This window comes from Panthera leo, chromosome D1, assembly GCF_018350215.1.
Source record: "Panthera leo isolate Ple1 chromosome D1, P.leo_Ple1_pat1.1, whole genome shotgun sequence".
In the NCBI taxonomy this organism is placed as follows: domain Eukaryota; kingdom Metazoa; phylum Chordata; class Mammalia; order Carnivora; family Felidae; genus Panthera; species Panthera leo.
In genome coordinates, this window is record NC_056688.1 from 10264981 (window position 1) to 10407447 (window position 142467).

Genomic DNA, 142467 nt, shown 5'->3' on the forward strand with positions numbered 1-142467 from the left:
ACAAGGGGCTTGAGCTCGTCAACTGCGAGATCATAACCTGAGCCGAAGTCAGAAGCTCAACCGAGCCACCCAGGCGCCCCTTAACAATATTTTTTAAAATGTTTATTAATTTTGACAGAAAGAGTGAGCATGAGCAGAGGAGGGGCAGAGACAGAGAGAGAGAGAGAGAGAGAGAGAGAAGGAGAGAGAATCCCAGCTAGGCCCCACACTGCCAGCACGGAGCCTAATATGGAGCTCAAACTCACGTACTGTGAGATCATGACGTGAGCTGAAATTAAGAGTCTGATGCTCAACCAACTGAACCCCCCATATGCCCCAATTTATATTAAGTTTTAAGATTAGGAAATGCAAAAGAAGTTCTTTTTCAACATTTTTTGGCTATTCTGTGTGTTCTGGGTTTCCATATACACTTTAGATACAGCTTGTTAATTTCTGCAAAAAAAAAGGCCTGCTGGAATTTTGATAGACATTGAATTGAATCTATAGATCAATTTCAGGGGAACTGCCATTTTAACAATATTGAGTGTTCCAATCATTGAACATGGAATGTCTCTCCATTTATTAAGATCATATTTCATTTCCTTCAGTATTGTTTTGAAATTTTCATGTACAAGTCATGAACTTCTTTTGCTAATTTATTCATAAATATTTTATTCTTCTTAATATTGTGAATGGAATTGCTTTTCTTATTTTTTTCTGATTGTTCATTTTCATATATAGAAGTAAATTTATTTTCGTTTATTAATATTGTCTGAAACCTTACTCAACTTGCTTAATTAAAAAAAAAATTTTTAAATTTTTATTTATTTTTGAGAGAGAGAAAGAGAGAGCACAAGCAGGGGAGGGGCAGTGAGAGAGGGAGACACAGAATTCGAAGCAGGCTCCAGGCTCTGAGCCATCAGCACAGAGCCCAATGCGGGGCTCGAGCCCACAAACTGTGAGATTATGACCTAAGCCAAAGTTGAACGCTCAACCGACTGAGCCACCCAGGCGCCCCCCCTTATTAATTTTAATAGGGGTTTGTGTGCATGTGTACATATTCCTTAGGATCTTCTGTATAGAAAGTCATGGTTTGTGCACATCTGGACAGTTTTACTTCCTTTTCTTTCTTTTCCCTGTGATTGTACAGGCTAGAATCTTCAGTATGATGTTGAATAGAAGTTGTAAGAGCTGACATTCTTGCATTATTTTTTCACCATTAAGTATGATATTAGCACTAATTCAAAAAGAGATATGCACCTCTATGTTTATTGCAGTATTATTTACAATAGCCAAAATAAGGAAGCAACCCAAGTGTCCACTAACAGATGAATGGATAATGAAGATGTGGGGTTTATATACAATGGAATATTACTCAGCCATAAAAAGAATGAAATCTTGCCATTTGCTACAGCATGGATGGATCAGAGGACATAATGCTAAGTGAAATAAGTCAGTCATAGAAAACTACCATATGCTTTCACTCATATGTGGAATTTAAGAAACAAAACAAATGAACAAAGAGAAAAAAAGAGAAAACAAACAAGCAAACAAACCAAGACTCTTAAATACAGAGAACACAATGGTGGTTACCAAAGGGGAGGTGGAATAGGAGATGGGGATTAAGGGTGCACTTATTGTGAAGGGCACTGAATAATATATGGAAGTGGTGAATCACTAGATTGTATACCTGAAATGAATATAACACTGTTTGTTAATTATATTGGAATTAAAAATTTTTACTGTCTTCTACTGAGATGATTGTGTTGTTTTTATCCTTTATTCTATTAATATGGTATATTATATTAATTCATTTAATAATATTAAACCATCTTTACATTCCTGGGTTGAATGCCACTTGTTTAGAATGTATAATCCTTTGTATATGCTGTTGGATTCAGGATCAATCTGACTTTGAAAGATACCTGACTTTGGAAGAAATGCAGAAATTAGTCAAATCTGTACAAAATCTTGATGGCTTTAATGATATTCTTAAAAAATTAGAAAGTTCAAGTTATCAGTATCTTTCATCTTTAGGACCAGTAACCCAAAAGATTTAAGGCACGTCTACTGAGTATAATCTATGTTCCAATTAACAGTGTAGAATGTGTTTTGAAACTATGCATTTTCTTAATGTTATGCAAATATTTTATTTATCTGGATAAGGAAGAGTCAACTCAATTTTGTGATACCTTATTATTCATTTCTCAGTGGTATCTTTTAAGACCATTATCCATTTTATTTCATTATTACAATTATAGACACCAAGTCTTACAACCTTTCTGAAAGACAAAAACTCAGAAAGTTCACATTATGCAATTTTAATATCTAATTCTTGTTTTGAACAGTGAACATTATGGACTTATCCCCATTTTCATCCTTTTTTTTCAAAATGAGTTTGAAAAGATCTTTCTCTTTTTCACAAGCTAGAAAGTACCCCTTGTACAATGAAGACTCAAATTGTATCTTATCATCATGTCCTGGAACACTTCTCTGAAAGAATATGATGTCATTTCCTTCATCATTGATACTCTCAGGAGGACTCATTTCCTATAGAGGAAAAAAAAATACTTAATTTTTTAAGAACATGAACAATTTGAATATGTGTGGTTTATTTTGAAGTACATTACTGCAAAGAACTAAAGAAGTGCTTATTCTTAGCAATTAAGGAAAAAAAAAACAAAACCCAAACCTCTGAATATAAGAATATTGATTTTCTTTCCTTCCTAATTCCTAATCTGTTCTCCTTGTTTAATCTGCCTTTTCCCACCATTGAATGCACATTCAGGTTTAAGCCTCTAGTTTCTCCCAATTTAACCATCAGGTAGCTTCCTTTTCTCCTCTCCCCTGAGTGGAGTCCATATCTGATCAAGATGAAGCAGAGTTCCAGCACAGACCACAACCTTTTTAGGCTAATGTCAATTCCTGTTTTCTTCAACCATTCACAGCCAAAGACATTGATGACCTGCACCCCTAGGCATAGGCTAGCTCTTGTTTGTGAGCCTAATGTGAGAGAGGCAGAAAGTGCAGGCATCTCAGCTTCGTCCCTCCTTCAGTGGAGCCTAGGACTGAAACTTGCTGTAAATAGACCCACTAATAGAGAGTCAAATCATAAGAGACTCTTAAAAACTGAGAACAAACTGAGGGTTGATGGGAGGGTGGGAGGGAGGGTAGGGTAGGTGATGGGTATTGAAGAGGGCATCTTTTGGGATGAGCACTGGGTGTTGTATGGAAACCAATTTGACAATAAATTTCACATATTAAATAAATAAATAAATAATAAATAGACCCACTACTTGTACTAGGGCTAGGTCCTGGGTTCCAGGATAGCCCTGCTTATTGGCTTAGTCAGCACTTTTTCTCTGCCAAGCACTCCAGTTCCATAGTAGTTCCTGAATTTCTATCCTGAATTTGGCTGGGTCCTACCCTGAAAACCAAATGCTGATTCTTATGTCTTTCAGCCACAGAAGAGGGTTTTCTCAAGAATAGCTAGATTATGTGAAACCGTAATCCTGCCGGTCCCCCAACTGAGAGTACTGCCTGCACTTTTCCTATTAGTGCATCATACCTACTTTTCAGAATGGACTAGAAAATGTGAGGACCACCCAAGTTTCTTTCCATATTAATCCTGGAGCCAACAGACATTTTGAACTTAATTTTGACCCCCTGGTACCAAAGATGAGCATTATCCTATCTAAGGATTGTTGGAGAGACCTCCGGACCCAAAATAGTATTCCAGCATCCTCTCAAGAGGCCTGAAAGAACCTGGGAGTACCTCCAAACTTCTCAATCCATTATGGAATTTATAGTCATAACTTTTGACCTTTTTCCTTTATCAACATGTGAGGGTCTTGAATTGATGACAGTATAAACTAGTTCACCCACTGGCACATATTTCTGAGGCTGTCTACGATATACCAGAATGTAGGAAGAGACCCCAACCTAGGGGAGGCAATTTGGGACCAACCTAATATCTAATGTATAAGTGATAAATAATCCTTAGCTAAAACTTCAAAAACTCTAGAAATATTAAAGACAGATAAACCTTTTAGTTCAAACCTAGTGTAGAAAGTTATAGTTGAAGGTGGAAGTGTGGATAGGTAGAATAGGTGATCTCTAACTAGTTCAAGGCCACATTTCAGAACAGAGGCAAGGAATCTTGGGGCAGTAGCTTTCTTTAGTTTTGGTGTTGACTATTCATAGCCCTTATTGGGAAGATGCACAACAAATGGATGTGGAAACAATCCTAGTGACCTTGGGGAACACTCAACTTGGAAAGTCCTACCTGGTGAAACTTGAGTGCTCCAAGGGCCTAAGGTATTCTTTGCATCATTACATCAGGAGGGGTTGAATCTGAACCCAGGGAGAGGCAAGCTTGACCTAACATCTCTTACCTTAAAATTTTTTTTTTAAATGTTTACTTATTTTTGAAAGAGACAGAGAGAGAGAGAGAGAAAGAATATGAGCAGGGGAGGGGCAGAGAGAGAGGGAGAGAGACACAGAATCCGAAGCAGGTTCTAGGCTCTGAGCTGTCAGCACAGAGCCTGACATGGGGCTCGAACCCACCAACTGTGAGGTCATGACCTGAGCCAAAATGGGACGTTTAACTGACTGAGCCACCCAGGCACTCCTGACCTAACCTCTCTTATTTTGGTCCTCTCCCAGTTGCTTTAGTAAGTCTGAGAGAATCCTGACCATGCCTGGATGTACATACAAGAAACAGACACTGACAGTAAAGTCTTGAAACAAATCTGTCTTGGTGTCATGAAGGTTCTTGCCCAAAGGAAAACAGGGGTAACCAGAAGCACTAGGACTTTATAGCTAGTAAGCAACCCAGAAAGGTGAGCACATAATGGCAGCCAGTTGTGCCTTATTATCTAGAACTTAGTCTATATTTATAATCACTGCTAAGATCCTTATTAATGGGTGGAAAATGGGATCAAAGAGCATGACCTAAAACTGGTCCTAACACCTTCCTTTCCCTCTTCCCGCCCCTTGACTGAGTCCTTCCAGAAGCACATTTGCTATGAAGCTTAAATGTCAGAGCCCCTCACTTATACAGGTCTCTTTTAAGTCCCCTTCTTTTTTTAAATAAAGCATCAACTTTATGCCTTTGTTGATTTTATATTCTCTTTCTTTAAAAGGGCTGCCCAAATTGTGTAAACTTCAGCCTCCCCTACACCTGGATTTGCCTAGTTCCATTATTATCAGATAAACAACCATTAACTATAACTACAGAGTGACCCAGAAAACTTTCCTCCCAATGAGAACAGCCTGGAGATGCTCACAAACTGACAATTTCAAAGGTGAATCCCATGTCGTGAACGATTTGCTAAATGGGGATTTGCCAATAAAGAACTGCTATCAAGATCACTTTCTACTGAAAGTTAGGACTATGGCCTTAGTAGACATGCCAAGGGGCAACTTGGGAAGGGGGAAAATGCCACATGAAAATATAATTCTGGGGCACCTGGCTGGCTCAGTCCGTTAAGTGTCCAATTCTTGGTTTCAGCTCAGGTCATGATCTCACGATTTGTGAGATCAAGCCCCGAGCCGGGCTCTGCACTGACAGCGTGGATCCTGCTTGGGATTCTCTCTGCTCCTCCCCCACTCTCTCTCTCTTTCAAAATAAATAAATACACTTGAAAAAAAAAGATTGGACTGAGGATATTTGGGTTTTTAAATTTTGCACGTAAATATGACTAAAACAAATTAAGGCTCAGCCTTACCTTAAAGGAAATAATTTTGTTCTCACAGGAGAGAGTAGACATGGTCTTATAATTCACAGAGATGGTTACTGCCAGACCTCTAGTGAGGCTATCTTTATACATATATATGATAAATTCAGTCCGGGGTGCATTATCTGAAATAAACATTAATAAATAAGAACCCTAGGTAGAAGAATTTTTGCAAATCACCATTTATGGAAATTAGCCTAGGGATAATCCTTAACAAACCCATCACCATTTCTGTACTCTGAGATTCAGCCATTTAGCAGGAGACTTTACATGGGCACGCTCACATTCTTTAAAACACATTCATCATATGTATTATAACACAAATGCAGCAACTTTTTGAGTGTTTTGGAGATACTATGAATTCTAAAAGATTGTTTTTTAACCTTTAAATGTTAAATAGAATATTGAAAATCTATCTGTTATGGTAAAAATTTAGTTTTGTTTTTTTTTTTTCCCAAAGTGCACATTCACTGTTTCAACTCTGCCTAAATTCTGATATTTGGAATTCAAACCTTGGAAGGCACAGTAAACAGATTCCTTTGTAAGGCATTCTAAATTTCTGGTGGAAGACAGACTCACTCCAAACGCTTGTGTATTTATTTTTGATTTTGAGTTTTGAAAATTCCATCAGCAATTTAGCTATAACCAACAGCGATTAAGGTCCATATGGAGATTCTGTAGAGTTAGTGCAATTATAGTGAAGGGATTGGCGACCCTCATATAGGCTCAGAATAGCTTGACCCCTAGCAATATCTCTGTTGCATCAATTTTTCACCCCAACTAAAAAATGTGGACCTTATCAAGTTCTTTGTGTGTGAAATTATTACTACTCCTGTGATTTTTCATCTGAGGATTAGGTCTATCCTAGAAAAACAATAGGTAGTTAACTGGAATGGGAAGAAGTAAGCTTGTCATTTTTATGTTACAAATATATATTTAAAAAAATACCTGTACAGTCAGAATCAGGCATATCCTCAAACACAGGTTGATCTCCCTGGTTAATGAAGAGAACTTGGTCGTTCAAGTTTCGTAAGATTGAGAGTTTACGTTCAAGCTTGCCAAAGTAATCTGTTTCCAGGTTTTCTACAATGCACATTAAATCTCATTAAAGAATATGTTTTTCTCTTCCCAAATTACAAATAATCATTCTATATATTTCAGTTTTCAATAACTGCTAATCATAATCTTCTGGTGTAGAAGATGGTAGGACAAAGTTGCACAGTGTTTCTTAACCCACTTCCAAGAGCGCACCCTGATTCTTATTACCACCTTTTTATCACTACTCTACTCATATAGTCTTTTTTTTTTAAGTTTATTTATTTTTGAGAGAGAGAGAGACAGAGTGTGAATGGGAAGGGGCAGAGAGAGAGGGAGAGACATAATCTAGAGCAGGCTCCAGACAGAACCCGACGTGGGGCTTGAACTCATGAACCCGTGAGATCATGACCTGAGCTGAAGTCGGACTCTTAACCGACTGAGCTACCCAGGCGCCCCTACTTCTATGGTCTTAAATTCAAATTCCCTATTTTCAAACCACAATCTCCCATCCTTTTAGCTTTCTTAAGCTTTTCCTCTATGTTTAGAGTCCTCCTGCCTCTTAACATTTTCTGTCTAACCTCTTCCTGTCTTCCCTTTCTTCTCTATGAAGCCTGGGCCTCACAGCTCATCATTTTATCTATCCTTTGCCAGTGTCTTAAATCCTGAATTTACTTGTCCTTTTACTACAAAACCCCAAGACTGGCTGCTGAGGGTTGCTGCCAAGCAATTATACAAATGTACAAATTGGCACATTCCCAGCTCACCGATTGTCAATACTTCCTTTCTGTTATAGCTCAGCAATCCTCCGTGGTACAGAGCTGTGATTCTAAATCTTCTCCTATCTCCTAAGGATCTCTACATTGTGACCTCTGCTTTCGCTTTCTGCAAATGATTTCCTGCCTCTCCACTTACAAACATAACTGTGGCACCACCGGTTAATTTCCTCTACCCCCCGCTCTTGTCCCAGGGGGAAAATGTGGAAAAGGTGCTCCTTCTCGTGTCTAGGGCTAACTCCATCTGTGTTTTGCATGTATCTTCTACTGAAACCTTGATTTACCAATCATCCCCTTTTTTCTGTCAACCCAGTCATTCTACCTCCTGGATTAGTTGTATTTATGATCATAGTTCGTGAGTTCAAGCTCTGTCTCAGGCTCTGTGCTCACAGCTGAGAACCTGGAGCCTGCTTCAGATTCTGTGTCTCCCTCTCTCTCCCCCCCTCCCACACTCATGCTCTGTCTCTCTCTGTCTCTCAAAAATGAATAAATGTTAAAAGAATTTATATATCCAGTCCACATTTTCATCCGGATCTAAGAACTTTATGTCCAAGAGTCCACTGGACATTTCCACTAGGATGTCCCAAAGATAAGATCTAAAACTAAATTTATGTCTTCCTCTTTGCTCCACACTCCTCATTACCCTGCTTTTCCTCTTGTGTTTCCTATTTAACTGAACGGTACAAATTGGCTAAGTGCAAAAATGTAGGCATTATTTTTTCGGTCTTTCTTTCCATCCCCTTCGAAATCCAGCCCCAACTGTGTCCTCTTGATTCTTTTAAGTATTTCTAAAATCCATGCACAGCTCTTCATTGGCATCCACTGTGCCTACCTTAATTCATGTCACCATCATTTCTTACAGGGACTGCAGTAATAGCCTCTTAATTGGCATCTCCCTTTTTTTTTTTTTTTGTCCCCACATCAATTCTTTATACTGAAGCCAGGAGGAATTAAAATTCAATTTTAATTAAAGTTAAAATTCAGAGAGATGATCATGTTATCTCTGATTTTTAATGAGGCACATAGCCACCTAGAATAAAAATTATATTTTCCAGATTCCCTTGCAGTTGGTATTGCCAGGTGACTAAATTCTAATGAATGGAATGAGTGGAGTTGATGTGTACAACTTCCAAGTAGAGACTTTAAAAGGAATGGGGCTGTCTTCCTCTTATTTTGAACCCTTTCTCGCTAGCTGGGATATGGACCTAGGAAGTATGGTAATGATTTTCAAGTATGTGAATGAGTTCAACAACTTAGGGATACTGGAATAGCAGGAGAGAAGAAACTTGAGATCCCACCATCATCACGAACTACCAACTTGGACTTGTATTTTACGGAAGCATTTTCTCTTACTATATTTTTGGATTTCTTTGTGGCAGCAAATTGATCTGTATCCCAGGTCGTACATATTATGCTTTCTGAATCCCCATTATCCCAAAGATAAGGTCTAAATTCCCTATCTTAGAATAAAGGAAGCTTCTTTATCTGCACCCTGTTTATCCTTCTTCTCTCTTCATTCTCCTACTCCCATTCTGAATTACTTTTAATTGCTCAGACATGCCATGCTTTCTTTCATATCTTGGCCTGTGCATGCTGTCTTCTCCCTGCCCACAATACCTTCTCTTCACTAACCCCTATTCACTCTTTAAATCTGTCCCTCCTTCAAAGTGCCCTCCCAGAATCTACTGGACTGAATTAGGTGCCTCTTCCATGTGCTCCCATAGCATCCTGTGTCTTTGTAACACTTAACGTACTATATTCCAATTGTCTTCCTCATGGGCCTGCTTCTCCCTGTAGGAACCATGCTTTGCTCACCACTGTATCCTACTGCTTGACATAGCACCTGGGATACAGATACCAATATTTACTGAATTAAATAAATGGAGAGCAAGGCAATCTTTAAGAAACATGAGGAGTTATAGGTCAATTATATTTCAGTAAAGCTGGGGGGAAAAAGACATGTGAAAAATAGTATTTTTTTTTAAAGTTGATACTTTCTGTTTCAAGTACAGTAAGGATCACCTTAAGAATGGGAAAAGTGTTACTTTTAAGGAAAAGTATGAGAAACTCATGGCCTCTAATAATCTGGGGTCTTTTAGAGGATCATAGGCCAGACATGGGTATGGTCCTACCTGAATGCCAGAAGGACAAGAACTGGGTACATCCACATCTTAATAAGACATAATGGCTCAGCTTCATAATTCTGCCTGCTCTACCCTCTCCTGTCTCCTCTATTTCCAGAATCCTCTGCCACCTGGGAGCCTCCCAGGCTTCTTCCCAAAACATTTCTGAGAGAGAGGGTTAAAGGAAGGTTTCCTTGATTTTGGACAATTCTCTTGCTTCAACCCCCTTTTCCTCCAGAGAATCCATGACCTCCTCATAATCTTAGAATCTCTGTAATAAGCGAAGTCTATTTTGTAGATTCTAAGAGCTAGAGAAGTTTCTAAGGTGTAGAGAGAAGCATATTTTGCTAGCGGTTCTTCTCTGTATCCCTTATGGTTGTCTTTATTTCAAGGCTGTCCTTTTGAGTCCACATTCCTTTGAGGGAAGATTACCTTCTCAAAGGGCCTAGTACCAGTTTCTCTCAGCTGAGAATGGGGATATGGATGTGTCTGAGAGGTGCTTACTCAAGTAGCTACTGATTTTGCAAAGAAAGAGAAATAAATTTATACTTTACCATCACTGTCAGCTAAAGGGGAAAAAAAGAGAAACAAAATATGTTAAACTCTATATTTCAATTCGGAATCTCCTCTTACCCTACCATTTTATAACTCGTCTGTCACTCCCCAGTGTTTAACCACTAACTAACCAGTGATGGCCTTTGTGGGCCTCCATCGGAAATATTATACAATCATGCCAGAGGTCGCATAAAATGGAGCTCATTAGACTTAGTGTGGTCTCAGCTAAATTAGATATAAAACCCAAATCCAGAGTCCACAAATTTAAATTTTTACTTAAAAGGAAATGTTGTAAAGTGATAGATTACTCTTAAGTTTATGGTTTCAATGGAAAGTCACCTAGGGACTTTCTGTGAATCTTTCAAATGAAGCCAAACTTTCAAATGGAGCCAAGCTGCCTACAGAAGATGAATCATTAGAATCTGTTTTTATTTGTCAAGTTTGTTTACATAAACTGGCATAATCTACTCACAGAACTCCAGATTTAAGGTATTTGTTATATGATTTGCCAGTTTGTTGCAGGAAATTATATTCCCTGAGCGTACCCAATTTTGTGAGATTTCCTCATGTGCACCTGCAGCCATCTTATGGGTTGGCTTCTGCTAGCGAAAGTGACAGGACATGTGGTGAGACAAGGTGCTAGGACGTTGGACATATTGTGGTTAATTTCTAGAGGCCCAGTATTTTTTATTCTTTTCCAGAAAAGAGGGTCACCGGTATTACAACAGAATTTGGTGACAAAAAAAGAGGTGCTTAATAGTTATCTCACAACATCTTTTCTAGCTGAATACATTTATCTGAATCCTTATCTGGCCTATTGCTTTAGACTTACCTACAAAGTAAAGTGTATTGTCAATAAATTTCATTCCCACAAAGTTGATGCAATCATCTACTGGTATAGCAGTCATCTTTATTCCTAATGAAAGCAAAGAGTCATTTGTGAAAAGGTAGTGGTTTTTCCATTTCCACCCCAAAAATATTTTTCTACTTACTGCCTTCTATTACCTCCAAACTCAGAAGTCAGTGTATCACCCAGTATGCTGATGAACACTTTGGATATTTAATAAACACTTGGGTCTTCAGCTTATGAATACACGTGTTCAAATGTTCTCTTGTAAACCAACAAATGTTTGGAATCTAGAAAGCATCTTCTCATAAGACAGTATTATAAAGGGTGGATAAGTGGCCCACTAACTGAACTGAAATATTGTCCTAGTATCTTGGAGGAAATGTATCATCAATATACATATACGATGCTTGTCATTTAACTATGGATTGGTTCTATGTCTGTCTTACAACCAATGGGTTCATGTGCATGGGAGACTGAAGCTTTGTGACTTCATTGTGAAAGTGCCAAAAGTGAGGCAATGATAAAAGTAGTGTTTCGGGGCATCTGGGTGGTTCAGTCGGTTAAGCGTCCGACTTCAGCTCAGGTCACGATCTCGCAGTCCGTGAGTTCGAGCCCCGCGTCGGGCTCTGGGCTGATGGCTCAGAGCCTGGAGCCTGCTTCCGATTCTGTGTCTCCCTCTCTCTCTGCCCCTCCCCCGTTCATGGTGTGTCTCTCTCTGTCTCAAAAATGAATAAACGTTAAAAAAAATTAAAAAAAAAAAAAGTAGTGTTTCTGCCTGGGAGTAAGGGCAGTGTGTGAGGACGCCACAGCGCTCTGGCATCTGATGGCCCTTTTTCTCCTTGAGCAGCCATAGCTTTTGGTCTGGAGTTTGGGTTATACTATGCTTTTTATACAAGTAATACATAAATACAGTGTTTCTGTAAAAATAAAAAAAAAACCCAAATAATACAGGACTTAAACATGTTAAAACTTCTTCTTTTTGCTTTTCTCCTCTGCCCCACCCTATGCCACCCCACTCCAATATTGTGTGTATCCTTCTAGACCTTTGTCTATGAAGAAGGGTTTCTATACCTGAGAAATTTGTAAACTTAGATAGGAAAAAATTACATATTACAAATAAAAAATTACATTTATTTTCACCAACTTCTAAAAATTTTTTTAAATGTTTATTTATTTTTGTGAGAGAGAAAGAGAGACATAGTGTGAGCAGGGGAGGGGCAGAGAGAAACAGAGACCCAGAATCTAAAGCAGGCTTCAGGCTCTGAGCTGTCAGCAGAGTCCAACACAGGGCTCAAGCTCATGGACCTCGAGATCATGACCCGAAGTGAAGTCGGACACTTAACCAACTGAGCCAGCTAGGTGCCCCTATTTTCACCAACTTCTAACTGAAATTTAGCAGTTCCTCCCCTTATGGTCGTGTAGGAAACCACAGTATGTATTATTAGCAGTATCTCTGATGTCAGTAATGGAAACACATATTTCCTATTGTGTTATAATTGTTGTAGAGATCTTGAAATAGGGTTTAAACTCCTTACTACTTTGAAATATACAGAAGTTATTAGTCCCACCAGTAGATTTTGGGTTTGTTTGTTTGCATGTTTGTTTGCAAAAATTTTTTTTAATGTTTATTTTTGAGAGAGAGAGAAAGCGCATGCACGCGTGTAAGGTGAGGAGGGGCAGAGAAAGAGGGAGAGAGAGGATCCAAAGCAGGCACTGTGCTGACAGCAGAGAAAGAGAGCCCAATGGGGCTTGAACTCCCGAACCGGGAGATCACGACCTGAGCTGAAGCCAATGTTCAAAACTGACTGAGCCACCCAAGTGCCCCAAATTTTGTTATTTATGTCTTGATAAAGAGGCACATACATACTATATCAAAATTTGTTAAAAAACCTTTTTTGATAACCCCAATTTAATGTAATAAGTTTCCTTTATAAGCCTAAGTATTTAAGATAATTTTTTAGATATTTATTTGTTTTTGAGAGAAAGAGAGAGAGACAGAGCATGAGTGAGGGAGGGGCAGAGAGAGAGGGAGACACAGAATCTGAAGCAGCCTCTGAACTGTCAGCACAGAGCCCGACATGGGGCTTCAACTCACTAACCATGAGATCATGACCTGAGCTGAAGTTGAATGCTTAACCTACTGAGCAATTAAGTACTAAATGTTATCCATGTAAACACATTATTTTGTGAAGGGGTCCACAAACTTCACCAGATTGTCTGTGAGGGCCCATGCCACAGAAATGATTAAGAGGCCCTACTCCAGAGTTCAGCAGTACCTTGGGTTCCTGAGGGTAATTATGGTTGGGGCTCTAAGGCATGTGGCTGCTTCACAGTAGTCCTTGGTATATAGAGGAGTATTTAAGTCGAAGCTCATAGGTAGAGAAGTGACTCAAATTTTTTTCTGGCATAGTCTGCTGAGGCCAAACATGTGTGGTAGAAGAAGCCAGAAATGAAAACCCAGTTAAAAACCTTAATCCAAATTAAGGTAACCCAAAACACTTGTGAATTGGTGGCTATTTAACAGTTTTATCTAGGTTCAATTCCTTATACATATACAAATGTGGATAGTTATCAAATTTATATAGATATATAATATACAAGCATATATGTATATATAATTTCGTATATATGAAATAATGGCTAGGGTGGTCTTCTCTACAAACTTTAATGTTATGTAATGCATTCATATTTTTGTAAAATAATTTACTTGAAAAGCCCTAAATAGTATATTGAGTGGAATTGGATGAAATGACTAGTGTTTACTACAGTGAGTATTTAGTCAATGAGTGAATTAATTTAGAGGACACTACTACCTTAAAAAGAATAATATTACACAATATTTGAAATCATTCATCAGGTAATTACTGAGCATGCACTACGTATCAGGCATGGAGCTAGAAAGCTGACAAAACACAATACTTACCCTGCAATTACTCAGAGTCTAGGGAGAGACAAATATATCAACAATTACAAAATAGTACAATGAACGCTGTGCAGAGCTGGGTTTACAAGAGATCCTCTCTGTCTGCCTGGTGGTGTGTGGAAGAAAACTTCTTAGAGGAAGCGATAATCATGCTGCCTTGAAAGAGAGGCAGGCATTTTCTTTTCTTTTTTATTAATTTTCTTTTTTTAAATTTACATCCAAATTAGTTAGCATATAGCGCAACAATGATTTCAGGAGTAGATTCCTTAATGCCCCTTACCCACGTAGCTCATCCCCCCTCCCACACCCCCTCCAGTAACCCTCTGCTTGTTCTACATATGAGAGGCAGGCATTTACAAGGCCAGGGGAAGAGCTTTCCACAAAGAGGGAACAACGTGAGCAAAAGCCTGGAGCAGGGAATTCTGAGAGAACCTTGCTTGTTTGGAACCTCATCACTTTTCCTGCAGTTAATGCAAATGGAGTCCCATTGTGTAGGAAGAAAGCATTTCTGAAGATCTCAGATAGTTCAAGAGTAACTTTTCCTTGGGAACAAATACAAAAGTAGTAAAGAGATATCCTCAAAGGACATAAATCTACAACAACCGGAGTGTATTCTTGCTTTCTTTCTTTGTTTCAACTTTCTCAGCATTATAGCTGATTCTTTGCATAGTGCTCTCTCTCCACACATTCTATCGTGGTGGTACTTTGGCCTTTTTATCATTGTTTTCTGGCATCTAACTGTTTTTCCAACTTATTTGGAAAATATTTATTTGGAGGTGTTTTTCAGCACAAGCAGTAATAATACCCCTCAGCGCTTTGATGACATTACTATCAGATATAAAAATATTTAAAATTATGATAGTAGTGAATATTTAAAGTTTTAAAAAATGTTTATTTATTTTTGAGAGAGAGAGAGAGAGTGCAAGGAGGGGAGGGGCAGAGAGAGAGGAAGACAGAATCCGAAGGAGGCTCCAGACTTTAAGCTGTCAGTACAGAGCCCAAGGCAGGTCTTGAACTCAAGAACTGTGAGATCATGACCTGAGCTGAAGTCGGATGCTCAATCAACTGAGCCACCCAGGCGCCTCAGTAGTGAATATTTTAAAAATAGCATAACAGTAACCTGTATGTCTCAAGAATAGCCTAGCTTACATAATACCAACATGGAAGCAGATAATTGTCAAGTATGAGAGACACTTAAATGTGGGAAGAGTGTTAACAGCTCACAACTCACTTGCCCTACCAGCTTTGAAATTGTGTCATTCTACATAAACTAATTTGGAGGAGTTCACATATTTCCAATTTGCCTATAAAGTGAGACTATTATGGGGCACCTGGGTGGCTCAGTCAGTTAAGTGTCCGACCCTCAGTTTCAGCTCAGTTCATGATCTCATGGTTTCATGGGTTCAGGCCCTGCATCGGGCTTTGTGCTGGCAGCTTGGAGCCTGCTTGAGAGTCTCTCTCTCCCTCTCTTTCTGCCCCTCCCTGACTTGTGCTGTTTCTGTCTCTCTCAAAATAAAATAAAACTTAAAAAAAAAAACAATTTGAAAAATGAGACTATTATTTCTCTATTCTTGATTCTGTCTAGTTCAATTCACATAAAATGCAACTTGCAAAATAGTTCAGTTTGACATAAACTTGTAAAGGAGAGTCCGATTATAAAGGCCTTGCTTAAGTAGGCTAAAGAGTTTGAACTGTTTTTCTGAAAAAAATACTGAATCTCTTTAAGTAGGAGAAAGGCATGGTCAGATTTATGTTTTGAAAAGCTCACCCTGGCAGCTGTGTAGAGGATGGATTTGATGGGGCAAGACTGAACAGAGGCCAGAAAACAACCTCAGAAGTAATTTTAACAGTTAAGGTAACAGTTGATGAAGCTATAAACTAAGTAAGGTAGCGACTGTGGGGACAAAAGCACTGGATGGATTCAAGAGAGATGAAATATCAGGATTGGTTTTTAGCTAATTGGCTGTAGATCAAATGGAAGAAGGAGGAACTGCGGGTGACTTCAAAGTTGCTGGCTTGGGCAACTTGTTGAGTGGTTACCTCATTATAACTAAGAAAAAAGAGAATGGCAGGCCAAGTGGAAAATAATTAGTTCAGTTTTGTAAATCTAAGAGAGAAGTGTCACAGAAGACAAGGGAGAAAGGAGCTTTAAGGAGGAACTGCTTAGGTACAAGCTCAAACTTGTTTATCGAATGTGGCAAGTTAGGAAGGTCTGGTGTCGGTAGAACAGTTTGGGGAATGTGAGGGAACAGAAGCACGTTGACAAAGATCTAGGGCAGAGTAGGGTGGGGAAAAAGTAAGACAGCAAATAGAAACTATTTTTTTAGGGACTCAGGCCATAAAGTGAAGAGAGAGGGTGGTAGTTTCGATAACTTGCAAATTTCAGTTTCTGGTTCCAGCTGTAGGGTATACTAATGAATTACTTTCTAAAACATGCCCAAATAACCTGTCTGAAATGGAAACCCGGGAGTCCTCCACTCCTTTGTCTAACCTGCCTCACAAATACTGTAGGTTATAACTCAGAAATGTCTCTAGAATTTGGCATCTCCTCTCCATCTCCACCAGCATTGTTTTAAGTCCAGCCCTCATCACTTCTGGCATCTTCTCTTTAGAGATTTTCTGGCTTCCAGACTCTCCCGGCTTCATACTGTTGCCAGCGACATTTCCCCTGCCAGGCAGTAACTTCCCTGTTTTCGTTGCCTGCTAGACCCTCGGTTCTTCACCTTTTCAGGCCCAGCTCAAACATTTTCTCTGTGAAGACCTCCCTTACTCCTCCATTCCTACCTAATCATTCTCTCACCAGTGCCCCCCTACACCTACTCCCGCTTATGCTTCTCAAATACATCTTACTGCACTGAATGAGATTATTTTGATTACAAATAGGTCTGCCCAGCTTCAATCTGAGTTTCTTTAAGATGAATTGTCCCTTTCTTCTTGAATCTTCCGCATCTGGAAAGAAGTTTATATACAGCAGGGGCTCAATCAATGTTAAAGGAATAAATGTCTGCTATGATACACCTTGTTGCCATGACAACAGTGTGTAAAGGAACTGGTAGAATTTTTTTCTATCTTAAAACCTTCACTCCATCTGAAAGCCAATGAGAAAGAGAAGGAATATTAGGAACACTTGAAACATATTTAAAAAAAAACAGAGTAACTTCTCCAATATTCTCCCTCTTCTTTCCCGCCCCCCCCCCCCCGTGGTTTCTTTTTTACTTCAAGTGCTTATTTTGAATTCTTTATTTTCTTACCACTCTTCTTGTGAGATCTCAGTATATCTACAAATAACCCTTCTATTCCTCCCCTCAACTTCCCTCTTTTCCAGTCTCATCTGTGTCCCTTTACTTTAACTCCAGTATGTGAAAATTATAGTTCCCATTGGATAAATATGCTTTGAATATTTCATCTAAAATTCTCAGATTATTGACTTTTTTTTCATCTAAAGTTACAAACCACCTCAGAACGATCCTCCCAGGAATATGCAAGTGGCAGTTGGTTCTTTCAAACAAAAACAGTTTTTGTTATACAAGCCTTGAAGACTAGCCACAAGCTAGTGAATGGTAGAAAATCATGATGGACATGAGGTCACATGCTTCACAATCTTGTCTGGGGCAAGTCACTTAATTTTGATGGTCTCGGTTTCCTCATTTGGACAAAGAGGAAGTTGAATGGTTAATATTACAGGTGTTATCCAGCTCCAGTATTCTGTAATTCTAGATTTTAGCTAAGGCTGCAAGGAGAGAACCATTTATATGTGGCAAATGCCCTCATAACCACTTCCTCATAACTCTAACATAACACGTATTGATTGAATATGTATTTCAGCCATAGAGGAGTTTAAAAACATACTATTGGAGGAATACTACTTGGCAATGAGAACGAATGAAATCATGCCATTTGCAGCAACGTGGATGGAACTGGAAGGCATCATGCTGAGTGACATAAGTCAGTCTGAGAAGGACAGATATCATATGTTTTCATTCATATGTGGATCTTAGAAACTTAACAGAAGACCATGGGAGCAGGGAAGGGGAAAAAATAGTTACAAACAGAGAGGGAGGGAGGCAAACCATAAGAGAATCTTAAATACAGAGAAAAAATTGAGGGTGGATGGGGGGGGGCAGGGAGAGGGGAAAATGAGTGATGGGCATTGAGGAGGGCACTTGTTGGGATGAGCACTGGGTGTTGTATGTAAGTGACGAACCATGGGAATCTACCCCAAAAACCAAGAGCACACTTTACACACGGTATGTTAGCCAACTTGACAATAAATTATATTAAAAAAAACCCCATATTATTAGAATGTTTGAAAAGCAATTTGAATTTGAAAAGCAATCATGTTTATCCTTGCTGTGGATTTCAATTCTGTGGCATAGACAGACACCGGATGAAATGAGGAAGCATATTACCTAATTCCCTAAAATCAGGTACTTAGTCATCTTGGTAGCAGCAAGATGAAAATCTAAGTATTCAGTTCTAGAAATCATTTAGTTCTTGAAAATGTTGCCATTCCATGAATGTCTGTATGTGGATGTGGCAGAGGTGGGATAGAGGAAGACCTAGGTAAAAATTTAGGTAAATAATAGGTGGCTGATAATAGGTGCAATATAATGATAATAGGTGCGTATATAATCAACACCTAAATACAGACTCAAAGGAAAAATCCAGAGTGGAACTGATGTAGTTGGAATGGCCTCGTGTGAAAAGGAGAATCGAATTTAACCTTAAAGAATGCTTACGATTTAAATAGATGGGAAAGGACATGGAAGAGCATTTATATGATCATTAAAACAGTGTTGTGATGGAGGATGGACTTCATGAATAGAGCCATTTTTTTGGACTGTGGTGGAACACTCCTGCTGTCCTGCAGTGAACTCAGGGTAGGGTGGGGTTAGAGAGGGCTTTGGAAGTCACTAGAAGAATGTGATCTTATTTATTTATTTATTTTTAAGTTTATTTATTTTTCTTAGTAATCTCTACACCCAACGTGTGGCTCAAACTCATGACCCCAAGATCAAGAGTTGCATGCTCTTCCTGATGAGCCAGCCAGGTGCCCCAGAAAAATGTGAATTTAATCTCATAGGCAATAGGAATGCAAGTTACTGAGCCAGCAAGTGCATTTTGAAAAAGATAAGAGACAGGCGCTGGCACTACTCTAAGAATTCATGTACAAATTTGCATAAGAATTCATAATATTCATGTAGGGATATTATGAACAAGCCAGGTTAAAAAAGATACTCTGGAGGAAGATTTAAAAGAACTTGAAATAGCTGGATATAGACAAAAAGAAAAGAGGAGTTTAAGGGAGTCCTAATTTTTCTTATTAGTACTTCAAAATAGAGGTATTAATTTAGCCCTTTCCTTATTGTGAAATAAGATTCTCCTGGGGAATGTTATAATTTCGTCCAACTATAGCCCAGCTAAGGGTGCTGATGCAGATTCTATCAAGAGGATCAACCTTTGGCAAAAATTTTTTGTTTGCTTTTAGAATCATGGATTCACAGTTGAGACTCCCGTTGAAGAGAAGCTTACTTATTTTATTGTTCTAAAGCAGCAATTCTTAAGGGGCTCTTGAGGTCAAAGCTATTTTCATAATAATAACAAGCTGTAATTTGTCTTTTTCACCCTCATTCTCTCATGTGTATACACTACAGTTTACCAGAGCTTACATTCTGGGCAATATCACATAGATTAAATGCAGAAGCAGATACAAACACAACTGTCTTCCATTAAGCCAGAGATTCATAAAAATGAAAAACAATGTCACTCTTCACAGATTTTAAAAAATGTATGGTTATTTATAATTAAAAATGTTATTTATGCTGGCCTGTGATGTGCTTACTGTTATTTTGAAACAAGTTGAATTTCTAGTACAGTAAATGACAACAATACAGTCAAGTAACCTAGGGAAACAAACATTTTTGAGGGTCCTCCTCAATGATTTTTAGGAATGTAAAGAGGTCACAAGACCAAAAAGTTTGAGAACGTTTGCTCAAAAGTGATACTCTCCAACGTTGGTTAAAAGAAAAAGTTTCCACTCTGACTTTGCTGTGTTCCCTATGTTATTACAGATTGCCCATGATAGTGATGTCAGAGGACCTCAATTCCTCTCAATCACTCTTCTAGTTGATTTACGTTTAAAACCATGTCTCATTTCTAAATAAAAAGGAATGATATTTCTTACCTGTGCTCAATAGTTTCCTAGGAGAGGAAGGGATCTGGAAGGTTTGAGGTCCCTTTCTTTTCCTGAGCTGTGTAGATGGCAGAAGGTGGCAGCAGCCCCTTTAGCGGCTGAAGCTGGCAGCCAGGAATGCAGAAAGCATTGGAAAACAGAGCTTGCTGGTCATCTGATCTATAGCCGTCTGGGGGAGGAGGAGACCAAGCGATTGGGAGAAAGGAGGAAGGAGGTGGAGGGAGGAGACTGTTCTGGCACGCCTTGAACCCGCCTTCAAATGTGGGCTCTTTCCAAGGGCAGTAGAACTGGAAATAAAGTCAGAGAATTTGTGTACTTCTTTTAATGTAAAATCACTATTTTAATGAGATAATTTCTGCTGTAAAAGTTGGAGTTCTGGCCCTTCCAAATCTTGTGCCTTTCTCTCAGAAGTACTGTACTTTCAAGCCCTTTTAAAAAAGCACCTGCTTGGTCAATTAGAAGCATGTTTTCTCACATTAATCTCTCTCTGTTTTGAGATTTTCTATTCACGCTTTAGGTCAAAACTTTTCCCTTATCTTGTGGTGCTGAATAATCAGCCCTATTAGAATAATCCCTATAATGTAATAATAGCACCTGAAATGTAATTTTAAAAAAGCAGCGTAAAATATCACAGCCTTGAAAATAATTAGCAGAAACAAAGTTCCCCGGACAATTTTTTCTTGAACACGTGCCAAATGGTATTACCGTGCTAGCAAGGAAAGTAGCAAAGTGACATTTGGTTTCTGCTTTTTTGGCCAGTATAGAGCCTATATGGAAACAGAGGTGTTCTAGAGTTAGGAATCAAATGCTTCCATAAGCAGCTAGTTGAGTTTGGTTTTTGTTTGTTTTTTTTTTTTTTTTTAACAAAATAGGGTTTTCATTTTACAATGTTATAAAAACATCATGTCCACCGCAGTGATTACAAAGGAAGTCTGTGGTGAGATGGTCAGAGGTGCTTGGTGCAGAGACTACTAGAAAAAGAAAAATCATGCATTTAGGAAACATATGGTAAGAATACACACATGGTTGAAATTGAAGTAACAGATTTCCATCCTCCAACTGTAGTGTTCCATATAGCTAATTAATACGAAAGCATGAAATAGAGTCAAAGAATGATCAGAAGCAGAGCACCAAACAAGTTAATTTTATTATTTTTATTTTTTATTAGAATTTTTTTTTTTAACGTTTATTCATTTTTGAGAGACAGAGAGAGACAGAGCATGAGTGGGGGAGCGACAGAGAGGGAGACACAGAATATGAATCAGGCTCCAGGCTCTGAGCTGTCAGCACACAGCCAGAGGCGGGGCTCAAACCCATGAACCGTGAGATCATGACCTGAGGCGAAGTTGGATGCTTAACCGGCTGAGCCACCCGGGCACCCCTGAACAAGTTAACTTTAAATGGCCCATCGCCAATGATTTTTCTCCAACTGTAAAGATGTAAAGTGCACAATTTTCCCTTTTCTTAGTTTTGGGATAAACTTTTTTTTTTTTTTTTTCTGATACAGAGCAACCCAGATGGCTTCATGTCTTACCTACTTCGTAAGATTATTTGTAAAGATTAAAATGAGATGATGATAGCCCTTTGAAAATTTTACCGTTTTTTTCCCCTTTTATTTTTATTTGAGAGAGAGAGAGTGAGGGAGAGAGGGAGAGAGAGGGAGTGAGGGATGGAGAGAGAGAATCTTAAGCAGGCTCCACACTCAGTACAGAGCCCAATGTGGGGCTCGATCACACAACCCTGGGATCAGGACCTGAGCTGAAATCAAGAGTCGGTCGCTTACCCTACTGAGCCACACAGGCGCCCATAAAGCACTAGACAACTATAAAACTTTCCACACACTCTCATTTCTTACTCATTTAGTTTTTACAACAGAGATAACTATTGTTTTTCTTAGAGAGATAGTGAGTGAGCAGGGGAGAGGGAGAGAGAGAAACCCAAGTAGGCTGCATGCCCAGCCTGGAGCCTGACCTCATGACTGTGAGATCATGACCTGAGCAGAAATCAAGAGTCAGAGGCAAAACTGACTGAGCCACCCAGGCACCCCAATGGAGATAACATTTTAAAAATAAAATAAAATGTCCATGGTGTTCTCTTAATTTGGTGTAAACATTTATGTATTAGGTGGAATTATTTTTCCTGGAGGTACTTTAAGAACTAGATAACTACCTCTTTAGATACCATACAACGTGAAGGCTAGAAGAGGAATTGGATTTAATAGGCTATCAAAAATAATAGTGACAATAATGTTAACAATGCAGAAGAGTGGGCAACTTTATAATTTGCCAAGTAAGGGCATTAAAAATCTTAAAAGTCTTTATATTTTTATTTTATGACAGACCATTTTAACACCAAAAAAACTAGGACGGACATGTATCAGACTAAAGGACAATTCTTTCAAGTGAATGCTGTGGCTTTATGAAAAACTCATTACTTTTCCCCCCTCATTTTACCACACATGGGGAAAATTTCAACACAGATTGCTATCAGTCCTCAGACGGTGATAGGGATTCCAAAAAGACTGTCAAAAACTGCACCCTAATCATCTAGTCGATTAAGTAACTTCTATTTCACAATATTAGCAAATCAAATTAAACAAACTGAGTACCTATTTTCTGGGAACTTACTTAAAACGAATGGCTTTTTCACAAACAGCCGATAAATTACACACACACACACACACACACACACACACACACACACTCCCGAGTCAAACACACACACACGCACACAACTCCCGAGTCTTTATGACAATTAACATTTAGGTAAGCCAAACGGAAAAACCATGTTAAGTTAAATATAGTTCGCTAAGGTGTGAGAGTGTGTACCTGGAATTTATTAGGGGTTATTGACCTTTGTTTTATGAGGTCATATTTTCCCCCTTCCACATCAACTAACTGGGCATAACTTTAGAATGTCTATCTTTGAAATTGCAGGTCAAAGTCACCACATGAGAGCACTCATGAGACTAACTTCCAAGTACGTGGGCCACGTATGTTACAAAATTTTTTGAAATCATATTTCAAAATATTGACTAAACCTACTAGCATATCAACAAAGCAATCTTCCAAAAGGGTGTGATTCTGAAAGTGTGGTTGCACCAAAGAAAAGGAAGCGAAGGAACGGAGGGTCTGGGTCTGGAAGTTTCGCTTGAGAGCCTGCGGGAATTCAGCTTTAAACCCCTCCTTCAAACGTACCACCTGGGACAGGATGTAACTTTTACTTGAAAAGTAGTGTCAGGGGTCCCATGTTCCTTTACTGAGATTCCAAGCAGGTGAGACACACCCCAGCCTCTCTTGGGCAATTCTAAATTCATGTTCTTTCTTGAGAGACTAGACTCAGATTCTTCCCACCTTCCCCAAATACACACGTGGAAGCAAGGGTAGATTTTTATTTCAGAGACTCCAAGTCCAGGGGGACAGCGGGAGAGCAATGGAAGAAAGCCACCCCTTCGTGAAGTGCACGAGGGCTTCCCCCCGCCCTGTGCCCCTGTCCCCCCGCCCCCTCGCCCCCCCCCCGTCTCCCCGCCCTCTTGCCCCCTCGCCCCCTCGCCCCCACACCCCCTAGCCAGGCTCGGGGCTGGCCTCCAGGGCGGCTGCGCGGTCCGTCACGTGACCCTCGCGCTGCCCGCTGGGAGGCCGTGGAGTCCGCGCACTCGCATGCGCACTCGCGCGCACTGCGCCTCCTCATTCCCATGCTTTTGCTGAGGAAGAAGGTGCGGACGCCATGTAGTAGCCCAGGCTTGGGGTGGGGCTGGAGGGATGCGTGCCCTTGAGAGTGGGCGCTTCCTCTCGGGGACGTTAATGGGTCTGAAACACAACTAGGGAGGAAAGGCGGCGGGGAGGGAAGTGAGAAAAAAAGGCAGGTGAAAAGGTCTGAGGGGCCCACTGGGCGTTGAGAAGAAAGAGAAGACTAGGAGAAGTTGCGTAAGACACAGGGGCAGTGCCGTGTAATGTCTAGGGCATCAGAGCTTTGGATTGCATCGTGGGGTTTGTCACAGGAGCACTTCCGGCCTCTTGGGGCAGCCCTGTGGAGTCCGCTGGGACCTAGGTTCTGACAGAAAAACGGACTTGTTTTTGCAGAGGCACAGTTACCTAGCTCTAGAAGTTTTCATTTCATCGATATGCACATTCTGTTACTCTGGGAGAGCAGAGAAGAGGTGTAGAAGGAAAAGGGAAGAGAAAAAGGGGAAGGGAAAAGAGAGCGGCTTTCACGTTGGCTTCTCTTTTCGAACTTCTCAAGGCAAAGTGAGCGCTACTGGGCGTGCGTAATATTGTCTGCGTATTATCGTTACAGCTCTTGCCGCCTAAAGGTGCTGGAAGGAGTGTAGGAGCGCTGTAGGGAATTTACCAAAAGGACATCTTTCTCTATTATTTGTTGTTGCTGGCTTTGTGTCTTATTTATGTGAATATGATATATGACTAATCAAACATTCATTTCAGTTATCCAGGACCAGAGTTTAAAGCAAAGTAAATTGATAGTTGAGTATCATCTCCTGAGATGTAGAGACCCTCCCGTTGTAGTTGTTTACATTTTTCGTTAGTTTAAATGTAATCTTGCAGATTCCTGGAGAAGTGATCTTCAGAATTCATGGGAAAGTAATTTAAAAGGAAAGTTTGATGCTATATTAAGGTAAGATAGGACAGTAGACACTCAGGTACCAAGAGGTCTTGGTTCTAGTCTGGCTCAGTTTTACTTGTTTGAACTCGGTCAACGGTCTCTGCTCCTGTTTTCACATCTGTGAAAAATGACATTGGATTAGATGAACTATGAGATATATTTCAATGTTAAGGTTTTTTTTGAAGGTAGAAGAATCTTAAATTCTGGCAGAAACAAGGCAGAAGTGCCAAAGAGACTAGTTTGGCTGATCCTATGTAGAGGGAGTAGATGAAAATCATGGGAACGATAGATTGGCTGCAGGTGATCTAGGACTTTGGATGCCATTCCATGGAAATTGAATTTGTTCTGGAGCAATGAATAGTGGGAAGGTTTTTGAGTTGAAGAAATACGGTAATCAGAATTTTGAAAGATGGCCCAAACAGCAGTTGATAGGATGGGATAGGGAAGGGAGAAATTGAGTTGTTCAGATAAGTGACAGATAATGACAGCCTAAATTAAATCAGCAGGACTGGAAAGAAAGGGGAAGATTCAAAAAAGCTGTAGCATGCAGTTTGTACTTACATTTGGCATTCCTCTAAACTTTGCAGCCCTTGCCTCCAGAATATGATGGCGAGTCAAGTTGTAAAACCTGATACTAGAAATTGCAAGAGACCAAGAGAGCTGGAGGTAATCTATATGCTCCTGGAGCCTTAATCTTTGATTTTATTTTTTACACCTCTCAAATATTTTCTAGTTCAGAAAATTCTGTTGATCAATGGAATTTAATGTTTTCATACTCCCAGGACTGGGGTTGTCCCAGCAGGAACTATGTTGACTCTAGCCGCTTTTTCATTAACTAGTATAGGCCTTCAAGAAACTATTGGGAGACTTCTTTGTTATAATTCGTGATGTAGAGACAGAAATGGGTTCATGTTCATGCATATGTGATACTTGGGTTTTAAATAAGTATTTTGCTATAATAAGGATACCTAGGTACTATAGTTGCTGATATTTTAAATTAAGAGCATTGTATCCTGCTCTTCTTCACTACTACCTCCGCCAGTTGATCTGTTTGCATTTGGAACATTATTTGCTTCCTTAAAGATTATGTAATCTTGCATAATTTTGCCAGCATTTGGCTATTGTCTAAGTGAAAGTTTTACTATATTGCTATGGGAATATCTACCGGTGCAAGATACAGGAAACTTTTTCAAGGGATTAAAACCATAATCAAAGTCTAATGTAAAACCAAAGTAAAATTTAGTATGTTGAACAAGGTGCTTGTTAGGCCTAAAAGTTTTCTTGATAATAAAATTTTAAATGGCTGATTAGGACATGAGCACATATAATTTCTAGCATGTGTGCTTTTTTTTCTGAAAGATGTTTTATTTGCCTTTTGGGACAGCAGAATGCATATGTCCTAAGGATCTTGTTGACTGTTTATCTATTTTCTTTACTTTCTTCTATTAGCCTCAAATGCCAGATAGTCCACATCTGTCCTCTCTTGGAAAATCAGATTCCTCTTTGTCTGAAAGCTCTGGACTATTTTATAAAGATGAATCCCTGGAGAAAGATTTGAATGGTGATATATAAAATGCTTATATTTCTATACATTGATTTTATAATACAGAAAATTTGTTACAGTTCATAACTTGGTGATTTTTTTTGAACAGACATGAGCAAAGAAATTAATCTAATGTTGTCTGCATATGCAAAGATCTTAAGGCAAGTACTTATAGCATAACCTCATGAATCTTTATCTTAGAAATAATTTTTTCTGGAAACTCTGTAATAGGAAGTTTAATTCAGTGGTTGCAGACCTATCCAGCAATTGTAATTTCAGTTTTTTTATTCTATCTCATTTATAATAGATTAATTGGTTATTTTTGAAGATTAATCCCAACTTTTCCACTAAACATCCTTTGTTTTGTTATTACCAGAGCTAAATATTAGGCTGGATATATTTAGGTCTCTAATTAGATGATATAACATTTAACATGTTACAAAAAAACTTCTTTGAGAAAAATGTCATTTATTGAAGTTAATGATAATAAGAGTGATATTAAATATAAAATATTTATGAAATATCTAAATATTATGTCTGTATATTTGAGGACTGACTGAATTTAAATATTTTATTGCTCTGAGATTATCAAGCTTATTAGGTATTTGTTTTTTAAACTACTGGACAATCATAGTATTCGGATGATGGTTTGTGTGACTGTTAAAATAATGTATGTAGTTTAATATTAGAATTATAATGTAAGATACATAGTTTGCCCTGTCAGGAGACTTTGAATAGTTAAAAATATTTATGTGACTAATTTAACTTTTACTGAAGTGTTTGTAAATTAATGAAGTTTTTTAATGTGCAAAGCTATTTAAATGAAGTAGCTAACTAGTATAGCCATAATAAAAAACATCACTATGATAGTGTCACTAGATGTTATTACTATTTAGTTTAACGTAAAAACTTTTTTTTTCCTCATTAGTGAGAGAGCAGCAGTAGATGCATCTTATATTGACGAGATAGATGGACTCTTCAAAGAAGCCAATACTATTGAAAACTTTCTAATACAAAAAAGAGAGCTCCTGAGACAGAGATTTACAGTGATTGCAAACACACTGCACAGATAAAATTTGTACTTAAAATAAGCTGAGAATTTAAGCCCATTATTGTTGTATTAAGAGAATGACATTTATGCTCTGACACCTCTCTAGTTATTAAAGAAACTGTGTACCTTAAACATAGAAGGGGAAACTGCTTGAATTTATTTTCTAGATTTAAAAGGGGCTTTATGCTGGACAATAATATGAAGTATGTACCTTTTTTTTTGAGGCTTAAATATTTGGCATATTTCATAAAAGTGTAAATTATTTAAATTATATGTAGGTTCTTCTTTTTCCCCTTAAACCTCCTAGCATTTCTTAAATTTCTAAAAGAGGACTCAATGAGTTAATTTGGTACTATGTAACAATATTGCACTTTTTCTTTGCAGTACTCTAAGTAGCAGATAGGTAGCTATGGAGATAGTTTTAAAATGTTTTTCATGGTCAACATCATAAAAAAAACGAAACCTAAAGATAATTTGTCCAGTGTCACAATATGTAGTAAGATATAGCTAAGCTATTGCTATTTAATGTTACCATTTGATTATTTTCTCTATTAGTTACAATATATGGCTAATAAAAATTCTTAGTTTAAAATTATTTTCTTGTGGTAAAAGTGATAAAATAAAAACCAGAAATTACTAATCAGAACTTTATATGAGTTGGCTTTTTTACATATCAACCTTATCAGTGGTGTAGTTAATAAATTATACTTAGAAACCTTAGCCATTGTGTGATATGGGATAAAAGTTAGTGATCCACAAGTAAAAATTGGCCAAACAAGAAGACAACCTTGGTAAGTCATTTCAAACCTGTTATGATTCATTAATTGAATTTCAATTAGAGGATCTCTAATACTCATCTAGCTAAAAAAAAAAAAAAAAAAAAAAAACACAACCTATAAAAAATGTTCAAAGGTATCGCTATGATTTTATTGAAAACTTTTAATATGTTATATAATTATATGTGATAACTATGTTAATCAGGTTTTTAAAAATCACAGCACACATTTTTCAGTCATATAGATCATTCAATCTATTTTATGTCTATTTTACATATATAAGCAATCACAAATTTGTGCATATTTATAAACAGCACCACAGGGAATTTGATATTCTTCTGGTGGACAGCATATGTGCCTTGCTGCCTTGTAAATGTAAAATCTAATTTGACTGCCAGAACAGCAATCAGATTACTATTTTAAGGCATATATACCACATAACATAAAAGGATTGAAAACCGTAAAATAAAATGTTTACTAAAAATACGGGTTAGGTAGAAAAATTATTAGATTTGTGGAGGGATATGCTAATGACACAGGATAGTTTGGAGGTCAATGAAGTAACTCTTAGAAATGGAATTTTAAAATAACAGTGTAACCAGAAGACTATATTTGAGTGGATATGACATATCACCTGGATTTTGAGTTAGTCTGTTACCTTACAGAATTTTTTAATGTTCTAAAAACAAAGATGTCTCTACTGGCACATCATAACTAAGAAATGTTCCTGAGTTACTGTTTTCTAAACATTAATTACTATTAAGAAAGATAAGGTTAACAGATTGTTTCAGAGTACATTTCATAATATACTTGTTATATCTTGTTAGTGTCACCATTATCAAACATCAGGGTCTTTCCTGTGCAGTTCAGAGAATTGGTCTGATCATTTCATTGGTATGATTAAGACTAGGGTGCCTGGGTGGCTCAGTCGGTTAAGCCTTTAACCGACTTTAATCTTGATCTTGGCTCAGGTCTTGATCTCAGGATTGTGAATTCAAGCCTGGTGTTGGGCTCTGTCTTGAGCATGGAGACTCCTTAAAGGAAAAAACAAAAAACACACCTAGGGAACTGATTTTTAGTCAAAATGTGTTTACTAGGATAAAAGTTCCTAAAAGCCTAAATAAGATGGATTTTTATTAAATTTTGATGTCTTTGGTACCATCCACATAAGCAAGAATAATTCTCTGAATAATTAGCAACTGGAGACAGGCTATTCCAGAAATACCATTGCCTTTTAATTTACACTTCTATCACTCATTTCAATAAAATTCCACGTGTTTGTAAATTACTTGTTACTGGTTACCAATAAAAATGTATATTGAATATCTTTGTACGTCATACTCTGCTAGGCATTGTGGGGAATACAGCATAGTTTAAGATACTTTTTGTTCTCCCTTCTGACATTTGTAACCACTCCTTTCTTGAAATACATTTACATGTCTTTGGTAAGAAAACATGATAAGTAACTTAAAAAATAGGGGCACCTGTGTGGCTCAGCTGGTTAAGTGTCTGACTTCGGCTCAGGTCATGATCTTACGGTTCGGTTCGTGAGTTTGAGCCCTGCGTCAGGCTCTGTGCTGACAGCTTAGAGCCTGGAGCCTGCTTCGAATTCTGTGTCTCCCTCTCTCTCTGCTCCTCCCCTGCTCATGCTCTGTCTCTCTCCTTCAAAAATAAATAAAAACATTAAAAAAAATATATATATATATATATATTTCTGTGCAGTACTAGTTAATTCCTTTTAGTTGGAGTTACTAGAAGGCATTTGGCAAAGGGGTCAGAGAAGTAGTAAAATGGGTTTTTGAAAAGAAGGAGGGTATTTCAGGCAGGGGAAAGTTTGTTAAAATGGCACAGAAGAACAAAAACACAAACACATGGTATGTTGGATAGGCTTTTTCCTGAACTGAGAATTCACAGAAGGGAATAGTGTATCATCTAAACCACTAGAGAAGAGGGATTGAATCTTGTTTTCTTATATTCTCAATTTGTAGCACAGTATTTGATACATTGATGCTCAAAGGTGTTTGTTAATCATTATACATTAGGGCATACCTTCACAGGGCCTTATTCATACTAGATTATCAGAATATGTCTTATAAATTAAATAAATGGAAAAGAAAAGGATGATATGGTACAAAGCAGGCAGACAATGGAAAGGTAGGTTGTGGCCTGATTGTAGAGTCCTTTATTGACAGACTACATTTGGACTTTATTCTGTAAGGACAGAGATGTGAACCTTTCAGAGGAGAGGAGCAGCATAATGAAATGGAACCCATGGATCAAGGGGCTTCATTGTAATGTGACAACAAGTTTAAAAGAGGAAAGTTTAGGAAGGGAGACCGCTATTGATGGTCCAATTTCAGAATTTCAAACAACTACTTATCATAGGTTGGGATACTTCTTGTGGAAAGGAGACTAAAAGTTTGCAGGCATCTGGAAGCCCTGCCCCTTTACCACCACCTCCCTGCCTCCTGCCCGCATTCCCTCCTTTCCTGTCAGTGAGCCAAAGACAGACCAGGAAGTGAGTGTGAGGTTTTGGAAATCACGGATCTGTTGCTACTGAATGTAATACCAGAATGTTTTTTCAGATCTTTCTCCATTTTGTCAGCAACCTTTCTACCATTGCAGTGGGTTTCCTTTCTGTGATGGTACGTTGGATCTCAGGTAAGGGATTTGCCCCTTTCTCCTCCCCTTCTTCCTCTTCTGCCTGCTCAGGCTTAGAACTCTGTGCCTCTTTCCTGAAGAATACTGGGGGCTTCTGAACCTTTTCACTCTGTGTGTAGCAGATACAGACAGCAACACCACAGAGCTGGGAGTTACGGAAGGCTGAGTCAGGATTTGTTTACTCGTCAGGGAAACAGCCTTTCGTTTGCATACTTTACATAACATGGGACAGGATTCACGGTTTAGGGATTCTCTTGTGTATGCACTAGGAAGACTATTCACTATTTAGACCTGTCCCAATTGAAAATCACTGCTACACTTCCTAATATAAATGTTTGGTTCTTTTATTTGCATTCTGGGGGACTGCCTTAAAACCTCTGGTTATTGTTTTGTAGCTTTCTATTATAGCTACTATTGTTATATGATTTTCTTTCTTGAAATTGGCTGATGCTGAGCTAACAGAAATCATACCGATATGCACTAGAAAATTGTTGAACAATTTAGTGGTTGCAGTATGCAAAGCAATGTGTTAGGTACTGGAGTGGGGGTAAAAACAAGTGACTCTGTACTCAAGGAATACCACTAATAAAGTATATTCATCTTTATTGCACAAGACAGAGTAAGGTAAGTGCCCTAACAGAGCTGAAATAGATGCTGTGTGAGTTCAGACTAAGGAGAATTAGTTCTTGCTATAGGAAATGGGAATGTTGTGTTTATGAAGTGGGTGACATGGGTACTGAATCCCGAAGGATGCATAGGGTAAGTGAATTTCACCTGGAGGAGATAGGAAATACCCTAGTTGAAGAGACAGATATAATTTTTTATTTATTCTTGAGAGAGACAGAGTGTGAGCGGGGGAGGGGCAGAGAGAGGGAGACACAGAATTCTGCCCAGGTTCCAGGCTCCAAGCTGTCAGTACAGAGCCTGATGTGGGGTTCAAACTCCCAAACCGCGAGACCATGACCTGAGCTGAAGTCAGATTATTACCTGACTGAGCCACCCAGGTTCCCTGAGAAGGGTATAATTATGAGGAGGAGAAGAAAATAGGAAGTGTTTTAGTTTGGCTGGAACAGAAGACCTTAGTGCGGGGGTGGGCAGGGGTAGTTCTGGACAGGTAGGTTGGTGTGAGCCTGTGCAGTGCCTTCAGTGGTTGGCCAAGTGGTTTAGACTTTACTTGGTAGACAGTGAGGAGTCATTTCTGAAGCCTTTTGGAGGATTATATGATACAATCAGATCTGTACTTAGATTAATTTAGTAGCAGTGCTTCCCAACCTTTTCCACAGGATACCACGCATAGAAAGTGATAATATTGGGATGCCTGGGTGGCTTAGTTGGTTAAGTATCCAACTCTTGGATTCGGCTCAGGTCATGATCTCATGGTTCATGGATGGAGACCAGCATCAGGCTCTGTGCTGACAGCAAGGAGCCTGCTTGGGATTCTCTCTCTTCCTCTCTCTGCCCTTCCCCCGCTCACGCACGCACACACAAGCTTTCTCTCAAAATAAATAAATAAACTTAAAAAAAAAGAAAATGATAAGAACTCTAGCTCACACTGGAGTAAATTGGGATCTGGAGCTCCATGAGCTGTTTAAAACTGGAGGCAATTGGCCTGGAGCCTCTGGCCATCCCACCTGTTCGGAGGCTCTGGCATAGGAGATAGCTTCCCTATCTAATTTCATCTGATTAAGAGGCTGTGATAATATCATCTAAGAGGTTGTGAGGGCCTATATTAGGACAGTAGAAAGAAAGTGACTGATATGGCAAGAGAAGTGGAAGCATCAATGCTGATGAGGACAGGTTTGGTCCAGAAGAAAAATTGGAGGTGCTGCCCAGGTGGGGTGGACAGGTAAAAATCCTTACAAAGGATTTGCCCCCAGAAACCCTTGTAAACTGAGCCCTAGTAATTTACACCTACCCTATATCATCCCCTTAGCATTCTCTTCCTGGCCCTGTCCTGGTATACTCAGCAGAACTTAACCACTTAGTGAATGTGAGGGGACAGTGAAGAAGAGGAATTCAAGGCCCACAGAGATTTTGAAGCTAGGTGATTTAGTATGTGGGAAAAATTGATTTAGAAGGGGGAAAATGAAGAATTCTCTTTTGACATGTTAAGAATCGTCTGCAAGAAGTACTTGGTGAAATTAAGGGACTAGATGAGACTACTGAGGAAGTGTGCTGACATTAAAGAGTAAAGATCCAAGATCAGACTTTAGGAACACACTCCTGAGGTGATAAGGGGAAGAGGGGCTAATGAAGGGAGTTAATGTTTGCAAATGCTCTACTATCGTTATATTTAGTTATGACAACCAACATAAATAGGAAGAATTACCTTTCTTTTATCCCCACGGCACCCCCATTTTATCATTGAAAAACTTGAGGCTCGGGGCGCCTGGGTGGCTTGGTCGGTTAAGCGTCTGACTTCGGCTCAGGTCATGATCTCACGGTCCGTGGGTTCGAGCCCCGCATCGGGCTCTGTGCTAACAGCTCAGAGCCTGGAGCCTGTTTCGGATTCTGTGTCTCCCTCTCTCTCTGCCCCTCCCCTGTTCATGCTCTGTCTCTCTCTGTCTCAAAAATAAATAAACGTTAAAAAAATTAAAAAAAAAACAAAAAACAAAAAACTTGAGGCTCAGAGTGGTTAGTAACTTACCCAAGGCTGTCAGCTAATAAGTGAAGCTAGCAATATGCAAACAAAGAGGGAGCAGGGAAGTTAGAAAAGTGCAGTGTGTCAAGAACCAATAATAGAAAGGGGTTTAAGGAGGTCTAGAACACAATATCCAATGTTGTGAAAAGTCTGAAGAGTATATAATAAACTGCCAATAGTATGCTATGGAGTACAGAATGTATACACACATAAACTTTTTCTAAAATGTAAGATGTTTTAGGGGCGCCTGGGTGGCTTGGTCAGTTGGGTGTCCAACTTCGGCTCAGGTCACGATCTCACAGTCCGTGAGTTCGAGCCCCGCGTTGGGCTCTGTGCTGACAGCTCAGAGCCTGGAGCCTGTTTCAGATTCTGTGTCTCCCTCTCTCTCTGCTCCTCCCCAGTTCATGCTCTATCTCTCTCTGTCTAAAAAATAAATAAAAGTTAAAAAAAAAAATTAAAAAAAAATAAATAAATAAAATGTAAGATGTTTTAAATTATTGAATCTCTATTCAGACCATTGTCCAATCAGGGTATTCAATGTAATTCTACTTAAGTGAGAGGAGTAAAAACTGACCTCAGGATATTTATGTTAATAAAAGAGGAGAGTGAGATGAATATGCAGAATATAAATAAAAGTAGTAAGATAAATAACCAAGGGTTTCCACCTCCCAGGTTTGCAAAACATCCTGTTTATACCTCTACTTCCAATAGTGTGGTTCTCATATTTTAGTGTGCCTAAGAATACTTGCTTGCTATACCCTAGAGATTCTGATTAGGTCCAAGATGAAGTCCTTGAATCTCCATTTCAGCAGTAATATCTATTTCTGTTCCAAGTAGTTCTCAGACTATACTTTGAGAAACAGTGCTCAAAATGTGGATTACAGTATAAATGGTCTGTTTGTTTATTAGGCAGTGAATTCGTTTACATCAGGTTTAAAAAATTTTTTTTAAATGTTTATTCATTTTTGAGAGGGAGACAGCACAAGTAGGGGAGGAGCAGAGAGAGAGGGAGACACAGAATCTGAAGCAGACTCCAGGCTCCAGTTGTCAGCACAGAGCCCAATGAGGTGCTCAGACCCATGAACCATGAGATCATGACCTGAGCCGAAGTCAGACTCTCAACCAACTGAGCCACCCAGGTGCCCACATCAGGTTTTATTTTTTAAGTCTATCCATTTATTTTGAGAGTGTGCATGAGCACATGTGAGCAGGGCAGGGAAAGAAGGAGAGAGAATCCCAAATAGGCTCCATGCTGTCTGCATGGAGCCCAACATTTGGCTGGATCTCACAAACCATTAGATCACGACCTGAGCTGAAATCAAGAGTCAGACTCTCAACTCACTGAACCACCCAGCCATCCCTACATCAGGTTCTAATACTTTTTATCCCTTACCAGTTACCCCTTTGTTGAAGGAATACATAATTCAAAGGAGGATGATATTACATCTTGTTGGATTGATTGTTAAAAGCTATGGAAATAATGATAGCATTTTTTGAGTATTTACTATTTTCTAAAAACTTTACATAACCTAACTCATTTATTATTTATAGCCATATTATTATCCTCATTAGAAAGGTTATTTATTTGGAAAACAGCAGGCCAGGATTTGAACCCTAGCAATCTGCAGCCAGGCAGGACCTGGGCCAATACTCTTCTTAAATATTACAGTATACTTCCTCTTAAAGGAAGTAGCATTTGAGATAGAATTTGAACAATACTAGAATTTCCTTAGGGGTAGATTAGTAGGAAGGGCATTCAGGGTAAGAGTCAATTTTATTTGGGAATTCAGAAAATAGTTGGGTTTGACTGAATTGTTTATTATTGGAAAGTAGAAGGAATCATGTACTCTAAACCAAATTTTATGAAGATTTGAAAGAAATGGGATAATAGATATAACACTGTAAAATATTTGGCTAAAATAATGCAAATCTCACTTCTTGAGAAAAATAGCGTCTCTATGTGTTAGTTTTTCTAGTTTAGACTTCTGTATCACTGTTAAAATTTTAAGTAAAATAAGGCACTAGTTAATTATATATCTGACTATCCCTCTGTGTTAGGCAACACTACCTTGTGAACGAACACGAAATAAATATGAAGAGGGATAATTAAAAAATTTTTTTTAGTATTTATTTTCAAGAGATAGACAGAGTGCAAGCAGAGGAGGGCAGAGAGAGGGAGACACAGAATCTGAAGCAGGCTCCGGGCTCTGAGCTGTCAACACAGAGCCCGATGTGGGATTCAAACTCATGAACCGTGAGATCATTACCTGAGCCGAAGTCAGATGCTTAACTTATTGAGCCACCCAGGTGCCCTTAACAGGGATAATTTTTACCTTCTTATTATATAATAATGATTTGTTCTTCTTGTGGCTTTTGAACTTCAAGTAATTTCAGACCAAGTATCACTGCTTATTTAATTTATGATACCCTTCTTTTAGAAAATGCCATGCACATTCAAGTGTATGCCATTAAAATGGAAGAAGCTGAACTACAGACCCTACTAAATTCTTATAAACCGCTGGGAAATCTTTGGGATCCCATTCTGGTGGATCAAAAGTAATTATGATAGTAATGAATACTGGTCATTTTTTTTAAGCTTGCTTGCTTTCTTTCTTTCTTTCTTTCTTTCTTTCTTTCTTTCTTTCCTTACTTAGAGAGAGTGCACTCGCCTGAGTAGAGGAGGGGCAGAGAGAGAGGGAGAGAGAGAATCCCAAGCAGGCTCTGTGCTGTCAGTGCAGACCCCAACAAGGTGCTGGATCCCATGAACCATGAGATCATGACCTGAGTGGAAATCAAGTCATTCGCTCAACTGACTGAGCCACCCAGGCGCCCCTAGTGGTCATTTTTTAAAAATCCTAGCAATGAGGTTGCTGTTAGCACATCTTGGGTTAATATGTAGATTCGGTCTTGTGAAAAGAGGAGTATTGTTCAACTATGAGAAATGATAATAATAATTAAGTCCTGAGTGTACTGCAAGAATACAAAGAGGATTGTTGTGCTTCACAAATGGAGATCCAGAGAGTTGATGGTCTGACAATGAGGGAAGAGAGGAATTTGGAGACTATATTTGGACCTATATATAGGTTTATTTTTCCTTTACCCGTAGATAAGAATATTGTCTGAGGGAGAAACAGGCATGTTTATGGAAGATTGGTAAAATTTTTTGTGCTCCTGGTTTCCTCTTCACAGTTTTGAAGAAGTATGTGGAAAGTACTCGTCAGAAGAAGGCAATCTTCAGTAAGCAAGAGAGGCTTCCATGTATTGCACCACTGGTAACCACGGTGGAGGAGACACCACAGATTGTCTCTGCTTGCGTCCGAGGACATTTTCCTCAGTGGCTCCGTGGCTACCTGCTTCGAGTTGGGCCTGGGAAATTTGAATTCGGGAAGGATAAGTAAGTCTTGAATTTGGAAAACCATTTGGATGTTTTAGCATGGCTGGTTCTATGGAATATACATTACGTCTGCTTTCTCTCTGAGGCTAACATTGTCATGCAGTCCCTTTGATTACACATGAGGAAGCTGTAGTCTACGGGAAAAAGAAAAAGAAACTTAATTCTTTTTCTTAAAAAGTCCTGACTTTTCTGCTCTGCAGAATATTCTGAATTTGGAGTTCTCTTTAAGGCTCATGCCAAAAGAGAAGTGTCAGGAACCGTCTGTATGACCACTGAGGTCTGTTTCGCCACAAGTTCCTGAAGGAAGGAGCAACGTCTTCACCTCATACAGCTCCCTCACCCAGTGTCCCCCAGACACAGTGGCTCTTTCGGTTCCTCAAACTGGGCACATTTATTTTTGCTCAGGGTCTTGGCATTGGCTCTCATCTGTCTTTCCAAGTCTGATTCTTATTATTGTATCAGCTCAAGTCTCATGTCCTTTGAGCTTCCCCAATGTCCCAATCTAAAAATGCTATTATTAATTATATTTCCTATTTTAATTCTCTGCACAACACTATCAATGTCTAGTACTTTTTGTTTGTGTTCCTCCACTAGAATAAAAATTCCATGAGAGCAGGGAGTTTTTTCTTGTTCGCCCTGTATCCCCAGTATTTAGGACAGTGCCCTGCTCTTAAATAGCACTCAATCAATACATGGAAATAAATGAAAAAGACCAATAACTCTTTAGTACATTATTTCTGTGTGTGGTTAGTAGGGACATGAAGTGGTGTAAAGAAACCCTTATGGTAAGGGAGGAATCTTCTTTGCTTTAAACATTTTTAAATAATAGAAACTTTTTTTCACTATAAAACTTTTTACCTGTATAAAACTTTTTGAAATATAGTACAGAGTGGGGCTTGGGTACACTGGGTGGCTCAGTCAGTTAAGCATCCAACTGTTGATTTCAGCTCAGGCCATGATCTCATGGTTCATGGGTTCCAGCCCCACGTGGGGCTCTGTGCTGCTTGGGATTCTCTGTCTCTTTTTCTCTCTGTCCCCCCCTTGCTCACACTCTCTCACTCTCAAAAATAAACTTAGAAAAAATAATAAAAGAACAGAGTGGGAGAAAATGTGGGTCACATTCTCTGTTAGCACTTTAATGTATCTCCTGCTAGTCTTTGCCCCATTTCTTTTGAACAAGATTTATTTTGAACAGATTTATTTTGATCAATTACACTCATATTGTATGTAGACTTTTTAAAAGTTCATTTATTTATTTTGAGAGAGACAGACATAGTGTGAGTGGGAGAGGAGCAGAGAGAGAGGGAAAGAGAGGATCCCAAGCAGGCTCTGTGCTGTCACCGCAGAGCCCTGTGTGGGACTCAAACTCATGAAACCGTGAGATCATGACCTGAGCTGAAACCAAGAGTCTAATGCTTAACTGACTGAGCCTTCCAGACACCTTGTATGTAAACTTTTTAAAATTGAGGTATAATTGACTTAACATTATATTAGTTTCAGGTGTAAAACATAATGGATAATATTTGTATTGTTGCAAAATGATCACCACAGTAAGTCTAGTTAACATGTGTCACCACACAGTTACAAAACCATTTTTTTTCTTGTGATGAGGACTTTTAAGATTTATTCTCTTAGTAGCTTTTAAATATACAATACAGTATTATTGACTATTGTCACCATGTTGTATATTACATTACCATTGCTTAACTTATTTTTGTGCCTTTTAACTTCCTTTGCCCATTTCACCTAACCTTACCCCCTCATCTCTTGAAATCACTGATCTGTTCTGTATGAGTTTGGGGTTTTTGTTTTGTTTTGTTTTAAAGATTCTATATATAAATGAGATCATATGGTATTTTCTTTGTCTTTCTCTGTCTCTTATTTTATTTAGCAAAATGCCCTTAACCATGTTGTCACAAATGGTAAGATATCCTTATTTGTGGCTGAATAATATTCCACTGTATACAGTAAATCCTTGGATTGTGAATAACTTGTTCTGTGAGTGTTCTGCAAAGTGAGCAGACATTTCTAATAAATTTTAACTTGATAAACGAGCAATGCCTTGCAATACGAGTAGTACGTGATACCAAACGTCACATGATCACAACTGAGCCATTGGTTCCTCTCTCTCTCTCTCTCTCTCTCTCTGTCTCTCTCTCTCTCTGAGGGATTGTGAGGGATTGTGTCCCATGCTTGGATGCTTGGTCTCAGGTTACCGTGTTTGGTAGAAATCAGTGATTTTTTTTAGAACGTTGGAAGGGTCCTACAACTGGCACTAGTGTATTTTTTGTCAGTTCAAAGAACCTATGAGCAGTCCTTTGCTTTTCCATCCAAAGTGAGCTTAGGAATGCTTTGCTTCATTCTAGGTCAGGCTTCCTGCAGATACAGACCCTTTCCTCTGCTGCCTTATTGCCAGTTACATTAAATACAGTATTAAAAAAATAAAATAAATAACAGTATATGACAAGAGTTTATTAATGTTGTACTGTAGTGTACATCTGTGCAAGCATATACAATGGCCCCATGCAGAAAAAGATTCCATTGAGCCAATAGATAGCAGTGATTCCCTTAGTGATAGTGAAAGTCATCCTACACAGTAACCCCCCTTTCTCTTGTCTCCCTGACCCCAGTCATGAAGGTTTTCAAAGAAAGTACAAGTTAGTTTGTTTTTCTTTATAGTTTGTATTTTCTTTATTCTTTTGTATTATATTAAAGTATTGTAATCATTTCTATATAAATATTTTTAGGTTGTGGAACAAATCATCTGAGTTTCCATTATTTCTTATGGGGAAATTTGCTTACATATACAAGTGCTTTGGATTACAAGCGTGTTTCTGGAATGAATTAAGCTCACAAACCAAGGTTTTACTGTCTACATATACCACATCTTCTTTATCTATTCATCCACTGATGGAAATGTAGGTTGTTGCTGTCTCTTGGCTGTTGTAAATAATGCTACATTGAACATGGAGGTGCAGATATCTTATGGAGTTAGTGTTTTTGTTTTCTTTAGATAAGTACCCAGAAGTAGAATTACTGAATGATATGGTAGTTCTGACAGTGGCTGTGCATATTTACATTCCCACCAACAGTACATACACAAGGGTTCCCTATTCTCTACATCCTCACCAGCGCTTGTTATTTCTTGTCTTTTTGATACTAGCATCCTAACAAGTGTGAGTTGATATCTCATTGTGGTTTTGATTTGCATTTACGTCGTGATTGGTGATACTGAGCATTTTTCCATGTGTCTTTTGACCATCTTCATGTCTTCTTTGGGAAAACATCTATGCAGATCTTCTGCCCTTTTTTTTTTTTTAATTTATTTATTTGTTTTGAGAGAGACAGAGAGCATGAGCGCATGTGATGAGTGGGGGAGGGGCAGAGAGAGAGGGAGAGAACCGCAAGCAGGCTCCACATTGTCAGCTCAGAGCCTGACTCGGGGCTCCATCTCATGAACTTCAAGATCATGACCTTAGTCGAAATTAAGAGTTGGATGCTTAACCGACTGAGCCACCCAGGTACCCCCTTCTGCCATTTTTTAATTGGATTATTAGTTTTTTCGGTATTGAGTTGTGTGGGTTCTTTATGTTTTGGATATTAACTGATTTTTTTTTTTTGCTCTGGTTTAAAAACTTTCACACTATCATAAGCCTTTTATGCATGTTGCTATGAAATCTGAATGACCATTATTTTTAATGGCTGAATGATATTGCAGGAAACATTGCCTTTAAAAAAAGTAGTAAAATACACATAGCATTAAATTTACCCATCCTAATTATTTTTAAGTGTACAGTTGAGTTACATTAAGTACATACACATTATTGTGCTGTCATGACCACCATCCATCCACTTTTCATCTTGCAAACTGAAACTCTGTTCCCATTAAACAGTGACTCCTCTGGGAATGCAAACGGGTGCAGCTACTCTGGAAAACAGTATGGAGGTTCCTCAAAATATTAAAAATAGAACTACCCTGTACCCAGCAATAACACTACTAGGATTTTATCGAAAAGATATGGGAGTGCTGATTCATAGGGGCACGTGTACCCCAATGTTCATAACAGCAGTATTGACAATAGCCAAAGTATGGAAAGAGCCCACATGTCCATCAACTGATGAATAGATAAAGAAGATGTGGTGTGTGTGTATATATATACATGTATACATACATATACATATATATCTACATACACACACACAATGGAATATTACTCAGCAATCAGAATGAAATCTTGCCATTTGCAATAATGTGGATGGAACTAGAATATATTATGCTAAGCGAAATAAGTCAGCCAGAGAAAGACAAATAATCATATGATTTCACTCATGTGGAATTTAAGAAATACAGCAGATGAACATAGGGGAAGGGAAGCAAAAAAAAAGATGAAAACAGAGAGGGATGGGGTGCCTGGGTGGCTTAGTCAGTTGAGTGTCCAACTTCAGCTCAGATCATGATCTCAAGGTGCATGAGTTCGAGCCCTGCATCGGGGTCTGTGCTGACAGCTTTTAGGCTAGAGCCTGCCTCAGATTCTGTGTCTTCTCTCTCTCTCTCTCTCTCTCTCTCTCTCTCTCTCTCTTTCTCTCTCTCCCCTCCCCTGTTCATGCTGTCTCTCTCTCTTTCTCAAAAATTAACATAAAAATTTTTTTTTAAAAAAACAGAGAGGGAGGGAGGCAAACCATAAGAGACTCTTAAATACAGAGAACAAACTGAGGTTTGCTGGCAGAGTGTTGGGTGAGGTGATGGGCTAATTGGGCAATGGGCATTAAGGAGAGCACTTGTGGGAATGAGCACTGGGTGTCATATGTAAGTGATGAATCACTAAATTCTATTCCTGACATCATTATTACACTAGATGTTAACTAACTTGGATTTAAATTAAATAAATAAACAAACAAAAAAAGAAAAAAGAAAAATCAACTTTAGGAAAAATAGAAAATGGCATAAGGAAGGAAAAGTAATTATAGTTTTCTACATGATTGTGTTGTGAATGACATTTTTATAGTCAATAATATGAATATTAAGTGTTTAACTAATATTATGATAGTGATATTTAAAATATTGGGAGATTTAAGGGGTGCTCATGCATAGTGGAGATGGGGAGAGAAAGGAGAGCTAAATCCTTATCTTTCCTAGTAGAAAGCCAATAAAAGTCTAATGTGAAAAATAACAAGCATGTTAATTAGCAATATGGAGGTAAAAATCAAGAGTCAGATTAAAGTATTTGAAAGCGTTGGCCTCTAGGGACAGGAAAATGGAGTAAAAGGATTAGAGACTTCAGTTTATCATAGGAAGTTTTTTGGAATTGGTCGATTCTTTAAAACTACATATATGAAATTGAACTATGTGTGTGCATTTAAACTACATAGATGTGCGATTTAAATTAAAATTGCAGGAACTTCCGGTTGCTCAGTGGGTTAAAGGTCAGACTCCTGATTTCAGCTTAGGTCATGGTCTTGCAGTTGGTGAGGTGGGGCTCTGCACTGACAGCAAGGAGCCTGCTTAGGATTCTCTCCCTCGTCTTCTCTCTCCCTCTTTCTCTCTTTTGCTCAAAATAAATAAATAAACTTAAAAAATAAATTAAATTAAAATTGCAGAAGGAAAAAACATGAAGTAATACAATTTAAGGGAAGAGAGGAATCCTCTACATTTTCTTCCAGTCCTCCCCTTGTCCTTGAAGGAGTTTAGGACACGTATTCCAAAATACGCCACTTCGGCATACTGAGCTGAAGGCACTTGAGAAACGGCAGATGCAAGAAGGGCTCCTGACCTCCCCTTTTCTACCTAAAAACAGGCCATAAAATTTCCTACAGGAAGGGAGCCCTCCCTGTACCAGGAGGCTCTTATCACCAGAGCCTGGGAACGGACATTGAAATGGATCTTATGTACAAGCTTATTAAAATAGCCTCATCTTCCGCTAGGTTTGCTTCTCTCATATAGCTCATGTTGCTTCTCCCAGTTTGCTGCCCCAGCCCTGACTCCTGGTCTGGTCGTTTCCTCACAAACTTATTGTTTCTTGTCTTAAAAAAAAGGTATGAAAGCTTCCTGCTCTAGTCACTTCTCCAGGGCTTCATTATCATACAAAGGCCCCCACAGACATGTAGAAATTTAATAAAATGTATACTTTTCTCCTGTTAAAAAATAAATAAATAAATAAACAGTGACTCCGCATTCTCCCATTCTCTAAGCCCCTCCCCTTCCATTCTACTTTGTGTTAGCTACATTATTCCCTTAGGCCTGGTGAGACTCTGATCATGGTCCAGCTCTTCTTTTCCTAGCTGTTATTGGAAAGAGATAAACTTTAGGAGCAAGATATATTTATTAATATTTATATATTCAAGATATATTTCTTAATATTCCAGATATTTTAATTTGCTGAACCTGTTGCATCTTGTCTTCACTTGATTTTATAAAATGCTAGTGCTGAAAGGCATTAAAATGCAGTGTGTTCGTCACCCCCAGCTGTGTAAAAAGCGCTTAAGAAGTTACTTGAGATGCCTCCGGTGGAGTTGAGGATGAGGGGGCTGGGAGATGGGAGGTATTTTGGAGGTAGAGAAAAAGAAGGTAAATGAGCCGGCCTATGGATCCCCCTGGCCCTAATTAGCAAAGGTGTGCTTTTTTTCTGTTTGTATATCTGGATTTCAACAAGTTGTAATCTGAAAAAGGATTAGAAGGCAAACAGAAGCGGGAGAAGGAAGAGAAAAATGAAACTACTAGCCCAATCCCTAGACTGTAACAGCCTCTGAAAGCATATGGTGTTTCATCTGCTGCCCTGGTAAACTTTAGAACCAAGCAGCAGAGCTCCTCAGCGCCTAGGCTTGCGCTACAGGCCTCTTTTCAGATAAACGTCTTTGTGGGGGAGGTGGGTGGTGAATTGGCAGTCAGTACATTTTCATTTTCTTCTTTCCCTTTAGTGCCCTTGTCCCCCCACTCTCTTTCCTGCCAAATTGCTTTTTTTCTAGTTCACCTTACTTTTTGGGATGTTGGAAGATCCCAGGATTTGGAGTCAGCACTGAATTCAAATCTCTTTCCTGCCACTTACCAGCCATGTGACCCTGGCATGTTTTTATTCTGTACCTTGGTATTAATATTTATTCACAGGATCAGTCTGTGTGTGATAAATAAATAATTATTAAAATAATATTTTATATTTATATATAAAATAAATTTTTATTTTTTAAATGTTTATTAATTTTTGAGAGAGAGATGGGGCAAGGGGCAGAGAGAGAGGGAAACAGAGGGTCCAAAGCAGGTTCTATGCTGACAGCAGAAAGCCCAATGCAGGGCTCGAATTCACAAACCAGGAGATCATGACCTGAGTCGAAGTCTGACGCCCAAGTGACTGAGCCACCCAGGTGTTCCTATATTTATTTTCTATATTTATTTTTATGTCTACAGGAAAGGATATGGTAAAGTGCTTAGCACAGTCCTATCAGGTAGTTGCTCCTTCTGTCATATATAGTATTTTTTTTAATTACTTCTCTGTTGTCTCAGTAATCACTTTATGATATAGTTATTTATGTGCCTGTAAGCACTGGTCTTGGCACAAGCCTGGCAGATAGCAGGGGCTCAAGAAAAGTTGGCTGGTTTCAGTAAATGAATACATGGAATGATAGGGTCTAGTCTAGAAGGATCTTATGAAATGGAATCTAACAAGTTGAATATATTATTAGGTAGATGAAAAAATTTTTTATAAGTACAAGGATGAAAGTGATGTGACTTAACAGCAGAATGTATTAATTTTTAATACAATTTTTAATACAATTAATAAAATTACTTAGGGGTTTTAGTTGATAGTTCAGTGTGAGTCAACAATATGAGGTGGTAACCAAAAATAAAGAAAAAAGAAAATAAAAGAACATGAAGTCTCTTAAATGAGGAAACTGAGTGTCTGGTGTTATACCCAGAGTATTGTGTTTGAGACTATGTATTGTAGTTTTAGAGGTATTTAGATAAGAATAGCAATAATTATTGAAATTATTTTGTTTTTAGTGTTTTTAAAAAAAAATTACTGAAACAGAGAAACTACCAGCTAACATAATCAAGAAGAAAAAGGGAGGAAGTACAAATATTCAAAACAGGAAATGGTAGTGGAAAGAAATCCATTGAAATAGATAAAATTTATGAGACTTTCTAGGCCTTTATGCAGATACATTTCAGAACCTTGTGAAATGGATAATTTTCTGGGAAAACACAGATTACCAAAATTCATAGAGATAGCAGGTTTGAACAGAACAGGTTTTATAGAGGAAAAAGGGGTACTTGTTAATTATCTACCTCTCAAAAAAAGCACCAGGCCCAGATTTCTTCATAGAGAAATGCTACCAAACCTTCAAATATCAAATAGTCCTAAAGCTCTGTATATCATTTCAGAGAAAATGAAACAAGTATAATGTTCATTATCTACACATGATGCAGACAGTACAGAAAATTTATTTATTCATATTACTTATGAATATCAATGAAAAAATAAAAAATATATAGTGCTAATACAGTACAAAAATATTTTAATAACAAATAGAATCCAACACTATATAAAAATATAATTCACAATGGATTAATTTCAAGAGTGCAAAGTAGTTTCGTTATTTGGAAATCCATTAATATATGCCATATTAATAGGTCTCAGGATAAATAGTCATAGGATTATCTCTATAAATGCTGACAAAACTTTTGTCAGAATTCAACATCCGTTCCTCATAAAAATACTCAAGAAAACAGGACTTGATGGATACTTTGTTAATGTGATTTTATATACATACATACACATATATACACATACAGGTAAATATAGTACATCCAGTATATATGTAATAATATATTTATATATAAATATATGTATGTGGATATATATGTATATATACATGTGGATATAAAGGTATAAGTATGTGTATATGTATATATACATATACATATAATACATTTTGTGTGTATGCGTGTATATATATACACATTTATATATTTATATATGTGTGTATATATGTATACATGCATACACAAACATATATATTTTACTCTTAATCTTAAAACCAGTGATATTAAAATGAGAAACACTATAGGTATTTTAAGATAGGAGCAAGGAAAGGATGTCCCCTATTCCACTGCTTTTCAACCAGATGTAACCAATACAGTCTGACTAAAGAAACTGATTAGAGGCCCAAAGATTAGTAGGGTAAGACTCTCTGTTTGCAGATGATATCCTAGTAAATCTGGAAGACCACACAGAATCAATGACAAAACCAATTCAAACAATAAAAGGTAAGGTAACAGGATGTAAAATTAACCTACTGAAATCAATAGCCTTCATATACACAAACGATAACTAGTTAGGGCACATAATGGTAGAAAAAACTTTTACAGTAGCAACAAAGAAGATTAAATATTCAGGAACTTAATAAGAAATGTGCAAACTTTAAAACACTCCTTGGGGTGCCTGGGTGGCTCAGTCTGTTGACGCTTGATTTTGGCTCAGATTGTGATCCTAGGGTCATAGGATAGAGCCCCATGTTGGGCCCTGCACTGAGCATGGAGCCTGCTTGAGATTCTCTGTCTCTCTCCCCCTGCCTTTTTCCCTTACTCTCATTCACTCACTCACTCTCTCTCTAAAATCACAAGACTCCTAAAAGACGGAATCAAGCAAATGAGAAAACATCCTGTGTTCTTGAATAGGATAATTCAACATCATAAAGATGTCAGTATTCCCTAAGTTAATTTTAAAATTTAATACAATCTTTAAAATTCCAACAAGCTTTTAAAGGAAATTAGATCAATACTAAAGTTTATATGGAAAAATAAATATGCAAGTATAGTCAAGAAAACATGAAAAAAAGAAGATTTTTCAGTGAAGGGACTAGCCTTTTCAGACATTAAAAAATACTATAAACACTCTATGATTAAAAAACATTGTGATATCAGTACATAAATAAATAAACAAGTGATATAGAATAGAAAGCCAAGAAATAAACCCAAGAACTAATGGAAATTTAATTTATTATAAGATGGCATCTCAAATCACTGGGCAAAGAGAGTCTTGTTTTACTTTTAATTTTATTTCCTGCATTTTTTTATTGTAGTAAACAACATGTAATGTAAAATTTACCATCTTAGCCATCTTTAGAGGTAAAGGTTAGTGTTAAGTTTATTCACATTGTTGTGGAACAGATCTTCAGAATTTTTTCAGCCTGCAGAACTGAAACTCTACCTTTTTGTGTGTGTGACTAGATTGTTTTGTTTATAATAATGTCCTCAAAGTTCTTCTGTGTTGTAGCATGTGACAGAATTTCCTTTCCTTCCTTTTTAATGGACACTAGGTTGTCCATTTTTTGATTATCATAAATAATGCTGCTATAAACACAGGTATACAAATATTTCTTTGATTCCTTGCTTCCAGGGCCATTGCATTTTAACACAATGGTGTTAGCCTTGCTTATCTGTGCTGAAGACATACTAAGCATTCAGCATATTAAGCACATGAAAGAAAAGACTGTATGATGTGAAACTCTTTTAAAAGCAAAGCCACTGGGGCTTCTGGGTGACTCAGTTGGTTGAGTGTCCGACTTTGGCTTCAGGTCATGATCTCACAGTTTGTGAGTTCTAGCCCCACATCAGGCTCTGTGCTGACAGCTCAGAGCCTGGAGCCTGCTTCAGATTCTGTGTCTCCCCCCTCTCTCTCTGCCCCTCCCTTGTTCGTGCTCTGTTTCTCTCTCAAAAACAAACATTAAAAAAAAAAGAATTGTTTAAAAGCAAAGCTATAAACTTTTCCTTATGGTTTTTTGATGTTCCATTATTTTAAAAAATTTTTTTTAACATACGCATGTTTGAGAGTGAGAGAAACAGAGTATGAGTGGGGGAGGGGCAGAGAGAGTGGGAGACACGGAATCTGAAGCAGGCTCCAGGGTCCGAGCTGTCAGCACAGAGCCCGATGTGGGGCTTGAACTCATGGGCCTCGAGATCATGACCTGAGCTGAAGTCGGACACTTAATTGACTGAGCCACCCAGGTGCCCCTATACTCCATTATTTAAATAGATAATTTCTACTGTAATCATACCTACCAAGATGATTAATAATCTTATTTGTTCTTTAGCATAATTCTGATAAATTTGAAAAATTTAAAGTAAATGGAAAACATAATATATACATAAGATATGAAGATTATTATTTCTTAAAGCTTAGGAACCCATTTTAACTTGGAGAATGTCAAGTATTTCATATCCTCTTATGCTATTTTCCTGGCTATAGGGTAAAAATCAGACTTATTTTAGGAGTCACCAGTTTGGAGTGTTATTTTCAACCTTCTAAGTGTGAGTTTTTTGACAGGGGAGTAAGGGTCAGAAGAATGTAAGTTGTTCTTCTCCGTTGGATTTCAGGATATACTCAAAAGGTGTCATCTCTTACTCAAGTTTTCAAACTAAACAGGTTGTGCTGGGAACCCATTCCAATTCCTTATCTCTATATTTGAAGGCATTCATTTGCCCCTGTGTTTTTCTTACTGATATTTGTCTTTCTGTTTTTGCTGCTGTCTGAAGGTACAATCACTGGTTTGATGGGATGGCTTTGCTTCACCAGTTCAGGATGGAGAAGGGCACAGTGACATATAGAAGCAAGTTCCTACAGAGTGATACTTATAAGGCCAATAGTGTTCATGATCGAATTGTGATCTCAGAATTTGGCACGCTGGCTGTCCCTGACCCCTGCAAGAATGTTTTTGAACGTTTCTTATCAAAGTTTGAAGTGCCTGGTAAGCAGCCTTTACTGTGCTCAGAATTTCTGGGTGATAGTGATGACTATTTAATTATGATGTATGTCAATCTATATAAATACATATCTTGAAGTAGAATTTTTTTCTTTTTTTTTGGTATAAGAGGATGTTTAAACTGTGTTCTTGCTCTGACTGTGCTACAGTAAGTTGTGGTGTTTAAGTAACTCTGGGATTTGGTTTCAGCAATAACTGACAACACCAATGTCAACTACGTGCAGTACAAGGGTGACTACTACCTTAGTACTGAGACCAACTTTATGAACAAAGTGGACATCAAAACTCTGGAAAAAATCGAAAAGGTAAAATATAGTTTAAGAAAATGAATAAGGATGCCTGGGTGGCTCAGTTGTTTAAGTGTTTGATTGGGTCAGGTCATGATCTCATGGTTTGTGGGTTCGAGCCCTGCCTCAGGCTCCCTGCTGTCAGCACGGAGCCTACTTCAGATCCTTTGTCTCCCTCTCTCTCTGCCCCTCCTCTGCGCTCTCTCTCTCAAAAATAAAAAATAATGAACATTTATAGACCCTAAAATTTCATTCCTTTCCGAATACTTTTTAGAGTGGTCGTTATCTGAAGAAGAAATTGGAGCCTTTATGAAACAAAGAAAAAAAAGTTACCCACTGATTCAGGATATTACTCTGCACCTTCTGTCCTCAGTAGATCTAGGCCTGTGAGGTTGGTTTTCCTTAAAGATAATTCTAGATGTCTTCCTTAGTCCTAATATCTGAAGGCTATAGTAAAGGAAAAATACAATAGTACAGATTTAAGTTGGCCATTTCATGTTCTTCCTAGCTACAGATAGAATTGGATTAGAGACTGTCTAGGCCCCTCCTGCATTCACCTAACACATTAACAAAAATTAAATTAAATTTGGACCAGAACTTTAATTCTTATTTTTTGAACTTTCCTGCAATCTTGGTGGGGGATGGGGAATCCTTACTGGATAATCATTTTTGTCCATTTGATGGCAGTGGTGGTGGTGGTGGTGGTGGTGGTGGTGGTGGTGGTGGTGGAGTTTTTATTTATTATTTAGTCTCAATTTCTTTAGAAGGAAAAATAATTTTGATTTCTTAGAGGTGAGACATTAGGGCTTAGACTGTAGTTGTCATATCTTATTTTTAAGATATCTGACACATTCCTACTGTTGATAAATGTAAGTAGAGATCTTCCCATTTTAACATTTAAAAGTCTCTGATGGTCTTAAATTTGCAGGTAGACTGGAGGAAATTCATTGCTGTGAATGGAGCAACTGCCCATCCTCACTATGATGCTGATGGAACAGCTTACAACATGGGGAACTCCTATGGGTCACATGGTAAAGTTGGGAAGGAGGTCTTTTTAAAAATAATTAGGAGTTAACTATCTCCCCAGTGTTCCATTATAGTTAAGGTGTAGACATAGGGAACTTTGTTTAAAAGGGTCAGAAGGAAATCTCCAAAGTTGCATAACTGAGCTGAAGGTACCTAATTTACTGTGTTCTATGGTCCTTTTGCACATATGCTTAGCAACTGATTTGCTATTTGACCTTTTCAGCATGACTTACATTTTTTATGTTCTGTTATGCTTTTTGGCTTACAGGCATTACAGGGATTTTCAGTATGTATTTCTCAAACTTGAATTAAAAAAAAAATCACACTATAAGTACAAGAAATTTAGAATGGTACAGCAAACAGATGTGGGGAAAGTACATTGTTCATTACATGGGAAAGGATTTATTTTTATTATGGGAAAAATACACTACAAGGTAAGTTAAGGTTATTGTGTGTTTGTATTTCCAGCCATTTACATCACATCTGTTTCCTGGTCATCCACAACTCCTTTTCCAACTGCCTACCAATCTGCTCCAGAAACTTCTAATAGCTAATAATGATAGCTAACATTTATTGAGTGCCTAGTATATCCTGGTGTTAAGCATTTTTCAATGTATTTTTTTAATTTAGTCCTTATAACGACTCTCTGAGAGAGGTACTATTACTGCCCCCCTTTTACAGACAAGGGCAGTGAATCTGGAGACTGTGTAAGATACTTGGTTAGGTAAGTTTCTAGTGTGTAAGGCCAGTCTTGCCAGCAAGTCTGAATCACACCCAAAGTCACTCTGTTAGACTATCTTCGTAATTATTTATTACTGAGTACAGAAGACTCTCAGAGCATGCAAATTCATGTTCCTGTAACCTGAGTGCATGTCTCTCTGAAGAGAAATGGGTAGGTGTTCGATATTTCTGACTATCTGTCTTAACCTGTCCATCAGTCTATCATGTATAACCTGTGAAACCTTTGTATGGTTTAGCTTTTGTGTAGGTTAATGTGTGCCTCTGGTGAGTAATTGGCTTTGCAGGGTGTTTGTGTCTACTTCTCCATATTGACATAGGTGACTGTGTATTAAAGTGCATAGTGCAGGTTTGTTTTTTACTGGCTCAAGTAGAGCTAGGTATCCTAAAACCTCATCACCCAGCTCTCTCTCCATATATATATATATATATATATATATATATATATATATATATATATATATATATTTTTTTTTTTTTAATGTTTATTTCTTTGGGAGAGAGAGAGTGAGAGACAGAGTGTGAGCAGGAGAGGGGCAGAGAGAGGAGACACAGACTCTGAAGGCTCCAGGCTCTTAGCTGTCAGCACAGAGCCCGACGTGGGGCTTGAACTCATGAACCACAAGATCATGACCTGAGCTGAAGTCAAGATGCTTAACTGACTGAGCCACCCAGGCGCTCCTCTATCCTCTTCTTTATTACCTGATCTTGAGTAGGAAATGTGTTCTTCAAGGCTGTTATAGGAAACAGCAAACATCCTTTTAGGTAAAATGTTTCAGGAAATGGGTAAACTAACTCCGCAGTTTTTTGTCCATCCATCTTTTTTGATCATTAAAAAAATTTCATTCAAAATGATATCTATTCTATATACTTCTCTGGTCTGTTTTTTATTCCCTTAACAATGTATTAAAATATTATAATAATTATTTCTTATGTCAAGAAACATTTCCCAGAATCAGGCTGCATAGAATTCTCCTAAGTAGATGACCTATTTTAAAAACTATTTTCTTATTAATTAAAATATGGTTGACAAAAAGTACATTTCCTAATAAATTAAGTCTATTAATCAAGTAGATAACTGGGTAACTAGTTCATAATATGATAGATACTGTTTAGCTTTTCTGAATTATATATTCTAAAATAAGTAGTCATTAGATCAGTGGTTCTTAGCCTTTAGTGTGCCTCAGAATGTTCTGGAATGCTTCCTAGCAATGTAGATTACTGGGCTTTATCTTCAGAGAGTTTGGTTCAGTAGACCTGAAAAAGAACCAAGAATTTGCATTTCAATCACCCCATTACCCCTTATCTTGGCACATTTTAACAAGGTCCCCACGTGATTTTGGTGCAAGTGACTCCTGGATCTTTGAGAAACCCTGCCACCAGTCATCAGGGGCTGTGGCTGTTCTTGGTACTTTGCCTCAGTCTATTATACAAAGTCCTGAAGAGTCTCCCAGAATTAGATGCAGTGTTGGGCAGGTCATTCCTCTGGGCATTCCTTTGTTGGGTGTTTCCTGGGTATGTGTCTGTCTTGCTCATGGCTTCACAACTTGCAGTTAAAACAGTTCATTAATTAATACTGGTTAAATTTAGTGAGTTTTGTCACTTAATCTAACCACTGAGATGAGCAATTCTTTATCTTCTAATCTCAACTGAAACTGAATCTCCTCCCCCTCCCCCTCCCCCCTCTTTCCCCTCCCCTCCTCCTCTTCCCCTCCTCCTCTTCCCCTCCTCCCCTTCCTCCTCCCTGTCTTCCTCCCCCTCTCCCCCTCCTCCTCCCTCTCTTCCTCCTCCCCCGCCCCCTCTCCTCCTCCTCCTCCTCCTCCTTCTCCTCCTCCTCCTCCCCTTCCTCCTCCCCTTCCTCCTCCTCTTCCTCTTCGTCTTCCTCCTTCCTCGATGGTTCAGTTCAACCGGAGTTTTTGAACTGGAGCTCAAATGTACATGTAGCTGTAGAGAGGTTGTGTTTGGGAGAAATTTAGTGATTCTCATAATAAAGTGCTTGCTGGTAATTTCTGTCTTTAAGAAATAAAAAGCTTTTAACTGTTTAAGCATTTCCCTGCATTTTTAAAGTCTTTAAAAAATGAACAAAAATCCTCTCAATAATCAATCCAAGTAGTTTTTAGTACTAATGAAATGTATGTAATCTGTTAGATAGTAATATGGTACTTTTGGAACTGTAGAACTGGTCTTTTATCGCTTTTATAACTTATCACTGTCTAAAGCATGATGTTTTATATATAATGGGTGCTCAGAACACATCTATATCCTAACTCAGACCCCTTCAGTATTTTATATCAACTGGATATAAAATTGATATAAAATACTCAGTGTTTTTACTAGGATGTCTAATAGGTGTTACAAAATTAACTTATTTAAAACCAGACTCCTGAACTTTTCCCCTAAATTTTCTCTGCCTAAAAGATTCCCCATTTAAGCTGATGGTAACTTCATCCTTCCAGTTGCTCAGGATGATAATTTTGGAATCATCCTTCACATCTGTCTCTCACATCCATATCCAGTTGGTCAAAAAGCAATTGCAGCAGTGCCTTCAAAATAAATTTAAAAATCCAACCACCTCATATGACCTCCACTGCTGGCATTCTGGTTTGAGCCCACCATCCTCTCGCATGTGAATTGGTGTAATAGCTTCTTAACTGGTCTCTGGGCATCTACCCTTGCCCCATTTCAGTTTATTGTCAACATATCAGCCAGTTATCTTTTTAGCCCACCCACCTCATCTCAGACTTTTCTTGCTTACTCTGACAGGGCCTCACTGGCCTTCATGCTATTATTTGGACACTCCAGGCTTACTTTTGCCTGAGAATCTTTGCATTTATTCTTGTCTCTGCCTGGAATGTGTTTCTCCCAGATATCCTCAAGCCTCTCTTCCTCACCTCCTCTTGGTCTTCTCTCAAATGTCACTGTCTTAGTGAAGCCTTCTCAGATCACCCTATCAACAATTGCAAACAGTGGCCCCCATCCATATACACTTATTCTCAGTCCCTATAGGTCTTATCATCATCCGATGCTTTATACTTTTACTTATTGGATGCTTTATTAGAATCTGAGCTTTGTAAAAGAAAAGGCTTGTGTACATTTGGACCCTGCTGTGTATAAGTGTCTGGAAGATAAACTTAGGACACTTAGAAGAGTGTTTGGAATATAGTTGACACTCAAGAAGTAATGGCTGAATAAATGAATAGAGAACGGAAGGGTTATCTTGTTCCAAAAGAAGCTGAGTGCTTGCAAAGTTATGTGTTACCCCAGTTTTTCAGGACCAGCATTGGCAATTCTAATACCAGAAATATAATTCAATATGACCTCAGTATTTGTTTATTCACTGAATGATTTAAAACAATTTTTTAATGTTTATCTATTTTTGAGAGGTGGAGGAGGGGCAGAGAGAGAGGGAGACACAGAATCTGAAGGAGGCTCCAGGCTCCAAGCTCCGAGCTGTCAGCACAGAGCCCAATGCAGTGCTCACACTCATGAACTGCGAGCTCATTACCTGAGCCAGAGTTGGATGCTTAACCGATGAGCCACCCTGGTGCCCCTATTCCCTGAATAATTTAACAAACATAAGTTGTTAAGTAATCCATCAATAGCTATTTTTACTGTGCCTACTGAATGCTAAGTTCTTGCTTGGTACTGAGGATACAAAGATGAATCAGACACAATTCCTGCCCTTGAAGAGCTCACCAGTCTATTGGGAAGCAGATAAACAAGCACGAAATTATAGTGCAGTAAGATAAGTGTATGACTGTACAGGATATAATCAGGGCATTGAGGAGAGGCACCAAATACCTTTGGGGTGGGGAGGAATCAGGGAGGGCTACTTGAGGAGTGGTTACCTGAGCTGGTTCTTGCAGAAGTGGTAAGATGAATAATTACATGAATGAAGGCAATTGCATGAATGCATTAAGAAAGGATAAGATGGGACTTGGAGTGACCCCAGGGATCCAGAGGACTGGAGAGGAGTTGGGTGTGGGGGCAAATGGAGATTGTAATTGTAGGGATTGGGGAATGGCGAGAGGGACAAGTAGAATTAGAGGATATTCGGGGCGCCTGGGTGGCTCAGTCGGTTGAGTGTCCGACTTCAGCTCAGGTCACGATCTCACGATCTCGCGGTCCGTGAGTTCGAGCCCCGCGTCGGGCTCTGGGCTGATGGCTCAGAGCCTGGAGCCTGCTTCCGATTCTGTGTCTCTCTCTCTCTGCTCCTCCCCCGTTCATGCTCTGTCTCTCTCTCTATCTCAAAAATAAATAAACGTTAAAAAAAAAAAAAAAGAATTAGAGGATATTCTTGCCTGCTACCTGATCTTTTCCTATAAAGTAGAGAATGAGTTCATTTTTAGGGAGTGAGAGGGTAGTCTTTTGAGAGCATTAAAATGCAATAAACTTAGCTACTAATCATGAAAAAAAATGCAGTAAACCGTTGGTTGATTACTTTGTGTGTATCATTTTAAAACCTTAGCTAATGACTTTCATAAAGTTAATATATATATTTTTTTATCCAAGTCTTTGTTTGAAATAGCCCTTTATGGGCATGCCTGGGTGGCTCAGTTGGTAAGCATCTGACTTCGGCTCAGGTCATGATCTCATGGTTCCTGAGTGAGTTCGAGCCCCACATTGGGATCTCTGCTGGCGGTGCAGAGCATGCTTCAGATCCTGTCTCCCTCTCTCTGCCCCTCCCCCAGTTGTGCCTCACGCTCTCTCTCAAAAATAAATAAACATTAAAAAAAGAAATAACCCTTTATGAAATATGGATGTCATGCATATATTGCATAAATCTCTAATCCATGAGTGCAAGGGTTGTATTTTATTTTAGAATGTGTATAAATAAGACAGGACTTTGTTTTCCAGGTTCTTGCTATAATGTTATTCGAGTTCCTCCAGAGAAGGTGGATCTTGGGGAGACAATCCATGGAGCCCAGGTGATATGTTCTATTGCCTCTGCAGAGGGGATGAGACCTTCTTACTATCATAGCTTTGGTAAGCCCAAAGATAACACACATTACTTTGGGATGTGCCTTAAACGTCGCTGTAGCAGACAAGCTAGTGTTCGCATATACTGTGTTGATACCGCTTATCAAAATATGCTGATGAGACCAAGGTTGCATTTTAATGCCACTTCAGTTTATTTTGTTTAGTGACATACTTTTTATCCTGGCAATTACTAAAAAATTGACAACATCAAAAGTGAACCAGAATGTAAATTATGGACTTTGGGTGCATTTGATGGGTTGTCAGTTTGTCAGCTGTTGCAAATGTACCAACCACTCTAGTGGGGGATGTTGATGATAGGGAGGCTGTGTGCGTGGGGGGACAGGGTATATGGTAAGTCTCTGTGCCTTCCCTTTAATTGTGTTACAAACCTGAAACTGCTCTACAAAAGTAAAGTCTTAATAGAAAAAAATTATTTGACCATAAAAAAAATGGACAGAATTCAAAATTTTAGGTAACTTTAAAGCCATAGGTAATTATTTTCATGAAAAGGTCTTGACTATGTTTTTGGGGGGGGGAGGAAATTCATATTCTGTTTGATAGCTTCAGCTTTTTCTCAGAATATTTATTTTCTGTATTCTAAACCTTTATAGCCAATCTGTTGCTGAATCTTAACCTTCAGGATAAATAGCAAAAGGATTACAGAAGAAACATCTTGATCACAAATGACACTTTAATATTATGCTTCTTCACTTGGTTCGTAAACTGACCAATTTAAAAAGAAAAATAAGGAAGATAAAAAGCAAGCTGTGAGCATTCAACCCAAGCTGTTCTGAGCAGTTCCCTTTTTTACGTAGGAACAAGAAATATGTAAGGCAAAGCTGGGAAGCAGTGGAGAATTATTTCTGCCTGGCTTTTGTTTAGGTTAGAAGTATTATGTCCTGGCATTCAGATAAATCCCCATAACCGTCACATTTCAGACAATTCTAATTTACTAAATCCCATTTTATTATTTGCTGGAACCTTTCAGGAATGACAAGGAACTACATAATCTTCATTGAACAGCCTCTAAAGATGAATTTGTGGAAAGTTGTCACTTCTAAAATCCGGGGAAAGTCCTTTGCAGATGGAATAAGCTGGGAACCCCAGTATAATACACGGTTTCATGTGGTGGATAAGCACACTGGACAGGTGGAGTATCTTTACTATGTTTGTTTTGAAAATGGACAAATCTGTATATGGTTGATTTTTTTTCTGTCACTGGGTATTGCTGGTATAAGACATTCGTAATCAAGGATATTACCTTCTTCCGTAGGTGGGGCTAGCTACTTATTAATGAGTACAGTGGGTTTTGCATATTAGAAAATTGTAAGGAATGGTTTTACTTTTAATTGTCTGATTCAACTAAAATAGCATCTAAGAAACCTTAGCATATTAGCATGAATTTTTCCATGTCATAGTATTTGCTAAAGAGAATGTTGTTCACATAGAAGTCTTCTGTAACTTTTGCAATGATAATTTATTTGCTTGGTTCTATGACTTCTTGATATGTAAATATGATAATCCTACCAAAGTCCAAAGTGCGTTTGTTAAATATCTTTCTATACTCCTGTTTAGTAACACTATGGTATTTTGTCTTCTTTTTGCCTTTCTAAAGAGAGGACATCCTAAATTTACTGTACCGTAATTTCATTACAAAAAATCCTATTTTGATAATAAGTACATTTTTCAAATAATCACTTAACTCATCATAAGCTACTTAATGGCAGTATTTTCTCTTTTTTTTTTAATAGTTTTTTTAAAGTTTATTTATTTACTTTGAGAGAGAGAGAGAGAGAGAGCGCACCAGCAAGGGAGGAGCAGAGAGAGAGGGAGCTAGAGAATCCAAAGCAGTCTCTGCACTGTCAGTGCAGAGCCCAAGGGGCTCCATCTCCCAAACCACGAGATCTGACATGAGCCAAAACCAAGAATTGGACGCTTAACTTACTGGGCCACCCAGGTGCCTCAAAAGCAGTATTTTCTATTCAATCATGTAAGATAAAGTCTAGGATTTATTTATACCTCAAAACATTGGGCCCTATTTCATAAGGACTTTTAAGTTAGTTGTGACAGTTGATTGGTTTATATCAAATAGCCCCAGTTCATTGATTAATATGAAATGTGATGACCTAAGCAAGCAATGCTTAAATCAAAGTGTTTGCTTCTATGTTCCACATTCTACCTTTTATACTTACTAGGCCTGTCACTTAAAGGGGAGGAGGGAATCTTTTTAATTTAAACTTTGTGGATCTGTTCCTTGAAGAAAAAAAGAAAATATCTCTTTTTCTTTGTATTTTCCCTGCAGCTTCTTCCAGGGATGTACTACAGTAAACCTTTTGTTACTTTTCATCAAATCAATGCCTTTGAGGACCAGGGCTGTGTTGTAATTGATTTGTGCTGTCAAGATGATGGAAGAAGCCTAGAAGTTTACCAACTACAGAATCTCAGGAAAGTTGGGGAAGGGCTTGATCAGGTAAACATCTCTGATTTGTCAGAAGTTGTCAACATAATTTTGAACTAGCCAGGTTCTGGCTGTTTCTCTTGCTTCTTTGGCAGATAAGGAGGTAGAATGATTTTAAAGCATTGAAGGCACAGCTTTGTCATTTACTTATTTAATACTTAAAAATAATTTGAGTTACTTACTTAATACCTGATAAATTAAAAGCATATTAAAGAAAACAAAGAGATGTGTTTTGGAGCACTGTGTGATTAGTTCCTTATTACACTTGAGAACTAAACATACTTCAGTTTCCTGGAAGGGATGGCAAAATGGACTATAATATCTTAATTCTCTGATAAAAGAAGCTGTTTTGGTTCTTCCAGCTGAGGGCATTCACTTTTTCCCGATACTGAATCCAAGGTAAAAATTTCCTGGATTATGTAATGCAAATTGTTTCAGGCTGTAACTTTACTTAAAAATTTTTTTAAAACATTGATTTAATTTATTTTATCTTTTAAGTTTACTTATTTATTTTGAGAGAGAGTGAGAGAGAGAGAGAGAGAGAGAATACATTCAGTCATGAGTTGGGGTGGAGCAGAGAGAATACTGAGCAGGCTCTGTGCTGTCAGCTTGGAGCCTGATGCAGGGCTCGAACTCATAAAGTGTGAGATCCTGTCTTGAGCTGAGATCAAGAGTCCGATACTTAACTAGACTGAGCCACCCAGGCACCCCTAAAGTTAACTTTTCTTACAAAGCTTACTTATTAGTTATTATAGCTGTCTGATAGGTCTTGATATCTGCAGTATAAGTCCTAGCTCTTTTCTTTAATTTAAAGATTGCCTGGGTTTTTCTTGGCCTTTTTGCATTTCCATAAGTTTAGAGTCAACATGTCAGTTTTTGCAAATTAAGAAAAAACCAAAATCTGATTGGAATCATGTTGCAACTACAGATCAATTTGAGGATAATTGATGTCTCTACAACAGTAAGAAATGTTGAGTCTTCCAATCCATGAACATGGCATATCTTTCCATTTATTTGAGTCTTTTAAAATTTTCTCTCAGTAATGTTTATAAAGTTTTTGGTCAGGATATTGCATATCTTTTGTTAAATTTATCTGTAAGCATTCAGGTTTAGTTTTGAAACTATTATAAATGGTATATTTGATTAATTATTATTATTATTTTTAAAATATTTTATTTTTAAGTAATCTCTACACTCAATATGGGGTGTGAACCTACAATTCCAATATCAAGTGTTGCACACTCCAGTGACTGAGCCAGCAAGGCGTCCCAGTCTTTTCTTTTAATTGTAAGTTTTTTTATTCAAGTGTAGTTGACATACAATATTATATTAGGCACACAACATAGTGATTTAACATTTATATACATTATGAGTTGATCGTCACAATAAATCTAGTATCTTCTGTCACCATAGAAAGTTGTTACATATTATTAACTATACTCTCTATGCTGTACATTGTATCCTCACATCCTATTTATTTTATAACTGGGCTTTTATACTTTTTAATCCCTTCCCCTGTTTTGCCCATCCCTATACTCTCCCCTCTGGCAGACACCAGATTGTTCTCTGTTACCATTTTTAGCATCACGTTTGCTTTAGATTTCCCCTCCTCCTCCCCCTCTTCCTCCTCCTCCTCCCCCTCCTCCTCCTCCTCCTCCTCCTCCTCCTTCTCTCCTCCTCTCCCTCCTCATCCTCGTCCTCGTCCTCGTTCTTCTCCTCCTCCTCCTTCTTTTTCTTTAATTTAAATTCAAGTTAGTTGGGGCGCCTGGGTGGCTCAGTCGGTTAAGCGTCCGACTTCAGCTCAGGTCACGATCTCGCGGTCCGCGGGTTCGAGCCACTCGTCGGGCTCTGGGCTGACGGCTCAGAGCCTGGAGCCTGCTTCCGATTCTGTGTCTCCCTCTCTCTCTGCCCCTCCCCCGTTCGTGCTCTGTCTCTCTCTGTCTCAAAAATAAATAAACGTTAAAAATAAATAAATAAATAAATAAATAAATAAATAAATAAATTCAAGTTAGTTAACATACAGTGTAGTCTTGGTTTCTGGATTAGAACCCAGGGATTCATCTCTTACCTGTGACACCCAGTGGTCATCCCAACAGGTACCCTACTTAATGCCCATCACCCATTTAACCCATCCTCCCACCCACCGCCCCTCCAGCAACGCTCAGCTTGTTCTCTGTATTTAAGAATCTCTTATGGTTTGCCTCCCTCTCTGTTTTTATCTTATTTTTACTTCCCTTCCCCTATGTTCATCTGTTGTGTTTCTCAAATCACACATACAAGTATATGAGTGAAATCATATGATGTCTGTTTTTTCTCTGACTTATTTTGCTTAGTTTTTAAGCTTTCATTTTCTGTTTTTGCTGGTATATAGAAATGCAGTTGATTTTGTATATTGATTTCTTATTTAAATATCTTGCTAAATTCACTTATTAGGGTTTGAATAGTTGACTCTAGATTATTTTTGATATTCTATGTATATAATCATGTTATCTGAAAATAATGACAGTTTCATTTCTTTCTTTCCAGTCCTTATATGCCTTTTATTTCTTTTTCATGCCTTATTATATTGGCTAGGACCTCAAATTGAAAAGAAGTAGTTATAGCAGTAATCATTTTCCCCTTCTCATCTGGAAAATGTTTAGTAATTCACCATTAAGTATGAAATTCCTACAGGTATTTTTGCAGATACCTCTATCAGTTTATCTTAATGGTGCTTTTGATGAATAAGCATGTTCCAATCTATCAGTTTTTTTCTTTATGAGTAATACATTGTACATCCTATTTCAGACATCTTCCCATGATAAGGTCATAACAATATTTTCCCATATTACCTCTACAACAGTTTTTAATTCTAAAAATTAAGTACTCATATATGTGTTACTCTGTTTTAGATTTATATTCTGTTCCATTGGTCTACTTAGGTATTCCTGTGCCAATATCTCACTGTACTGATTAATATCACTGTATGAAAAATCTTGATGTTTAGTAGATAAGGTCCTCCTAATATTTCCTTCTATAATGAGTGTCATGGCCATTCCTGGCCCTCTATAACTTTTTAAATTAAAAAAATTTTTTTTTTTATTTTAGAGAGAGAGAGCAAGCAGGGGAGAGGGGTAGAGGGAGAGAGAGAGAGAATATCCCAAGCAGGCCCCATGCTCAATAAGGAGCCCAACGCAGGGCTTGATCCCATGATCCTGGGATCATGACCTGCCCCGAAATCAAGAGTTGGGTGCTCAACCAACTGAGCAACCCAGGTGTCCCTACATTAAAAAAAAATTTTTTTAATGTTTATTTATTTTTAAGAGAGAGAGAGAGAGACAGAGTATGAGTGGGGGAGGAGCAGAGAGAGAGGGAGGCACAGAATCTGAAATAGGCTCCAGGCTCTGAGCTGTCAGCACAGAGCCTGATGTGGGTCTCAAACCCATGAACTCTGAAACCATGACCTGAGCCGAAGTCAGACACTGAACTGACTGAACCATGTAGGCACCCCCCCCTACGTTTTTATATACATTTTAGAATCAGCTTGTCAGTTTCTACACACACACACACACACACACACACACACACAGAACAACAAAAAAACCTGTCAGATTTTAATTGCATTTGCACTGAATCTGCGTATTAATTTGAGAGAAGGTTAATATGTTTACACAATGTTGATTCTTCTAGTACATGAACACAATTTATCTTTCCATTTTATCACTTCTTTAAAGTGTTTTATAGCTATCTGGGTACACATTTTATATGTCTTTTTTATTATAAAGAACATTATTAAATTATTAGATTTACTCCTAGGTATTTACTTTTGCTTTCATTTATGTTAATACTGCTGTATAGCAATATGTTTGGTTTTAGTTTCTTGATCTTGTGCTCAGTTAATGAATACAGTAATTCAGTAATTCTAATAATTTATAGATTCTTTTAGATTTTCTACATCTACAATCATATCTTATACAAGTAATGACAGTTTCCTTTCCAAACTAGTTATTGATTTTCATTTTCTTGCCTTTCTTCATTGGACCTCCAGTACAGTGTTGAATACAAGTGGAGATGGTTGGCATCCTTATCTGGTGCCCAATATGAGAGGAAAAGTCTTCAACATTTTACTGTTAGGTATGCTGTTTGCTATAGATTTAAACAAGCAAACAAACTAATAGACTTTGTTTTTTAGAGAAGAGAAGTTTTAGGTTTAAAGAAAAATCAAGCAGAACCTGGAAAGCACTCCCATGTATATTCCCTTCCCCTAATATCCCCAGATTCCCCTATTGTTGACATCTTGCCTTGGTGTGGTATATTTGTTACCAATGATGAACCAATATTTATATATTATTACTACCTAAAGTCCATAATTTACACTAGGATTCACTCTGTGTTGTACAATTCTATGGGTTTTGACAAATGCATAAAGTCGTGTATCTACCATTATAGTACCATACAGACTAGTTTCCCTACCCTTAAAATACCACATTCCATCTTCTTCCCTCCCCACTTCTCTCAACACCTAGCAACTAGTAATCTTTTTACTGTCCCTATACTTTCTCCTTTTTCAAGATGTCATGTAATTGGAATCCTAGAGTATGTAGCCTTTTCAGACTTGCTTTTTCCTCATAGTAATGTATATTTAAAGTTTCTTCAGGTCTTTTGGTGGCTTGATAGCTCATTTTTTTCATCACTGAATAATATGCTGTTGGATGTATGTACTACGGTTTGTTTATCCATTCATTTATTGGAGGATACCTTGGTTACTTTCAGTTTTTGGCAAATATAATAAAACTGCTGTTAACATTTGTGGGCAGATTTCGTGTGGACATAAGTTATTGATAGATTTTTAAAAAAATGTTTATTTTTTGAGAGACAGAGAGACAGAGCACGAACAGGGGAGGAGCAGACAGAGAGGGAGAAACAGAATCTGAAGCAGGCTCCAGGTTCTGAGCTGTCAATACATAGCCCGACGCTGGGCTCGAACTCAAAAATCATGACTGGAGCTGAAGTTGGATGCTTAACTGACTGAGCCACCCAGGTGCCCCAATAGATTCTTTTTTAAAGATAATTTTTCTCACTTAGGAAAGTTCCCTTTTACTTCTAGTTTACTAAGAACTTTTATTATGGATGGATGTTGGATTTTATCAAGTGTTTTTTCAATAGTTTTGAGATAATCATCTGACTTATCCTTTATGTCATCAGTGTGGTAAAGTACATTGATTGATTGAAGAAATCTTTGTAATAACAGCTATTTATTGATTTTTGAATGTGAAGCTTTCCCTTCTATTCCTGAATCAAATCCCAATTGGTTGCTGTGTATTTTTCTTTAAATATTGTTGGACTTACTTTGCTAATACGTTGTTTAGGATTTTGTTGCATGTATTTTATGAATAAAATTGGCCTATAATTTTTCTTTCTTATAATATCCTTGTTAAGTTTTGGTATTAAGGTTTTGCTGATCTCATACAGTGAGTTGGAAATTGTTCTCTTTTCTCTACATGAGAATGTATAAGATTGGCATTATTTCTTAAACGTTTGGAATAATTCAAGAAGTAAGCCATCTGGGCCTGTATATTTCCTTATAGTTAGATCTTAAATTATGAATTGTATTTTAATAATACAATATTATTCTGATTTTCTATTTTTTATTGTGTCAGATTTGGTAAATTGATTTTTTTTAGAAATTTATGTCATCTAAAATTTCAAATTTATTTATCTGATGTCATTTGTGATATCATTCTATGATTTAAAAAAATGTACCTATGGTTAATTGATGCCACCTGTTTTATCCCTATATGGTAATTTTTCCTTTCTTTTTGTGCATTTGCTTAGGCTTGCCAGGGTCTTATCGATTTAATGAAGCTTTTCAAAAACAACTATCTTTCTGGCTTGGTTGATCCTCTTTAATGTGTGTGTATTTTCCATTTCATCAGTTTCTGTTCTTATTTTTATTATTTCCTTTCCTTCTTTCTTCATACAACACCCAGGGCTCGTCACAAGTGCCCTACTTAATCTCCACCACCCATTTAGCCCATCCCCTGCCCACTTCCCCTCCGGCAACATCTCACTTTGTTCTCTATAGTTAAGAGTCTGTTTTATGGCTTGCCTCTCTCTTTGTTTCTTTCCCCCCATGTTCATTTGTTTTGTTTCTTAAATTCCACATGTGAGTGAAATCATACAGTCTTTCTCTGGCCCTTTCTTTTTCCTTTGTGCCTAATATGACCTCTTTGTAACTAAGGATGTGGTTAGTTTGTTATTTTTCATCCTTTTGCCCACAACATATATCTTTGTGATGATAAATGTCACTCTAGCAGAGTTTTAGCTGCATCCCACAAATTTTTATATGTTTTATTATTACTTCTCAGTTAACGAATTTTCTCTCATTGAGATTTGTTTTTGAAATGTGTTTTTAAAATTTCAAATATATAGAGATTTTTCTACCATTGATTTCCAGCTTAATTTTACTGTATGATATTGAGATTTGCTTTATGGTCCAGTGTTAGATCATTTTTTAAGTGCTTCATATGTATTTAAAATAATGTATATTCTGAATTTTGAATGTAGTGTTTTACATATGTCAATTAGGTCATATTTGTTTATACTATCCAAATCGTATCTGTTTTTATTGATCTCTATTACATGACATTATGATATTGCATGAGAGGCATATTAAAGTCTCTTACTTGGAATACAGATTTTTCTGTTTCTTTTTATAGTTATGTTAATTTTATTTTATTTTTTATTTTTTTAAAGAAAACTCTGCCCTCAATGTGGGGCTCAAACTCATGACCGCAAGATCAAGAGTCACATGCTCTTATCAACTAAGCCAGACTGGTGCTCCTATAGTTATGTTAATTTTTAGTTTATATATTTTGGTGCTCTGTTATTATGTACATACAAATTTAGAATTGTTTTACCTTGATGATTTTATTGAACATTTATTTCTGAGTAATGTTTTGTTTTGTTTTGTTTTGTTTTTTTTAATATATGAAATTTATTGTCAAATTGGTTTCCATACAACACCCAGTGCTCATCCCAAAAGGTGCCCTCCTCAATACCCATCACCCACCCTCCCCTCCCTCCCACCCCCCATCAACCCTCAGTTTGTTCTCAGTTTTTAACAGTCTCTTATGCTTTGGCTCTCTCCCACTCTAACCTCTTTTTTTTTTTTTTTTTTCCCTTCCCCTCCCCCATGGGCTTCTGTTACGTTTCTCAGGATCCACATAAGAGTGAAACCATATGGTATCTGTCTTTCTCTGTATGGCTTATTTCACTTAGCATCACACTCTCCAGTTCCATGCACGTTGCTACAAAGGGCCATATTTCATTTTTTCTCATTGCCACGTAGTATTCCATTGTGTATATAAACCACAATTTCTTTATCCATTCATCAGTTGATGGACATTTAGGCTCTTTCCATAATTTGGCTATTGTTGAGAGTGCTGCTATAAACATTGGGGTACAAGTGCCCCTCTGCATCAGTACTCCTGTATCCCTTGGATAAATTCCTAGCAGTGCTATTGCTGGGTCATAGGGTAGGTCTATTTTTAATTTTCTGAGGAACCTCCACACTGCTTTCCAGAGCGGCTGCACCAATTTGCATTCCCACCAACAGTGCAAGAGGGTTCCCGTTTCTCCACATCCTCTCCAGCATCTATAGTCTCCTGATTTGTTCATTTTGGCCACTCTGACTGGCATGAGGTGATATCTGAGTGTGGTTTTGATTTGTATTTCCCTGATAAGGAGCGACGTTGAACATCTTTTCATGTGCTTGTTGGCCATCCGGATGTCTTCTTTAGAGAAGTGTCTATTCATGTCTTCTGCCCATTTCTTCACTGGGTTATTTGTTTTTCGGGTGTGGAGTTTGGTGAGCTCTTTATAGATTTTGGATACTAGCCCTTTGTCCGATATGTCATTTGCAAATATCTTTTCCCATTCCGTTGGTTGCCTTTTAGTTTTGTTGGTTGTTTCCTTTGCTGTGCAGAAGCTTTTTTATCTTCATAAGGTCCCAGTAATTCACTTTTGCTTTTAATTCCCTTGCCTTTGGGGATGTGCCGAGTAAGAGATTGCTACGGCTGAGGTCAGAGAGGTCTTTTCCTGCTTTCTCCTCTAAGGTTTTGATGGTTTCCTGTCTCACATTCAGGTCCTTTATCCATTTTGAGTTTATTTTTGTGAATGGTGTGAGAAAGTGGTCTAGTTTCAACCTTCTGCATGTTGCCGTCCAGTTCTCCCAGCACCATTTGTTAAAGAGACTGTCTTTTTTCCACTGGATGTTCTTTCCTGCTTTGTCAAAGATGAGTTGGCCATACGTTTGTGGGTCTAGTTCTGGGGTTTCTATTCTATTCCATTGGTCTATGTGTCTGTTTTTGTGCCATCTGAGTAATGTTTTTTGCCTTAAAGTCTACTTTTTTGTTTAATGTTTGCATGCTGTAATTTTTCCATTCTTACACTTTTAATCTTTATGAATGTGTATCTTGTAAGAAGCATATATTTTAAAAATCCGTTATGCTAATTCTTGACTTTTAATTGAGCATTTAGTTGGAACAGTCACCAATATATTGAAGTTTAAAAATCCCATCTTGGGGCGCCAGGGTGGCTCAGTTGGTTGAGTGTCCGACTTTGGCTCAGGTTGTGATCTCGTGATATGTGGGTTTGAGCCCTTCATCAGGCTCTGTGGTGACAGCACGGAGCCTGGAGCCTGCTTGGGATTCTGTGTCTCCCTCTCTCTGACTCTCCTCCACTCATGCTCTGTTTCTATCTCTCAAAAATGAATAAATGTTAAAAAATTTTTTTTTAATAAAAAGAATCCCATCTTACTGTTCACTTCCTATTTGTGTCATTGTTTCTCTCTCTCCTTTCTTGCCTTCCCTGGATTGGTTAAGTGTATTTTATTATTTGATTTCCATCTCCCCTCCCCAAACCTCATTCCACCTCCTGCCCATTAGCTTGGTAATTAAATATTTTTTTAGGGGTTATTTATTTTACTTCTTTTTTCTTTTTTTAAAAATTTTTTTAATGTTCATTTATTTTTGAGAGAGAAAGAGAGAGAGAGACAGAGCATGAGCAGGGGAGGAGCAGAGAGAGAGGGAGACACAGAATCCGAAACAGGCTCCAGGCTCTAAGCTGTCAGCACAGAGCCAGACGCGGGGCTCGAACTCACAAACTGTGAGATCATGACCTGAGCTGAAGCTGGACGCTCAATTGACTGAGCCATCCAGGCGCCCCAACTTATTTTTTTTTAAGTTTATTTATTTTTCACAGAGAGAGAGAGAGAGAGAGAGAGAGAGAGCACGAACGGGGGAGGGTCAGAGAGAGGGAGACACAGAATCTGAAGCAGGCTCCAGGCTCTGAGCTGTCAGCACAGAGCCTGACGCGGGGCTTGAACTCACAGACTGCGAGATCATGACCTGAGCCGAAGTCGGACGCTCAACCAACTGAGCCACCCAGGTGCCCCTATTTTTTATTTTTTAATGTTTATTTATTTTTGAGAGAGAGAGAGAGGGAGAGGGACAGGGAAAGACAGAGCATGAGTGGGGGAGGGGCAGAGTGAGGGAGACACAGAATCTGAAGCAGGCTCCAGGCTCTGAGCTGTCAGCACAGAACCTGACACAGGCCTTGAACCCACGAACCGTGAGGTCATGACCTTAGCTGAAGTCAGAAGCTTAACCAACTGAGCCCCCCATGCGTCCCTGGTGATTATTTTAGAGATTATAATATGCAGCCTTGATTTAACACAATATATTATAAATTGGTTCTTTAATTCCTTGCAGACAGTGCAAGAACTCTGGAACACATTAACTCTCTTTACTCTTCTCCTGATTTATACACTACTGTTGTTGTATATTTTAATTTTCTTTCTATATTAAACCCTATAAGACATTATTATTATTGTTTTATGTAACCATAGTTCTCCATACCACCCATGTACCCACATCTGTACCTTTCAATTGCTTTTAATTCCTCCCAGTCTGAGGCTTCCCTGTGGAATCATTTTCTTTGTAACAGAAGAGTATCTTTTGGTATTTCCTTTAGTTCAGATATGCTGGTGATGAAATCTGTTTTTGCTTCTCAGAAAAATGTCTTTATTTTACCTTCTTTCTTGAAGAATGTTTTCATTAGATAAAGAGTTCTAGGTTATTTTTTTTAATACTTTAAAGATGTTTGGTTGTATTCTGATTTCTGTTGAGAAATCAGTAGTCAATCTAAGCCTTGCTCCTTTGAAGTTGCTATTTTTTCCTCCTCTGATTTAAAAGAAAACTTTTTTTAATGCTTTTATTTTAGAGAGATTGAGAGAGAGAGAGAGAGAGAGAGAGAGAGAGCAAGGAAGGGGCAGAGAGAGAGGGAGGCAGAGGACCTGAAGGGAAGCCGTGACAGCAGAGAGCCAGTGTGGGGCTCAAACTCATGAACTGTGAGATCATGACCTGAGCTGAAGTTGGATGCTTAACCGACTGAGCCACCCAGGCACCCCATCTCTGACTGATTTTAAAATCTTCTCTTTGATTTTCTGTAGTTAGTCCTAGGATAGCTCTCAGTATGGTTTTCTTTTTATTTATTTTACTTTGGTGTTTTTTAGGGATAACTGAATCTATGGTTTGATGTCTTTCACTAGTTTTGAAAAATGTCACCTATTTCTTCAAATATTGCATCTGGTAAATCCTTTCTCTCCCTTCTCTCTGGGATTGAAGTACATGTGTGTTACTCCTTTTCACTTTATGTTTTTTTCACTTTATGTTTCCTTTTCACTTTTTACTTATGTTCTATTTGGTATTTACCATTCTTGTGTCTCTCTAATAAGCATCTTGTTTTGGATATTTTCTTCTTACCTGTCTTACAGTTAATTTTTTCTTCAACAGTGTCTATTCTGCTGTTAAACCTTGCCACTAAGTTCTTAAACTCATTGCATTTTTCAGTACTTGAATTTTAATTTGGTTCTCTTTTATAATTTCTAGTTCTCTGCTACAATTCTCAGTTTAAAAGAATTTCCTCAACCATATTCAGAAACTTAGAGTCTGGTAGCTTCTATTATCTGGATCCCTTGTGGCTCTGGTTCTGTTGTTATCTTGTTTTGTTTTGTTTTTTTAAACATGCTCTTGTCTTCTCATGTACTGGCTAATTTTTATTGTATACAGAATATTGTGTTTGAAAAATTGTAGAGATATTTTGAGACCCAGGCTGATACTATGTTCCTCCAGAGAAAATTTTATTTACTTTTGGCTGATTGCTTGGGTACATGATCAATTCCAGATATTCTTTTTTTTTTTTTTTACATTGATTTATTTTTGAGAAACAGTGAGACAAAGCGTGAGCGGGGGAGGGGCAGAGAGAGAAGGAGACACAGAATCTGAAGCAGGCTCCAGGCTCTGAGCAAGCAAGCGGTCAGCACAGAGCCTGATGCGGGGCTCGAACTCACAAACTGTGAGATCATGACCTGAGCTGAAGTCGGACGCTCAACTCACTGAGCCACCCAGGCGCCCCAATTCCAGATATTCTTAATCTAGTTCTAGGGCTTGGGATATTTTGAAGCAGGGTACAGTTCCTGAAAGAGCTGGACTACTTCTTGTTCATTCTTACTCCTAGGTGCTGAACGAAGGGGTTTTGATCCAAAGAGCTGGGGGTCTATCAGGGCTTCTCCTTTTTGGCAGTCCTTGAACTCCAGCTTTTATCCCTTTAATTCCTTGAAAATCTCAAAGTCTATTCACTGGGGTCAAGTGTTGGGGAGTTGGTGTAGCCATATATTTATAAAAAGGTAGCATGAAGGATCCTTGTGGTGATTTTATATCTTGAGTATGGTGGTGATCACAGGAATTTACACATGAGAAAACTGCATGGAACTAAATACACAGACACACACACACACACACACACACACACACACACACGTGCATGTTAGCTGGTGAAATCTGAAAAAAGTTGGTGGATTATATCAGTGTAAATTTTCCAGTTGTGATATTGTACTGCAGTTATGCAAGACGCTGTCATTGGTGAAACTGGATGAAGGATACATATGATCTCTCTGTATTATTTTGTTTTTTATGTGATAAAATATACATAACATAAAACTTACATTTTAACCATCTTTAGGTATTCAGTTCAGTAGCATTAAGTACATTAACAGTGTTGTGTAACCATAATCACTGCCCATTTCCACACTTTTTATCATTCCAAGTGGAAACTCTACCCATTAAATAACAGGTCCCTATTATCCTCTCTCTCCAGCCTTTGGTAGCCTCTATTCTGCTTTCTGTTTCTATGCATTTGCCTATTCTAGGTACCTCATATGAGTGGAATCAGACAAGATTTATTTTTTTGTGTTTGGCTTATTTTATTTAGCATAACCTTTTTGAGGGTCATCCATGTTGTAACATGTATCAGAATCTCATTCCTGTTAAAGGTTAAATATCCTTGTATGTCTGTACTGCATTTTGTTTATCTGTTCATTTGTTGGGGAACATTTGGGTTGTTTTCACCTTTTGGCTATTGTGAATAGTGCTGTTATGAACATTGGCACACAAGTATACATTTGAGTCCCTGTTTTAAATTCTTTTTGTATATAACTAGAAATAGAATTGCTGGATCCTGTGATAATTGTATCACTAACTGAAGAACCGCCAGAATGTTTTCTACAACAGCTGCACCATTTAACATTCCCACCGGCGATGCACAGGGGTCCGATTCCTTCACCTTTTCAAAGCACTTGTTATTTTCTTGTTTTGATTTTTTTTTTTTTTATAATAACCACCCTAGTGGGTATGAAGTAATATCTCCTTGTAATTTTGATTTGCATTTCCCTAATGACTAATGAATGATGCTGAGCATCTTTTCATGTACTTATTGGCCATTTGTATATTTTTGGCAAAATGTTATTTTAGTTTTTTGCCCATTTTTTAATCAATTGTTTATTTTTCTGTATTATTTCATGTGAATCTGCAGTGATCTCAAGATAAAAAAAGTTTAATAAAAAGTTATTTTATTTTCTCAGCCTTTCAGCTGCCTTTTTTCTGGAAGCAGTTGCTATCCCTAGGGGACAAGTTGCCCCACCGCCCCTGTATCTTGTTTACCTCTAGGTTTCCGTCTCCCTCCAAATCTCTGCCCTGTTGTTCGTCACTGCCTTTTTAGCTCTCCAATGCCTTCAAACAGGTATTTTATTTTATTTTTATTTTTGGGGGGGGAATTACAAAGCATTTTTTAAATATAATTTATTGTCAAGTTAGCTAAAATACAGCATATACAGTGTGCTCTTGGCTTCAGGAGTAGATTGCCATGATTCATCGCTTACGTACAACACCCAGTGCTCATCCCAACAAGTGCCCTCCTCAATGCCCATTACCCATTTTCCCTTCCCCACCGACCCTCCCATCAGCCCTCAGTTTGTTCTCTGTATTTAAGAGTCTCTTACGGTTTGCCTCCCTTTCTGTAATTTTTTTTTTCCCTTCCTTTCCCCCATGGTCTTCTGTTAAGTTTCTTAAGTTCCACATATGAGTGAAAGCATGATATCTGTCTTTTTCTGACTGATTTATTTCACTTACCGTAATACCCTCCAGTTCCATCCATGTTGTTGCAAATGGCAAGGTTTCATTCTTTCTCATTGCCGAGTAGTATTCCATTGTATATATAAACCACATCTTCTTTATCCATTTGTCAGTTGATGGACATTTGAGCTCTTTCCCTAATTTGGCTATTGTTGAAAGTGCTGCTATAAACATTGGGGTACATGCGCCCCTATGACTCAGCACCCCTGTATCCTTTGCATAAATCCCTAGTAGTGCTGTTGCTGGGTCGTAGGGCAATTCTATTTTTAATTTTTTGAGGAACCTTCACACTCTTTTCCAGAGCAGCTGAACCAGTTTGCATTCCCATCAGCAGTATAAGAGAGTTCCCATTTCTCCACATCCTCACCAACATCTGTTGTTTCCTGAGTTCAAACACCTATTTTAAGCATTTTGTCTAGCTTCTTTAAACTGTTTTCAGTGGAATAGTTGGTCCACTTTACCTAAGCCCCCATTATTGGAAGTGTCTTTTTGTTCAGCTATGGCTTTGCTGAAGGAAAAAAAAATGTTTACATAAATTTAAAAGTAACTTAAAACATCTAACTCTTAAAAAATTCTAACTCTGTATGAAGCTTAAAAATAGCACTGAATCTTTTTTCAGTAAAAACATTTCTGTGTGAGATGGAGGTAATGTGGATCCAGGTATATGAGGGGAAATAGCACATTTTCTTCTCCATCTTACAGTAGTTTTTTTTTTTGTTGTTTTTCTTTTTGCATTTGATTATTTTTTAGAGAGAGAGAGAGACAGAAAGAGAGAGAGAGAGAGAGAGAGAGAGAGAGAGAGAGAGAGAGAATCCCAAGAAGGCCCTTTGTTGACAGGACAGAGCCCAACGCAGGGCTCAAATCCATTAATGGTGAGATCATGACCTGAGCCAAAACCAAGAGTCAGACCCTTAACCGACTGAACCACCCAGGTGCCCCTCTTACAGTATTTCAAGAAAGGAAAATATGCTTAAAGCACTCTTATTGTCAGAAAAAATATACTTATTTTGCTAGGGCCTCCTGCTTCAACATGATCTCTGCAAGGAGGTTGTGTTGGGGATCCTCACTCTTGGTTTGGTGATTCAGTAGGAGGGCTCACAGATCTCAGAAAAGTCAGCAAATGGAAAGGTGCGTGGGATGAAGACTGGAGGAGACCGCCAGGTGCACACTTCCAAGTCTTCTCCCACTGGAGTCACCCAGGACACACCTGATTCCTCTAGCAACTTGTGACAACATGTATGGAATGTTGCATGCCAGGGAAGCTCCCCCAAATTGATCAAGAGTTTTTGTTGGGTATCAGCACATAGGCATATAGCCCCTACCCAACCTCAGTTAAGCAAAGCTCCGTATGCCCACAGGGAAGCAAATGTTCATTATAAATTGCATTGTTTGCATCAACTGTCTGGGTAAAGTAGTGCAGTGTGGCTCAAGACCTCAGGAATGCGAACCCAGTCTTGTCAGACATAATATTCCCACAACTCAGTTCTCAGGTGCCAGCCAAGGAACAGCCATGAAAATGGACCTTTCTTGAGAATGTGCCAGCTTTGAGCAACCCAGGCCTACTAAGTTAATGCTTTAATATGCAGAGGCCTATTCTGACCAGACATGAAAAAGGAAGCACCCCTGTTACTCTCTAGTCTCTCACCCTGCAGGATGTTTCTTAATGGCAGTTATCACTATCAAGACCTCATTTGTGTATTTGACACTACTCCAATAACACATTTTAATTCTTTTTCCGCTAGAGTGTGAGTTCCTTGAAGTCCAGAGACTCTGTTCACTGTTGCATCCCCAGTGTCTAAAATAGTGCTTTGCCTAGAGGTACTCAACAGATGTTTGTGGAATAAATGAATGAATGAAAATGATCGTTCATGCAATTACTTAGGAATGTTTGACTGGATATAAATTATTGGGACATGCTGTTATCCTATGAATGACATTTTCTCATCTCTTTCTTTTTCCTGAACAGGTCTATAATTCAGTAGGCAGATCTTTCCCTCGAAGGTTTGTTTTGCCCTTGCATGTCAGTTTGAATGACCCCGAGGGACAGAACCTCAGCCCATTGTCCTATTCTTCAGCCAGTGCTGTGAAACAGGCTGATGGAAAGGTATGCTTTCAAAGGACACTAGACTAAGACTTTGAATTTTAATCGTGGTACTCTATTCATTGGCTGTTTCCCTCAATCTTTGTTGCCCAATAAGTCTGATATCATTCAGCCTAGCAGGGTAAGGTCATGACAGTCGCTTGCACAAGAGCTGCAGGATTCTGAGTGGGAGTGAGCGCTGTGTTTACCTATCCTTTTTGTGTTTTGAAACAGATTTGTCAATCTTCTAATGGTTGTGGAACGGCTAAGTATTAGATTGGTATTGATCATCTCCACCTTCTGGAAAGCTTGTGCTTACCACAGCATGTCGTTGTGTAGCTATTAATATCTTAGCTTTGGTAGAATAAGAAGGTCACTGCCACCCTGTATGCCATTTGACAGCTTCGTCACAAAACCCGATGATCTTCACGTATTCATACACGTGATGGAAAGAGGAATAATGGAAAAGATGACCTAGAGTCTCAGTTTCCAAGCCCTATTGCAAACTCTTAGTCCCCTCACTGACCTATACTGCATAAAATAGGTGAGAAAGTAAGCAATCACTGCAAATCCTTTTGGGATCTCTTTTAGATTTGGTGCTCCTATGAAAATCTACATCCTGAGGGTCTAGAGGATGAAGGAGGTATTGAATTTCCCCAGATCAACTATGGCCAATTCAGTGGCAGAAAGTATCGTTTCTTCTATGGCTGTGGCTTTCGGCATTTGGTGGGGGATTCTCTGATCAAGGTGGACGTGGTAAACAAAACACTGACGGTAATGAAAATCTTTTTCCCGTTCTGAACTCTTAAAAGACCACTTTTGCCCTTTTAAAGGGCACCCTTAAAAGACCACTTTTTTGAATTAGTTTCTGTTTTGTTAAAGTAGCTCTTGAATTTCTTTTTCTTTTTTTAAAGGAAGGAGTGACTTTTTTTAAAGGTTTTTCTTTTTAATGTTTTATTTATTTTGAGAGACAGAGAGAAAGAGAATGAGAGAGAGAGAGTGAGTGAGAGTGCTTGCATGCGTTGGGGAGAGGTAGAGAGAGAATCCCAAGCAGGTGCCAAGCTGTCAGGGCAGAGCCCGCTGCAGGGCTGGATCTCACCACCTGTGAGATCATGACCTGAGCTGAAATGAAGAGTCGGACGCTTAACCAAGTGAGCCAGCCAGGCACCCCTTGAGCTTCTTTAATATTTAAGCCGCTCAACCATTTACTTTTATTCAGTTTGAGAACCACAGAATCACCTAGGCTAGGGGTATATTCCCTCTGGGGAATCTTACATGAATCCCAAGCCCAGAAAAACAAGTCTCTGTTGGATGTTATTTTTAGAGAAATCATGGGGTTTAGGTTATTGGGACACATAGTTCAGGTCGATGGGAAATTATAACTGCACAGATTGTGTCTGATGATGATGGAGCCTGTAGCTGCAAGCCACCTGCCCCCCTCTATTCAGCTCAGTGAGCCTGGTTCTTTTACTGAATGGATAGTGTACTGACAGCCAGGTGCATGCTGGGAGTGAGAAAAGCTGTTGAAGGCTTCTTGCTCATAACTAGCCTTCTATCAAATACTTTTTTTTGGGGGGGGGTCTTACAGATTTGGAGAGAAGATGGCTTCTACCCCTCGGAACCTGTGTTTGTTCCTGCACCAGGAACCAGTGAAGAAGATGGTGGGGTTATTCTCTCTGTGGTGATCACCCCCAAGCAGGTAAATGTATCTCCCCATCACTATTCAGAAAGAGAAGTGGCACTGAGCCTTTTGAGGATTGTATTCAGTGATGCTGTCAGTAGTTTATTCTGATTCCATTACAGTACTTTCTCCCTTTTCTTCCTCTCCTCCTATGTACATACCCTTTTATCACAATCGTGCTTTATTATTATTTTAAAGTTCTATTTATATCGTCATCATAATTTACATTTTGCATATTCATTTACAAAGAATTTTAACACACATCATCTTATTTACTCATCAGAAGAGCTTTGTTGAAACAGAGAGGGAGGCAAACCATAAGAGAATCTTAAATATAGAGAACAAACTGAGCGTTGCTGGAGGGGAGGTGGGTAGGGTATGGGTAAAATGGGTGATGAGCATTAAGGAGGGCACTTTTCAGGATGAGCACTGGGTATCATATGTAAGAGATGAATCCCGGGTTCTATTCCTGAAACCAAGACTACGCTGTATGTTAACTAACTTGAATTTAAATTAAAAAAAAAAAGAAGAAGACCTTTTTTGCATACCATTTTACACACATGGAATTTGTAACTTAGATAAGTTGCAGGAGCTTGCGTCAGATCTCACAGTGGTAAAGCCAGTGTTTAAATCTCTGTCTTCTGACGTCTAGTCTCAGGTTCATGCCATCATCTGTGCTGCCAGTTTCATTGCTCCAAAAATGTAATGTGGTGAGCCCTAGTTCTCAACAATGTTGATGTCATAACTTCTTGTGTAAGGCAGTCTTATGGCAGATAGGTTCACTTTGAGTACAAGCTTTGATCAGTTATTAGTGGCTGCCTGGGGTGTAGGATTCTGAGACTTTTTAAGGGTTTGACGAGGAGAGTGCTGGGATCAATTACTAACATCTGCCACAGGCTTCAGAGGACTTTGTCCTCATTTCATGTACTTGCCACTCCTGCAATTATACCAGGGCAAGTATCAGTCAGCCTTGTAATGCTGACAAAGTTATTTGTACAGTTCCAAAGTAACTGGAGGCATAGAACTTAGAAAATTTGGAAGAAAAAAATTTCTGTATCCCTTCAGAGATTAAAAAGTCCCAGGTAAAAAGATCCTTAAAGTCAGAGAGATTCTGTGAAAGTAATCGACATAAACAACCTAATTTCTTCACTCTGGGCCTGAACTTCTTCTGCCATAATTTCCTTTTCAGGCTGGTTCAGCAATTCCGCAAACATTCAGTGAATGGATAGCCAAGGCACTGTGCTAGGTGGTGAGGATAGATAGGAAGATGTGTAAGACATGATCAAAAGAATTCTGGGGCGCCTGGGTGGCTCAGTTGGTTAAGCATCCGACTTCAACTCAGGTCATGATCTCACAGTTCGTGAGTTCAAGCCCCGCATCAGGCTGTGTGCTGGCAGCTCAGAGCCTGGAGCCTGCTTCAAATTCTGTGTCTCCCTCTCTCTCCGCTCTTCCCCTGCTCATGCCGTGTGTCTCTCTTCTTCGAAAATAATTAAAACATTAAAAAATTAAAAAAGAAAAGAATTTCCAGTATTGTTTTTCCTTTTCTAGAATGAAAACAATTTTCTACTAGTCTTGGATGCCAAGAACTTTGAAGAACTGGGCCGAGCCGAAGTGCCCGTGCAAATGCCTTACGGGTTCCATGGCACCTTTGTCACCATCTAATGGAACAACTCACAAGGCCTAGAAACTAAGTTTACAATGAACATTCTCTGTACAAAAAAAGAGAGCAAAAAAGGCACCTTACCTTCTAAACTGTAGAGATCTGGTTGTAAAATTTCTATTAAAAACCAAATTCTTGGGGCGCCTGGGTGGCTCAGTCAATTGAGTGTCCGACTCTTTATTTTGCCTCTGTGCTGAGTGTGGAGGCTGCATGGGATTCTCTCTCCCGACAGCCCCTCCCCAGCTCTCTGTCTCTCTCAAAATAAATAAACTTTAAAAAAACAAAACAAAACAGAATTCTTGAGATAATCACGGTTTTATGTTTTCTTAGGGCTCTTCCTTGAAAACGTGAAGCAAGTGTTGATACAACCTTTTGAAGAGAGTTTTAAATTTATATTTACTAGATACATCTTTCTCTAGGTAATAAGACTACATGAAAGAAAAAGAGCTGGGTCATCACCACCGTCAGACAGAGTGGTGACAGAGGTCCTTACACTTGGGAGAAAAAATACAAATAATCACAGATTGTAAAATACGAGTACAGCTCTAAAAAAGCACCTTGTTTTTTTCCATCACAGCCTGCCTGTTAGCATGGGCTCTAAGGAGCTTACAGAGGACAGGAAGCCAGCTACGTCATGCTTGGAGGCTTTCTTCCAAAGCACCTGTTTCTCCACTGTCCACGGATGCCACATCAGTTGAGCCACCGACTGCCACCTTCCACCCCACCCCCAGCTCAGCCTTGGGAGGGTGTTGTTTTGAGGGACGTCACTAAGATCAGCCATTTCTTCTCATCTCCAGAAATTGAAGAGTGGGTAGTTCTTCATTTGGTTGGGCAACAGGTGGCACTAGAGGCCATCTAATCTCCATGCGTCTAAACCCTGACAGCCCGAAGCCTCCTATGTCTGTCACATAAACCACACTCTTGCCAACGCCTTCGAGATCCTTTCTTCCCTTTCCCTTCAGTTATACCTCCTCCCTGCACTTAACTCCAAACCAGGACCAGTTAAACTTTCAGTGCTCCCTCTGCATGTTGAATGCTGCCGGAGAACCCTCCTTGACTTGTAGTTTGGGACAACCGTGAGCTCACTGCAGAGTCAGTTTCTTCCCAGTTTTCCTCAGGAGTTACAGCCAACATCATAAACCCTGTCCTCTGTAGTGAAGTGTTCCCGCAGGCACAAAAATGCCACCTGTAAAGGTTTACATTGTGGCAGTAAAGGGAAAGCTCTAAGTTTGGTGTCTGGGTTGATGAAGCACAGAGTAAAAGCAGCAGGTACCAGAATGGCAAGAAGATGGCTGAACAACTCACAGAGATGTGGAGGCTTCGAGGCTGAGGTAAGCATAAGAGAACATAAATCCCCTGATATTTCACAGAAGTCCTCAAAGACAGGAGGATTGTTTTAGATCTTATCTGGTTCTAAAGGGTGGAAGAGACTCCAGATGACATCTGGGAAGTATGCCAATCTGATAATGTCTTTCCTCTATAAATCTTTACTCCATCCTAATCACAGGGTGTGAAGTTCAAGCATATAAAGGTTATCAGTACAATCATAAGATTTTGACCCAAGGATGTCTGAATTCTGCCGTGGCTCTGTCATCTATGAGGTTCTTGAAGAAGAAGACAAAAAGGGATCAATGACATTTTATTTGTTTATTTTTTAAAATGACTATTTTGAAAGGTGGGGAGAGGCAGGGAGCGGGAGAGGGAGAATCCCAAGCAGGCTCTGCACCATCTGCACAGAGCCCGACTTAGATGCTCAACCTACTGAGCCACCCAGGCGCTCCACAGTGACATTCTAGAATATGCCTCTATCTATCTATCTATCTATCTATCTATCTATATCTATATATTTATTTATATATTTATATATTTAAATATATCACTCTGATAAAATTGAGTGACCAGATGACTAAGGCTGAAAGCCTAGTTAGGGCCTCTTCCTCTCCCTAAGCCCAACTCCTCACTCACCAGGGTCGAGACTCAAGGAGAGGAGTATGAGGCGCATATGGGAGGGGAAAGGGACTAGAACCCAGCCTAGTGACTTTGTTTTAACTAATTATATCCGCAAAGACCCATTTCCACATAAAGTCATGTTCTGAGGTACTGGGGGCTCAACACACTAATTTTGGGGGGACATGATTCAACACATAACAGGATCACTGACGGTGAATTTGGTGAATACCCTTAATTTAAAAATGTAGAGCAAAGGCTCTGCAAATGCAATGCCATATTTTATTTAAGTAATTGAGTACAGCAATTTCTCAGAAATTCCTTTTGCTTTGTATTTTGATTCCTAAGACTTCATTCAGAAAGAGTCAAGCATTTGTGTAACCATTGACCATTAATTAGACTGCTTATCTCCAATATGGTCAATGCCTGCCAAGTACTGTTTTACTGTAAGTGATCTTGTATGAGTAATTCACTTATATGGGCCTGTGCTTTCTTTAAATTTTTTTTTAATGTTTATTTTTGAGAGAGAGAAAGCAAACAGGGGAGGGGGAGAGAGGGAGACACAGAATCTGAAGCAGGTTCCAGGCTCTGAGCTGTTAGCACAGAGCCTGATGTGGAGCTTGAACTTGTGAACTGCAAGATCATGACCTGAGCTGAAGTCGGACACTTAACTGACTGAGCCACCCAGGTGCCCCTGGGCCCATGCTTTCTTATCCATGAGAGGACTGGACTAGAGTGTTTATCTCAGAAATATCTGAAGTTTATTCTTTGACGTTTTTACAGCCCACTGGGGGATATAATAAAAATATTTGAAAACATGCTAAAAATGTTTGGCTACATGATAATGCAGAACAAGAGTATGGAACTGGAGACAGGAGACATTTGAAAGAAATCACGATTTGGGGCCTGTATGCCTGTTACTCTCATGATTTAATCTATCCTTCCTGGAACACTGCCAGCCACATGGTTAGATATTCGATAAATATTTAGCAAAGGAATGAATGGAAGCAAGAGGTGACATAATACTGGGAACTGTTAAGTAGTGTGGATACTCCTTATAAGTAGATGTGGGGAAACATGATCCGTTTACTCCAGAAGTGTCAACATAGGACAGAGAATTGCTAATGTGTGTGTTCATGACTGCATGTGTTCACACTGTGATAAATGGTTTTATGCATGTGTGTGGATGGTAAGGAAAGCTTGAGAATTTCCCTTAGTAAGAAGAATCTTTACAAACAGTCCAAAGGTAATGTCATTTATGAAAGTCAAGTGCTCCTACATGTGCCCTGAAATTCCCGCTCCCTTTAGGCTATAAGTAGGTTGGCCTTGAGGCCCACCTCTGAGTAACCAGCCAGGGGAGGTTATTATAGCCAGGGCTTTCTAGAAGTGAGTGCGAGGAGCATGTCACAGAGGTCCTTCCAGTATGCAGTGTGGCCAGGCTGACCCTCACGTCCCGAAGTGGCCTGAGGCTGAGCAGACCTTGGAACGAAAGACACTGAGACCTCACCCACGTTTTCTGACTGCTGGTAGGTTTACCTACCTTATCCCGGCTCTTGCTGTCCAAGAGACTGACGGGACGGGACGCTTTACTGCCTCCGGGCCAGCAGAGGGAGCCAGCCGCATCGCGGAGCCGAGAGCGCGTCCCAGGGCGCCGGCCGCACTGCGCAGCCGCGGAACGCTCGGCCTATCCCCGCCCCGCGGCGAACCGAACCGGGAGGCTACGAGATGAGCGCGGCTGGCGCGGGCGTGGGCGGTCGCCGCTGGGCGCGACTGTCCCGCCTCGTCTCCTTCAGCGCGACCCACCGGCTCCACAGGTGGGGTGTGCCCACAGTGCCCACGCAGGGGGGCGGGGCTCGGGCGCGGGAGCGCAGGTGTGCGAACCGAGGCGCGCTCCCTGCTTCCCTGGCGACCGCGTGACGGTGGCAGCTGGAGTCCAGCGGAGGAGGCCGTGGGCGCGGTGGCACGCGGAGCGGACCGCGCAGGCTTCCTCGCTGGCTCCGAGTCTTGGAGCAACTTCGGGGTTCCTCACATACCCCAGTAGAGCGCGAGGGGTTGCTGCGACAGTCGGAGCAGTGACACAGTGCTCAGGTGACACAGTGCCAGGCACGTGGTGAACATTCCGTAAAAGTGAGCTGCTCCGAGGTGCCAGGAGCGCTAGCCACGTAGCCAGTACAGCTACGACAACGCAAGTTTACCCACTGTTCAGCACGGATGTCGTGAACCCAGGCGATCCCTTTCGTTGAGGCAGCTCTGAGAACAGGGAGCGTGACAGGGATTTGAACCCAGAGCATTCACGACTGCTTGAACGCACCGAGGAGTTGATGTCGAGGCGCGTTTTGCCTCTCCTTAGCAAGTCCCGCTCTCAGCATAACGTTTCCCAGGCTGTGAAACGAGGATAATCATTTCTAACAAGGGTCATCCGTTCGTTCGCTGGGCAGGTGTTTGGCCAGCTTGTCAGGTCTTGTGTCAGGTGACAGGTGTTGTGTTAGGCAGCAGCGATCAACACTCACCCGTCCTCGCCTTCTGTCCGGAGCGCGCCATCTGGCCAATCTTGTGGAGGACACAGGGAGGGAATTTTGTGCAAAAGCTTTGTGAACTGTAGCATTCTAAATGTCAGTGGGTGAGCAGGAGGGAATGGGGGAAAATAACAAAGAGGGTCTCAAAAAGGAAGGGGTGGTATAATAGGGCGTTCGCATAGGAGGCCTCGTTGAAGATGCATGGACGATTGGACAGGTGGAGTAAAAATTCGTGAAGAAAATTGTTTCCTGGGGGCCCCTGGGTGGCTCAGTGGGTTAAGCATCAGCCCACCGCTCAGGTCTCGATCTCACCGTTGGGGTTCCAGTCCCCAGTCCGGCTCTGTGCCGACAGTTCAGAGCCTGGAGCCTGCTTCAGATTCTGTGTCTCCCCCTCTCTCTATCCCTTATCCCACTTGTGCGCGCGCTCTCTCTCTCAAAAATAAATAAACTTGGAAAAAATTTAAGAATGAAAATTGTCTTCTGCCTGGAAGAACAACTGGGTATTGTAATTTTAAAGTTTCACCTAATCTCAATACCCCTCAATGGATTGGTGACGTTGTTTGTGGCAGTAGTTAAGTAAGGCGTTAAAATGCAAGGGTGTTAAAGAGGAGCCGCAGTAGGTCACGTAATTATTTTTAAGGAGAAATGAGGTTTTAAACCACGTGACGACAGGCATCTTTTATCATTGTATGTCCTTGCTTCATTCAATCCATGCCCAGAATGTAATAGGTACCCAGTAAATGCTTGGGGAGTTGAAAAATAGAAGGGCCTTGAGCAGATCAGTTGGAATCTTGCTGTGGAATGAGGGTGTGGACTTTGTTTATGCTAATTTATATGGTACAGTAGCCTAATTAAGGGGCATACACTGGTTCCTGACAGCTGAATAATGAAATCAAAATGATTTACCACTCTCCATTTGGTGAGCTAAAGTAATAATAAACTGTGAAGCTTTTCAAAAGCTAGAGCAAATAATGTAGGGAACAGAGAAGGTATCTGAACTTGTGACGTGTTGATTTTTTTTTTTTTTCAGCAAATGTCTGAGTAACGAAGAAAACTTGAAACTGTATGGGAAATGCAACAATCCAAATGGCCATGGGCACAATTATAAAGGTGAGGGAAAAGGTGATGAAATTTTAGCCCTTTCAATAAGGATGTAATCAGCAAATACAGTCCTAACGAGTCAGAAACCTTATGGGCAAAGCATGAATACCTTGAGCCTTGAATATGCAGTTACATGGAAGTTCAGAATGAAAAAAATCTGTTGTCTTGGTTGGATGTGTCTTAAATTTTATGTTGTATCTGCTGTGTTAGAGATAATGAATGGTTTAAATAATATTTTTTATCCTTGGCCTTAGTGTACATAATGAGATTTTTTTGGCACCACGTTTCCTCCTAATTAGGTATTGTTGAGGCTAACGTTAAAATTACACCGTATTCTTTGAGTAAATAATGACAGACAAAAGGGAGATATTGGTTAGGAACCTGCTATATGGAAGGAAAATAACTTGGGTCTAAAACTTTGCCAGCAATGTTCCAAGAAAACAATTTATGCTCTAAACAGGTATGAGAGATGCGATTTTTTGAGATAAAGCCGGTATCTCAAAAAACAGCTACGTAAGCCTTTGCATATCATGGCATATAGTATGGTAGAGTAAAAAGATTAGAAAAGGTGTCAGAAGATCAGACTTTCTAGTTTAGTTACTGCCTCTTGATCTATGATATTTGTTATTCTTAGTTTGCTCTCTTATCACGTAATACCTAATGGCGTTTGCACAGAGCTGAAAAAAAAATATATGTTATTAAATTGTAAAACACTCTGAGCATCATTTTTCAAATGCTTTGTTAACTTACAGAGCATTACCGTAAACTGGATATGTTTGTGTAAGTAAAGGCATCAGAGTTTTAGGCCCATTAGTGGTTTTGCTTGCTCAGAAAGGTACCACCCAGCATTGGGCCACCTCGGTGTGTAGCCGGACTTCTTTCTGTACATACTCTGCTTTTACAGACAGTGATCAAGCGGCATCTCCATCCTACCTAGTGGACATTCCTACCCAGTGCCTCAACCTCATAAATAGAATTTACACCCTTTCTGCCTTTGGCCAAAGCTCCTGCTAAGCCTCTCTGTCTTGGTTGAGTCTTGCTTTCATTAATAAAGATGTTAACTAAAAGACCAGCTGTCTTAGGGAAAATATAGAGTTTTGTAGGGCAGAGATCTAATACTTAATTTATGTTGCTAACTTGTGCTTGGGTGTTATCTGTTGAAATTCATGTGGTTTTTGGTATTCTGTTTTCTTTCCCATAGTTGTGGTGACAGTTCATGGAGAGGTACGTGCTGAAAATATCTGTGTGCTTTGCGCAGATTGCTGGGCCTTCTCAGCCAACATGATGGATTCTGTGTCGAAAAATTCTGTTCAAATCAATATTGCTTCATTGTTGGCCTTTGTGTATGGTGAGCTGCTGTCATTCCAGACCTTTCCTCTCCCAAAGGGTTATCTTTAATCTGCTATATGTGGACAGATAGAAGATCAGTGGTACCATAAAATGGATACCTGGAGCACCTGGTGATTGTCTCAGAGATGAAGGCAGATGTGGGCGCGATTTCTGCACATTGTACAGCCTTTAATAACTTAGCAGAGGTTTAAATATGAAAAGCATATTATACTAATATTCACCTTTGTTTATTCTTCAGATTGATCCTGTTACAGGCATGGTTATGAATATGACCGACCTCAAAGAGTACATGGAGGTAATGTCGTGTTGGGTCCTCTAAGTATATTTGATGGCCCCCCTTTTTACTTTCCCAACTAAGTATCTTCAGAGGTTCCATGACCTTGTGAGCAGAATTGGAGGAGTAGTTGGAGGAACTACTCTCATATTTTTCTAAAGGTGTTTGGGTGATTTAAAGGAAATAAGTCACAGTTGAATTGCAGTGATGGGAATACCTGTAACATGCTCATCTTGTATTCCCTGCTGCCATATCCTGATTTCCTCCAATTAACAGGGATCACATAACAGGGGTTCAATGAAGGACTTGCTGACAGTATCGTTATAGAAGTCCTGCAGTGTCAGAAGCCTTAGAGATGATCTCAACCAACTTCTTCATTCCCTGGATTGAGAGAGGCTGAACTTGCTTTAGGTTGTGTGGTTAGTCTTTTACAAAGTTGGGAGTGGACTCCCTTCAACCCAGCTTTGGTTTTATTATTATACCATGTCACCTGTCTGTTCAGTTCCACTCTTAACCTCTGCTTCTTATTCTTGTTCTGAAATCCGATATCTGTCTTATAAAAATGCTACTAATGATCATCATTTCTTCCATATTACTTATCATTCATATATTCAGCAAGTTTGCCTACTCCGCATAAGTCTTTGAACTAAGCATCAAGGGTACAAAGATGAGTGAGACACAGCCTTTACCCAGAGAATGCTAACATGACTTTTTCTAGGAGACAAAGAATACTAGGTGCTCAGTAAGTGTCAGTTGGATAAAATGATTAAGAGATTCAGTGAATGAACAAACAGCAATGTGTTCTGAGTACATTAGGAAAGCTATAAAGACAGAGTTTTTGCATTTACTGGAGATTTAAAATATATACACAGAGTGTTGTACAATACAAGACAGCAGTATGGGAAATTTGAGGCGTCTCATGCATGCGGATGGCCAAATACTGGAAGACAGGTTCTCTATACTCTTCGCCACTTTTGTGTACCCGAGGGACACCGCATAGTCCCCTTAGTAGAAGTAACTCATCATGGCATGTAATAAAGTTAGATGGGGCCTGTGGAAGAAGCTTCAGTGGGAAAGTTGGGACCCGCACTGGAATTGAATAGGAAACAGTATTTATTTTCTTGATGTCCATGTGGAACTGCCCTTAATTTGATCTGTTTTAAAGGCTATTTGGCTTAAGGCTTAACTCTTTTTCATATGGTTCTGGTTTTGCTCAAAAAATGATTGCTGTTATTATTAATGTACCCTTCTTGGAACCATACCACTGGAAAATTAGATTGTTTCACAAATGTTTACATTTTGTACATTAGCTAAAAGTAAAAAGTTAGAAAGAATAAGGCAATTGCTATTCTTGCCACCAACAAGGGAAAACGTTATGTTAAATTTTTTTTTTTTTTCAACGTTTATTTATTTTTGGGACAGAGAGAGACAGAGCATGAACGGGGGAGGGACAGAGAGAGAGGGAGACACAGAATCGGAAACAGGCTCCAGGCTCTGAGCCATCAGCCCAGAGCCTGACGCGGGGCTCGAACTCACGGACCGTGAGATCGTGACCTGGCTGAAGTCGGACGCTTAACCGACTGCGCCACCCAGGCGCCCCGGGAAAACGTTATGTTAATATATATAAGCATTAGGAAGCAACGGTCTTTATATATTTATATTTTTTCTCCTCTAAGAATCCAAGATAATTCTTAAATTACTCCTCATAGCAGAAATTTAGAACTACTTACATAATTTCATTCTCAGTCGGCTTTATAAAATGTAACACTCACTGGATCCTTGTCCTGATGACCTTGTGGCATTGTGCTGAAGCTAAGACTATATGGAGAAGTATTTTTGGTAATTTTTAGACAGAATTCACGAAGTGTTAAACTGAATTCTGAATCACTATGGCTGGTTACAAGAAAGCTGCAGTGAATTTTCCTGTACGTTTTGATTTCTTACATCTTTGCATTTAGTAATGAGGAGAACCAGTCATTATGGAGATTTGGGCCTTGCTTCATTTTCCAACTTTAAGCTTTATTTTGTGAGACACAGATGGAGTCATTACAAGCACTGAGTTAGTGACTAACTGATAAGGTAAGGCTTCTAGAGGCAAAGATAGAACACTTTGGAATTTGAGTCATAAACGGAACCAGTGATATTTTTCCTTTGTTTTATCTACAGGAGGCAATTATGAAGCCCCTTGATCATAAGAATCTGGATCTAGATGTGCCATACTTTGCAGATATTGTAAGGTGAGTGTGACCATCTTGCCTTATGTAAATAGTAGGAAAGAAGAATTGCTGTTAACATTTTATCTGACTGGTAGGTGGTCCTGAAGTTTTATTTTAACATTATTTTTTAAATCCAGAATTTCTATTCTCTGTAAATATCAAACATGAAATTTTGTTCATTTGCCTTTGATCTTCTTTCCTTTTTTTCCTACAGCACGACAGAAAATGTAGCTGTATATATCTGGGAAAACCTCCAGAAATTTCTTCCTATGGGAGTTCTTTATAAAGTAAAAGTATATGAAACTGACAATAATGTTGTCGTCTATAAAGGAGAGTAGCTTTTAGGAGTTCATACTGTAGAAAGATTAATTTCTTTCCACATTTGAAAAAGGTCTTTGTCCTCTTGGACTATTAAAAAGTCATCACAGAATTGTTAGAGCTTCACCTTGTGTTCTGGTGCCTCATTTATTGAAATCATTGTGTGTAAGACCTGTTGTGTATTCAAATATATTTTAAAACAAAATTTGTTAAAGACATTCTGAGTGTCATTTAGAGAATCCTTTACAGATTAAAAATCACTTCATTTTCAGTAAAATGTTATGGTGTGGAATTTAAAAGCAAAATAAATCAATTTTTGTTTTTCCATTATCTCATTTTTTAGTATTCATTTTTTCCTTGGTATAAATATGAATGGCAAAAATGTTTGTAAGACTTACAGTAGGTGAAGCTTAAAAAAAATATATATAGGTGTCCACATAGTCCGGAAACAGACAACATACACTTCTTGATTACTTCTCAGGTGTGCTAAGGGCACAAGATTATTCAGTGAAAATAAGGCATACAATCACTTTAGGTGATGCATTGTAAGTGCATATACAAGGATTGATGGAAATACCAGTTTAGTGCACACTGTTCAAGGCAGTTTTTCACAGCTTGTTGAACTATGAATTGCTAGTGAGGAACAGGACATTCATTGAACATTTATTGGAATATCAGTAAACTATTTATTATGTATAGTTGTCTATGTTTCCAGACCTTATGGCCACCTGAACAATTTTAATTCAGAAACCTGAAGAATAATCATATGTATTAAATCCTATTAAAATAATCAACATGAAAAGGATATCTTACACTGTAACTCATCTCTTACATATAGTTTTTCCTAATGGATCCCATTTTGTTCTTAACATTAAACTTACCTGCTTCAGTTGAACTATATTCTTGGCACCTGGTATCTTTTCTTCATGACTAAATCCGCAAGAAAGGATCTGCTTGCTTCGCACAAAGAAGTGTTCTCATTTGTATTCTAAACTTCTTAAATGTAGGGTTTTATTTCACTCTCCACATAGCAACTAGCACACAATGGATTCTCAGAATGTTGCTACCTGGAAATAGTAGAAAAAAACTTGTGCAGTGACTACTAGAAAAATTTTCAGAGAGGTACCCTTTTGTTTTGGACAGTTAGTAACTAAAGGATATTTTGATAAATTTTGATAGTAATGCCGTGCCCATTTAATGATATTTGAATGTGTTTTAGTTATCAAGCACAATTTTTGTTACTTATACTTGTATATTCTGTATTGATTATTTAAAAGACAGGATTTTAATTTCCACAAATACCATGAAAAGTGGGTATTATTCCCATTTTACAGATGAGAAAATTAAATTTCAGTGAGTTTGCTTGCCTAAGATCACTCAGCAAATAAACAGCAGACTGAATGTCTGACACTCAGGGTCTGTCTGACTCCTGAACACAGACTCTAAAAACAGGGTAATGGAATAATGTATGTATATTTCAAGGTTTTTTTTTAATAAATCTAATTTTATAGATCTGATATCATATTAGAAAAACATTACTTTTCATAGTAGCGTAGACATGGCAGGGGTTTGTCGTTCATGAGTTGCTTCAAGAGAACCTTTTTTTTTCTACTTACTTTCCTTAGGAAAGCGAGAAGTGTGTCTGTCTGACTGTCTATCACACTGAATGGGTGAGTGAATGAGGGCAGGACCAAAGATAGTATATAGGTGGTTTTCTTCTGTCTCCCTAGAACCTGCTGTCAGAGACCTTATCAAGCTGTTTTGTAATTGTTGCTTTACCTTTTTGCATTTTTCACCGCCCTGAATTCCTTGTGGACAAAGTCTTTATTCGAAGCAGAGTATCTAGTAAATAGCACTCAGTAATTTTTGTTTGATTAAATAAATGAATGGCAGATTGGTAGGAACTGTTGAAATTTTGTAGTACCTTATATATAACGGCCCCTTGGTAAATGTTTCTAGAATTGAATAACACGAGAGTTTTGAGGCTTGAATCCTGGCCCTTGTGCTGCCACTATTCAGCTGTGTCCCTCTCATCTCAGAGCCTCAGATTCTTTGCCCATAACATGAATGATTCGACCTGAGGCTTTCTGAAGTTGCTTCTGCCTGTTCTCAGATTTTATATCTCTGTGATTTTAAATACCAAAGAAGTACATAATAAATTAAGAGAAAGAAGAAGATTATTCTGGGGTGGTGACATTTGGAAAAGCTTAGGGAGGTCAGTCCTGAATGGTAGTGAAAGTGATAGGGTAGGAGGGTGGCCTTTGGAATCCAGAGAAAAGCAGGAACACGTACTGAAGGGATACACATCCACTCGTGGTGGGAATGGACAAAGTGTATTTGGGATGAAGTGAATAGATTGATCTTAAATAGAATAGTAATGAAGTGTGAGTGTGTAATGGGTAGCTAGCTTGGAAATACAGAATGGGGACAGTCTGCGGGCCTTGAATATCCATTTGGTTTCTGTCCTTTGAGCAATAGGGAGCTGTTGAAGTTTCTCTGCTTTTTAAGGAGAATCACCAGCTCGACACAGGGAAGCAAGGGAAACCAGTTGCAGAGCATTTGTGGGGATCCAGACGGGAGGTGATGGTGGCCAGATGCTTGTGGAGCAGGAGGGATGGAGTGACAGGGAGGGAGGGTAGAGCTCAGGTGGTGCACTGCCTCCTGTGGCCTCAGGCATTGTGCTGAACCCTTTCTATTTACCTCACGTTATCTTTGTGACCACCCGGCAGGGGGAGTGGGCTAGTTATCTACTGTAACATAACAGATTACCCCACAGAAGGGTTCAAAACATGATTATCTCACAGTTTGAATGTGCCAGAAATCTGGAGGTGGCTCCCCTGGGACCTCTGGCCCAGGGTCACTCACAGGCTGCAGTCATCTCGGGGATGGATTAGGAAGGGTCGGCTTCTGGCTCACTTGCTCACGCTCACAGGGCTGTTGGTGTGAGGCCTCAGTTCCTTCCTCCCTTGCCTGCCATGGGGGCGCCTGCATAGAGCAGCTTGCTTCCTCAGCACGAGCAGGCCAGAGGGCAGGGAGGGGTGTGCCGCCATTGAGTACTCTCACCAGCACAGTGGGGGTCCCAGTCTGGTAAGCAAGTCACATTTCTAGATTCTGTTACTTAACAGCAAGTCACTAAATCCACACCACACTGGAGGGAGAGGACTCCATGTACGTTCTAGTGTGTGAAGTATGACAAGGAGGAGAGCAGGAAAGGAGGCTGGGGAGCTAGGCAGGGGCTGTCTGTCATGCTCTTTTTGACGGCAGGGGAATAAAGCACATTTCCTTTTGTAGGAGTGAGTATCAGCAGTGGTTGTTTCCAGTGGAACTTGTGGGTTTTGTGGGTAGATACATATAAATGCCTTTATTTTTTTAATTAGAAAATATTTTTTTCATGTTCATTTGTTTTGAGATAGAGATAGAGGGTGTGTGGTGGGAGGGGCAGAGAGAGGGAGACACAGAATCTGTGTGACCATCCTGCAGGGGTAGTGGGCTAGTGACCTATCTGCCTGAAGCAGGCTCCAGGCTCCCAGCTGTCAGCATAGAGCCCCACGTGGGGCTTGAACTCACAAACCGTGAGATCATGACCTGAGCTGAAGTTGGATGCTTAACCAACTGAGTCACCCAGGCACCCCCATATAAAGCTCTTTGAAGCACTTTAAAATTAAAACCAACTCTAAAGTGAGATGTTGAGAAAAGTTACATTGACCATATCGCTATGAACAGAATGACCAGAACTCAGCTATCATTTGTGTTGCCTGAATGGACGCAGTCTCCACCAATGGGTTGTAAAAATGGCCAGAATATGATCAGTTGTGCATATGAGGCCACTAATAGACTAGATCTATGGTAAGTGTCCGTTTTGTTTTTTTAAACTCCAAACTTGTACATTCCTCTTGGAAATAGAATTATTTTAAAGACGGGAAACAGATTGTGCTCATTTTGCTTTTGTTATGTCTGGGATATTTCTAGCCTCCCTTGCACACAGAAAAATCATTGTTAGTTTCACACAATTTAACTTTATAGCAAGATTCTGTTGCAAGACACTTTTGGAGAATGTCCCAGACAAACGCAGTCTCCACATAGCTGCAGAGAGAACTGCTATCACCACAAAAGAAAAGTGAGGGAGTGTGGTTCGTGCATCGCAAGGGTTTTCGGAGCAGCAGTGAGGCTTTCACGCAGCTTGTCAGTTGGTTTGCTTCCTTCAGAAGTCAACCACCTGCCCCCACTGCATTCTGTCACCGTCAAGACGGGAGTATTAACCATTACGAAAAGAATTAGGGGCGCCTGGGAGGCTCACACGGTTAAACATCCGACTCTTGATCTTGGCTTGGGTCATGATCTCACAGTTCGTGGGCTCGAGCCCCACATTGGGCTTTGCTCTGATGGTGTGGTGCCTGCTTGGGATTCTGTCTCTCCTCTGTCTGCCCCTACCCAGCTTGTGTGTGCACACACTCGCGCTTTCTCTCTCAAAATAAATAAACAATAAAAAATAAAAGAAAATAAAGAATTAACATACTGCCCTGTTTTGTCTTCTGGTTGTCGGCTAAAGAAACACCATCCCAGGCTTACATTCTTAAAGATGCCCAAGAAACAAGTTCTCTGTACATCAGCCCAAGGTCAGCTTTGGCCAGCCAGTTTATTAGTGAAAACTCCCAATTTATTATAAGTGAACTCAGTTTAAAAACCTTTTTTCATTTTTCATAAATGTCTTAGTAAATACGAGCCCTGTGACTGATGACAACCTGAAGAAATAGAAGGGCTAGTGTTGCCTTTTACCTTTTGGAGTTTTATTTGCCTGCAGATGGAACCATGGATGGGTGTCTCACGGGCATCTCAAAGTTCACCATTTTCCAAAAGTGAACTTCTGATTCCTCCTTCAGAATTTATTCTTCCACCAGTCTTCCCTAAAAATGCCGATACCATCCATTCATTTTTCAAGCCAGAAGTCTGGGAGTTGTCCTGGATTCCTATCTCTTACTTGTAATCTGTCAGAAAGCTCTGTCAGTTCTTCCTCTAAAATGTGCAGTGATTTTGGTCTCTCCATTTCCAGTGCCACTGACCCCAGTCCGAACCGCTGCCATTTCTTGCCTAGATTATTGACTTGGCCTCTTCGCTGGCCTCCTGCTTCCACTTTGGTTCTCTTCCATACTCCTTTATTACTTCTTCCCCTCTCTCGTGTCACCCCTTGAAAGCTTCCTTTTAATTTTAAAATATAATCCAAACTTTATGCTCCGTATGATGCAGCCACTGCATATCCCCAGCCTCCAGCTGTCACATTGTCACATTGGCCTTTTCTCAAGTCCTAAAGCACTCCAGTTTCATTCCAGCCTCCAGATCTTTGTATTTTCTGCCCTTCTGCCTGGAATGCTGCCCCTTACCCCCACCCCCTTACCTCTTCATAAAACCCATCATTCTCCAGACCCCAGCCTAGATGTACCCCCATTTAAAAAAGCCTTCCTTGATTACCCTGTGTAGGCAGAAATCCTCTGCTATTTTCTATTATAATACCTACACACTCCCCTTTCTTGCAGTGTCAAAACTTTTATCTATATTTCCTTTTGTCTCATTTATTTTGCTTACTAGTTTACTGTCTTTCCCAATCACGGGGATGTTGGCTTCATGAAAGCCAGAGCGCCGTTGTGTTATTATTAGTGTTTCCCCAGGACCTAACCTAGTGCCCACTACCCAGCAGGTGCTGAATAATTAGTCATTGAATGAGTGAACATGCCTGCCATCTCTACAGAAATAGTGGAACCTGGTTTGGTAAAAACTTTGAGATTTAATATCAGACTTTGCGAGTATACTTCAGATAGGTGTTACTCTTTATGTGTTTCATCTCAGAGAACAACCATCACAGAATAAAATCAGATCCCCTAAGTATTTGTCAAAACCTATTTATATGGCAAATTTTATCTTCCTGGAAATTTTCTGTTTCCTTTTGTGTGTCAATTTTGTTTTAGTCCTTGACTACTCTTTTAAGTAAAGACAAGCTAGACCACGCCAATGAAGGATCTTTTAATAAACTGCTGTCTTCACGACCACACCATTGTTGGGTAGCAGCCCTTATACAGGTGTGCACCGACAAGTGCTCCCTTTATAATAAATTCAAGATTGGTGGGTAGTCATTGTCCCAGCTTTTGGAGAGTAGGTTTGCCCCAGGCAGAGAGAGCCTCAGCTGGTATTGCAAAGAATGCCTCTTATCTTTCCATGTGTTTGGCCCCTAAGAACAGGGTTTTTTGTAGAGCACAGAACTTAATAGATCTGTGGCAACACTGAGACAATTACCTGTTTTTTAGCAAACAAGGGCCCAGTTTTGTTGCCATAATAACTTTGAGTAATTCCCAGAGTACTAGGGAGAAAGTTAAGGCTCCATTCTTTTTTTTCTTTTAAGTTTATTTATTTATTTTGAGAGAGCTAGTGGGGGAGAGGCAGAGAGAGAGAGAGACAGAGAGAGAGAGATGGAGAGAGAGAATCCCAAGCAGTCTCTGCACTGTCTGTGCAGAGCCCGATGCTGGGCTCAAACTCATGTAATGTGAGATCATGACCTGAGCAGAAACCAAGGGTCAGACGCTTAACCGACTGAGCCACCCAGGTTTCCCACCATTCTTTTTTTTTTTTTTTTTTTTTAAGTTTATTTATTTATTTTGGGCAGGGGAGGGGCAGAGAGAGAGAATCCCAAGCAGGCTCCGTGCTGTCAGCACGGAGCCCAACGCAGAGCTCTATCTCATAACCCTGAGATCATGATCTGAAGGCTCCATTTTTTTAAAAATTTTTTTTTAACGTTTATTTATTATTGAGAGAGAGAGAGACAGAGCTTGAGCAAGGGAGAGGCAGAGAGAGGAGGAGACACAGAATCAGAAGCAGGCTCCAGGCTCCAAGCTGTCAGCACAGAGCCTGATGTGGGGCTCGAACTCACAAACTGTGAGATTATGACCTGAGCCAAAGTCAGACACTTAACCGACTGAGCCACCCAGGCACCCCTGAAGGCTCTATTCTTGAAGGAGAAAACTGTGTTTAGAAGAGGAAACAAATGCAACCTGACCAGATTATGGCATGTGATGTTTTCTACCCTCATTTGAGATTGGGTAGTTAACTAACTTAAGGTTCTTGGCATGTGTTGACTTATTGTGAATTAACATCATGCCTACCGCTATGCGTCCAGCATCTCCATCACTGGTGGCCCTTCGAGGCACGAGTCAGCTCAGCTCCAATTCACCGTGAGAGATCTGGGATCTAAGGAGATTAAGTGACTCTTGTTCAGAGTCACTCATTAAGTGAAGGAGCTAGGATTTGAACCTAGGTTTGTTTGTCTTAAAAAAACAAAAAAGAAAGAAAAACATAATTAAAATAACTATTCAAAAAATTTCCCAAGGTTTTTAAATGTGCTCTGTCTACATATTTTGTTAATTTAGCCAAATGCTTTTTGAGTTTGTTGGACTCAGCATCTGAGTCTGAAATTATTTTTATATCCAGGTTATATGCATATGCATAGATAAATGTGTAGTTTTTGCATATGTTAAATTATTTCCTATTTCTACCAGGTATATATATTTAACCTCATTCTATCTATATACATAGATACAACTTACATAAAAGCAGGGCTGGGTGCAGGGTGAGTCCATATGTCCCAGTTTCACTGCTGGTCCAAAGTCAAAGAAATATAGCCCAGCTATCAGAAGTAAAATAATTCTAATTTTCACTTTTTTTTCTTTAGTGTTTATTTATTTTTGAGAGAGAGACAGACAGACAGAGTGTGAGCAGGGGGAGGGACAGAGAGAGAGGGAGACACAGAATCTGAAGCAGGCTCCAGGCTCCGAGCTGTCAGCACAGAGCCCGACGTGGGGCTCGAACTCACGGACCGCGAGATCGTGACCTGAGCTGAAGTCAGACGCTTAACCGACTGAGCCACCCAGGTGCCCCTCTAATTTTCATTTGTATCTCTGGAAGGACATTAAGACAGAAATGGTTTGTAACCAAGAGCAGGTGTTGGGAAATCCCTTGGCCTCTCCGTTCAGCCTCCAGAAGCTCCTTTCTGTGCCAATCCTTATGATACTCTTGCTTTTTCTTCTCACTTTCCCTCCTAACTCTTTATTATGTGGAATAATTCAACTCCTCACCCATTGTTTAGTTTCTCTAGAAGAAAGGAGCTGACCCAGTGCGCTAGGAGACATTTCACTTAGAAGCTTGAAGCATGAAGGTGAAGGTGGGGCTGGAGGGAGAAAGATTGTGGGAAGTCAGACATTGGCCATTTCTTATAAGAATTACAAATTAGTACTTTTAGTCCTTGTTATAGGTACCATTTTATTTGTACAAATTTATATTGGAATGATACTTGGCTTTCTTGTACATCAATGTATCATTTGTAATGCTTTTTCTAGGCATTAAATAATTATATAGTGCTTACTTTGTACAAGGTACTGTTCCAAATGCTTTGTATATGTTAACTGATTTAATCTCCACAACAGCTTATGGGTAGCTACTGTATTTCACCCTATTTTAACAGATGAAGAAACTGAGTCACATAGAAGGTGAGTAACTTGTACAGGGCCCCACAACTAACAAGGGGTAAAATTAAATGAAGTTGAACCCAGGCAGTCTGGTCTCAGAAATTAGGCTTTAAGACAATTGCTGAACTACCTCTCGTGTGAAATAAAAATGTTTCACTTAATTATGAATATTTTAAACATTTATTTGAAAAAGTAACGTGGAGGTTGATAGATAATAAAGTAATATCTCAATGTTCTGCCTGTTCTGAATTTTCTTCCCGCTCTGAATAGTTGCTGTGATACCTGGACCACTGACCAGGCTCGGGACTTTTTCTGGTGTGTGAATGAATGTCTTTGAGGTAATGGGATTTGGAAGATAGCAGTTTTCTCACCTACTTCCTCAGAATGGATGATCACTTCCCTTAAATGGGTAGTCAGTTGCTGCTTCTAACACAGGATAAGAATGCTTTGAGGGGTGCCTAGGTGGCTCAGTCAGTTAAGCATCCGACTTCAACTCAGGTCATGATCTTGAGGTCTGTGAGTTCCAGCCCCGCGTTGGGCTCTGTGCTGACAGCTGGGTGCCTGGAGCCTGCTTTGGGTTCTGTGTCTCCCTCTCTCTCTGCCCCTCCCCTGCCCATACATTCTTTCTCTCTCTCTCTCAAAAATAAATAAGCATTAAAAACAACTTAAAAAAAAAAGAATGCATCGAGTTCACAAAACACGAAGCCGCAAACAAGAAAACATAAAAGTGGAAGAACAAGGTTGGGCAAGTTAGTGTGGGAGTGAAAACAGTCGATCTTTTGTTCACCTCTTTATTCTCTGCTTGAGGTGCCACCTGTTGGCTTCCTTGGAGTTGCCTGTATGCCTTTGTTTTCCTTGTGTGAGTCACCTCCCTGGTAGTGACGATCAGAGTTAGCTGTTCCTAGACTGAATGTACGTACCTGATCATCCCTTTACTCTTGTTCTGTAGCCACTCACTGGATTCACTTTAGGGACTAAGGCCGGCAGATACCTGGGTCCCCTGACACTCAGTCCTGCCTCCTGAGCCCAAGGACGATAATACTTGTTGAATACGACACTATTTCTGAGCCTGGCTTTTGCTTCAGAATCCTCCTCAACAGTGCTCCCAGCAGTGTCTGCCAATCAGTCAGACGTGGCATAAAGCATCACTGACTTAGCACCGACTTAACCATCTCCAACTAGACCCTTAGAACTAGGTCTGGATGTGACAGAGAAATCAAAATGGAGACCTGCCTGCAAGAAGGCTCAGATACCACCTGGGCAACCCTGTGTGTAACAGATGCAAACCGAAGCAAACGAGGGTAAAGCCACTTACCTAAGGTCACTTTTTTACTTAGTAGCCGGACTAGAATTTAACAGGCTTCCTGCCTCCGAACCCAGTGCTCTCGCACAGCTACCTCTGTGTTGCGTGTCAGAGTTCAGCTCTTCCCAGACTTCTTCGAGTCTAAAAGTTTTCCAACTCAAGAGAATATTTTTGCTGAGCCTCCAGTTGTTGTCACACCTTCCACACCGAACCTGAGATGAGGCCAGGCTGGCCCATGACAGGTATATATGAAACTTGTTGGGTCTTGGGTCATCGCAGTTTATCTTACAGGTGGCAGCAGAGAGTGGGGTGTGGAGGACTGTGGGAACACACAGCCTGCTTGTGTCCCTGAGAGACACACATACCTTCCATACCCTCTTCTTGTCATATGACCCTGGGGAGCCAGGTGCCCTGGAGGATGCCAGGTCATGTAGAAGCCGCACAGGGGACCCTTTGAGAGTCCTTGTTAATGGTGCAGGCTCCAAAATGGTAGAAACCAAGCTTCATTACTTATTCAGTGAGTGACTTTGGGCAAATTATTTCTCTCTCTCCGCCCGAGTGTCCTTATCTGTAAAACAGCTCTGTCTCATAGGGTTCTTGTGACGATTAACTGCGATGATACTTTTAAAGGGCTTTAGCACAGCGCCTGGCGTATACTAATGGTGGCTACCCAGTGATGTCACAGAAAATGGCAGAATGGGGAGCTCCAGGAATTGGTCGGTCCACTGCAGAAACCATTCTGCTGGCAAAAACTGTCAGTGAACTTTCTCTACAAACTCTAGGATCTAATATAAAAAAAACTTCCAGCTATTAGAGGAATGCTTAATGAAGAAAGAGGCTGCTAAATTTTGACATGTAAGAAAATCTATGAGGTCACTAGTTGACTGCTGAGATAATATAGCAGAGATGTCAGTGACCACACTCAACAAAGAGCACAGTCTGCGGGGCGCATGGGTGGCTCAGTCAGTTAGCATCTGACTCTTGACTTTGGCTCAGGTCATGATCTCATAGTTCGTGGGTTCAAGCCTCATGTCGGGCTCTGCACCAACAGCACAGACAGCCTAATAGCCTGCTTGGGATTTCTTTCTCTCCCTCTCTCTCCCTGCCCCTTCCTGGCTTTCTCCCCCTCCCCCCTCTGACTCTCAATAAATAAATAAATAAACATTTAAAAAAATTAAACAAGTAAAAGAGTGGAGTCTGCCCAGAGGAGTTGAGAGATCCCTCAACAGATGGACGGAGGCTCTCAACAAGCAGCAGCATGCCCTGGGAGGGGCAGGGGAGTCTGATTTCCAGAGTCACTGCGTTATAACCTTCACCACGTCCAGATCTCAACAAAAGTTAAAAACCTACAAGTAGGAAAGTATGGCCTATTCTCAGGGAAGAGGCAGAAATTGACAGAAGCTGTCCCCAAGGAAGGCTAGGTGCTGGATGTTGGCATCTTGGAATTTAGGATAATTATTAAAAGTAAACTTTGTTGCTTATCATCAGGGTACTATGGGAAACCCTATGCTTTCTTTTGGTTTTACATTGTGTTATGAATACTGTAAATATTTTGCCCTTTTCTTAGTGGAAATTACCATTAGGGGAAAAATGACCAGTTTGTAACTTGAGGAAAATAAACTTGGGAAAATTTTACCCTTGGATCTGTCTTTGAAAACATAGACACTCCTACTGTTCTGTTAATTTTTTTTTTTTTAATGTTCACATACATGAGTAAAATCAGATAGTATTTTGTACTTTTAGAGTAACCACTCACTAAAGACTTGTATTTGGATTTAACACATTCATTATTCTTGTTTGAAATATAGCTTATTTGGTATGACAAAAAGATAATGTATTTTATACCATAGTAATTCCCCATTCTAGGTTGCTCAGACTTGGTACATTCCTTTTTTCTAGCCCTTCACATGCTACTGGTGTGGCCAGTAGCATCAGGGCTATTCCTTTCTCCTTTCCTTGTTGAGTGACATGAGACATAGAACCTCTGTGTAACCTGAGTGGGTTTGGTCAGAAATCTGAGATCATCTTGAAAGTGAGGAAAGGTTTTTTCCCACAGAGACTGGGGCGTGGAGAAGTCATTTGGCAGCGAACAAAAGTTTACGTTGGTCATGGAATTGGCTGTCAGCATGTGAAATCGAAAGCCAGAATTCCAGGTTACACCCAGACCAGGTCTAAGTAGGTAACAACAACAACAACCAAAAACCACAAAAAACCCTAATTTGTGTCCTGAGAGATCCAGTTGAACATCTGTGTGCTACACGTCCACCAGTGAGTGAACTAGCTACCCTCCACCAAGTGATCCCAAGTCTCTGTTTTTTTGTCCAAAGCAGTGGCAGTAGAGTTGTCCATTTGAGAATGTAAAGTCTTCATTCGCACACCTGTCAGAGCCCTGGCTTGGAACTCAATGTAGGAGATGCAGAGGAGGCAGGAATAATTATTTTCCTAGCTTCCTTCTAGGAGAGGAGTTTGCTGGTGAGAAAGATTATCAGGATCTGAATGGCACTTGTGATGGGGCAGAGGAAGGTTTTGTTGGCCAAGCTGGTTGTCCTTGGAGTCAGGCGTGGGGTTGTCCTGGTTGTGGAGATATGTCTTGTCATTGGGCTTGGCCTTGGGGTTGTCCTGGTTGTGGAGATGTGTCCTGTCATTGGGTTTGGGCTTGGGGTTGTCCTGGTTGTGGAGATGTGTCCTGTCATTGGGTTTGGGCTTGGGGTTGTCCTGGTTGTGGATAACTGGGAGCTGGTCATCTCTGGAAACAAACAAACAATAGCATCACAATCTCTTTGTTGGGGGGAGGTGGTGGTGGGCAGTAGAGAAAGGAGGCTAATCTGATGGAACGCTGGAGCAAATTTCAGTAGACCCTTCTCAGTTACCAAGTATTTGTAGAGGATGAGGAAAAAGTAGGGGGTACAGAATGTCAAGGAACAAAATGCAAGTAAGAAAGATTCTCTACCCTTAAGGTCTACACAATCCTAAATGGGAAGGAATTTATACAACTACTGAATTTGTTGTTGGGTGGGTAGTCTGTCCTCCTATGTCTTTATGTCCTTAATGTTATATTAGATCAATCAGTGCAAATATCATCCAGAATGGCATAATTTTCTTTTTTTCCTACTAATTTCAAAGGTTGCATGTAAAGCTTGTAAGAATAGATAATCATTCAGACCTGAGGATGGCTACCCCTGCCCTAAAGCAAGTGCAAAGAGGCCCTGTACAAACCCCTGAATCTCTTTCTGTGGTTTCAGAGGCACTGGTCATTCTCAGATGTGGGGGTCTGACCATCCATGGGTTCTCTGAGGTTGCCTTGCAGAGAAGCAGAGAGAACCAGGCCCTGGGGGTAGTCCGATCCTGGAAAACCTGGAGTATTATAATGATGCCTCCAGGGGTCTATGGATCAAAGAGGACTATATAGAAGAATAAGAAGGGAAGAATCCTGTGATTTGCTCGGGCCCAAGCACTGTCCCCAGCGGGAGGGTGTCTTCCAGTTAGGAGGCCTTGTCTTATCTCATTTAGTGTTTCTCCAGGGCAAATGTTTCTCTAGTATCCCACTGAGCCACAAAGTCTGAACACAACTACTTGAAGGAATCCTGATTAGAAACACACATTTTTTTCTTTCTTTCTTAGCATTTACATGAGTGTTCATCTTGAAAATACCCTTCAGGAAGAAAATAATACCCTGGTCTTTCCACAGAGGGGGAGCACCAAAGGAAGCCATGAAGGCATTCATGTAATAGTTTCCTTAGGCAGAATCACTTTAAAATCTCTTGCTGAAAACAGATATCCCTTGTGACCACATTTGCAATGTACAGTCAGCAGGAAAATGGGCATCATACTGCATGTTGGGGGGCTCCCAAGGAAGACTTGTTATCTGGACATTGAGAAAGACTAATATTTATTGTTCTTGGTTGAGCTTTGCATTTTAAAACTTCATTAGTAGTAAAGTGTTGTCTTTCTAGTTTTAATGTAAGTCTAAGAAGAGTGGAAAAAAGTATAAGATGTGGACTATGAGTCCTAGTTTTGCCATTTGCTTTCTGTGTGGCTTTGGGCAAGTTACCTATCTTTCTTGGACCTCAGTGTCTCGAATTTATTTTAGCTCCATAGAAGGAGGTAGGAGAGAAGGAAGAGGACAGAGAAGGGAGGAGAAGGACCAGGAGCTCCAGGATGGTTTGAAGTTGGAGACGACAGCCTGTGAAAGGTCAGTGTAAATCTCTGGTGGTAGTGGTGGTGGCCAGAGGCCACTCTGAGAATAAAGGAAAGTATGAGTATTTCTACACTATCAACCCTTCTTTATGCAAATCTCCCCCTCTTCCCTTCAGCCCCTTGGTTAGAGTCTGCTATACGTATGAAGATTTTGTGTGAGTGGGAATTCTTTGTGGAGATTAAAGAAAGAGCTGACTTTCATATCCATCTATGTAGTATTAGACATAATGGCTCCTGAGGAAGCAGTAGTCTGGAGCCACAGGTGACTGAGAGTTAAAGGCCCCTGGGAGTTGGCAGAAATGTTGGGAATGGCTTTTGTTTCCCAGAGGGCATCTGATAAGGGGTTGAGCCGTCTTCTGTAGGTCTCAGGTGTTGGGGGACTCAACTGACATCTGGACAATCATGACCAGAAGACTTTCTAGAACACCCACAAAGTAATTTTCCAGGCTGACTGAATCACTGCCAGATGTGTAAATAGGCCACAGAGGAACTTACCTTTTCTTCTTAGTTGCAGAGAAGAAAATGTAGCCATGTTGTAGAAGTTGATAGCAAAGGCTCTGTGGAGGGCAAATCAATAAGAGATCGTGGTGAGGACCTCAGGTGTGGAATTCATGAGTCCTGCTCCCATTTTTTCCTTCCCAGAGGATCCCGACCTTAGTGTTCTCTACAGCATAATCAGCAGATCGTTAAATACTGATCTGGTCTATATTGTCTTGACTAAGATCCTCTGTGGTCTTGCTCCATCCAAGTTCTTGTCCATCCCCCACCCCACCAATTTCAGCACCCTGAACTCCTTACCGGCTGGTATGTATCTCTGCTCTTTGTTTGAACCACTCTGAACCTCTACTCTTTGTCCAAGCCAGCCCTGCCTGTGATCTCCGTCCTGGTCCCATCTGCCCATATACTCAATAGTAACCTCTGTGAAGTCATTTCTCCCTGTTGTCGTTAACCCACACAGAGCTCCATTAGAGAGACATGCTCCTCGACTGCATTGCCTTGCTGTGAGCCTCTTCTGCCACAGGAGGGCCAGCTCCATGGGGACAGGTTCTGTTGTCAGCAATGCCTGACACATAGTAGGTGCTCAATGTTCATTAAATGATTTATACAGCTTGGTATGTTGTTCTTTTTTTTTTTTTTAAGCTTATTTATTTATTTTGAGAGAGAGGAAGAGGGGGAGGGAGAGGGAGAATGCAAGCAGGGGAGGGGCAGAGAGAGAGAGAGAGAGAGGGACAGAGAGAATCCCAAGCAGGCTCCATGCTGACAGCGTGCAGCCCCACACAGGTCTCAAACCCACAAACTGTGAGATCATGACCTGAGCCGAAACCAAGAGTTGGATGCTTAACTGACTGAGCCTCCCAGGTGCCCCCTGGGTATGCTATGCTTATTATAGTGATTTCACTGTCAACCCAGTGTCTCGTTCATACATTCAACAGTTAATGAGTGTGCACCACATGCCGATCACTGTGCTTGGTGCTGAGGGGACAGTGGTGGATGAGACAGACATGGTTCTAATCCTTGTAGCACTTACAGTCTCTTCAGGGAGACAGACTTTAAACAAAACAATCAGGAGCGCCTGGGTGGCTCAGTCGGTTTAGTATCTGACTTTGGCTCAGGTCATGATCTCACAGTCCATGGGTTCGAGCCTCCCATCAGGCTCTTTGCTGACAACTCAGAACCAGGAGCTGCTTCGGATTCTGTGTCTCCCTCTCCCTGCTCCTCCCCAACTCGCATTCTCTTTCTCTCAAAATTAACATTTAAAAAAATTTTTAAAAAGTAAAACAATCAGTGGACGAGTTAAGTAATGGATCCCAGGTGTGCTATGTGTTGTGAAGAAGCAGTGGAAGTTCTGAGGGTGAAAAGCAGGGAGCTGGAACTTGACCTGGGGGTTTAGGGAATGCTTTCTGGAGGAAGTGATGTTCACCCTCTGCAATGATTTCTACAGAGGCCTTGCCTCCCCGGAACTCATTGTGGAGCCCCAGAGGCAGGGGCCTCTTCACATCTCCTTGTGCCCCACCCAGCGCGGTGGAGCTCCCTGCTGTCTGTACCCCCATTATATGTGCTGGTCCCTCCCCTTGTCAGCCGCGTGGGCCAAGGAGGGGTCTGGAGACCATACTGTCTGTGGGGATGTGCTGTTTCTGTGGCAGGTGGTCACCGTTGGGTCTTTCATCTGTTGTTGCATGGAGTGTAGAGGCTTTAATGACATTACGTGTAAGCAGAGTTATCGCCCTGATTAGCTTTGGTTGGCATCTAGGAGACTGCTGTCATCAGGAGGCTGGGATGTAGCAGCTCCCTTGCATTTCCACTCTCAGAAGTCACCGTGGGCAGAACGACTTCTCCAGAGCCAGCCATGTCCCATCAGGCCCCAGGCATGGCAGGAGAAGGCAGGATGGCCCAACAGCATCATCACCATCAGTGTCTGTAGAGACTTGGTGGCTATTGACCGGGTACATGGCTTCCTGGTGAGACCTGCCCTTTTGGTACAGAGTGGCAGTCTGAAAGTGTGAGGGCCTCTCAACGTGGGCTCCTAAAGTAACCTGGGTAACATCTCTAGCTGAGAGGAAGGTCGTTTTGTTAAAGTGGAATGTGAGCACCGGCTGGCCTCGCCTCGGAATCTGAGTGTGTCCATTCGGTGTGACACTAGGAAGCCAGTGTTATTACATGATCATCACACTTGCCATTTTCAAAACGAATCTGTTTTAAAAAATGATCCTCTGGAATTTGATGCAAACATGTACCCAGTGGCAAAGATTCTTTGCTTGTCCAAACTTTAGTCAGGCTCCAAACCTTCTCCCAGGCCTATCTGTGCACTTCCTTGTAAAATCTGGTTTCAGCAAGAACACTTCTAAGTCAGTTGAGCAATTACCTCTCACCCTTCACCCCTAACACCTGGTTCTTCCTCCTCTACCACCCCAGATAATATCTGCTCACCTTGGCCTGCCTTCTGCAAGAATCCTGTTAGGTCAGTTTAGCCAGAATCCCCCTTACAGGCCTTGTTGATTCTTCTTAGTGACCCCCCCCCCAACCCCCCCACCCTGCTTCTTGGCTGTAAATTCCCACTTGCCCACATGGTATTCAGAATTGAGCCTTATTCTATCTTAGGTTCTTCTGTTGCGACAGTCCTGAATAAATTCGGTTTTCATTTGTTTGTTAGCTTGGTTTGCTTTAACCACTGTCTAGCTCTGGATTTCTTCAAAACCAGATCTTTCTGTCTATGTTGAGCCTGCCCTGGGGGGAGGGGGGTGCGTGTGTGTGCGCATGAACTGTAGGTAAAATGTTGGACAGAATGGTGAGGCAGAAAAAGAGCACAGCTACTAAATTCTCCACTTCGTGTCTGGGGTGCATTTTGAGCCATCTCAGGTCAGTGTAAAGCTGCATAAACCCCATCTGCAAAAAGCCCATAAAAGCCCAAAGCAAATCACACGGTGACAGGTTCTTACTGTAGCTCGATTGTGGTTATGTTTTCGGAGTTAGGAGATACCCAGTTTGCTGTGAAGAGCTTGTCATTCAAGTTCTCCAGGTGATACAGGGCGCTGCTGTTGCAAAGCTCATCTGCTTTTTCCCAGAGGCCTAGTGAGGTGTTGTTCTCATCCACTGCTCGCAGGACCACAGAGCTGATATTGGCATTCACAGGAACCCATACTACGAGGGAATGACAAGGAAACAATCAGCCGCCATCTGTGGCATGTGACAGGGGGATGAAGGTCATGAAATCAAAATTTAGTGTGCAAAAAGAAAGTTACAAATAGGATGTGCATATAATACAATCCCATTTTAAAGGAAGTTGATGAAAAAAGTCTGGAAGGAAATATAAGATATTAACTATGGTGCGGGAGTGCAAGCTGGTGCAGCCACTCTGGACAACAGTATGGAGGTTCCTCAAAAAACTAAAAATAGAACTAGCCTACAAGCCAGCAATTGCACTACTAGGCATTTATCCAAGGGATACAAGTGTGTTGTTTTGAAAGGACACATGCACCCCCATGTTTATAGCAGCAGTATCGACAATAGCCAAAGTATGGTAAGAGCCCAAATGTCCATCGATGGATGAATGGATAAAGAAGATGTGGTATGTATATATACAATGGAGTATTACTCAGCAATCAAAAAGAATGAAATCTTGCCATTTGCAACTACGTGGATGGAACTGGAGGGTATTATGCTAAGTGAAAGTATCAGTCAGAGAAAGACAAAAATCATATGACTTCACTCATATGAGGACTTTAAGACACAGAACAGATGAACACAAGGGAAGGGAAAAAAATAATATAAAAACAGGGAGGGGGACAAAACATAAGAGACTCATAAATATGGAGAACAAGCTGAGGGTTACTGGAGGGGTTGTGGGTGGGGGGATGGGCTAAATGGGTAACGGGCATTAAGAAATCTACTCCTGAAATCATTGTTGCACTACATGCTAACTAATTTGGATGTAAATTAAAAAAATAAAATAAAAGATATTAAGTATGATTTCTTGGTAGTGGGATTATAGATTATTTTTATTTTCTTCCTAGTGCATTTTTGTGTTTTCCGAATTTTTTATAGTAAAAGGTAAAAGAAGACCAGTACTCTGGCCCTGGTTTTGCTATATAATAGGGGTGAGCTCGTGGATGGCTCTTAATCTGTGGAGCCAGGTTCCTATCAGCCAGTTGAAGGGGATAGCCTCTTCTCCCCTTCTGTCAGGGTGAGTGGAGAGTGGGGAGAGATGTGGTTGATGCATGAGAAAGGGTCAAGTGGGCCCCCTGGGAAGTCGGTCATGAAATAAGGGCCTGTTAGTGACAAGTCAAAGCAGAGCCCATTTCCTGGTCCTCTTGGTCTCTATTTGTCAAGTGTGAGGGAAGGGATGGGGTCTCTGAGCCCCAGTACCTATCACATAACCCTAGGGTTTCTTGACCTTCCCCAATCAGGTGAGTCTTCCGTGTTGATCTAGCCTGGGGTGCACTCACAGGCTAGATTCCAGCATCCTGATGGGTAGTGGAGAGGGAATTTCAAGAGAATGTTTCAGTCTGTCCATTTTCTCCCTCAGAAGATCCCTTCTGAGGGGTGCCTGGGTGGCTCAGTTGGTTAAGTGCCCGACTCTGGATTTTAGCTCAGGTCATGATCTTGCGGTTCGTGAGATCGAGCCCCGAGTCAGGCTCTGTGCTGCAGCAGATTCTCTCTCTCTGCAGCTTCTCTCTCTCCCTCTCTCTGCCCCTCCCCAGCTAGCTCTCTCTCTCAAAATAAATATATTAACATTAAAAAAATAACAATAAGATCCCTTCTGAAAGAATTTCTCAATGCCAAAGGGCTGTTCTCCAGGTCCCTGTCAGCCACTCACATTCATTCAAAGACTTCTCCTTACAAAGCATAGAATATCAAGCCTGTAGCACAATAGGGTCAGACAGTCCTAGATGAGAACTGTAGCTCTTACATTTAGGAGCAAGCCATTTCGTCTCTCAGCCTCGGTTTCCTTGTTCATCACTCACTCCACAAATATTTCTTGAATGCCCACTTTGCCCCAGGGCTGGTCCTAGGTCTGGGGATAATGATATTATCCCTCCTTGTTACATGGAGATCAAGATACCTTATCTTACAAGTTTCCTAGGAGTAGCACAGAGAGTAGTGTTAAGACTTTAACACGTGATGGGTGTTGGATGAATGGCCATTGTTATTTATTTATTTAAGCACAAAACATTTCTCTTTGTTTTTGCCAGTCACGGGGGCGGGGGGGGGGGGGGGGGGTGGGGGTGGGGGGGTGGTTGGTGGTGGTGATGCACTGTGCCAAACCCCACAGGCCCCGACTTGCCCGGCAAGAACCTGGCTGCTGTTGTAGACATACGCAGGGTGGAGGGCTCTACGATGCTGTCCGGTAGATTTCACCAAGTCTGTCAGTTCTGGGGGCATGCTCTTGCCTGTGCTCTTGCTTCTCCTTGCTCTCTCTCTCTCCCTCTGGCTTCCTGCCTCCTTTCTTCCCTCCCAGGCATCTGTCATCTGGGTTTCTGGCCTCCACCTTCTCTGTTTAGACCGTAGCCAGATCAGATTCCACACACACTTCCTTCTGGATACAGTACTCTCCAAAACCGTCCAAGTGCCCTTCTTTCTAGAGGATCTAAACATTTCTGCTTTTATATTTTCACTTCTCTTGATTATAGGACCCAGCACATGGCTTTCATGGTCCTCCTAGTCTGGCTCACTGTGTTTTCTGCCCTCCTGCCCTCAGGGCAGCCAGCCTTCTTCTGGCTCCGCAGATGCACCCGGCCATCACCTGCCCTGGCCTTTGTTCCTGTCTGACCACCTATCTGGGATTCTGCCTTCTCATCACATATTCCATCCCCGCTTACCCTCCAGGACCCTGCCTATGTCCCACCTCCTGGCCAGTTCAGCCCACTTTCCCTCTCTCTCCTGAAACATTTATGTTTATATTTATGGAATTGAGTCCTTAACTACATCCTGGCTTGTACTAGATACTGTGGTTTCATCCATGTCAGTATCTGGCCCGTCCAGTGCTGGGCACCTGGAGGGTACCAGATAACTACTCACTGATTGATTTAAAAAGTTGTGCACCCAAGGTGGTACAGTGCCCTTAAAGATGAAGGGTCAGGAAAAAGGCAAGCAAGTTACATCCCTCTTGCCCACTGAAGGGAAAAATGGAGGCCGATGCTTACACAGCAAAATCTTAATATTGTCACTGCATCACAGGTTTCTTTTCCTGATACCAAGACAAACCTAGGAAACCTCTCCTAAGATAACACCTAGGCTGCCATTGTGCCATGGGACATGCCATGTGGTCTATATATGACCTGCCAATGTTGACACAAACCCTGAAATTAAAAAAATATTCAAAATGAAAATAAGGAGAAGCTGTTGGCCTTTGTGGGTATGTATGTACCCAGTCTCCCCAAAGGTCCCACATCCCAGAGGAGGCCTGCAATGACACCCTTACAAGGAGATCACAGAGCTTGTTGTGTAATCCTAGGTGTGGAGTCTGACACTTCACATCTCCGTGAGCATAGGATTTTGACTCCCAACTTAAATCATTCACATAGTGATTCAGTTTATCATAGAACTTTTAGCACATTTCTGTTCTGAGCTGAAGTCAGACGAAACTTGGAGAAGTGCCCGGCACATAGTAGGTGTTCGGTGAACCGGAGCTCCTCTCCTCCTTCCTCACCCCCCTGCTCTATCCAGCACCTATGTAAATGCCTGATTTCCCTCTCACACAGTGTATTCCCCTGCGAGGGGTCTCATGGATCCTCTCCTGACTGTTCTTTCTCCTACTTCCCTACTTTCAGAAGGCCCCCATGCTACATGTCTCTCCCCCAACATCTTCACAAGATAGATTTCTTTTTCTTTGATTTCAGCAGCAGAATCCCTCACCTTGTGATATGTTATCTTAAGTCCGGGGTCTGTGATCTCTTTTGTAGCTGTTTCTCTGACCTGCCCCAGGTCCTTCTCTGTAGATAAGGTCATACATATGCCTTCCTGTCCTCATCTTGAATTATAAGATTATCTGCCCTGGCTTGGTAGGATAGGACCCACTGTCTGAAGGAGTGGGATACAGTGACCTGAGTCACAACGGAGGCCCTTAGTGACAATCCCGATGGAAAAAAAAAAAGGAAAAAGGACAAGACAGGATGAGCATGGGAAGGCAGACCATGGTCATTCTCCTGCCGAAGTCAGGACTCTGTAGTTTATGGGTGTAATATCCACCCTGGTGCTCCCTGAAAAATTGGGGTCGAGTTCTAGGATAGTAGGATGACACAGTAATGAGACAGCAGTCCCCGAAGCTGGACAGCCTGGCTGAATGGAGCTGGACAGATCTCAGCTGTTAACTTGGGTTCAGATATTAACAGTGCTCCTTCCTGTGACCTTGGGTAAAAACTTTAACTCTCCTGTGCCACAGTTCTCATCTGGGAAGACAATAGCATTTACCCTTGGAACAGCACCCAGCACATAATGAGTGGTCTCAGTGCTCAGTACCGTAAGTGAGAGGCGTATGGTGCAGTGGTTAGGGGCCGGGTGTCTCAAGCTAGGCTGCTCGGGTTTCTATCACAGTGCCACCATCTAAGTAGCTCTGTGACCTGAGCAAGTGACTATCACCTCTGCCTCTGTTTTCTCATCTGTGAAATGGGAATGACTGTGGTATGTATCTGCCTCACAGGTTATTGTGAGGAATAAATGCACGAATACCTGTAAACCACCATATTAAGTGTTGTTATTATGAACGTAATTAGAAAGCACCTGCCTTGACTTATAAGGTTTGGCTGATCCAAAATGGGATATTTGGAGAATGTTCCTCGGCACCTCGAAGAGAAGCATCAGATTGGGAAGGAAAGACCAAGATTCAGGAGCCAGACAGTTCTGCCACTTACTTGCTGCAGTGGAACCCTGAGCCATCACCTCACTTCTCTCGGCTTCAGGCTGCTTGTGAACCAGGTGGGAGAGTAACACTGTCCCTGCCTAACTCGCTCGAGTTTCCTCCCACAGACTGAAGGTGAACAGCGCCTCCTCGCATGCAACATGCCATCATCCACAGGGACATTGTTCTCTCAAATGGATGTGAACAGACTACAGACTGTGATGCAGATACTACCCCTGAAAATAATAAAATGCCCATTTTCTTTAAGTCAGAGAATTTGCCTCAGGTGAGCTCTTGCTGGGGCTCAGTTAACCTGGGTGTCGGGACGTCATGGCCCCCTGGTTCAGGTTTGCGCAGAGAACAGGCAGAAACAGCCCCACCCAGCTAACTCTATCACATGTTCTCTTTCTTTCTGTTTCTGCCCCCACTTCCCATTTGGGTCAAAGACACATGTTTTATGTGATTGAGCGCAGGAATGGAGGGGTGTGCTCTGAAGTTCTGATGAACTCCCTATAGAAGGCAAAGGACGACAGAGAGAACGGCTTCTCACCTGTGTAGTTTCTGTTGCTGTCATAGACATCTGAATTGACCATGATGCCTGGGCCAGTGGTGGTGACCTCACTGAAGAACATGCATTTGTCAATTTCACCTGCAGAGCTGGCAGAAGAACACAGCAGTCCGAAGCATAGAAACAGCCCGAGTGGCAGCAGTGTGGAGCCAAGGACTGCCATGGTCTTGACTGGTTTGGAGACGGCTGGGCCAGGTACTAGGAAATACCTGCGACTCACCTCTTTATATGCTCCGGGGTTGGAGCTTCTGCGTGAGGTCATAAATGCAAATCTCCTTCCCACTCCTCCCTAAAATGAACTGGTGTCTGGAATTCGGCCCAGAATCTCACCACGAATGAATCTCCTGCTATTCGTCAGCATGACCCTTTACCAATTCCAGTTTTGCTCAAGAAGGGGAAGGCACTGATCACGGTTCTGTTCTGCACCTCATTCATCTCGGCGTCTGCTATTTGACACAAGCTGTGGAGAATAGGCTGAGTGCTGGCAAAGTGAAATCCAGAGTGGAGTGATCATCACATACCTGGCCCATTTAGAAGCTCCACTCTTCGGGCGCCTGGGTGGCTCAGTCGGGGAAGTGTCTGACTTTGGCTCAGGTCATGATCCCCCAGTTCGTGGGTTCAAGCCCAGCGTCGGGCTCTATGCTGACAGCTCAGAGCCTGGAGCCTGCTTTGGACTCTGTGTCTCCTTCTCTCTCTGCTCCTCCCCCACTCACGCTCTGTCTCTCTCTCTCTCAAAAATAAATAAACATTAAAAAAAATTAAATAGAAGCTCCACTCTTTTCCCTATAGGGAATCCAGGTGTAAAAGCTCTCTTTTCTTGGAATATTACATATCCTTTTCTAGCTTTCCTTTATCGAACATGTCTCCAATCCCCATCCATTTTGTGACTAGCATAGAATTAGGAAGACCGTGCTTTTGGATTTATATTTATTTTCTGGAAAGAAACAGCTTTGGTCCACCTTGCTCTGACATGTTCCTCCATAGCACCATAGCACAAGGGAAATACTAAAAAATCAGAAAATATGTTTTCTTATATCTCTCCTCTGATTTTTATGATTTATTTTCTGAAAGAGTACTATGTGAGTAGAAATGAAACCAAAAAATGTAGAATTGAATCAAGGTGATATTTATAAATGTTTCTTTGAGAGAAGCACTTACAGAATGGTAGAGCAAGGACCTCTGAAAAATCTACTCCTCCAGCAAAGCAATGAGAACACCAGCAAAAATGGTCAAAATCAATTTTTTCAGAACTCTAGAAATTGACCAAAGGCTTGAAAAAATCTGAGGAGCATTTGTTTAAGAAAAATGGCAGAATCTCATTAAGCACAGTGAGCACTGTGGCATTTTAGCTTGCCTTATTCCCACCCCTCTCTCCACACCTCTGCAATAGCCTTAGAAACCAACAGCTTTGGGACACCTCGGTGGCTCAGTCAGTTGAGTTTCCAGCTTCAACTCAGGTCATGATCTCACAGTTCATGAGTTCAATCCCTAGGTCAGGCTCTGTGCTGACAGCTCAGAGTCTGGAGTCTGCTTCGGATTCTGTGTCTCCCTCTCTCTCTGCCCATCCCGCATTCATGCTCTGTCTCTGTCTCTCTCTAAGATAAGTAAACATTAAAAAAAAAACCCAACAGCTTTGCCATTATGGGAGCCATGAAAACCAGCAAACTAGCAGCCAGTGGAAGAGGGCAGAATGGGTTTGGAGTGCTCCAAAAGTCTCATTTCCAGAGAATTGTCACTATGTGACCTATCTGGAAATTGCCTGTAAATCAGAAATCTCAGGTTTCATTAGCTGACCGCCAGGTGAACTGAGCAGAGACTTCAGTGGCCACACATGATAAAGAAGACAGATGGGGCACCTGGGTGGCTCAGTCAGTTGAGCGTTTGACTCTTGATTTTGGCTCAGGTCATGGTCCCAGGATCATGGGCTCTGTAGGGCTGAGCTCCGCTCTGCTGATTGTGGAGCTTACTTGGGATTTTCTCTCTCTCCCTCTGCCCCTCTCCCCCACTTGCTTGCTCACTCTCTCTAAAATAAAAAATAATAATAATAAAAAGAAGATAGACCTCACAGAATTAATTTGTAAAAGTCACTAAACAGACAAAAGTAGCAGTAGCAACAAACAATAATACCAACAGAAACTACAACAAACCCTGGGAGGGAGGGGTATCACATATCCAGAATGACCACATTATATTTTTTAAATGTCCAGTTTTCAACAAAAGATTACAAGACCTACAAAGGAACAAGAAAGTCTGGTCGGTGCACAGAAAAAAAAAAACTGTCCTTAAGGAAGCCTATATATTAGACTTAGTAGACAAAGATGTTATCTCAAGTATTATAAATACGTTCAAAAAGTAAAAGAAACCATGTCTAGAAGGTGAAAGGAAAGTATGAGAATAATGTCTCATCAAATAAATAATATTATTAAAGACATAAAAATGATTTAAAAGAAAACAAATAGAAATTCCGCCATGGAAAAGTATGACTGAAATGAAAATTTCAGTATAAGCACTTAACAATAGATTTTAACTAGAAAGAGAAAGTATCATTTAACTTGGAGATATTCAATTAAAATACTGGAAAATTTAACCAAATAAATGTGAGACTTTTATACTGAAAACTATAACACAGGACCCAGAATAGCCAAAATGATCTTGGAAAAACAACAATAACAACAAAGTTGGACTTAAACTGCCTACAATTTCAAAACTTAGTATTTAAGCTATAGTTATCAAGATAATGTGATAATGGGATAAGGATAGACATATGTAAACCAATGGAAAAGAATTGAGAGTCCAGAAATAAACCCATACACTTATAATCAACTGATTTTTGATAAGGGTGCCAAGACAATCTGATGGGGGAAAGAATAGTCTTTTCAACAAATGGAATAACTGGATATCGACATGCAAAAAATGAAACTGAACCCATAACTCATACTATATAAAAAATTAGCTTAAAGTGGGTAAAAAATCTAAATGTAAGTGTTTATACAACCTGCCCCCCCCAAAAAAAAAACACGTATAACATTTCATGGCCTTGGATTAGGCAACACTTTAATAGATATAATGCCTAAAGCATAAGCAACCAAAGAAAAAATAGGTAAATTGGACTTCATCAAAACTAAAAGCTTTCATTCTACAAAGAACACTATCAAGAAAGTGCAAGGATAATCCAAATAATGGGAGAAAATATTGCAAATCATCTATCTGGTAAGGGCCTAGTATCCAGAGTATATAAAGAACACTTACAACTCAACAATAAAAAGACAAGTATCCCAACTTAAAAATGGGCAATGAGTACTTTCTCCAAAGAATATACACAAAAGTGAAAGAGTATGTTAAAAGATGCTCAGCATCATTAGTTATTAGGAAAATGCAAATAAAACCACAAAGAGATACCACTCCACGGACAGCGGGATGGCTAAATGACATAACGAGTGTCCGCAAGGATATGGAAAATCTGTAACCCTTCTGCATTGCTGATGGGAATGTAGTCAATTTGGAAAAACAGTTTGGCAATTCTTCAAAAAAATTAAACAGAGAGTTACTATTACATGACCCAGCAACTCCACTCATAGTTATGTACTCAAGAGAATTCGGAACATATGTCCACACAAAAACTTGGACGTGAGTGTTCATAGGAGTGTTATTCCTAAAGCCAAAAGGTGGGAAACAACCCAAGTGCCCATTTACTCTTGAATAGATGCAAGAATAAGGTATATCCAACAATGGAATTTTACTCAACTACAAAAGGGAATGAAGTACTGATAAATGCTACAACATGGATGAGCGTTGAAAACATTATGCTAAGTGAAAGAAGCCAGACACAAAAGACCACATATTGTATGATAGCACTTATATGAAATATCCAGGATAGGCAAACTGATAGAGACAAAGTATTTTCCAGGGACAGGGTGGGGGTGGATGGTGGGAGGGGTGGGAGGGAGGAACAGGGAGAATGAGAAGTGACTGCTAGTTGGTTTGGGGGTTCTTTTTGGGGTGATGGAAGTACTCTGGAATTAGTTACGATAGTTTCATCATTGTGTGAATATACTAAAATCCAGTGAAATGAATTTTATGGTATGTGATTTAGATTTCAGTGAAAATATTTATTTATATAATATTATGTGTAAGCAAGATAGGGATAGTAGAAAGAATGCAGCAGAACTTTATTATTAGATACTGTTTAGGAACCTGGCTTTGGGAGAGTTTTAATCTATCTGAACTTCATTTTTCATTTCTGAAAATTGGGGCATTAATACAAATCTTACATATTTTAATGTATGTTAAATGAGAAATATATGTAAACTGTTTTGGGGGATGGATGGAGTGGGTCTGGTACACAGTAGGTGTATAACACATGTTGATTTGTTCTCTCCCTTCTTTCCGCTCTTTCTTTCTTCCTTCCAGCTTTCCGTCCTTCCTTCCTTCCTGCCTGTCTGCCTACCTGCCTGCCAGATTAAGGTAGTGGGTCAGGAGAAAAGAAAATATAGGAGTTTTGCTGTTGATATGGAGACAGTAGTCTAAACCTCCCTGTGAATTGAGGGCAGACGATTGGGGCAGAGCGGGGAAACTGACAAGCAGAATTGTTCCATTCATTTAGTACATTGTGGCGCTCAGCCCAAGAGAGAGCCTGTATGAAGTCATCAACACTGCCTTTAGAGAGGAGTGAGCTGTTGGCTACAGGGACAGCTGTTGACAAAACAAAATTGATCTTTGATTCCTCCAGAAGGGACTTGAGTTTTCTTGAGGATAGACCACAAGAAAACTTGTTGAAAAAAAAATACATGTATTTGGACTTCCCACTATTCCTTCACCCCTTTCTCTGTAATTTTGGATTCTAGTTCCTGGAAATTCATACTTTTTAAAAAGCTCCGTAGATGATTCTAGAACAGTTCTTTTTATCTTGAATGTGCATTCAGATCACACGGAGCATCTTGCTAACATGCAGTTTCTGATTCAGTAGGTCTGGTGAGGGGCCTGGGACTCCTCATTTATAACAGGCTCCCAGGTAATGCCAAGACATTGCTGATCCCTGGAGTTCACCCTACATAGCCAGGGTTTAGAAGCTGATGTAAGTAAACCAGGTTGGAACTGAATGTCAGACTAGTTGTTAAGGTCGGAAAAGCTGTGTTCTGTGACTGTACTGGGTACCCCAAAGTTTCTAGTTGGCCCAGAGCTTATATGCTGATACTTCATGCTATAGAATGTGGTGGGCACTTCCATACCTCATTGGTCTCTTTAGAAAGGAGAGCTTTCAGAGAGCAGAGAGAAGCTAGTCTTCCTAAGGTTAGAGTCTAAAGAGAGCTTCCCTAAAATTCCCCAGGAGCAACCGCACTGGTGAATGCAGGGATCATCAGCCTGAGGCACCTTGGCTGGTTTTGATCTAGTCTCCTGGGTGTGTCAGAGGTGGGAGGGATGCAGCATTCCCACCAAGGAGAATAGAGCAGAGACTTTAGAGTCACAGAGGCCTCCGTTTGAATCCTGCCCCTCACGTTGTAACCTTGGACTGTACTGACCTGTTCTGAAAGTCAATTCTTTAAGTCCTTTTATGGAGTTAATAAAACAAACCTTGCAGGATCACATCAAGGTGTAAGAGAGAATGCAGGTAACATGCCTGCCATAGTCTGCCTTTGGTACATGGTGGTTCTTAGCTACCCATGGAAGGGTAGGGTGCATATTTGAGAGGAAGGGCTACCAGGGAGAGGGAGGGTCCTGGAGAATGTTTATAATACTCTCATTTGTTTACCAACAATGGATGCTTCCGTCAGCACGTTGACTTAGGGATAATTGGGTTGTACCTTTTGGCTTTTTGGATCAGGGTAGTGGGTGTTGTGCTTTTGAGGATCCCCTGGTGTGGTTCCTTATGCCTTAGAGGGTAATCTAGTGGTCAGCTGTTTAGAAGATACAACTCATCCTTCTCATTCGCCGAGGCTTACAAATTCTTAGAGAGAGAACACACTATTGTATATGACATTAAGAATTTTCAAGCTGGGGCACCTGGGTGGCTCAGTCGGTTAAGCGGCCGACTTCGGCTCAGGTCATGATCTCGCGGTCCGTGAGTTCGAGCCCCGCATCGGGCTCTGTGCTGACAGCTCAGAGCCTGGAGCCTGTTTCGGATTCTGTGTCTCCCTCTCTCTGACCCTCCCCGTTCATGCTCTGTCTCTCTCTGTCTCAAAAATAAATAAACGTTAAAAAAAAAAATTAAAAAAAAAAAAAGAATTTTCAAGCTGATCAAGCCCTGAGAGACCATTTTAATCAAATTTCCTCGTTTATGTCTGAGAAAACTGTACACAGAAAGATTAAACTTGCCCAAGGCTATAGCCGTACTTAGTGGCAGTGTCAGGGTTAGGACCACATTGCCTGCCTCCTTCCATCTAGCCAGGTGCTTTCTCCACTGTATAGATTTACCACCCTGTTAATACATGCCTGTTCCTACTTAGCCTTTGAGATTCAGATGGGCCAAAGTCAAGGTCTGGTACCTTTTAGATTTAATATTTAATACATCATTATAATTCAATATACTATATGATTTTAAATTTTTAATTTAATATTTTATTTTAATATGTGTGTATACTTTGTGGTGTATTTGGGTCTCTTGCTAGTCTATTTGCATTTTATAGAACTTGGAGAGAAATGTACTATTGCAATAATTATTATCTTTGCTTAGTACCTTTTGTTGGTCACAACTTTGGCTTCATATAAGCCTAAATTGTGTGTCAGGAGCATAGTTGGTTTGGCACAGTGCTTTACCCACATTGCCTCATTTGCATCTTTGGTCAGTGGACTAGGGTTGCTGGGCATTGAGTCAACTGCTCAAGGTCATACAGCTTTAGGGGAAAATAACTCCTGCCTTACAGTCAATTGTGGTCAGACTCCAGGCTGCCAGCAGTTTGTCTTTGTGGAATAAGAGGAATGAGAACAAAATGATGAGATTTTGAAAGAGAATGTAAAAATTTATTTAACTTAAGGGCTTGCCTTTTATTCGAGCATTACAGCTTTTTGATATTTTCTTATAAAAATGTCTTTCCGGTTGTGAAATTATGGTCATTGTAGCTTGTAGGTAGGAGAGCCTCCTCTTTCATCTTTTCTTCTTCTTTTTTTTTTAATGTCCTTATTTGGCAAAATGAACAATTGGCATCTTTTCTAGGTCCCTGAAGTCCAGAGTCTGGAGACTGGGGATCTATGATGATTTACTTTGTATAGTAACATCTAGAAATGCCTTGTGTTATTGTGGCAAGAAGCAGGGATTGTTGGCATTTAAGTAGGAGCTGGAAAGTTGTTTCGGGAAGTGTTCAAAGACCGCCTTCTCAATAAGTGGGAGATTGAATCCTTTTTTCCCCCCCCTGTTCTCTATATTAGGTTTCCAGAACTTAATCACAGTTGAAAGTTTATGCCCTTTGACGCCATCTTCCTTTAACTTTGAGACCCTGGAAAGCACCATTCTAATCTGTGCTACTATTAATTTAATTTTTATTTTTAGGTTCCACATATAAGTGACATCATGCAGTATTTGTTTTTCTGTGGGTGGCTTATTTCATTTAGCATTACGTCCTCCAGTTTTATTCATGCCACAGATAGTAGGATTTCCTTCTTTTGTAAAGCCTGAATAGTATTTCAGTGTGTGTGTGTGTGTGTGTGTGTGTGTGTGTGTAATTCATATATATATATATATGTATATATTTCACAATTTCTTTATCCGTTCATCTGTCAACAGACACTTTTGTTGTTTCCATGTCTTGGTGACTATGAATAATGAACATGGGAATGCAAATATCTCCTAGAGAAAGTGGTTTTATTTCCTGTGGATATATACCCAGAAGTGGGACTGCTAGATCATATGGCAGCTGTATTTTTAATGTTTTTTCCTCCTTATTGTTTCCCATAATGGTTATGTCAGTTTACCATTAACTTTTAAATGTTGCCAGGAGGTATTTTCTTTTTACTTTCTTGAATTGAAGTGTAATTAACATGCAATGTTATATTAGTTTCAGGTATACAATATAAAGATTCAGCAATTCTGTACATTACTGAGTGCTCACAGGGAAGTTGAAACTTTTAAGCTCCTGTTTCTAACATTAACATATGTAGTCACCCCAAAATCAGAAGTTGGTTTCATCCATTTTTAGGCAGAAAAAGAAGCATTGGGGGCACTTGGCGTCTGGTCGAAGAGTGGGTTGGTGGGTGAGGAAGTGAAATAAGACAAGAAGAGAAGTTAGGGCTCAGTGCTTCCAAATCCCCAAACAGAAGAGGAAGTAGAAAAGGGATCCCCAGCAGAGGGAGGAAGCAGGTTTGGATGCCCCCTTTCTCTGGCCAGCCAGCGGGAGTTCCTGCCTGGAAAGACAAGGCTGTCTGTGCGCCTGGGAGGAAGTGCACTGCAGGGCGCCCAGGTCCGTTACCCCTGGAGAGAAATGGCTTTCCTTAGTTCTTCTGTGCTACACTTTGGCACATCTCTGGAGGGCACAGCATTTTACCAAGAAATTCAAATGTGTTGTTGTGACTGCATAACTGGACAGTTCAATAGTGAAAACATACAGGACAGTTTCATCAGTGGGCCATGAACCCAACTCTCAAGGATGGGGGGTGGGCCAGTGTGGAGATCTGACAGAATGTGGTAGAGGCAGCTCTCCAGAGGCAAAGTCAAGGAAACATGCTACTCACGGGAATCCCCTTACATCCAGTTCTTTACAAGTGTGTTGATTTTCTCATATCCTACTTTGTTCCTGTAGGATTTAAGGTAACTTACAGAAATACAAGGTTTAATAAGTAAGGAATAAAAGATATAGGGAAAATAAGGGTAGAAAGAACACGATAATAAGAGGAAGGTGGGGTTCGTTATTTCAGAAATGTTTGCTGGACGTCTCTACAGATGTGGTCCTGTTGTTGGCACGGAGAGAAGACAAGCCTCTGCCTCTGTGGAGTTGTTGATGTGCTGATGTAGCACACAGCAAGGCTACTGACACGCAGCCCTGAATCCAGCCCATAACTTTCCCTTTTCAACATCATTCCATTAGTTGAGTCACGGGAGCATCCTTTAATTCCCTTAGATGCTACTGACTTCTGCCATTAATCATGAACTGTGATTTCTTTTTTCTTCTGGTATTGATTTGATACTATGTATTAGCATTTAAATATCATAACTGTATACTATAGCATCTTATTTTTCTAAAAACAAAGCAAATGGCTCTCCTGATAACAGACTCTATTTCCAGCGTTGTGTACAAATGCAATTTTGTCACTTAAGTAATTTGTTAATATGTTAATTTCAGAGTTCTCTGTAGCTGTTTCCTGAAACTTTGAGAAGCACTATCTTAAGAAATTAAAGTCTTGGGGCACCTGGGTGGCTCGGTTGGTTGAGTGTCTGACTCTTGGTTTCCGCTCAGGTCATGGTCTCGTGGTTCATTGGTTGGAGCCCCGCCTGTAGCACAGAGTCTGATGGGATCCTCTCTCCTCACTCTCTGCCCCTCCCCCCTCACTCTCCCTGTCTCTCTCTCAAAATAAACTCAAAAAAAAAAAGAAATTAAAGTCTTGTTCAATGAACATCTTTTTTTTTTTTTTAACATTTTTTAATTTTTGAGAGACAGAGGGAGACAGAGCACAAGCAGGGGAGGGTCAGAAAGAGAGAGGAAGACACAAAATCCAAAGCATGCTCCAGGCTCCAAGCTGCCAGCAAAGAGCCTGACGTGGGGCTTGAATGCACGAACCATGAGATCATGACCTAAACCCATGAATCGTGAGATGATGACCTGAGCCAAAGTCAGATGCTCAATCAACTGAGCCACCCAGGCGCCCCAATGAGCATCTTTCAATTGAGAATTATCACTTCAAAGATTTTTAAAATAATATGGGTAAAGGTTATTTTTAAGTGATCATTGAAATTGAAACATAAAATCTAAAAATTCTAATGACACTTGTGGATCCTGAGAATACAATAGATGCCATTTGGAGATGTACTGATTTATTTAAATTATTTGTAATGTATTGATTATTAATGATTAATATATCATATTTTAAGAACTGATATAAATATTATCACTATTTTATTTTTTGGCATCAACACAATTACGTAAGAGGTGATGCATATTACCTTTTCTATGAGTACATTTTTGGATCCTCACAATATATATTCTCAAGCCAGAGATTATAATCTAGTTGGTGCACAGTAGGGCCAGACATCTGCATTTCAAAAGCTCTGTAGTTCTTGTCAGGTAGCCCGGGTTGAGAACTGCTCTGCTAGATGTTGTGGAGAAAACAAATCAGACATCAGGCTCTCAAGAGCCTGGTGACAAGTGGGAGCAGAGAAAGAAGTGACTATTTTTGAGCCCTCTTAAGCAGAACTTTGTGATAGAGTTGCTTTCTAGCTGTTGTATTTAATTCTCACCACAATCCTGAGCAGGGAAACCTTACCTTCATTTTACAGCAACTAAGACCTGGCAGTTGACCAGAAGCTGATACGTAAAGGAGCTAAGATATAAAAATATTTGTTTGGGACTATGAGCAGGGATTTGAACCCAGGCCTTTTTTTTTGGCTGTGGATTCCCTCCAGTGTATGACATCTACTATGAAAGATTCTATAAGCAGAAAGGGATTCTATAAGCAGAAAGAGAGAGAGAGGGGGACAAAGGACTTGAAGCAAGCTCTGTGCTGACAGCAGAGAGCCTGACGTGGAGCTTGAACTTACAAACCATGGGATCATGACCAGAGCCAAAGTCCACTGCTTAACCGACTGAGCCACCCAGGTGCCTCTGTACTATCATTTTTATTTGCTTAGTCTAGAGCAGTGTTTCTCAACTGGGGGTGATTTTGCTGCCCAGGGGCATTTGGTCGTGTCTGGAGGCATTTTTGGTTGTCACAGCTGGTGGTGGTGGGATTGCTCCTGACATCTAGTGAGTAGAAGCGAGAGGTGATATAACACATCCTGTAGTGCACCAGACAGCCCCCACCACAAGGAGATATCCAGCCCCAAATGTCAATAGTGCTGAGGTTGTGAAACCTTGCTTTAGAGGAACGGAAATTACCGGATATGTGGAATATTAATGGTTTTAATAATAACAAGTAAATGCTATTTATTAAACATCCATGGTGTTCTGAAACCTTTGATTTATGTTCTTGGTATCACTTCCAAAGGAACATTAAAAATGATTTCTAACTTCAGGAAGCTTCCACACCTATGGAAAACCGAGAGAGATCTGGGAATTTGAGCTTCTATCAAAAGGGAAAAATCACAGTCCATACAAGGAGAAGGAGATACGCACAGCAGCAGGGAAGATGGCCCCTTCTGCATGGGTGGGTAAGAGCAGGATATCTCAAGTCGGGAAGAAAAGGTCTGTGTTGTGTACCTACTTCTCCATTGGCTATCCATGTGACCTTGAACCAATATATTGAACTGCTCTATTCTCTGGTTTGTAAAATGGGGATAATGGTAGTACTTATTCATAAGGTTTTTGGGGAGCTTTTAATGAGATGATATGTGTAAGGTGCAATGTCTGGCGTAGAGAGAGCACTCATTAAATTCTTATTTTTCTTGTTATTTATTAGAGAGATTCCACTGAGGTGGTGCCTGGGAGCTGCTCATACCTCCTCCAGAGGGGAATTCCAAGGATCACAGGCTTCACCCCATCCTTGAGCAATGAAAGGTGAGTCAGGGCTCCAGGACATGGCCTGTCCAGCTGGTAATGAGCCATCTGTCACAGCTGAGTGGCGATGGAGCTGGGCTTGGTTGGCTAAGGGGAAGGCAGAAAGGAGGAGTAACAAATTCTTTTCTCTTGTGAAACTTTGTAAACTGAAGGCCTTTATCTCAGTCCACAGAGGAGCAGCAGAGTAGGGAGCAGGTGTGTGAATCTCTTCATTGGTAAATGAGAACTATGTTTTAGAGCTGAGGCTGCCCTAGCTTCCTTCCCCAGGCAGGAAGTGAGCTCCCTTGTTCCCACAATCCTTTAGGGGAGAGGATAGGTTGGCTTGGCCCTCCAGAGATTAGGGTGAGGACAGAGAACTGGGGGTGTTCTTGCCGTGGACACTTGGCAGATTCTCAGATTCTCTGCTGATGAGGTCATTTCTGCCTCTTCACCTTTGTTTGACATGGGGTTTACCAGAGAAGGGCACCCTATCCTTATCCTTTGTTACACACACCCTTGCTGCCTTTTCCTTTTGTCAACACAGGATGGTATTTTTAGTTTTCTTTCACTGATATCATTGCAACCTTATGTCCTTGTTCCTTCCTCATCCAGGGCCATATATCTTCTAGACTAGGAGTTCCAGAGGGAGGTGTGTGGGGACGGCCATGTTTGATATGTGCAGGCATGGGGCCATTAGCTGGATCTAACAGCCTCTTCTTTTGCTGTTGTGTGATTTCATGGGTTCCTGGACCTGGGCTTTCCTTGTCTTGTCTTGTGTCTATCTTGACTCCTTTCGTTGGCTGCGTTCTGTTTCAGGTTGTAGGAAAGGCTGTTGGAGGGTGGGTGGCTGAGAATAGGGACCTCCCAGGAGGGGTGAGGGACATGGCAGCTCTTTTCAACACAGATCCCTATTTATTTATCTTTTAACATCCTTTGGATATTCCATGTCTCGATCTATGCCAGGAACTTCCTGGAGGCTTGTTTCCGAGAGAGGGGCTTATTTCTAAGAGGGGACAGAGAAAATGGTTGCTAAGCATGGTTGTGAGTATTTGTGGAAGCATTAGCTACCTCGGGCCCAGCATGTAGAATCTAGTGGGCAGCTCAGTCCTGGCACTGCCAGAAGTTTATAATATCAGGACTCTGCTTGGAACCAGCAATGCTAGGACTTTAAGCCCATATTCTTCTGATCCCCCAAATCTTGCCCACCTTCATTTCCTTAGATTGCTGGTATACACCATCACCCTTAGGTGGTGCACTGATATATCATTCTCATTCCCATTTCTGTGCTTAGCTTACGTTTTCCAAGTTATGTTTCTTCCTTCCTTCCTCCCTCTTTCCCTCCCTCCCTTCCTCCTTTCTTTCTTGCTTTCTTTCTTTCTATTTATATCTTTTAAATTAAAAAATATTTAAGTTTATTTATTGATAAAGGGGCAGAGAGAGAGGGAGACAGAGAATCCCAAGCAGGCTCTGCACTGACAGTGCAGATTTCGAACTGTGAGATCATGACCTGAGCTGAAATTAAGAGTTGGACGCTCAACCGACTGAGCCACCCTGGCGACCCCCAGGTTGTGTTTCAAAGAGCAGAGGCCTTAGAGTTGGTTTAAATTACTGCTCCCCAAACTACTAGTGTGTAACTTGCTTCTTCATTTGTAATAGCTGCCTCATTGCCCTACTGTGGCAATCAATTCAATAATTATTGTGTGAGTCTATGTGTCAGGCTATGTGCTTAGCACTGGGAGCTGGAGGAGGGGGCACAGAGACCAATACCCAGTACTTGATCCTTATTTTTGAATTTCATTTAATGTTGGGAGGTAGGCCCATAAACAAATAATTTCTTTTTTTAAATATGAATTTATTGTCAATTTGGTTTCTATACAACACCCAGTGCTCATCCCAACAGGTGCCCTCCTCAAAACAGTGGACAAATGCCAAGAGCTAAGCATAGGATGTCTTAGGACTACAAGGGAAAGGCAAGAGTGCTTTATGGAGAAAATGGGGGACAAGCTATTTTGAAGGATGCAGGTCAGTTGGGGGTGGGTGTTATTGGATGAGAGAAGTGTGGGGGTAGGAAACAGTGTGATGAGAGCAGGGCATTACTGAAACATAATGTTTGAGACAAGAAGTGTTTTGGCTGATGCTGAAGAATGAACAGAGGCCAAAATCACTGAGGCCTTAGAGGTCATGTCAAAAATTTAAGACTCTATCATACAGGCAACGGGGTTTTCAAGCAGGAGGGTGACATGACCAGGTCTGAGTTTAGATCAGTCATTTTAGTGATTATGTGGGGAGTGAATGTGAGATTGAAAAATCTGGAATCAGTCCAACTAGGAGGCTGTTGTAATAGTCCAGGTGAGTGATGATGAGCTATCACAAAATAATCATGAAGTGGAGGCCGTAGAAGGGAGGGGACAGAGTTTAAATATTAAGGCAATATAAAGGGCAGATTTTAGAGATAGATTGCCGGGGAGAGGGTGGAGTTAGGGTGACTCCAGGTGTCTGGCTTTACTGGATGGGAGGATGACGGTACCGTTGACTAAAATGGGGATCACAGAAGAAGCAGTTTTGGGGCAAGGGTGGAGATGGTGAGTTATGTCTCCTTGGAGATGCCTGTGGAGTATCTCAGTGGTGATGTCTAGCATGCAGTTGTATTGATAAACCTGACGTTCAGGAATAAAACCCCAGCTAGGGTAGAGACTTGCGAGTTATCAGGGTATCGGTGATAGGGAAATCCCAACAATGGAAGCTTTTGTCCAGGTGCACTGTGTGGAATGTGAAAAGGAGTAGTTTAAGGACTGATTGGCAGGGAATCCCAATGATTAAATGGTGGGTGGAAGAGGAATCCAAGGTGGAGACCCACGCTGACAGAGAGAGAGTGGCATTGCAGTCGCAGGGGAGTAGACAGTTTCAAGAAAGAGTAAGCACTAGGGTCAAATGCAACAGTAAGAAAAGTATAGAAATTATCCAGTGAATTTGACCATGGGAAGGTATTGATTTTTTACTAAGGGGCAGTGAATAGAGGATCTGAGGCTGCAATGGAATGAGTTGGGAGGGGAAGGGAGATGGTGGGGAGAGCAAGTATAGGTTTTAGTAGAGAAGGAAGGAGGGAGATAAGATGGGGCCAGGAGACCCAGCGGAAGGAAGGTTTTTGTTTGTTTTTAAATGTTGCAAAAGTGGAACATATTTATAGGCTAAGAGGCAGGAAACCCTAGAGAAGGGTGGGGAGGTTGCAAGCTAAGGGGAGAAACTGAGGAGTACAGTTTCTAAGGGTGGGGAACATAGATGGAGGGCTGGCCTAGGGCAAGGAGAAGAACCCTCATCCTGGGAGACTGTAGATAAGGAAAAGGAGGAGCACAGAGATTGATCAGAGAGTAGTGGGGACTGGAAAGTTCAGGCAGCTCTCATTTTATGGCTTCAATATTCTCATAAAGATATGAAGAGACGTGTGGTGCCTGAGTGGCTCAGTGGGTTGAGCATCCAACTCTTGATTTTAGCTCAGGTCATGATCTCACAGTTTGTGGGACTGAGCCCCACATCAGGCTCTGTGCTGACAGTGTGGAGGCTGCTTGGGATTCTCTCTCTCTTTCTCTCTCTCTCTCTGCCCTTCCCCACTTATTCTCTCTCTCAAAATAAATAAATAAATAAACATTAAAAAATATAAGAAGAGATGTTGTCTGTCAAGAACGACGGCCTTTGGGGTTGGGTGGGAGAGATTTGAAGGGGGCTCTAGAGATTGGAACAGTTCCTGACGGTGGGAGAGATAGTCTATAAAGCACATGTTAGAGTATCCTTGATCTGCAGCACTCACAACCCAGTTGAGTTTGGAGACTATGGTGCTGTTGTAGAGTTGTGTGCTTTTCTTCAGCAGCACTTGGCCTGGGCAAGGGAGGGTAGAAGGCAGATCATGGGATTCTTTAGGGTTGGATTTTTTTTTCCATAAAAATGAGATTGAAGGTAGATGCTTGTGAGAGAATGGTTCAGGTGGTCACCTATGTGGTCTAGGCTGAGCAGGCAGCAAATGAAGGACTCAGGGTATCCAGGGTCTCTGTGATACTGAGGGGTAGGCAAGGGCCACACAGGAAATGGATTGCTGTTTGGGGCTGGACTGTTGGAATTTAAGATTTCCAATGAGGGGCAATTCTGACAAGGTTCCTGGATGTGGGGAATCTGAAGGGAATGAAGATGAGGAGGTTCGTGAGCTGTGAGACTACTGTGTTCGGCAAATTATGGACATCCAGCAAGGTGGTAGGGAGAGATGAAAAATCTCAGCCTTCACTGATGAGATTGGAAGCCAATATAACCATGGGGCCAAGTCTCAAAATGGCAGGGACTTTTATAGGAAGATGAAGAGTAAAGGTTTGGAAATGGCACTGGGGAGTTAAGACAGCAACTCCGTTCTTGATCTTGATGCCATTGGGGAGTGGGATGTTGACCAATCTCCATGGAATGTCACAAGGAAGCATTCAGGCTGGACTTGGTGTAGTTTGTGCTAGGTCTGAGGAGGGATGGGGCTGAAATCTGAGCTTTCACCACACTTTGGGTCCTGGAGGGTAACTTTTAACCAATGTGACCTCCATCCCCAGAAAGGCCACTTCTTTCTAATTTGCCCAAGGTGCCATAGAGGCTAGTGGTGACCCTGGGGAGTGGTGTCCTCAGCAAAGTTGGATTTCTTCTGAGATCACAGGGTAAGGTCACAGGAAAAAGGTAAAAAATGTAGGAGAGTTTATTAGGCTTTGGGGGCTTTGAATGACACACAGGAAATGTTGCTGAGAGAGGGAAAGAGAGAGACAGGGAGAGGAAGGGTGGAGGAGCACTGAGGTGTCCTGAGGAGGAGGGGTGACTGGGGGGACTTTCACTGGGGACAGTGACTGGGTCAGCTGCCTCTGAGGCATTAATAGACTGGTGATTCCAAGGATCCAAAGAGACCGGTGATTCCTGGGGCCAGGCTGGAGCTCCACAATGATCCCATCTCGATAGACCACTGTGGTCTGTGGACATCTGCATCATGTCACAGGATACTTATTAAAATGCATGTTCCTGTCTTTTTTCTCAGCCCCAAAGTGATTCTTAAGCACCTTCAAGTTTGAAAACCCTAACTGGGAGTCTTGGTGGTCTTGGGTGCAGAGTGCCTACTGGCATTCAGTGACGACTCATAGGTATGACACCTAATACAGGGCCTGTCTGGTCAATGGTTGTCATACACACTGCGACCCCTTGGTTCTATTGGTGACCTCTGGGAGGGCATGAAGGCACAGCACCTTAGTGGTCTTTATTATTGGCCAATACCCGTGCTAGTACACGTGGGATGGGGGGGGAGGGGCAAATATGGCTTCACTTTTCCCTTCTAGTACCTCAGTCACACTTCTGGGAACCCCCTTTTTTCTCTCATCTCCTCCTTTCCTCTTCCACAAGCCTCTCAGTCTTTCCTGTCTGCCAGGGCCTTGCCATGCGTCCAAGGGCCAGCATTGTCCTGGAGGCCAGTGTGTGGATGATGGGCAGAGGCCAGTGCTGAAGGCCCCCTCTACTTCCTTCAATCTACACCTTTTCTCTCTATTGCCCAAGGCTCCTCAGAAGTGGGTGGAGGGGAAAAGGAAAGAGAGGTGCAGGGGGACCAAGGACCCTGGCCACCTAGTCACCTGAGTCTTACACTCCAGGTCCATCCCAGCCCCACTATGGCGGCCATCTCTCTCCAACCCTCCAAACCCTCACTAATCTGAAACACTCCTGAAATTTGAATCAGAATTAAAATTAATTCCATGAAGTGAATGTTTATTTAGCTGAGCCGGCCTTAGATGTTTGGGCAATGCAGATAAAATGCATCAGTGCACAGTAAAGGGGAAACTCAGGGACATGGTGGTATTGTGAGATGTGCCTTAGAGAAAAGAGAAGGGAGACCCAGCATGGGCTTCATGTGCACCTGCAGCAAGTGGAGCCAAGGGGAAGGGGGCCCAGAGGGCCTGGGAATGGGATAGCCTGTGGGAGGGGAAAAGAGAAGGCAAGTGTATGAAATGAGTCTTGTTCTGCCTCCATGTGGGGGGCCAGTTTCCTGAGCCAGACCCTCAGGTGGGGTGGTAGGAGATGATCATGAGGTTTGCGGGGTCCCGGAAGGGCAGGAAGGGCATGTGAACATCAGTAAGGCATGAGAAAGTGAAAAACAAACAAACCTCAAATGCTTGAACCTCCCTGCATGTTCAGCCATGTGAACGAACTGGCAGATGGAAAGCCTAGGATTCTGACCGTTGAAGGTAGTGAGGTGGTTTATTTACTCAAACCAATAAGTTAATACCATTCATTTAAATTTAATATATAGTCCTATAAGCTTGTATGTGGGTTTCTGTGTTTCTGACGCTGTCAGGCATGCAGTGGACTAATATGGGGGTAGGGGTGGGCAGTGGGTAGAGGACTTGGCGGCCGGCCACTGTTTTACAACACTGGATAATTGTGAAGGAAGTATGAAATCATTCACCGACAAGACGTGACGAGCATATGAGTAATAATACACCATCCCTGCCCTCTGGGGCTCTCAGGTGATCCAGGAAATAAGGCTTGTGGACAACTCACAATAGTTTAAGACTGGCCCAAAAAGCCATAGTGGATGTGGGGAGGCAGTCCCAAGAAAGAACAGGGGAGGGAGGAATTAAATCCAAACATTTTGGGTGTTGGTTTGCTCCCTCCACGACTGGATTGCAAAGTCTCAGAGGGCAAATACTGTACCTTCCTTTTGTGTCTCCCGTGATACTCTGCGTCAGTATCTGTTCAATATCTGTTCGCTCTTCTTCATTTTAACACCTGTAGGGCATACCACGTGCTCTGTGTATGTTAGGTGTGTGGTTTTTGTTAAGTGAGTAAAATTAATTTTTCCTGTCTTTTCTCCCCTTCTTTCACTTCCCTCCCATCTCCCAAGGATTTATATAGTAAATACTTGTTAAAATGAGTCATGAAGGGTGCCTGGGTGGTTCAGGCTGGTTGAGCATCCAACTCCTGATTTTGGATCAGGTCATGATCTCACAGTTTGTGAGATCGAGCCCCATGTTGGGCTCTGTGCTGATGGTGCAGAGACTGCTTGGGATTCTCTCCCTCTCCCTCTCTCTCTGCCCCTCCCTTGCTCACACATACACACACACTCTCTCTCTCTCTCAGAATAAATAAACAATAAAATAAAATAATATAAAATAAAATGCATCATGAAATTGTCAATGACATTAGAAGTTCAACTTCACTGATAAGAAATTTCATGTATTACATCAGCAGAGATTAATAGAACTAAGATAATTTTCCACATTAATGAGGTTGCAGGTAGACTGAACTTTTATACATGATTAAAGGGAGAACAATTGTTCAGCTTTTTGGGGGAAGGCAACCTGACACTATTTGTCAATAGCTTTAAGAAGGCAGATCTCCTTCCATCTAGGTGTTCAGCCTCTCTGAATTTACCCTAAGGAAATAATTACTGCTGAGGGCAAAGAAGATAATCACAGCATTGTTCCTGAGAGTGAATGCTGAAAACATCTTAGATGCTAACCAATGGGGGACTGTGTGATTAGTGCCTTGAAGCAACTTATAATAACGTGGTAGAAAAGTATTTGAAAAATGAAATGAGAACATGTTAAAGCAGAATTAAGTAAAAAAAAAAATATTACAAAAAATCCAGGTCAGAAAGCTAGTGTGGTAGGAATTTTGTGTTTTTTCTAGCTATATGGCCTCCAGCAGGTCACTTGACCTCTTTGGGCTTTAGCTTCTTTTCTGTAAAAGGGGGACATTGCTCTCTGCCCTATAAGGTTGCCATGAGGATTGGTGATATGGATGTGGAACACTTGGTCTTAGCCTGCGTATCAATCAGGTGCTCAGTTCGTGATGGATATTATTACTCAATTTTTGTAAAAAAAAAAAAAAGTGTATTTGTACAGTAAAAGGAAAACCAGTAGAAGTTATAGTGAAATGTTAGCAGTGTTGTCTCCAGCTGGTGATATTGTAGTGATTTTTTGCTCCTTCTTTAGGCTTTGCCCTTTTCCCAAATTTTCTACAATGAACACTATGGGAATTATATTAATATTATAATTGGAAGCAAAGTACTTAGAAAAGAAATGGTCGTAACCTTGTATTTAAAACATTAGAATTAAAGAGGGGCTCCTGGGTGGCTCAGTCGGTTAAGTGTCTGACTGCAGCTCAGATCATGATGTCAGGGTTAGTGAGTTGGAGCCCGCACCGGGCTCTCAGCTGTCAGCACGGAGCCTGCTTCAGACCTTCCACCTGTCCCCTCCATCTCTCTCTCCCTCCTCTGCTCTCTCTGAAAAATAAATAAACATTTAAAAAAATTAGAGTCAAAGAGATGAATTACTGATCCCATCTATGTTAGAATTATAAGAGACCTAGCAGTTTTTTGTTTAACTTCATTTTACAGTAGAGGAAACTGAGGCATGTCGCGAGGGATTTCACATTTCCTGAGCCAGGGCTTTTTAAACTACACTAGTCTGTCTTTGAGGACATGGGGCTCAAGAGAGGGGCTGCTGTAGGCCTGGCTGTTCCCCCAAACCATTGGTGCCCCCAGTAGAATCCTGCATCTTCCAAATCCCTTCTTGGATCTCCCAGTGAGAGACTTGTGCCTCCTTTCCTCTCCCCAGGCAGTGTACTATCAGACAGAATTCATTACTGCAATCTACTTTTTCCTACCAGACAAGTTTGACCAAGTTCCTTCTCCAAATTTCATTTTTTTTCTCAAGTGGAAACAGCGATGTCACTGGACATCCTTTGGATTGTTTCCAGCCTACACGCCTCTCCTGGGTGCTATTCATTCTCACGTGGAGGTCCTACAGGCACTTTCAGCTCCTCGTGCCTAAAACGGAATTACTGTCTTCCTTCCCAAACCCGGTTCTCCTCCCATATTGTGCCATAGAAAAGAGCAGACCCAGAATCCTGGATGACATTCTCTACACCTCCTCCTTCTCACCCCTTATTGATTAGACCCCTTACTGATTAGTTGTTAAGGCTCCCTGATGCAGCCCACATCACTCAATCAGTATTGATTAGCCCGAGGCATGCTCTGTTCAGATAGTGGGTCGGTAGGAGGAAAGACCTATGATGAATCAGACCTGTCCTTACAAAGCTAATCCTTTGCTTCACCATAAGCAAAGAAGAGATAGTGGGCTTTGAGATAAAGGGGAAGATATTTCTAGGGGTCCTTGGGGGAAGAGAAGAGGAGGCATTTTATCTGGACCTTGAGGCTAGTGTAAGATTTGGACATGTGGAAAAGAGGAAGAGAATTTCAGACAGGAGAGCAGGGAAAAGGCCCAGGAAATGTGCAGGAAGCACTTGAGCTCTCTTGAAGGATGTTGTGAAGACAAGAGGAAAGGAGGGCTGGTGTGGGTCTGTGGAAGGACTTGACTTACATATATAGGCTTCTGAACTACAGAGCCCAGGGTCACAGGGGCCAAAGGTCAGAGTAGCCAGCAGAGGACATTCCAAGGACATCCTTTTCACTCCTAGGGGCTGGTGATGCTGTACAGTTGACCCTTGAACAGCATGGGTTTGAACTGTGTGGCTCTACTCATACACAGATTTTTGTTTCTTTTTGATAAACACAGGACTGTATATGTATTTTCTCTTCCTCATGATTTTATTCATAACATTTTCTTTTCTCTTGTTTATTTTTTGTGTGTGTGTGAGAGAGAGAATACAGTATATGATGTATATAACCTACAAAATGTGTTACTCAACTTTATATTATTGGTAAGGCTCTGGTCAACAGTAGGCTCTTAGTTAAGTTTTGGGGGGAGTGAGAAGTTATATGGGGATTTTTGACTGCAGTGGATTGGCACCCCTCCCCACTGACAACTGTACTTGGAATTATCAAGATTTGATTTTTTGCAAATCTGGTGTGAATCATTATCTCATTGTTTCACATATATTTCCTTTATATTGATGAATATAAGCTTTTGATGTGTTCTTTCTCACATTTATAGTGTGGTCATTTTGGCTTTCTGTTCTGTGAAGTGCTTCTTTCTATCCTCTGCTCATTTCTCTGGTTGTTTGTCATTTTCTCATTGATTTGTAGGAGTTTTTTTTTATAGTGCTGGACACTGAACATTTATTGGTTGTCTGTGTTATATCTTTCTTCAAAAATGGCTTGTCTTTTACCTTTCGTTGTGGTGTGTTTTGCTGAGCATACATCTTTAATTTTAAAATAGTCATATTTGTAATCTTTTCTTTTATGAGCAGGGTTTTTTTTAGTTAGTTTTTTTTTTTTTTAAGAAATCCTCTCCTTTTGTGAGATTTTAAAAAGGTATCCCCTTATATTTTCTTCTAAAGTTTGGAAGTTTTACATGTCACATTTTGGTCTTGAATTGACCAGGGATTAATTTTTGTGATTGTGGGAGATAAAAATCCATTTTTTTTTTTCACGTATGGATAACCAATTACACCAACACCATTTACTGAAGAGGCCATTCTATCTCCAGGAACCTGTAATGCCAGTTATGGGGATGGGGTGGGGTATTTAGGGAGAAGGCTAGAGAAATTCTCTGATGACCGATGCTTTAGTAGAGAGATGAATGAATGGAGGAGTGAATGAACCATGCAGTTATCTGGGGGATGCTTCCCCTGGGCAGAGGGGAAAGCAAGTGCAAATGCCCTGTGGTGGAGTGCCTTCGGTGTTGGAGGAAAGGAAGGGGGGCCAGTGCAGTGGAAGAGAGCGAGAGTGGAGGCTGGCATGGGAGGTGGCAATGGTGTGCTTGCTGCGACCAGATCAGGAAGGAGCTTGTAGAACATAGTGCTTTGGAGTTTGCTCTAAATGTGATTGGCAGCCACAGGAGGGCTGTGAGCAAGGGAAATCATGACCAGATTTATGTTTTACAGTGATCACATTGGCCCCTGCATGGAGACTCAGCTGTGAGGGGGCTCACGATCAGTTAGATTGGTGGTGGTGGCTTGGATCATGGTGGCAGGGACAGGGAGGGTGGACGCTCAGGTTCAAAGTATTCTTTGAAGGTTGAGCCAAGAGAATCTGCTGATGGATTAGATGTGGGGTGTGAAAGAAAGGAGGGAACAAGGTAAGACTTGCTCATCGTTTCCTTCATTCTCTTCTGAAACTCCTCCTGGGTGTTTGTTAGAGTCTCTTAATCCATCTGCCATCTTAACTCATCGTTCCTATCCTTGGTCTCTTGGTGCTCTGGCTACATTGTGGGTGAATTCTACAGTGCCTTCTTTCAGTTTACTCATTCCCTCTCTGTGCCCAGCACAGGATTTTTGGTGGCTGTTTGAGTTTTAAATTCAATTACTGTGTTTTTTACTTCCGTGATTAAAAATAGTTTTTCATGTCCGCCTGTTTTGGTTTCATATTTTTTTGTTCTTTTTGAAGTAGATATCGAGAGGTAGAGGTGGATGTGTCTCGGGCTGAACCCTAGGGATCTACAGGAATGGCCCAGTGCTTACGTCCGTCAGTCCTGATCACAGCAAGGACTGGGTGCCAGCCCTTTGCCCTCCCTCCCCCATCGTGCCTGGAGAGGGGTGCTGGTGCCTCCCCAACTGTGAATCCCGCCACGGGTTGCTAGGTAGTAGAGCTGCAGCCACCGGGCTCGGACCTCCCACTAAGAACACGGCCCAGGCTCTGCCGCATCGTTCTGCCGTTGAATCCCAGCCTCTCCTCCAGGAAGAGGTGGATGCTTCTCTGGTCGGCAACCTCAAAGCCCCTCAGTCTGAAAGTTCAGGTCCTTCTAGAGTCTGATGTCTGGCCTCTGGCCGGGCTAGACCTCCTTGTGCCACCAGGGGAGAAGAGGGCCATGGGGACCTGCACACACACTCCTGCTCTTCTCTGTGAGTTTTCCCCAGCGAGGGCTGCTCCAGAAGGCCAGCTGCATGTGCTGCCTGGCCGTTTGCCCTTTCCCGTGGTGGACGTTAACGCCTACGTTCATCTCTCAGCCATCCTCCACATGCTTATGTATGCCTGCTATGCTGTTTCCTAAAACTGATTTCACGTGGCTTGGTTTATGTTCAGGTTGTTGCTGGTTTTGGCTGTTAAGCTTTAGCATTTGATTTCTGCATGTATTTTGTAATTTTGGATTTGCAGGCTCATTTGGAATGGGAAGCTTTCAGATTTTTTTTCTTTCTCTTCCTATGTGTTCTCTAGGCCTAGAAGTGTTGTAGCTTCCTGCTGGCTTCCTGAAACGCTGGTCCAAAAAAATAAAAAAAAAAATGAAATTAAATTAAAAAAGGCCTCCATGCTGGTAGCAGGTGAATGGGAAAGGTGGGGATGGCACAGGGAGTGGCCCGGCTCAGTTCCTGGAAGGAATGCTTTGTCCTCCAGCTCCCCAGGCCCATGGCTCCCTAGGAAGCTGTCACTCCAGGCAGCACTCGGCAGCAGTTTTTTGCAGCTTCCTTTTTGATTGGGGGTAACCTCAACCCAAAGTTGACTTGAAGCAGGGGAACACTTGTAGTTCTTCTTCTTTTGTTGTTGTTGTTGTTGTTGTTGTTGTTGTTGTTGACCAAGGCAGGGTAAGAGCCCATTTGGCTCCTGAGAGGATGCTGCCTAAAAGAGGAAGAATGTAAAGTGGTCCTTCCACAAAATCTGGTAAGAATCCCCCCTGGTAGGGGACTGGCTAGGACATGTTTCATAAGGAAGTGTCTCCCTCTAGTGGCCGCAAGGGTATATTTCAAGATGCTGTCCTCTGTTCTTTGCTCTTGGGGAGTTTCCTTGAAGCTCTAGAAGATCCACCAACATGGGGGTGGGAGAGCCATAGATTACAAAGCCCTCCATCTGGTCATCTGATTAAAATGAATGGATTCTATCGTCACTGATGAGAGAGAGAGAGCTCCCCATCAGTTTCCATGTTTCTCCTCATTTTTCCAAGCCAAAATTTGCAAATGGTTACACGTATGTTAATTAGTGTTATTCCTGGAAACTCCAGAACAGTTGTCGTCCTTTCCGGTAGCTTCCTTATTAAGTGGTCCCTTTCGTGGTCTTCTCTAAGAGGTTTAGCAGAGCTGTTCTTTCGGTTGTTGTAAACAGGCTACTCCACAGCAGTTGGCGGGAAGTAGGGGAGGAGGAGGTTGACAGGACAGCAGAGCAACAGAGGGAACCTATGTCCCAGAGCCCGCTTTCTGGGTCTAAGCTCACACTGGAGCAATAGTCTGGTTTTTGCCCTGGTTCTACCCAGTAAGGTGGCCTGCCTTCTCTCACTATCTGCTGGTGACCTTGCCCTGAGTTCTGCTCTAGGGCTAGTTCCCCCACCCCATCGTGGTCCCTCTGACATCTCTCCACTCTCTGCACCTTATGGCGTTTCAGTCTTAGCACACACCGCCAGCTAACTTATTCCCTTGGTATTTCCCAGTTCTGTTTCCTGAGACAGAATCCTAATTGATGCCCCCCACCTTTTTTTTGGTGCTTGGGCACATCAAAGGTCTCTGGCCAGCCAGCGAATTGGCCCTTTGGGAGTTTGCTTCCATTGCAGTCAGCTGGGCCGGGGAGGGTGTGATACAAAACAGAACTGGCTGGAGTTGACTTTGTAGCCAGGCCGTTTCCTTTAAAAGGGCATGGCTGTGGCACACCATAGGACTGTCCCATTTGGAAACTCACCTGCGGCTGCAGTGAGTTGGAGCCCCGGTCTGGGAACTGAGTGATTTGGTCTGCCTTGTTGGGGGCTGGGAGCTCCCACCGAATGGAAGCTTCAGGATATCTCTTGGTGGGATTCATCTTCTCCATTTGTCCTGCTCTGTTTCCCGTTCTCATTGTGTGGTCAATGTTAAACAGGGGCACAAAGAATGGCTTGTGTGTCCCTGAGGTGGGCATGATCATGACATACTTTATGGGCAGGGTGATTGGTTGCCTGATGAGGGGCGATGTCACATTGGGGCATAGGGGATAGGGAATGTGGATGGCACTGTGCCATTTGTTCAGACTTAAAGGGCACTTCTTCCCCAAGACACTTCACTGACATCTTCCAGAAAGCTGTTGAAGTAACCAAACCTATGATGAGCACAGGGTGAGAGGGGTCCTCACGAGTTGTGCATTGCAAAACTTGTCGTACTGTTAGTGGCTGCCTTGCTCTGCCCACATTGAGCAGCGTCTACATCTCCCTTGCCTTGCATTTCAGGTATCCTTGCAAAGGTCTCATATGGCTGTGGCACAGGGGCCCCCGTCACTCAGGGGACACAAGGGTATAGGTTTGGGGATGTGGAAAACTTTTGGGGGAAAAGTAGGGGAGAGTTAACATTCATTGAGCACTTCCTACATGCTAGGTGCTATGCTGTATTGTGTCCTTGTTCATACTTTTGTATCATATCTGTGTTGTGGCTCTCATTATTCCTGTTTTACCGCTAAGGAAACTGGGCTCAGAGGTTCAGCCAGAGCTGCTACAAGTTGTATGTTTGCACTGCTCCTGGAGACGCTTTTCACTTTGTACTTAAAGTGGCCACATTGGTTATGGCCAAATTATAGAAAGAGCCCAAATGCCCATCAGCTGATGAATCGATAAAGAAGCTGTGGTATACACACACACACACACACACACACACACACACACACACACACACACTGGGGTACTGCTCGGCAATGAAAAAGAATGCAACATTCTTGCCATTTGCAACAACGTGGATGGAAATGGAGGGTATTATGCTGAGTGAAATAAGTCAGTCAGAGAAAAAGATATCATATGTTCTCGCTCCTATGTGGAATTTGAGAAACTTAACAGAAGATCGTGGGGGAAGGGAAGGAAAAAAATAGTTACAAACTGAGAGAGAGTCAAATGTAAGAGACTCTTAAATACAGAGAAACTACTTGGGGGTTGATGGGGAGGTGGTTGGGGAGGCAGGGAAAATGGGTGATGGACGTTGAGGTTGGTGCTTGTTGGGGTGTTGTACGTAAGTGATGAATCATCAATGAGACACAGAGCCCACTGCAGGCTGTGTTGGGCTGGATCGTGACCAGAACGACATGGCTCTGGGGTGTGATGCAGTCAATCTGAAAACTGGATGGAGTTCTGAGTTAGAGGTTCTGTATCCCACAGAACTTTGGTGTTAATTGGCCTGGCATGGACCTCTGCATCTCAGTTTTTAAAAGCTCCCAGGTGGATTCTAATGAGCAGCCAGGGTTGAGAAGCACCAGTCAAGACTAGTCCTTCATCGTACAGAAGAAGAGGACAGGTGCTCTGGGAAGGCAGGTACTAGCTCACACTGCTCAGCTGAGGGGCAGGGAAAGGGGGAGGCAAAATGAAGGAGGAAAGAGGTGCATGGCCTATTGGATGAAAGGAGGCCATACTTGTCTCTTGGCACAGGTGGTGCAGGGAGGTACTTTGTTATTCACCGGGAGGCTCAGGACTGACTCTTAACCAGCGCGTTCTGTGAGACTGATCCTTAGAGGGTATCATCACTATTGTGTGAGGAAACCAGATGTGACTCACGCCAGGAAATTGCCTGCTCTTGTTATCGTTAACGGGAAAGGCAAAGCCATTGTAAGAAAAACATCCAGGAATACAGTGTCTTGAAGAATACCGAGGTTTATTTCTCTCACATTTAATAGTCCACGGTGAGTAGATGGGCTCATTTATGCCATCAGAGGATTCAGGAACCCAGCACCACCGCAGGGCTTTAGCACTGCTGACTGAAGCTGGGATGCTGGCTCTTCTGGGTTCCAGAAAGAATGTGGAGGAACCCGTGGAGGTATTTTAAGTGGCAGGTGTCACTTTTGCTCATTTTCCAGTGGTGAGAACTTTGTCTCATGGAAGCAAGGGCATTGGGAAATGTGGTCCCTTCTTGGTAGCCAGCACCCAGCTCTACATCTATTCCTATAAAAGGAGAAGGCAGATTTTGGTGACCAACGAGTGTCTCCATGGAAGACCTCAAGGGAATTTATTCCTGGTGCCCTCTTGTAACCACTCTTCCAGGGAGTGGAACTATTTTTTTGCCACGAAATAGTTTCAAGCACCTCCAGTGAATCGGGCAGGTATGGGAGCGGGAACACAGCCCAGGGGGCCCTGGGTTAGATGTTTTCCATCAGGGAACATTCCCCAGAGGCGGCAACATCTGGACTGAGTTTTGAAGATGAGTAGGACACAGTAGGCAGAAGACACAGCCATGAAGAGGGTCAGTGGCCAAGGGGGCAAGGGATGGCTTGAATGTGACAGAGTGGTGGAGGTGGGCTGGAGAGAAGAGCAGAGCTGGACCACACAGACTCTGAGCAAGTGAAATAACACAAACTTTCAGCTGGTGGTTTCGAGGAGAGAATCCGTTGGCATCTCCCTGTGAAAGGGCACTTTGGTGGGATTGGGCCCCCCAGTTTTAACCTTTATTAAAAAGACAGTAAGAAAAATCTGGACTGAGCTTTTTACCTCACCTGAACTGCACTTCTGACTTCCCCCACGTGAGGTTAGTTAAGAACGGATCAGCCAGGCCTTGGGAGATGCACCGTTGTGTGATGTTATGAGATGGTTTTGCTTGAGCCCGTCTGGACTGTGCCGTAGTAGAAGTGGTGTCCTCTGGAAGGGAAGGGTTGTGGAAGGGAGCGATGCACAGCATTGTGGTTATGGGAGGTAGGCCAGGTGAGCTACCATCTCTGACTCAGCCGGGAGCATGTAGGTGCCTGGCACATTCCTGGTGGTGGGAGAGGAGAGGCTCCTGGCCGTGAAGGTGGGTGGTGTGACATGGGATGCAGGTGATGAGGGGCCTTTGGCTGCACTGAGGTCTCTGTAGGTTCCTCTAGTCCTTCAGGAAATTCATGAAATGTAGCTGGTCTCAGACTTGCCATGTGGTATTGGACGAGGGTGGATTCCATAGTTAGGGCTGAGAAGGAAGCATCTGAGGAGGGCCCTTTCTCTGGTGGCCAGAGTGGTAATTATGGTGGTGGCCCTGGTTGGGGGCCGCCGTGCTTTGCAGAGCAATGAGCTCAGGGGCACCATGGTGGAGGCCTGGTAGGGAGGCCAGCCTAGAAGGTCTTCCACTGCAGGGGCCTGTTCTTGAGTTCCCGTGAGGCAGCCCTGGCCCCTCTCAGAGACCCCTGCCGGACGTGCTGACAGGTTGGTTGGTGGGAGCTTAGAACCTAAGCCCCAGGTGGTAACAGTTTGGGGATTGAAAGTAAGTTTGATCTGGCTTTGTAGTTACTGGTGATGAGGTCTAGAATATTCCACTTGTGCTCTTGTTAACCACCACCCCCTCATGCCCTCATGCCCCTCTTGGATTGTAAAAACTCATTCTTCTATAAGTTCTCGCCTTTCTGTTTCTCAACTTTGTGTCTCTTTGTGTCTTCCTCCCTGCTTGTTCTCTCTGTGTCTCTGTTTCTCTCTCATTTCTCCCCATGACATTGCCCGTGGGCAGACAGTCAGTCACCCCATGCTTCCAGTGTTTGTTCTCTCTCCGGCCTCTCCGGCCTCTGCTACAGACAAGGCACCGTTTCTCCACAAGCAGCGGGGAGACTGTCTGCCTTTCTTGTGAGCTGCTGCCTCTCCCTCTCATTGCTGGCTTCAGGAGGTCTCTGTAGGCCCTCACACCAGACCAGCTTCCGGCTCATGATGAAAAGGGGGGTGCTCTGCTCTTCTGAGATAAAGCGTCAGGGGCAGAGCCTAATGACTAATGCCTGAAGCCCAGGGTCTCTGGTGCTGGCTTCCCAGGGCAGGCAATTGGAAACTTTGGCTATTAAGAGCCATCTCCTTTGTTCCTACACGTTGCTGCTTTCTTGTTACCGGGTCCATGTTAATTGCTTTTCTGACGATTTTTCTGGCAAGCTATTTTTGCTGTAAAGGAGTCTGGGGTTGCTGCTGCATGTGGAGGTGGTGTCATAAGCCCCAGAGGGTGCAGTCATGGTGACCTGATGCAGAGCCCGAGAGGCTCCACACAGGATAGAAGATAATGAAGTTGAGTCACGAAGAGTTTGTTTTAAGCCATCAGTGATGTAGGCTCAGAGCCTTAAGCAATGATAGCAGCCTGTAGCCAAGCCTTTCTCAGGGTGTCATTCTCGTGGTGTGTGTGGTTTTAGCAGGCCACTCTTCCAGGGAAGGGGCCTCAGGAGGCAGGCGCCTGTGTGCTGGACTAGATGACTTCTAGGTTTCCCAAGACCCCATGGATACCAGCGCAGCACAGAGACCAGCACTGTGGTGTCCCGTCTCCTCAACCCCACATCAGAGTGTGTGGGTGGGGGACTCAGTAACTCGGTGATCACAAATATTAAGCAACATCCTTCTATGTGCCAGGCATGGTGCCGAGGACTGGGGACACCACTGTGGGCAAGTCACAGCTGCCACCTCAGAACAGCCTCCAGTCTGGCTGCAGGGACAGACCCACACACATGCAATTAGAAGGCAGTGTGGTCAGCCCCAGTTACGCTGAGCACAGGGGAGAGGTACTTACCCAGTGAGGGCCAGAGCAGGCTTCCTGGAGGAGGAATCAAGGGAACTGAGTCTAGAAGAATAAGCAGGCATGAGCTAGGCCAGGTAAAAGGGGTTGTAAAGGCAAGGAGAGGAAAGGTGAATTGTTTTCTTGCCTGCACCACCCAGTTTAAGAATAATATGGTAGAAGGCAGCCATAGAAGAAGGGAAAATGACAAAGCGCTGGTCTTTTGACTTTACAGACCAAAGTTTAATCTCCTGTCCTTTGTACAAGGGCCTCAGACTCTGTGTCCAGCTGGCCAGTGTCTGACCTGTGTGTCCCTTTCATAGTTCCTTTCACGTTGTGGCAACCTGAAATTTCTGGCACTGCAGGTGAGCAGGTCCTGATAATCCCTGCCTCACTCAGAGACTGTCTAAAATGTGTGCCCTGTGTTACCCAGTGCAGTGCCCATCAAATCCTTTCCTGCGGCTGTGTGTTAGCCCCCTACCTGTCAGGGTGATCAACGGGAACTTGGCAGAGGCAGCCACCAGTCACACGTGCCATTAAGTTTACAGCAGAACACGGGCCTGGCCACAAGATGAGGCTGCGGGAGGCCTCCCTGTGTCAGCTCCCAGCTGGGGAATCAGAGAGGCATGACCTTCCTGGGGAAGAGGGACATCTCTCCTGGTCTCTCCTGGGGGGAGATGTGTGGGGGGACTGGAACCTCTAGAAGGTGAATTCCACTGTGGGCCACTTTCTCTTCTAAGGACTCTGGGAACTAGCCTTGAGGGTCTGTTTCCTTTGCTGCTGGCCTCAGCTTTTCTGGGCAAATAATGGAAAGTCCATGGGAGGTGGTGTGGTTTTATGAAAAGTCAGCTGGACCTGAATTTGAATCTTAGCTCTGCCATTCAGCTATGCAGCCTTGAACATGTCTCTGAATCTTTTTTTTTTTAATTAAAAAAAAGTTTATTCATTTTGAGAGACAGAGAGAGACAGAGAGAGAGAGAGAGACAGAGAGCATGAGCGGGGAAGGGGCAGAGAGAGAGGGAGAGAGAGAGAGAATGCCAAGCAGGCTCTGCACTGTCAGTGGGGAGCCCAGCCAAGGGCTTGAACTCACAAACCACAAGATCATGGCCTGAACTGTAACCAAGAGCCAGACGCTTGACTGACTGAGCCACTCAGGTGCCCCACACTTCTCTGAATCTTGATTTCCTGGGGATTAATCACATCTATTTTTTTTAACGGCTGTTGTGAAGATCAAAGCATAGCACATCTAAAGCACATTCTTCAAACCTTTATCTCCCTGGGCTCAGTGTAGTGGCTGCATTCATTCATTAAACAATTATCGATTGTCTACTTATTGCTACGCATTATTCTAGGTTCTGGGGAAACAGTAATGAACAATATTCCCTGCTTTCATAAAGCTCACTTGATTCTGATAAGGAAGCTAGAAAGTAAATAAACTAATAAATAAACAGGATATCTTCAGCTAGTGATAAGAGCTAGAAAGACAAGGAAACAGGCTGGCAGAGCAGAGAGGGATTTGGTAGGAAGCCTGAGAAGGCTTCAGGGAATGGGTGCTTTTAAACCAAGATATGAAGGCTGAGAAGGAGTCTGCCTCTTGGCAGGATCTGGGGAAGAGTGTTCTGGGCAGATAAAATAGTGAGGAGGAATGTGTGCTGAGAAGGGAAGGTGCCTGGTGTATAACAAGCGTCATGAACTCTGAGGAGCATGGCATGAGATGAGGTGGTGACCTGGAGCTAAGTCCTTGCGTGTTTCCAGACTGTGCTGAGATGTCCCGGGGCCCTGCAGTGAATTCAAGGGCTCCACGGGATATGTTAAATGTTTAAGGCGACACTTAACATCTGTTGGATCCCATGTAAACTACCAACTAATCAGGATAATTTGCGGTTTCACCATTAGATTGCTTTACATGCTTTTTGATGGTATCATGTCTTCATGAAGCTGTCTTTTTACTGGTGGCTGTGGTCAAATGCAAGCACCATGCATCTATCAATATAGAATAGGAAATAAGGGTGGCAGTGTCTAATCTGATTCCAAGGTTTGAGGTGCTGTGTAGTACCCAACCAGCACTCACATCCCATTAGTAAGTAGTTGGTTATTTAAGAATGCAATAAAAATAATTTTTTCCAACTTATATGTATTTTTTCTAATGGCTATTCAGTTATTAGGACATAAAGACTTATTATATTGTTTGGGCTTAACTACTTAAGAACCGACCCTTAGGTATTTCTTTTGGCCTAGGGGGACTGTGAAAATAATTACTGAGCCACTAAGGCCTTAGGAACAGAGAAGTTTGGAAACCCACCCTGGGCTAGGTCAGAGGCACTCTCAGGGAAATCCTTTTCAGGCACTGGGCCTGATATTAGGTGTGTGTCTTTGCACAGACTCAGGAGTGTGTGTTTGTGAGTGTGCAAGCATCTGGAAAAAGTTATGTAAGTTTTCTCACTCTGTGGGTCCCTGGCCTTCCTGTGGGGACCATTAGGATCACCTGGGGAACTCTGCCAAATAACAGTTTACTGTTCTCAGCCCTGGATATTCTAATTCGGTGTGTTTGGCAGAGGGGTCTGAGTTTAGAAACCTGTGCTCTCATTCGCATTCCTTTAGGCAGCCAGGATGGCCCAGATTTGGGGGTCTGGTTGTTATCAGGTGCACCTGCGGGCCAGGCTGTGGTGAGGAGTGGAGGGAACTGTGGGGCCCCGCAGAACCTTAGAGGAGGTCGGCGCTGGCAGCACCCATCCCCATATCCGTCCTATGTGCACAGAGGCAGTGACCCGAAAGGAAGGCGCTTCCTCCGTAGGAAGTTCCAGTGGGGGAAAGTCCTCGCTCTCCCAGGCCCACTGATCACGCACCTCCCCCGGCCGAGCGCCCGCAGACCCAGATA

At 41.1% G+C, this 142467-nt stretch overlaps 5 protein-coding genes and 1 long non-coding RNA gene across 17 annotated transcripts; 4 read left to right on the forward strand and 2 right to left on the reverse strand.

The window, feature by feature from the left end:
- Positions 1-1939: 1939 nt before the first annotated feature.
- IL18 (interleukin 18) lies at positions 1940-20356 on the reverse strand. Of its 3 annotated transcripts, XM_042904001.1 has the most exons (7): positions 20164-20356; positions 13980-13997; positions 11039-11122; positions 10206-10217; positions 6666-6800; positions 5709-5842; positions 1940-2529 (listed from the first exon to the last, which is right to left on the reverse strand). In XM_042904001.1, the coding sequence occupies exons 3-7, from the start codon at positions 11112-11114 to the stop codon at positions 2308-2310; spliced, it is 579 nt and encodes a 192-aa protein (XP_042759935.1). In that variant the 5' UTR covers positions 11115-11122; positions 13980-13997; positions 20164-20356; the 3' UTR covers positions 1940-2307. The 3 variants fall into 3 exon arrangements, with proteins under 3 accessions (XP_042759935.1, XP_042759934.1, XP_042759936.1); XM_042904000.1 differs by lacking the exon at positions 13980-13997; XM_042904002.1 differs by lacking the exons at positions 13980-13997; positions 20164-20356 and adding an exon at positions 13333-13467.
- Positions 20357-23064: 2708 nt separating this feature from the next.
- TEX12 (testis expressed 12) lies at positions 23065-28029 on the forward strand. 6 transcript variants are annotated; one of them, XM_042904008.1, is made up of 5 exons: positions 23065-23151; positions 25380-25458; positions 26242-26353; positions 26445-26496; positions 27264-28029. In XM_042904008.1, the coding sequence occupies exons 1-5, from the start codon at positions 23087-23089 to the stop codon at positions 27406-27408; spliced, it is 453 nt and encodes a 150-aa protein (XP_042759942.1). In that variant the 5' UTR covers positions 23065-23086; the 3' UTR covers positions 27409-28029. The 6 variants fall into 6 exon arrangements, with proteins under 6 accessions (XP_042759942.1, XP_042759947.1, XP_042759946.1 ...); XM_042904013.1 differs by having other exon boundaries at positions 23113-23164; XM_042904012.1 differs by lacking the exon at positions 23065-23151 and adding an exon at positions 23194-23446.
- Positions 28030-29847: 1818 nt separating this feature from the next.
- Positions 29848-77194, forward strand: BCO2 (beta-carotene oxygenase 2). Of its 2 annotated transcripts, XM_042903990.1 has the most exons (13): positions 29848-30823; positions 36654-36858; positions 48386-48597; positions 48802-48917; positions 49828-49930; positions 50194-50211; positions 55521-55649; positions 56632-56792; positions 57946-58113; positions 73579-73716; positions 74284-74466; positions 75281-75391; positions 76922-77194. In XM_042903990.1, exons 1-13 carry the CDS (start codon positions 30736-30738, stop codon positions 77033-77035), a joined length of 1746 nt encoding a protein of 581 aa, XP_042759924.1. In that variant the 5' UTR covers positions 29848-30735; the 3' UTR covers positions 77036-77194. The 2 variants fall into 2 exon arrangements, with proteins under 2 accessions (XP_042759924.1, XP_042759925.1); XM_042903991.1 differs by lacking the exon at positions 50194-50211 and having other exon boundaries at positions 29849-30823.
- Positions 77195-80650: 3456 nt separating this feature from the next.
- PTS (6-pyruvoyltetrahydropterin synthase) lies at positions 80651-87558 on the forward strand. The gene is made up of 6 exons (XM_042904642.1): positions 80651-80794; positions 82527-82606; positions 83799-83821; positions 84186-84242; positions 86388-86458; positions 86652-87558. Exons 1-6 carry the CDS (start codon positions 80706-80708, stop codon positions 86773-86775), a joined length of 444 nt encoding a protein of 147 aa, XP_042760576.1. The 5' UTR covers positions 80651-80705; the 3' UTR covers positions 86776-87558.
- PLET1 (placenta expressed transcript 1) lies at positions 85076-110258 on the reverse strand. 4 transcript variants are annotated; one of them, XR_006193544.1, is made up of 4 exons: positions 101561-101645; positions 101258-101319; positions 87637-87822; positions 85076-85310 (listed from the first exon to the last, which is right to left on the reverse strand). XR_006193544.1 is itself a non-coding variant. In XM_042904640.1 (4 exons), exons 1-4 carry the CDS (start codon positions 109925-109927, stop codon positions 87767-87769), a joined length of 600 nt encoding a protein of 199 aa, XP_042760574.1. In that variant the 5' UTR covers positions 109928-110258; the 3' UTR covers positions 87578-87766. The 4 variants fall into 4 exon arrangements, 3 of the variants coding, with proteins under 3 accessions (XP_042760574.1, XP_042760573.1, XP_042760575.1); XM_042904640.1 differs by lacking the exons at positions 85076-85310; positions 101561-101645 and adding exons at positions 104200-104401; positions 109648-110258 and having other exon boundaries at positions 87578-87822; XM_042904639.1 differs by lacking the exons at positions 85076-85310; positions 87637-87822; positions 101561-101645 and adding exons at positions 98914-99311; positions 104200-104401; positions 109648-110258.
- Positions 99354-109117, forward strand: LOC122199519. Its single transcript, XR_006193546.1, has 3 exons — positions 99354-99497; positions 100656-100757; positions 108997-109117. It is a non-coding gene; the product is annotated as an uncharacterized LOC122199519 (long non-coding RNA).
- Positions 110259-142467: the final 32209 nt, after the last annotated feature.

Coding starts and splice junctions, on each gene's coding strand:
- IL18 (XM_042904000.1), bottom strand. CDS start 11,114: ATGACTGCTATACCAGTAGATGATTGCATCAACTTTGTGGGAATGAAA. Junction 5,843..6,665: donor GCCTGATTCTGACTGTACAG/GTATTTTTTTAA, acceptor TGTTTATTTCAG/ATAATGCACCCCGGACTGAA. Junction 2,530..5,708: donor ACAAAATTATTTCCTTTAAG/GTAAGGCTGAGC, acceptor TTTCCTCTATAG/GAAATGAGTCCTCCTGAGAG.
- TEX12 (XM_042904008.1), top strand. CDS start 23,087: ATGTCTATCTTTGAAATTGCAGGTCAAAGTCACCACATGAGAGCACTC. Junction 23,152..25,379: donor CTCATGAGACTAACTTCCAA/GTACGTGGGCCA, acceptor TAAACTTTGCAG/CCCTTGCCTCCAGAATATGA. Junction 26,354..26,444: donor CCTGGAGAAAGATTTGAATG/GTGATATATAAA, acceptor TTTTTTGAACAG/ACATGAGCAAAGAAATTAAT.
- BCO2 (XM_042903990.1), top strand. CDS start 30,736: ATGTTTTTTCAGATCTTTCTCCATTTTGTCAGCAACCTTTCTACCATT. Junction 30,824..36,653: donor GATGGTACGTTGGATCTCAG/GTAAGGGATTTG, acceptor TCCTCTTCACAG/TTTTGAAGAAGTATGTGGAA. Junction 48,918..49,827: donor CTCTGGAAAAAATCGAAAAG/GTAAAATATAGT, acceptor TTAAATTTGCAG/GTAGACTGGAGGAAATTCAT.
- PTS (XM_042904642.1), top strand. CDS start 80,706: ATGAGCGCGGCTGGCGCGGGCGTGGGCGGTCGCCGCTGGGCGCGACTG. Junction 80,795..82,526: donor GCGACCCACCGGCTCCACAG/GTGGGGTGTGCC, acceptor TTTTTTTTTCAG/CAAATGTCTGAGTAACGAAG. Junction 84,243..86,387: donor ACCTCAAAGAGTACATGGAG/GTAATGTCGTGT, acceptor TTTTATCTACAG/GAGGCAATTATGAAGCCCCT.
- PLET1 (XM_042904639.1), bottom strand. CDS start 109,927: ATGACCTCACGCAGAAGCTCCAACCCCGGAGCATATAAAGAGGTGAGT. Junction 104,402..109,647: donor CAGCAACAGAAACTACACAG/GTGAGAAGCCGT, acceptor ATTCCCTCGTAG/TATGGGTTCCTGTGAATGCC. Junction 101,320..104,199: donor ATAACCACAATCGAGCTACA/GTAAGAACCTGT, acceptor TGCCCTCCACAG/AGCCTTTGCTATCAACTTCT.